Genomic DNA, 144,179 nt, shown 5'->3' with positions numbered 1-144,179 from the left:
ACTTCCTTTTAAAATACTTTCAATTTTATACATCATCATTCTAAGGTATAAAATCGTTTGGTACATAATGAATACTGCTGAAAAATTAAAAGAACTAGATACATTTTATTGGTCGAATTATTACCAATAAATAAACAGAATGCGAAATCAATAGTAATAGTTACTGAAGGTCGGTGACGATTTTGTCAATGTCGATTTGTGTGACATCATTCTTTAGAATAGTGTGTGAATCACAAGCTAGCGTAAACATATGTTTTTCGTTTAGTACATAATAATACCTTACAAAGGTAAAGGTGTTCATCATGATCCTCATCATATCAGGGCCAATCAACTATTTTACCGACACTTTGGGCGTCTCATGCGTTACCAAAATTGTCTCTGGCGCTACCAAAAAATCGTACTTCCAACAAGATATTAATAATGCCTAATGCCTGGTTTAATAGGTCGAACTTACGTAGAATGACATGTATTCACGTACACCATCTATTAAATTACATAAAAAACATGTTTACTTACAAAAAACTGCAATTGTTTGAAAAATGTCGCGGACAGATTAGTGTCGGTAAAAAAGTTGATTGGCCCATCAACCGTAGAAAGACGTCGCTTTGGGCTTAAAACCACTAAATTTCATAATACCTTATTCACTAATACACCTAATTTTCAAATTACCATGGGCTCATAATACCTGAAATGTCAAATTGTCTCTTTTATTAAAATTAACGAAATTCATTATGACTTTGATTTAAAATGTCATATTCTCTAAATACCTAAAGATTGAAATGCAAAGATTGATTCTTTTGACTTGACTTGACACCCAAAAGGAGGAGGAGGAGTTTTTGAGAAATATTATGTTGATTATTGACTTTTAGTATAGTTCCTTTTAGTATACCTACGAGGAAAAACGACACTGCCATTAAATAATTTATTGAATCAGGCGTTACTTTGCGGAGGTCCATATCAATGAACTAAAAGAATTTCCTTGCGCACCCGCGACCTTACGATAGCTAAGCTTATGCAAAATATGCGTGTTCATGCAGTTCCTCCGCCTCCACACTGTAAGAACACACACAAATCACACAAACCCATCTATCACCACCACCACACTACACTGACGCGTTTCGAACTCAACCAGAGCTCATCTTCAGAGTGACACAACCGTACACCGTGCTACCAGTTGTTAGCATTGTTGTTATTGTTGTTGTTGCTAACAACTGGTAGCATGGTGTACGGGTGTACGGTTGTGTCACTCTGAAGATGAGCTCTGGTTGAGTTCGAAACGCGTCAATGTAGTGTGGTGGTGGTCATAGATGGGTTTGTGTGATTTGCGTGTGTTCTTACAGTGTGGAGGTGGAGGAACTGCATGAACACGCATATTTTGCATAAGCTTAGCTATCGTAGGTCGCGCGTGAGCAAGGAAATTCTTTTAGTTCATCGATATGGACCTCCGCAAAGTAACGCCTGATGCAATAAATTATTTAATGGCAGTGTCCTTTTTCCTCGTAGGTATCTCATTTCTGATTCGATCCCGTAGAGTAAACCTGAGAATGGCTCTCTCAATTGAGAATAGAAATTAATAAAAATGACAGCAAAGTAGGTCTTATTTGAATAATAATGTGTAATGTGATACTCAAGCCAAATAACTTGCTAAGTTCCTTGCCAAGTGTGACATCACACCACACGCGTTTAGAGTACCAATATACCATTCACTCGTAAAACCCTTATACTAATAACGTAAAGTTCACTTTGTACTTATCTGCGGAAGTTATTTGTATGGTTGAAATGTGTGGTAATGACGTCTTTGATGGTTTTACTTATTAGCAAATAATTATCGGTAGCAAAATTTGGAGTGTGCTCCTAACTTTAAGTTAGAATGGTTAAGTACATAAGTACAGTATGTTTAGTTAGTAAACTAAACCCATTTTGAAAAAAAATGACCATAGTCCTTTTTCCTTTTCATTGTACTTGTAGTGTCTACCCTTTTGTCTGATATCCTGTCAATCGTTCAAAGGTTAACTGGAAGAGATCTCTTTAAGGGATAAGTTCGCCTTTGCACATCTTATTATCCTGTGTTCTGTTATTTTCATGTGTTTTTATGTACAATAAAGAGTTTTACAATACAATACAATACAATACCATTGCTTTTACCATTTGCATTTGCCCGCGGCTCCGCCCGCGTGGCATTCGGTTATCGCGCGCTGTTCCCTCGGGAACTGTACATTTTTCCGGGATAAAAGTAGCCTATGTCACTCTCGGGCCCATAAACTATCTCTATGCCAAAAATCACGTCGATCCGTCGCTCCGTTACGGTGTGAAAGATGAACAAACATACAAACCAGTTTCGCATTTATAATATTAAGTATGGATTTAAATTGTGTTTGCTTTTGTGCAATAGAAGGTTTACATACATTTTAGTCATACTTACGTACAATAAATACTACGAGTCATCATCATCATCATCCCAGCCTATATACGTCCCACTGCTGGGCACAGGCCTCCTCTCAGAACAAGAGGGCTTGGGCCATAGTTCCCACGCGGGCCCAGTGCGGATTGGGAACTTCACACGCACCATTGAATTTCTTCGCAGGTTTGTGCAGGTTTCCTCGCGATGTTTTCCTTCACCGCAAAGCTCGTGGTAAATTTCAAATGTAATTCCGCACATGAATTTCGAAAAACTCAGAGGTGCGAGCCGGGGTTTGAACCCACGACCCTCTGTTTGAGAGGCGATAGGTCAAACCACTAGGCCACCACGGCTTCAAATACTACGAGTAGATAATTAAAAACCAAAAATACTTTAATTAATAAGGTGAACTTTATCTTTTTGTGCCTACATGGGCAGTTTTATGATTTTAAAATACTGAGACTGAGATTAACGTTGTTTAATTTTTATAATTATTATCATAATTTATAAATACTGCGTACATTGACGTTTATAAATAAATTAATTGACATAATTGACTATTAGGGATTCTTGTCAAAATATTGTTTGAATTAGCTTGTTTGTGTCAATATAAATACCGATTACGTACCACCTAACATACTAAATATGTTGATAAATATGAATAAATATGAAATTTTAAACCATTGATGGATTTAGTAAATAATGCATAAACCTTACAACTATTCATCACGAAAGTACAAACTGAGACATGGATGCACGGAAAAACCAGAAAAAGAGACCAGCACTGGAAATCGAACCCAGGGCCTCAGCAATCCGTGCTGCGTGCTATAACCCCTACACCACTACTGGACAGGAATCTAGACACGAATTTTTCCTATGCATACATATCTCAGGTTGTTTATTTCGACTATGCTACTTAAGCAGCAGCACTAGCGACATCTATGTTTCGTCGACAGACGTCACATTCTTTCGATGTGGTTTCACGGGATACCCGTAAAAGTAACAAATTTGGAGTTGAAATAAAAAATACAAAAAGAATCCAAAAAACTAATCATAACTATTCATCACACCCTAGGTCTTGATTGTTTATATGTAGGTATATAGCAAAGTGCACTCAGTTATTTTTGCATGCTGTTAAGTATTAAGTTTACTATTATGGTACCTACCAAATATTACATAAGGAAAATAATATAGATATAATTTATATAGATACAACTTAATAAACTTATTCTTATATTGTATCCGACTGTTTGATTCTTAATAAAATAAAATAAAGATTAAATTGATAAAAAACATTAATATTTAGCAAACATTCGACAAAAGCGTGTGCAACTATATTTGCCTTGTGTAACTAATCTGATACCTACCATGTGGTTATGCATATAAATGATTATGATTATATTCTTTTATGCGTTAGTTTTATTTTTAGTATCCATTTAAAATGTGAATAGTTAATGTAAATACGTTGATAAACAACCTGTATACAATTGAGGAATCAGTTTGATCCCGGGTAAGTTTCCAGTACTTTCCAGAACCAGCCTGTATAAGATACTGTTCACTTCTCATACTCTAAAAGTATTTCTAAGAGTATTTTAATCCCTAGGGGGTAAATGTATTTTTTTTTAATTTACTTCGAGTGACTTAGATAAACGCAAACAGCCAGCACTTGCTTAGTTTTTGGCATAAAATAAGATTGCGTGTGGACCTTTTTCATAACGAAAATGTAACGTTCTTAGTTCTATGCTTTTTCTGCATAGAAGATGGCGCCATTCTATTTATTCCAGTTTGTGTATGGACCATTTCACCGATGCGATTTTGTTATAGATATAAAAATACTTACCGCGAAAACTTTGAAATAGTCAGGTAGGTTTGAAAAATCGGGTGGCTAACCACCTCGGGTATATATTGGCTTATTTTAGTCCCTCGATAAAAATATACTATTTTATTCCAAGGAAGATACTGCAAAGTTCCTGTAAATTTTAACGCTATCCTAAGTTTCGGACCACTTGTTCCATTAAAAGTACAATATTGTCATTCAAGTCCAATGTTAGTGCTAAATAAAGACCTGACTGCCCCAGACCTCGCCGATCGATCTGCCATCATTCACTAGATTGGATGGGTGCCATTTGAAATCGTTTGATGGTAGTTCTTCTTTGAGAATCGTGAACTCGTGTAGAGCGTTCTAGTCGATAGTTTTGTTGGAGATATAGGTTTATGGGGATAAAATCACATAGACGTAACTAGCTATCTTGAATGTATGTTTGGGGAGTAATAAGTAAGATAATTCCATTTAATAGGTATTATAATGTGAAAGTTCCTGAGCGTGTGCGCGCGCGTACGTGTGCGTTTATTAGGTACACTCTAGATTCTAAAACGGCTGGACGGATTTGATAGACATTTTACTCCAACTGCTACTTTTTATCCTATATTCACACGGCCACGGGATCCACGTAAAATCCCAACATCTTAGAGCCCTTGCCCACGGCGACTTTTTGTGGCGATTTCTATACATTACAATACTCTTTGGGCGATGCAAAAGCGATACTGTCGCGCTTCACCCTCCCTCTCTTCGCACCCTCCCTCCGTTCTCTCCCCGATGTCGTCCGACACGGTGCGCTGATACTTATCGCTCCACGTACCCCTGTTAAAGTTTCTAGACGACAGCGAACCCCTACCCCCCCCTCAAAGAAAGTAATAAAACTGGCTGTTGGAGAAACTAAGTTTATTTTTATTTCAATCATCATGATAATATAATGTATATTTATTTATTTTAATAAAAGGTAACAAATATAGGTAAGAATCTAAGAATCGTCTTGCCAACGAATATACAAACTGAAACAAACAACAACAAATAAGTAACAAATTTGGAGTTGAAATAAAAAATATAAAAATACTCCCAAAACCAATCTTAATCATCTTGCCAGTCTTGCAGCCACCATCACGTACCTAAACCTTGTCGCGAACCCCCTACCGTCGAATAGCGAACCCCTAGGGGTTCGCGTACCCCACTATGAGAAACCCTGCTGTAGCGCGTTGGCATCGCTTCTGTAGCGCGTTGCAGATGCGACTAACGCGCGTTAGTAGAGATGCAAAATGACGGCATCCGTACAAAAAGTCGCCATGGACGGGCCCTTACCCCCTTATTCATAAACGACAATCAAACCTAGTTAAAATGCCGCTAAATTCGTTTGTCCTTATCTGTCACTTCGACATTTGTATTTGTTAGAAAGGACGCATTTGTTAGTTAACATAGGCGTTAAGTTTTATGAATAAGGGGTAACCACTAAGTCTAGAAACATTACCTTCTACATGTTCGTTATACAAACGTAAATGAAGACCGTGTAAATTTTGGGTATTCCCATGGGAATTTATTAATTACACAGAATTTAAATTTTACTGCCAGATCTAATAATTTACTCGAGCGAAGCCATGAGTACTACTTATTGATAATTCTACTAACTACATACCTATTTATATTTTCGCAATAAAAATAGTATATGTAGAACTGACTACACAGTAGGTATATTTATAAGGATTGCTTTAGGTACGTTACTTTGGCTTGTGATAATTATTGAGTTACTAACTGATTATCACAATCCTCGCAGTTCTCAGATACTAAATTTAGAAGATACGTTCAACTAGTCCAAAACAAATATGTCAACTTTTATTAGACGACCAGATGGCCTAGTGGTTAGAGAACCTGACTACGAAGCTTGAGGTCCCGGGTTCGATTCCCGTGTCGGGGCAGATATTTGTATGAAAAATACGAATGTTTGTTCTCGGGTCTTGGGTGTTTAATATGTATTTAAGTATGTATCTATCTATATAATTATATTTATCCGTTGCTTAGTACCCATAACACAAGCTTTGCTAAGCTTACTTTGGGACTAGGTCAATTGGTGTAAATTGTCTCTTGAAATTTATTTATTTATTTTTTGATCGAAATCAAATTTTAAACTATGAATTTCCAAATTCGACGTGAGCTTTACGATGTTAGGTCTAAGTTTTAGATAATGTTTGTATGTATGTATGTTTGTTATTCTTTCACGCTGTCTGGCCAAACTAGACTTCCAATTACATTACACGACTAATCCATACTTAATATTATAAATGCGAAAGTGTGTGTGTTTGTATGTTAGTCCGTCTTTTTGGCATAGAGATAGTTTATGGGTGACATAGGCTACTTTTTACAAGCTTTTATTTAGTTATCCCATAAAAATGCACAGTTCCCGAGGAAACAGCGCGCGATAACCGAATCCCACTCGGGCGAATCCGCGGGCAAAAGCTAGTACTGATATAATTTATTGTTTAGTGCACCCAGATTAAATTTTATAGGCCATTTAATCTTCAATCAACGGAGATATGTAACCCAACTATCCAATTGAACTATTAATTGTTCGGTTACAGTATTAATTAAAGCATAACGTCCTATGACGTAAGTTATTCGAGTTAACCTGTACAACCTTGACAGCTATTGACAGGACATTCTTAGAGTTTTATATGGGTTATTATTTCGAGAGGTTCAATAGTGTTCAGACTCAAATTTTCAGTTATAAAATTAGAAATATATCGTTTATTGTTTTTAAGTTGCTTAGGATATTATCACTGAAACTTGCGGTAAATACATTTTATTCTATTTTATCTTTTTTTCCACAATTACTTAAATTTTCTGCACAAAAGTCAGTTACGTGGTCAGGTTCGGATTATCCCTGATTACTTTGTAGTATTGTAAAAAATACAAGGTATAGAAAAACTTGCTGTTTAAAACATGGATTGAATGTTCATAATATGATATACCAAGCATGCAAACATAAAAAAATTAGGACATTGATAAGACTATTTTTTTCTACATTTCCCGTTGTTCCAAAATACACCATCATTTTCGTGGTCACACTTATTAAGTATATTTTAAACAAAAAAAAGAGGTCAAACCTCCTGTAAATCCTTTTTTAACTATAAGCAACTTTGAAAATAAGACTGCGTCAATATAACGTATAATGTTTATCGCAAGTCATAATTATTTATCTATAATTAATGTAATAAAGTTCAGTTAGATTTGCGTCAAAGATCCAGCGTCATTTTCGTTACGGTTGCGACTTGGTAAGTATTGGGTAAATAAATATAATGTTTTACTGGTGCTGTGTCATTTGCAGTTAAGTTATTCAATATTGATTTCATTTGCTTCAAATCTATAGGATATTTACTGCAGAGCGCGAAAGTAAGAGCTTTCAATTTCGTGGTCATCATTTTCGTGGTCCTATGGGCCACGAAACTGATTAAAGACCACGAAAAGATGATTTTCCCTACAAGTAGAAAAAATACAGAACACTTTTTATAGAATTTTTCTGCTTTTTACAGTGTAATCGTTTATGCCGTTATTGATTAATTGATTTAAAACGAATGGTTGACCGTCACAAACATTTGCTCCAGGTGTGGTTATAGGAATTATGACCAGTGCGTCGCCAATTTTGTTAACTGGTGAGAGGTTCAAGAATTATTTTGCCCTGAATGTACGTGTGAAATGTATATATCTAAATATTAAAAGAAAACTTCGTCATTTACAGGAGCATTTTGTTGTAAACATAATTTCGTTCTGGTTTACCGTAGACCTGCACGGGGGAAGGTATTGAAAACTGTTTTGGTTTGTGAGTTGAAGTTATTAATCTTACTTTAATTAAGTAATTTCTACATAGTATTTTAAAAGGTTACAAAAATGACAATTTGAAGTCGTCATTGTGGTCAAGTTTTAATTTTTTTTTATATAGATATCGATTGTCTATTTCTGTTGATACCTGATTAATTAAATAATGCTTATTCGTTTTCTCATTATGATCGGATTTTCATTCAAATAGTACAATTATAGATTTTAAAATAACAAAATGTTCTTTTTCGTGGTCTCGATGCTCATTTTCGTTACCGTTAAAATTGGATTTTTGCTTTTTTTAACCAAAATAAACTTTATCGATCTCTTATAATATAAAGCATCTTATCGGTACATATCCTTATGTTCAAAATAAAACAGACCACATCAAAATGTGTGTTTTTTATTTCTGTAACATTTATCTTACACCTCAAATAATTTACCCATATAGCTTTTAAACGTCTATAAAATACATCTTGGTATTGTCACGGTACCTACAGAATACATTATACGTTTAAAAATTAGTCAGTTAAAAAAGTTGACCTGCAGGGCTACTATGAAATTCGAAAATCAAAGTTCGTGTCGCTCGTACGATCCCGCTTATAGGTACTATTTAATACGAAAGCGAGACAGTACGATACGAACTTTGATTTTCGAATTTCGGAGTAGGCTAGGCCCTCTGTAGAGGAGAACAGTCGCGTGTGGATATCCGCCAGACAGATACATACGAGTATGCGAAAGTATTTTTTCTGCCCAAGCCTGGTCAACGGATATCATCCAAGACGCTAATACTTAAGTCTCAAACTCAAAGTAGGTAGATATCATTTACTTTACAATGTTTAAACTTATGAACATTTACTAATCATGTACCCTCATAGATCACGGTAAAATTTGATTCAATACCCGAAGTCCCGAACGACAAAGCGCCGCGAATTAAAAACAATTGCTATAATAAAAGTATACAAACCGACAGACGTGTCATGGCTAAATCAATTGGGAATTTTGCGATGCTATTGGTATAGTCGAAAGCTCGAAGTCACTCAAAGTGTGATGGAGTGAGCTACGCTTGGAGTTGCCACGCGTAATCGAGTCAGAAATGAAAGCCACGCTGACATAGCCCGTAGAGTTGCCAGACTTAAAAGCGTTTATACCTGCTAAGCTGGCAACGTAGCATTTTTGTTACTTTTTCTCGATTATTCCATAAAAATTTAATGAAAATTAAAAATGTTTTCTGATAGAACACTTCTTAATATATAAGTTAATGTGTCTACTCCAATAATTATTCGTGATAGACTTTTATATTCCTTAAAAACGAATTAATGTTTATGACTGGTTTTTAACGAAAATAAAAGTCTATAACGAATAATTGTGGAGTAGACACATTAACTTATATATGTCGGATTTAGAACGATGTAGTATGGGCGAAGCACGGCCCTCGTCATCAGAATCGTCTTGGCCCTCCATTGTCGAAACAAGCACACAAATACAAATCGAGGAAGACAGTTAATAATTCAGAACTTTAAATGAGGGTAGCAGTAAGAGGACACACAATATAAATTAAAAGAGAAAAGTGATTCAGGTGTGATACGCTCACCAATTAGACGACCAGGCGGCTCGGCGGCGGGAACCAAAGTGACTCAATTATCCCACAATAACAACCCCACCTCTCGCCTGACATCCCCTGATTCACGGACTGAATTCCAACGATAGTTACATGGAGCCTCACTAGAGGGCGTATAACTCAGGTAGAAATGCTGCGCTTACGATCAAAACAAACTAAATGTTTTAAACCGCTGCCGCTAGATGGCGTTTATATCAATCGCGCCGACACGGCCGTCCTGCTGCATGTCGCGCTCGACAGGCTTTCCACGGATAATACCAAAAACCACTCGGCCAGTCTGGCATTAACCAATGATCGATTATACGAAGGCTCCTGTCCTCACCTTAGCATAACTCCAACTATCAAAATGGAGGCCCCTATCCTCTACACGAGATTAACCAATCAACATGGAGGCCCCTGTCCTCTACATGACTTCAGACTAGCAGCACGAAGGCCCCTGTCCTCAGCACGACTTCAAACGTACATGGAGGCCCCTGTCCTCAACATGACTTCAAACTAACATGGAGGCCCCTGTCCTCGACACGACTTCAAACTAACATGGAGGCCCCTGTCCTCAACGAGACTTTATTTTGTGCAAATTAAGTTGAAATAAGAACTTCAATCAATTTGCTATTTTAATAACTTTTATTGAATATTTCGTTTGATTAGTTTTTATACCTTTTCACTGATTATGTAGGTAGCATTTAACTTAAAGGAAACACAAACTGTTACTTAAATTTCGTTAATACAATCAATCTTTTAACAACTTATAGCTTTATGTTACTAATAAATAGCACACATGTAGAAAGATAATTTTCGAAGCACTTTAAAAGTTGTAACTGTTGAATTATTGCTAATTTTAAAAACAAACAAACAATTTTAGTTGTGATTAGGTAGCAAACAAGCAACAGGTTTTTATTTTCACTTTTAAAATAATTTAAGGTAATTTTCGTTGCGAAGCGCTTAGCACTGTGAATAAGATTAATAATAAAAATTCTAATTTTTGAATTATTGCTATTTTTAAGAGTATAAACACTTATGCAGCAAACAAGAAACCGGTTTAAATTTTCACTTTTAAAATATTTAAATTATTTTAACAAACAAAGAATGATTAGTTAATTACTGTATTAGTCAATTTGATTAACCGGACAAAATCAGGAATCGAACATTTAGGTAGTTTGACAGTGTGAAAATATGTAGTAATTTAAATGTCAATCGGATATAGCAAAACCAGTAAGGAGAGAACGTCATCACGTTGCTTTCCTATACATTTTGTTATTCCTGTTGTGAAGTAACTTCACTCACCCGCTCACTGGTATCATTATTTTCTAGAGTAGGTATTTCACTCGCCGACACGGTTATTGGGCTACCACAATTTCCTGGTTTTGGTGCCAGGCGGAGCTGGTCATGAGCAACCTTTTTGGGTCTTCCCTTGCTAGTCATCTTTTTAATCTGATAGCGGTCGTTGGGTAATATTTTCCAGATTTCATAAGCTTCTGGGTACTTCAAGTCAAGCCCAATTTGAGTTCTTGGGTTTGTTTTAAATAATACGATTTCACCTTTTTCAAATCTAGTCACACGTGCTTTACCTTTGTCAAATCTCTTCTTATCCTCTAAACCTCGCTTTTCTATTTTCTTGCGCATGTAGTTATCCAGCTGTGTACGATCCACGCTACCTTCTGCTTCGTCTACTAAACAAATTAATTCTGCAGGTACAGCGCATGTTCTGCCAGTCAAGGCTTTCAATGGACACACATTTGTAGTTTTGTTTTTTGTACAATTCATTGCTAACTGTAGAGCATCAAGGCCTTTCTTCCAGTCGTCAGTTTCGTAGTTACGAATAATAGTCAGTCCGTTTTTCACAACGGCCATCATTCGTTCCACTTGACCATTGGACCTGCTGACTCCTGGTGCTATAAAGTGTTGATAAATGCCATGCTCTTTGCAATATGCTTCAAATTCTGCTTTAAAAGCTGTGTCTTGGTCGCTGATGATTTGTTTGGGTGCTCCAAATAGTGCAACAAGCTTTTTGAGAGCGCTTAACATTGATATAGCGGTTTTATTGGTAGCATACGTCAACAAAGTATACTTGGTGTAAGCGTCGATTATCACAACGACATATTCGTGTTTGGCATTTCGTTTAGTCAGCCTGCCAGTCATGTCGATGTGTACCGTTTGAAACGGTATTGGTTGCTTTTCTATTGGGTACATCTGTACTTGTTTTGCTCCAGATGGTCCCTTGCTAGTTTTGCATATGACACAGTTGTTTACAAATTGCTTGACAATATTCGACATTTCTGGGAACCAGTAAACTTCGCGTAGCTTTGCAAGCGTCTTCTCCCACCCGAAATGCTTCAATGCTGTGTGGTAAGCATTAATGATACTCCATTGATACGTTTTGGGGATTACTTTCTTCCAATGGCTTTTTCCAGGTTCTTCTTCCTGATCGCGGCGTTGCAATACATTATCCAGCAGGCGGTAGTTATTAACTTCATCACCGCGTTCCAACTCTTTTATAATTGCGGCTAATTCTACATCACGCCTCTGTTCAACAACAAGCCACGTATCAACGTTACTAGCTAAATTGATACAGGCTGTCGGGTTGCGGCTGAAGAAGTCCGCATGCTTCATTCGAGATCCCTGACGATATTCGATTTTAAAGTTGTAGTGTTGAAGGTAAGCCATCCATCGATGTATTCTTGGAAGCAATTCATGTTTCTGTTGCGAAGACTTAATGGCATTACAGTCAGTGACAATAGTGAAACTCCTGCCGTATAGGTACTGTCTGAAATGTTTGACAGCTCGGACTATTGCGAGAGTCTCCAACTCGTAAGAATGGTAGTGGCTTTCAGGTTCTGTAGTTCTCATACTCATGTACGCCACAACGTGTTGCCGTCCCTCCTTTATCTGAATCAAGACGGCTCCCAAGCCCGTGCTGCTGGCGTCTGTATGAAGTTCAATGGGCAAATCCTCCGCAAAAATCGTTAATACGGGATTAGAGGTTAAGCGTCTGATTATATCTAGTCTGGCACTTTCACATTCAGCCGTCCAGTTAAATTTAGCGTCTTTTTTCGTTAAATTGTAAAGTGGAATCATGCGTTCTGAAAAAGACGGTATAAAACGCCGAAAGTAGCCAGCCAAACCGCAAAATTGTCGGACTTGCTTTACAGAGGTCGGTACTGGGGATTTTTCTAAAGCTTCCACCTTTCTGGGACTCGGTTTAACCGTACCTTGTGAAATCACATTGCCGAGATATTCCACAGATCGTTTAAAGAATACGCATTTTTTTGGATTTACCGCAAAGCCGGCGTTATGCAGTGCGTCTAAGACTCGATCTAACATCTTTATGCCTTCTGCAAAAGTTTTACATTTAATAAGGACGTCATCCATATAAATTAGTATGTCATCTAGGAACGGACGTAATGCTGCCATTATCGAACGCTGGAATACGGCAGGTGCATTCATTAACCCGAAAGGCATCATAACGTATTCAAACAACCCATCAGGGGTGATAAACGCCGTTTTTGCGATCGATTCTTCCTTGATAGGTATTTGGTAAAAACCTTGAGCCATATCAAGACAAATAAAATACGCGGCGTCTGATAATCTGTCTATTTGATCAGAAATAATAGGCAAAGGGAATTTGATCGGTACGGTGTTATTGTTTAACTCCCTATAATCTGTGCACATTCTGTCATCGCCATTTTTCTTTTTTACAAGGAGTACGGGGCTAGCGAACTCAGAAGTGCTCTCTCGGACTATGCCGTTCGCAATAAGATCTTCAACAATGGATTTTACCTTTTGACGCTCAATCGGTGCCATTCGATATGGCCTTCGAGATACAACTCTCGTAGGGTCTTTTAGCTGAATATCCATGTGACCGGTGGTTACCCTAGTCTTTGGTATTCCTGTAGCGAACACATGTCTGTTTTTTTGTAGGATTGACTTCAGGTCGCGTATCTCCTCTACATCGGTGAGATCGGTGTCCAAATTCTCAATAAAGTCGCCATCATGTTCGGCAATTAGTACCTGAGCAGTTCGCATCAATGTAGCGCCGCTACTCGCGACATTTACTGATAATCCTGGCATTTTTACGATTTCTGATCCTATTAGAAGCTCACAGGGAATTTCATGGTCTTCTACCACATGGAAATCAATTTCAACTAAAATTGAATTTATCTCACACAAAAGGGTAACGCGTTGACAAGATAGAACGGGCATACCTGTTCCTAACCCTTGCAACATCAAAGGATAGTCTTGACGCTTCCCAGGCAAAGAAAAGCTTAATGACTTTCGTATGAGGGAACGGTCTGCCCCACTATCGAATAAAGCAATAAATTTTTGTTGATTAACTGTAACTTGCATTGGAGTCGATATATTTGGATGAATTTGAGCTAACGATATTTTATCGCCGTCATCTTTTATTTTCTTGAAACAGACGGCGTCTGTATGTCCTAATTTTCCACAGTAGGTACACTTTGTGGGAGGTTTTTCTACCTATTTTGAATCGGATGACACGTTACTAGTGGTTAGCAAGGATTTCGGTTCACTCACTTTATTAGGACAATTCGGTTGAATATGCCCCGCCTTGCCACATTTATAACACACTAGTGTTTCCTCGCGGTTAGTACGAAATCTGGGTCGTTTAGCTGGTGGTTCCCCACTACGAATCTCTCGTGACTTCGTAGTTGACGCAACCGAAATTAATTCCGGTACAGTAGAGCATTTGCTTGATATTAAGCGTAAACGTAAATACTCGTGGTCAATACAGCCTATAACAGCTTCAACGGCATCTTTTTCTTTATCTCCACTAACTATTCGCTTCCAGATATTCCATGCCTTTGTTATTGACTCGGCTGGGTTTGACAAGTCAAATTTGAAATTCCGCAATTTGAGAACATCATTCGAATACCGCGCTTCGGGTTCAAATGTTTGCACTAATGCTTCACGCATGTCCTTCCACAATGGAGATTTTACCAACCACGTGTCTCCAAGTGTTTTCGCACGGCCTTGTAGTAATCCAGCGATTTTGGTACAAATCTCGTAGTCGGTGAGATTCCAATGTTCTTTCGCTCGATCCACGTGCTCGCACCAGTCTCTCACAGGAACATCCCCATCGGGATTATATGGTGCAATATAAATGTCGCTTAACCGTGGTCGTTGCGTCGAAGTCGCTGCCTTTGATAGTATACCTGCTAAAAGCTCTTTATTTGTATTCGAGTTTTCTTGTTGTTGATTTGTCAACTTTTCTAATATAGCGGCCAACGATGACAAAATACGGCCAGACTCGGAGCCGTTTGTTAAGTCAGGGACTGGCTGGGTCATATTAGCGCGCGATTGGGATTGCTGATTCTCACCTCTGATGTCGGATTTAGAACGATGTAGTATGGGCGAAGCACGGCCCTCGTCATCAGAATCGTCTTGGCCCTCCATTGTCGAAACAAGCACACAAATACAAATCGAGAAAGACAGTTAATAATTCAGAACTTTAAATGAGGGTAGCAGTAAGAGGACACACAATATAAATTAAAAGAGAAAAGTGATTCAGGTGTGATACGCTCACCAATTAGACGACCAGGCGGCTCGGCGGCGGGAACCAAAGTGACTCAATTATCCCACAATAACAACCCCACCTCTCGCCTGACATCCCCTGATTCACGGACTGAATTCCAACGATAGTTACATGGAGCCTCACTAGAGGGCGTATAACTCAGGTAGAAATGCTGCGCTTACGATCAAAACAAACTAAATGTTTTAAACCGCTGCCGCTAGATGGCGTTTATATCAATCGCGCCGACATATATTAAGAAATGTTCTATCAGACAACATTATTAATTTTCATTCAATTTTTATGGAATAATCGAGAAAAACTTACAAAAATGCAACGTTGCCAGCTCATGCAGGTATTAACGCTCTTAAGTGTCAGTGGCTGTTTGTTCGTAGGACCGACGGCTGATGGGGTAGTAGGTAAGATTCTGAAGTAGTGCCCGCGAAACGGAAGACGTAGTGTCAGAAGGACCCCAACAAAATAGTGAAGGTTGCGGGAACCGCAGTTGGATGTGGGCGGCGCAAGGGGCAGGGCACATTGCTAGTAAGTAGAACTGACGGCTGATGGGGCAGTAAAGTTGAAGGAAAGTGGCAACCGCCAACCGGCAGACCTAGTGTAAGAAGGCCCCCAATAAGCTGAACCGAGCATCCTGTGATGATCTTCGGAGAAGGTCCTGGTCCAGCAGTGGATTCTTTTAGCTGATATGGTGATGATGATTGTATTCGTTGACGTATTCCTTCAAAGAAATGGTTACGTGTCGCGTCTTGGTATCATTGACCCGTCCTATGATGGCAACAACACCATCATAGCAAAGCGTCTAAATATACACTTGAAAATAACTCAAACTCAAACGTCACAAATAATTATCTCAGCGGACAATTAATTTCAAGTGTCATAAGTGTTCTCGATTTATTTATACTTTTCACAACATTTGGGTCAGCCACCCCATTATTTACTCAGATATGTGTGACGCATTATTTCGTAAGGACTAAGGAGTGATTCATCTGACCAGGTATTACGTGTTTTTGGCGTAGGACGATTATGTTTTTCTGGCAATGACACGAAAATGACGACACTAATTTTATTGTGTACCAACACTGTATCTTGAAATTAAATCGGATTATTTCAGGAGATGGTTGTGCAAGTTTGATTGTGCACAACCACCTGTAATTTTGTCCAGAATAATATGACCGTCCGTTGGCTGAAGTAGCTTGAAACAAGCAAAGTTAGCCCTAGCTGAACATTATTTTATTGAAATCAGGACTGAACCACTGGGTCGAGCTTCACATCTCAAAAACCTCTCCACAGAGCTTTATTTCTACGCTTATGGTGCGTGAAGCAGTTAAAATAAAAAAACCGGCCAAGAGCGTGTCGGACACGCCCAAGATAGGGTTCTGTAGCCATTACGAAAAAAACAAGTAATATTATGTGCGTTATAACACAATTAAAACACTACAGTCTTAAAATCTATTACCAGAAAAAGAGCGTATCTTCACGGCACTTACGTCCTTTTGTTGAGAAGCGCAGTTTTTCGGCAATAACTCAAAAACGGTATATCCGATCATGTTCAAACCAATCTTCGTTGAAATTATTTATTACGCGTTACCTTTCCATATTTTTTGCATATTTTTTGGACAAACAGTTTACAAGATAGAGGGGGGGACTCAATTTTTGCTACTTTGGGAGCGATTATTACCGGAAAGTTTTCGAAGTTTTTCGTTCAAAGTTTTTGAGAAACCTTACTATCTTTTCAAACGAGCTGTCGAACTATGTGAACACGTTGATGCGAGTAATTTTTTTTTTCAATTTCTCTTACGTGATGGAGTGCCCCCCCTATAAATATTTATTTTTGTAATTTAACTACAAAACTAAATAGCGGCTTTGACAAGACATCTGTACTCCAAATTTCATTGATATACATTTTGTAGTTTTCGAGTAAAATGCCTGTGACATACGGACCGATGGACAGACAGACAGACGGACTTGACGAAACTATAAGGGTTCCGTTATTGCCATTTTGGCTCCGTAACCCTAAAAAGCACACACTTTCAACCGGGATGATGTATAGCTTTCATCTTCATGGATTCCTGTAATAAATAAATGTCGGCGTCGGGACGTATGTTCGGATAGATCGTCAGACGTGGTCAGTGTTATGTTTCAATGTCATGGGGTGACATTAAAGTATCGCGATCGCAGGTAGTTTTTTTTTTACTTGAAACTGACCGTGATTGACGCCTAGTTCGAATACTCGCGTTGCTAAGTAAGATACCCTACAGTCTAATCGTGACCACGGCCACTGCAATGTGGCCTAAACGTCGCGACAAATCCCGGCTGTTGAAATAGTTAAGAATGAAAACTCGAAAGCTTAAAATATTGGGATGAAACAAGTTCGGCGATCGCATCAAGCGAACGAAGTAGTGTAAATTCCATGGTAGTTTTCGAACTTACCATTCGTTGCAGTTCTCAGTGTATGACTGCCCAGGCAGGTACGTCTGTCTATCGTATCGGCAGGGCTCGACAATCAAGGCAGGTGCAATGGTCTGGTTGCGGCAGACGGGCAGGTAGTCGGGGCAACAGTCGTCGTGGGCGCGATTGAGGTCGCAGAACTCGTCGCAGTAGCATAACGTGTCTGGACAAGAACAACTCGTTTATAGAATGAGGCGTTACTTTGCGAAGGTCCTTATCAATGAACCACAAACAATTCATTTGCTCACCCGCGACCTTATAGCTATGTCTATGCAACAAAATATGTTCCTCCATCCCCACACTGTAGGTTGTAGGATGCTACATAGCGTGGTGAACGGTTGTATTATTCTGAGAATAAACTCTGGTTGAATTCAAAAGCGTCAGTGTAGTGAGGTGGTGGTGAAAGTTGGGTTTGTGTGTTCTGGAACTGGTACTGGCGGGTGAAACGGGTTGGTATAATTTCGTCTAAAAATTAGCTGGTGGTATTAGCAATTGGTCCAAGTAGAAAGTAGTCTCAGAAGCAACTGGTGTAAGTAGCAAATGGTCCAAGTGTCAAGTGGTCTAAAATTCTACGACTCAATGTAGACGGAGCCCCTTCCACGTGGTTAAGGCGCTTTACACCTTGAAGCATTCGGCCGCCGGTGAAACGGCCGAAGGACTTTTATATAGAAGCTAGACTTACCAAGTATCTTATGCGAGCAGGAGTCCTTCCGGTTCTCACAGCAATCGCTGGTGATGCCGCAGTACGGGCCCGGAGGCAGGTCCAGCCCAGTGTAAGCGGCCACAGTGCCTAAGGCAAAAGCCAAAAGCAAGTATCTGGAACCAAGGAGGAACGATAAGTCATGGGAAATTTGGTCAGTGTTTTTTATATATTTTTTCCTCCTACGCTATATAAACCTATTTACTCGGTACTTACTCGGCCTCTATACGCCCCACAGCTGGGCACAACCATCCTCTCGGAATGAGAGGCCTTAGGCAGTACGTAGTTCTTTCTCCAGCACGCAGGCCCAGTGTAGATTGGAGCGTGTAAAGTGATTTTCAACATAAAAAATAATCCATATATAACCTAACCAACAAAAAGTTAGAAAACCCTCGACATTGTCAAGTCAAAGTTCAATATCTCAAAAACGGATAAAACAGCTAAGAACCAGCGTTAGAGAACCTACTTTCAAATAAAAAAAAACACATTCAAATTGGTCCACCCACTATTGTGCCACAGACAGACACACATAGCGCTCAAACTTATAACACCCCTCTTTTTGGGTCGGGGGTTCATACGCTTGGTTCCATGTAATTGCAACTTATTCGTGGTACGGTCTCAAATGGAACCAATTTTTCGATTAAAAATCATCGTGTATAGGTCAGCATTAACCTATCTGCATACTTACTATTAAGTAACGAGTAAAGTGAAAGGGAAGTCGAAGCTATGAAGCTATATCTGCGATTCGAGTAAGCATTTCGTGTCGTTATCCGGTAGATAATGATTATGCGGAACAGAGGCGTCAAAGAAGTAACGACAAGACGAGGTTATATATATAGGTGAAAAACTTAAGTAAATAACCTGTTGTATCTAGTAGTGTACATAATTAATATGGAGCTTAAGTCGTTTTTCGAATTTGGAACGTCTATTTGTTTATACGGACATGTTAAAGTACATTCAACAGGTAATTTACTAAGTTGCCACTTATAACGTTGTTAGGTTATTCGAGCGTTGTGGCCGCTCGGTTAAGCGAAATTACTCTTATGGCTAGTACAGACGGACTGCAACTGCCGGCTGCCCATACATTTCACCGTCCGACAATCTTCCTCCGTATACTCGTTCAGAGAGACATTGAAGAAGATGTGGCTCACACTAGTTCCTTGATTATTTAGTAAGTAATTATCCTTTATACTTGTATTATTTATGTATTGTATGTAAATGTGTGTATTTATGTATTTTATTTTATATTTAGTTATAAATATATTAATGTTTTATATATGTGTTATATATTTATTGTATATAGTTAGGTATTTGAGGTTTATATATGCATTTATATTTATTCAAATGTTTTGCTCTATTTGTCGATCCTTGTTTTTTGGATTGCTCCTCTACCACTCAAAGGTTGACTGGCAGAGATCCCTGCAGGGATAAGTCCGCCTTTGTACTTAACACAACTTTTATTTATGTAACCTTTTTGTTTTTCCTTTTTATACAATAAAGAGTATAAACAAACAAACAAACATTTTTCGTTGCAGTTCGATTGCAGTCGGCACAACTGCACTCTGATTGCGTTTGTAATTTATAGGCAATCGGCAGTTGTCAGTTACGTTGCAGTTGGAATGGAGTCCGTCTGTACTTGTCCATACCACCCAACATTGATTCACACATAGTCACCAGCAGCAATATCTGACACAACAAGCGTGCATAAATATCTGATACGACTCTATTTCTAGGGCCGGAAGAACGTGTCAGATATTTTTGCACGCTCCGCTGTGGCAGATATTAATGCTGGTGACTGTACCACAACGGAAGGACAAGTCGCAAGAATTTTGATCACGCTAGATTTAGCAACGGTATTTTGTTTAGTTGTCATGAAAATTGAAATCTTTAGCATCATCTTTTTAATAATACTTGCCGAAACGGCAATGACTAAAAAAAGCTGCGAAACCGCTGAACATTTATAACACCTCCTTATTACGATATTGTTTGTATTTCAGGGGTGAGGAGTGAATACAGTAGAACCCGCTTAATACTATCACGTTTAATACGATTTCCCGCATAATACGCCATTTTACACCGGTCCCTGCAATTTTAGGCCTGTTTTCATTTTTTCACGGTTAATACGACTGGCGTCCCGCTTAATACGTCATCTAAAATTATATTATTATTATATAAATTATATTAGCTACCTTGCATCGCCGTTCAATGTTACCAACTTATCTATTCTGGTGAAAAAATTGGGACTAACCATGTCGTACTAATATTACGCAAGGGGACGCGATTCTGGCGACACTTCCTCCTGTCCAGATACTCGTAAGTTTGTAGCCCTGACTAAGCGATCGGCTAATTGGTTCGTACGGTAAAGGACTAATTCATCACCTTTTCATTTTTAATTAATGCCATGTCACTATTCCACGGTGGCTCATGAATTAAAGTCCTTGACCGTTTACCTACCTACACTAAAATTTTATTTGTTTTAAGTTTCAATTGTTGTGAGTTATAAAATTCTTATATTCATTCGTGTTAGCGTTAGCTCAGTGATGTCAAAAATAAAAAAAGCAATCACTGCAAGAATAAAAAGTGATCATATTAAAAGTTTACGATGAACTATCAGAAACAAAAATCAGGTTGGTACTAGTTTTTTTTTATTAATACGATTTCCTGGTTAAGACGACTTTTTTGCTAGGTCCCCTCAAAATCATCGTCATCATCATCATTGACTGATAAACAAAATAACCTTAGAACGCCACAATGAACGACAATTAATCACTTGCATCCACCAGTTGTCAGTTTATCTAGTGGGACGCCTGCCAACGCACGTACGAGCACGCCAGTTAGTGGTCGCCATTCGAAACTTTTCTCCCCCTATGTTAGAATGACCTATTACGTCGAAGTAAGAGCATGAGCGGCGACACTTTGCATTGCACCGCTTACCTACGCCGTGTATAACCAATAGACTAACTCAAAGAAGTGTCGCATCTATGTAGTATACGCACTCTTAGGTACAACAGTGCATCGACCCACTTCCTAGCTGATAAGCGCAAAGGTAACAACGTTCGGATTTGCGATAACAGTATTCAGTTGGTTAATCTATTAATTATACATTTTCTCTTAGTGATTCAATTACTCGTACCGTTATCTGAGTTGAATGGCATTTGTCATATTTAATTTGAAACCCCCAACACTTTAATTTGTAGATTCCATCTTTAGGAAAAAGAGGGAATTATCCTTTTTCTAGTAGTTGCAACAGGTCTCTATAGATATCCGAAGTTTACATGTCATTAATTTTTGACGTAAACTAATGAAGTCCATAAAGATGCAGTATTTGTGTGATATAAAACGTCAATTAATAAATCGTCATTACTTTGAAAAAAATCTCGTATCTCAAATCAATACGTCAGCAAATTTGACCCTTAACACCATGTTCATTAAGTTCACTGGGAAAGATCATCGATTTTGACATACCAGCTTTTTCAAAGCACTGACGAAATACGATGATGCCTTAACCACTTGGTCGAGTATCATGCAGGGATAATTTTTAGGTTAAGGTGGGATTTTTATAAAAGTTCATTGGTTAAATGAACATATTACAACATTAGAAACAAGGTCTCAAGAACTTTTATAGAACCCGCATAGTTAGTAAGTTAACTTAGTTTTAGAGTAGTACCCCTCTTGTTTAATATTATATACCTACCTATTGTTGGCAATTAATACACGCATATATTCTTTCTTTCTTTCCTTCTTTCTTTCAAATGGTAGCTCCTAATCAGCTCATTCCAAAAAGGTACCTATAGATAACTTTGGGCATAGTGCAATTCCCAATCCGCACTGGGCCCGCGTGGGAACTACAACTCAAGCCCTATCATTGAGAGGAGGCTTGCGCCGTGCAGTAGGACGTACAAGGGCCAGGCCGATATCGAGCTTACCATAGCTCGTCTTAAATGCTTTGTCTACTTCATCATGTCTGGCATCTTTTATGTTCTGGATTCTCTTAAAAATATTTTGACGCTACACCACTGTTCTCTACAAATCATCAGCCATAGGACTTCCAGCGTTGAACATAGGCCTTCCCCAACGACCTCCGGTTGCTTCAGTTGGAAGTGGCCTGCGTCCACCGTGAACCCGCAACTTTAACCAGTTCATCCGTCTATCTCGTTGGTGGACATCCTACGCTGCGCTTGCCGAACCGCGGTCTCCACTCGAGAACTTTTCGGCCCCGACGGCCATCTGTTCTCCATGCTATGGCCTGCCTATTGCCACTTCGACGAGCTAATCCATAATCCATGTCACGTCCACAGCACAGCACAGAGTACTTTTTTTTTTAATGCCACGTCAATAATTCAATATTGAATGATTGGCAAAGGCAATAGGCATATACAGCGCATATTGTTATTTTTTCTTTTATTTATATTTTGTGTAGTTAAGGTATATTTTTATGTTGTAAATTACTAGATTTGTGTATTGTGAAAAAATTGTTTTAGTTGTCGAGTTCACTGTTGATGTATACTTTTAACTCTCCTAAATGGTTCCAACGGAAGACCAGCGTCGGCCGCAAGGTTGTCATCATGCTGAGTTGGGACCATTTCGTGACAAAATTTGTCTTGATTTCCTTTTTTCTTTTTCTTTAATTTGTAAAATGTCACGAATAAATGTTTTTCTTTCTTTCTTTTCTTTCCAATTCGCTTGGCCACAAATAAAATAACAAAACTGCGTCGGATTCCTAACAGCCCCAGTTTGATGACAAGGACGATGAATAATGACCCACTGATGGTTTATTGTGGCCATTATGTAGCTAATTGGCCCAATTCACACATTTAGTTCGGGCTACGGTTGAATACGCTGTTGTACCACATGCCGACAAAGGTTGATTGTTGGTTGACAGTTTTATTTGCCGCTTAAATAACCTACTTGGGATCTTGAATATTGGCAGAATAGTATTGAGTTGTTAACTGCACCGTAATGGAACTATTAATGCTTAGTCCAGTAATAATATAGATGTGAAAGTTTGCTAGTCTGTTCGTTTGTTTGTTACCTCTTCACGTCTAAACCGCTGAACTGATTTAGATGAAATTCGGTATACAGGTAGTTTGAGTCCCGGGAAAGGACATAGGATAGTTTTTATCACGGAGAATGGCATAGTTTCCGGGATCGCGATAAATGAATCGCGATAAAATCTCTGCTGTGTCGGTCAGTATTTATCGTTTTCACGGTGTTTTCTCTCAGCAAATGTTGTCAAAAGAGATTAGACAGTAAATCATAAAGATCCATGTTAATGGTTATGTAAATTTCACTCATTTAATACAATAATTAATTGACACTTCGGACGCTGTCTTATTCCGATCATGATCCGACTTCTCCCGGTGTAAATCTATATGCAACTTTTTGTGAAAACAGAAGAAAAGCAATGACGAGTCTAGTGTCACTAAATTTGTGACAACTTGTTTTACAGTTCTGGCAATAATCATGGAAGCATATGGCGTCTGACCCTAGTGGTCGTAATGCTCGAATAAACCGCTATCAGAGGCCGTCGCTGTTACTGTCTCTGTCTACCCTCATCTTATACCGTTTGAGAGAAAGAAGTGGTGACAATGAGGGTCCCGCTTTACGAACCGTAACAAAGTTCTAATTTAGTTGAACCGATTAAATCTAACTTTATTAGCCTAAGAAACAGAAGTTAACAGTGGACTTTTGTCAAATTATGCAACGCGTCAGCCATAAATCCTTTCACTGGCGGACGGACCGATTTTTGAGAGTCAAATTTCGAAGTTAAAAACAAAGCCCATGGGGCCATAAATCAATTGAGTAGTTAACCCTTTGTAGACCAAAATTTATGGCGCCATACAATATTAACCAACGTAAACTACACATGGCAAAAAAAGGCTGGTTCTTGGATTACAAGTTTTAGAGTCTCTTTTAGAGCAGCGGAAGGATTTGCATGTGGAAAATGTCAACTTGGTATCACGTGTGTGGATTTCATCGAGGAATTAGCATAATGTGATACGAGACAAAACCTTTTGTCGAAATGTCATTGGACTGTCAAGATGCTAAGCAATGGCGACCTCGAAACGTTGGCCGTAGAGTTTATATTTATTCAAACAGCGAAATTTGAGTGTGACTAGAATTATGGCCTCTGAAATGTTTTGTTTGTGTTTTGTTTTGCGTTTCGTTTATTATGCGTTAATATAGTATTCTTACAGACGTGTTTTGACAAAAACAAGGTTTTGTATTAGAAACAGACAAAACAAAGTTTCATCAAATATTGAGGGAACGAATATTGTTCTGAAAAATATTACACTAGTAAAGACTTTACACCAATTTTAACTAAAAATCATCGATTAGAAGACCAAACAAAGGCTTCCCTTTTAGAACAAAAGTTGCGTTGGTCTATAAGTCTGACTGGTTGGAAGGCTTGCCAACGCTGCTCTCTTCTAGTTCATGAAGAACCTCTCTCCCCCAACAGCTAACTGTTCTTCAAGCGATATGGCCGGCCCATTGCCCGTTCAATACACACATTCTCTGAACTATTTATGTAAATGACTTATATATTTATAGAACTCGCTGTTGCCCGCGGCTTCGCCCCGTTGTAATTTCTATAATTTTTATCCCATAAAACCTACTCCTGACAATAACGAACACAACAAAAAAATAATTAGTGAAATCGGTCCAGCTGTTCACGAGTTTTGCGCTTAGCAACAAATTTTACGATACATTTTTATTTATATAGAAGATTACATTAACAATGCAATATAAATATTCGTCAGTAAAAAAGCTGTATTAAATATTCAATGAAGGAATTAGCTGCACAAAATGTACGTATGTAAGACTTAGGTTTATTTTAATATCGGAAGCATTTAACGCAGCCGTTTAACATGGACTTGTTTGCTAGAGCAATTCACACCACTACGTCAGAAACTACGTAAACTCCACCTCAGACTTGCTGAAGTAGGTATTGTGGTTAAACTCGTGAGGATTAGTTACCTAGTGACTTCGTAAGCGTCAAACTTTGAGAATGAACTCGATTATAACTCGATTCACACGGAGACATTCGATTTAATGGCAACAGTATGCACGCGCTCATACAAGCATGCGGCAATAAAACGTATTCTGAAAAATACGAAGTGAAACTTTGAAAGCGAACAAAAATTTGTGTTTCATGCTTAGTTAATGCTGGAGTGAATGGAATGCTGAAGTCAATGTATGGAAACCGCAAATTCGTTCAAACAAATTTAAACAAATGGGTTTTTGCATTATATTGTCCAGCATTAACTGATCTTGAAACGCTAATTTTTGTTCACGTTCAAAGTTTCATCGTATGTCATCCAATGCCGGATGCGATTTAGTGGCAACAGTACTTACTTGCATTGACTCAAGCTATGAAAAAGAATCCTGCAAAAGAAATAGACCCGGACCGGAGGATCATACAAAACTGGTTAGCCATGTGAACACACTTTCCGATTTTGCAGGATCCGATAATAACTATCGGATAGTTATAGTAGATCCGACAAAACTTGACACCGTGTAAGCGGGCATTTAGAATCTTGTTGGTGTTGGTGATTGGATCTGTGTGAATGTTGGTATATATTTATTATGTCGGCGGCCGATCGTAGAATACGCCAGATCACGAAATTCCTAGGCATATCGTGAAATGGCGCCATCTCAAGCTAAGAGGTGAAGATTTTCGATACTAAATGAAATGATGATGAATTAATGATGGGAGGAATGGAATTCGCTCCCATCGCCTGGATAAATAAAATCTAGGGCTCTTCAAGGCTAGGGTGAAAATAGGCGGTTACGGTAACAGTGAGATACACCTTTGGCCTCATCTGAACCTCACATCAGGTGAGATAAGCATCAATCACGGTCAGTTATAAGGAAAAAAAACTAAGTTTAACTTTAACTTCGTTCTTAACTAAGTATAAGTTTACTTTAAAGCAGCAATGATCCACTCAACGACAGACGAAAATATTGACAGAGTGAATTCGAAGAAGCGCCGCGGGAATCCGCTGATAAGCTGATTGTAAGAGGAGCCGACCTTGACATTCCTCGGCTGTTTAGTCTCCACACAACACTGGATACTGTCTAAACATTTGCCTTGTTTGACCCACACTGAATTACACATTCGAGATGAGCTAGAGTCAAACGCTATTCATTCATTCGAAACATCGCTCGAAAATAAAAAGATTGGTTTTCTATCATTTGATCGAATTCGATATGCTATATGTATCGTTACTCATAATTTTCATCTGTCATAAAGCACTTAATTTATTTCTGCAACTATTTTCTTCGTTATTATTAAACTGACCTAACCTCTGCTTTCTACAAGATGACGATGTCTACTGATAAGTAAAAGCCTCCCCCTTAGAACACCACCATGCAGTAAACGACAACTTGACACCTTCCACCGATTGCCGGCAGCTCTCTCAATGTCGTCGGTCCACCTAGTGGGAGGTCTCCCAACACTGCGTCTTCGGGCAATAATTTTCCCTACTAGTCAAAAATTTCACGGGAACTATGTAATTTTTCAGTATATAAACTATCCTGTCCTTCCCAGGTCTCAAACTATATACCAAATTTCATCTAAATCGATTGAACGGTTTCAGCGTGAAGAGGTAACAGACGGACAGAGAGACAGAGTTACTTTCGTATTTATATTTACACTAGAGATCAAGCATGTTGGTCTCATTTTACGATGCCCCCACGGGAAAAGATCAGCATTGTGCTGAGCCAGTGTCCGATTCACAACCGCAATGACACATACTACCTATCTTAATATTACTTAATAAGTTGATAACTTGTTGTGTCTTGTGTAGTGTTGTCTACTGGTTTTTTTTTTTATACGACTGGATGGCAAACGAGCAAGTGGGTCTCCTAATGGTAAGAGATCACCACCGCCCATAAACATCTGCAACGCCAGGGGTATTGCAGATGCGTTGCCAACCTAGAGGCCTAAGATGGAATACCTCAGGTGCAAGTAATTTCACCGGCTGTCTTACTCTCCACGCCGAAACACAACAGTGCAAGCACTGCTGCTTCACGGCAGGATTAGCGAGCAAGATGGTGGTGGTGGATGGATGGATGGTGGTTGTGGTGTGATTAAATGTATTTCTTTCTTTCCATCCTATTCTAAAATCGACCAAGACATTTTCAGTATTAAACGTGGCTTGTCAATAAAAAAATCTAAGAAATAAAAGAATTGAAAAATCCTTCTCAAATACACTTGTAACCACTTCGCTTCGCTTTTGCATTTTGAATTGCTTCCTTAATAGTTTAATTTAACACTAATTCATCCCAGCCTATATACGTCCCACTGCTGGGCACAGGCCTCCTCTCAGAACAAGAGGGCTTGGGCCATAGTTCCCACGCGGGCCCAGTGCGGATTGGGAACTTCACACACACCATTGAATTGCTTCGCAGGTTTGTGCAGGTTTCCTCACGATGTTTTCCTTCACCGCAAAGCTCGTGGTAAATTTCAAATGTAATTCCGCACATGAATTTCGAAAAACTCAGAGGTGCGAGCCGGGGTTTGAACCCACGACTAAATGCTTGAGAGGCGATAGGTCAAACCACTAGGCCACCACGGCTTCTTAACACTAATTGCCATTTATAAAAACATAAAACCCAGATATTATTAGCGCTTTAATATTTCTAAAAGCTTTAAAGATTAAGGTTAAGTATAACATACAGAGTAATAAAAAACCTACGTGACACAAAATATCATTACGACTAAGTTCCGGTTTTGTATGAAATAAGTGGGTGATAGTGCCGATAACAGTCAATAACGGATAGAACTTTAGTTTTTATTTATAAAACAGGAAAAAAATCGTACCGGCCGAATAAACCTTGGAAATACCTATACTTACGCCTCCAAAAAATTGGAATTGGATGTAATTGCCAAAGTTTTCGGTGAAGATAGAAATACTAACACACAAAAGTATAACCATCTCTTTTTTTAAGCCGGTGATAAGTGAGTTTTTTTGCTCCATGTTACATCAAAGTAAAGCAACGGATCAAAAAAAAAAAGTTTTTTTTTACATAAATAAAGATAACACTTGCAAAACAAGTGCATTTTTTTACTACAAAAAATTTGCGATTCACTAAATCAACGCGCATGATTTTCAGGTAAAAACTTAAATCCTCTCATCTTGCACAAAAACAAATCTCAAAAAACATCTAGACGAAAAAATCGTCACCGTTTCATCCGGTAGCAACATGTCTATATTGAACTAAATACTTTATTTGTTTTTTGGCGCACCGTTATGCGCGGGCGCCAGTCTCGCCTCTTGATCACCTGGATCCTGTTACGTGGAAAAAATATATGTGTACAGAACAGGAGGTTCTGCAGTATTAATATACTTTTTTACAAGCTTTTATATAGTTTCACCTGTCCCGTTTTCCGTCTGTCTAAAATTACTCCTACTCAAAAATGTATCTAAGTTTAATGAATCTTATTTAACATACACTTGAAATTGATATAATACAGTAATACTTTAAAAATACAAATACGAGACTATAACATTTTTTTATAATATCGGAAAATTCTAAAACAAAACCGGCCAAGAGCGTGTCGGACACGCCCAATATAGGGTTCCGTAGCCATTACCGAAAAATTAAGTAATATTTTTCTAAGGATTTCGTATTTCATACGGAATCTTCCAAGTTTAGGTATATTTTATACCCTAGGTTGCTATTTACTCATAAACTACTAATAATTCTCAAGCAAACTTAGTTTTACTTGAAAGTTTGATATACTTACTACCATCATGAATTTTTTCAAATTTTCCACCCACCGGTTTAGATTTTAGAGGGGGGGGGGGGACGCTCGATTTTAATGAAAATTTGCACTTTAAAGTTGAATATTTCGCAAACAAATCACTGAATCGAAAAATCGTCTTAGTAAACCCCTAATGGTTTTAAAAGACCTATCCAACGATATCCCACACTGTAGAGTTGGATGAGAAAAAAGATCATCTCCACTTTACGTCTATGGGAAGTACCCTAAAAAATTTTTTTTTATTGTACTATTTTGTCGGCATAGTTTACTTGTATATCCGTGCAAAATAACAGCTTTCTAGCATTGATAGTCCCTGAGCAAAGCCGCGGACGGACAGACAGACAGACAGACATGGCGAAACTATAAGGGTTCCGTTTTTGCCATTTTGGCTCCGGAACCCTAAAAAGGGTAGTTATTTACTTATCAGTACTCCACTTCCAGTGTTCCATTGCACTGGAATATGATGAAAACTGGCTTGAAAATCCTAGAGCCAAATTTTTAAAGTATAAAACGATGAGCTCTGACAACCGATTGGAAAATATTCATGCGTAACCCTAAAATGCGACAAAAACCGCATGCAAATGTAGTTCATTGATCGAAATTCGTACAAAAAAATTCAATTAAAGCCACGAAATGGGATACGTAGATAGGTTTTATTTCCATTCCTTACGGTTAAAATAAACATGACCGACTAAAAATGGCATAAAAGATTTTATAGCTTTATGTTCGGAATCAAAATAAATAAGATTACCTGTCAAGAAAACGTAAATAAAATTAGAACTACTGCCCATATTCAGTAACCCAATTAATTACAACAGATGCAACGAATTACACCAAGACAACAGCAGAACAAAAACAACAACAACAGAAATTACTATTCTAATTTCTTTATGAACAGAATGAGTGGTTGCAAGATGTTTTACCCACAGATTAGCTTAGGACGAAAAAAAAGTTTACCGGGGGAAACAAGGGCAAGTGATATAATATGTTGATATGGATATGGTGGATATTTTTTTCTAAATTATCATCGTAAATGACAACCCTTTTTTATTTACAATAAGAAATACCCGCCCTTTGGACGCTACTCTTATGTTATTGACACTTATTTTCTTAATTTATCATTGAATCAAAATACATTAAAAAATATCTGGCCCTCAAGCACCTCGCATTCATTTTTTATCACTTCAAAATTTGCACTGGCTGATTGCAATTGGCACAGCGTATATTCCGATGCCACTTGACCGAATTTAAAAAGATTTAGTGAAATGGACATCGGCCATTTTAAATCGGATCGAAGCAGTTACTTTTAAAATATGACGGTTTGTATTACACCTTTTACGTTTGAGGTTATAATTTATATCTTAAGCATTTGTTATGGTAAGTGGTTTAGGGTATTAAATATCAAAATAAAACGTAATAAATATCAAATATCAAGATTTATTATTGTTACGTTCAGTCCAAGGTTTAATATCTGTTTGCGTTTTTTGAATTATATTCGGGGAGGACATTATTTTTTAAATTGAAGAATCTGCTCTATCCAAATTCTGAATCTTTTCATATTTTTATTTAGCTATCAATTTCTAAATGTACCTATAGTTTTGATAGATCTTAAAATATTATTTTGAGTTGCTACGTTGCATTTACTTTTACACTACTTATTTGGTTATTGATTCTGATGAATAAACAGTATTTCCTGTTTTCTTATTTTTTTTGTGCCCGTTTTGTGAGGGCTCTATAGATATAAACTGTACTTTTGAAAAATGTAACAAAACTATAGCTTTTATTTACTATAATATAAATTAAATGCCCTCCCTTAAATCCAGGCCTGTTACATTGGCTTGTCCTAAACAAAGACAGACGATATTGTTATTGCAGTTCATCTTTTTATCCAGATCTCACTATTACTTTGGATTTAGTACATGACGTCTCTTAATGTTTGCCATTGTGTAGATATGTTTTTAATTTGTTTCTTGATTACATACAACAAAGGTTTTACGTACGTACATTTCGTAGTTTATCTGTACATTTCCTAACATTTCGTTATTTTATTGTTTAATTAGTTTTAAGAAGCATAGCATTCATTTATCATTAGAGTAATGATATCGTTCAGTGATTAATGGGTTAAAATTTAATTATATCGTGTCCGTGGCAATATCATAAAGTATTGTTTTAATTACTGTGAGAGATAATCATTTATCAACGCCCCTCGTTAACCAGCTTTTACAGCAAGTAAACATTAAGTCATTTTCTATAGTAACTTCGATCGTTTTGTTCTGTTTTAGAGCAAAACTTTATTTGAGCTCTAATAGAGTGAGTTCTCTAGACTACTGAACCGATTTTTGTTTTCGATAAAAGATAAAATTAATGTCTTATTCTGGAAAAATGTAGAGTCACAAATTACATCATTCGAGATTCAAAACTCGAATTTAACAACTGCTTATGGCGTGTCCTATATTTATAACACACCTCTTTTTACATAGATGTAAAAGTTGAGTTGAAGTTATTAATCTTACTTTAGTTAAATAATTTCTAGATAGTATTTAAAAGGTTACAAAAATGACAATTTGAAGTCGTCATTTTCGTGGTCAAGTTTAATTTTTTTTATAATAGATATCGATTGTCTATTTCTGTTGATACCTGATTAATTAATAATGCTTATTCGTTTTCTCATTATGATCGGATTTTCATGCAAATAGTACAATTATAAGATTTTAAAATAAACAAAATGTTCTTTTTCGTGGTCTCGGTGCTCATTTTTGTTACCGTTAAAATTGGATTTTTGCTTTTTTTAACCAAAATAAACTTTATCGATCTCTTATATATATAAAGCATCTTATTGGTACATATCCTTATGTTCAAAATAAAACAGACCACATCAAAATGTGTGTTTTTTTTCTATAACATTTATCTTACACTCAAATAATTAACCATCTGGGTTAGTGATCATGTAGTTATAAGAGTACATTGCATGAAGTTGTAATTTTTAGTACTAGAGTTTGTGGTTTAACAAAAATACACGCCATAAGTAGTTGTCAAATTCGAGTGTTGAATCTCGAATGATGTAATTTGTGACTCTACATTTTTCCAGTAGAACTTACTTTTATCTTTTATAGAAAACAAAAATCGGTTTATCTAGTGTTTGCCACAAACGTCTGTTTATATGTGTGTGTAGCTCTCAAACAGGTGGACCGATTTCAATACGGTTCTTTTCACGTGAAGGCGAATTTTCTTGTGGTAGTTCTTAGCTATGTTTGATAAAATTTGGTTCAGCCGTTTTTGAGATATTGAACTTGAAAATGACTTTGTAATGCGATCTCTGTTTGTTTGTTTGTCCAAATAAACAGAGGCAGCAGCACGTTTATCTGTCACATAAAACTTATTAATAAGTAGTGAAACTGGCCTTTAGGCTGAGTTTCCACTAGAGATGTGCGAGAATGTGTTACGAGAAATGTGTTTTTCATGAACCAATAGAAACGCTTCATTTACCTGTCCTCGCACAGCACATCTCTGGTGGAAACAGCTGAGCGGAGCGATGCTAGGTAAATGAAGCGTTTTTACTGTTTCATGAAAAACAAATTGCTCGCAACACGCTCGCACATCTCTGGTGGAAATGGAGCCTTATTCGCGATCTCGATTCACACTTGTCAATTTTTGTGTCCGTGTCATGTCGGAAATGCAAACTGAAACATGGATGCACAGAAAAACCAGAAAAAGAGACGAGGTCCTCAGCATCCGTGCTGCGTGCCATAACCTTACACTACCACTGGACAGGAGTACAGACACGAATTTCTCCTATGCACCCATATCTCAGCTTACTCATTTCTACTACGCTACTTAAGCAGCATAAGCTCTTTTTCTGGTTTTTCTGAGCAACCATGTCTCAGTTTGTATTTTCGATATGGTTTTACGGGATGACCGTAAAAGTAACAAATTTGGAGTTGAAATAAAAAATACAAAAGGCTCCAAATAACAATCATAATTCTGTGTCATGCTCTATAAAAACCGCAAACAGATAACCTAAAACTTAAAACTGATCGGTGCGCGGGCGCATGAGCGTGGGCGGCTGCAGCCTGACCTTCAAGTGCATGCTCATGGTCAAGGATCGTTATTTGTATAGCTATCGGTGGCTGGAGTAAACGAGTACTGAGTGGAGACCGCGTCTCAGCAAACGTAGTGTAGGACGCTCCCCAGCCAGGAGTGACGATCTGCGAAAGGCTGCTGGTAGAAGCTGGATGCGTCTAGCCGAGGACAGCAGGGCGACTACGAAACTCGAAACTCGAAGTTCGTGTCGTGCGGTCCCTCTGACACTTATACTATTTAATACGAGAGCGAGAGGGACTCGAGTTTCGAGTTTCGTAGTAGCCCTGCTGTCCTCGGCTAGACTAGTACTATTGGTAGAGGGCTATGCCCAGCAGTGGGCTGCTATAGGCTGATGATGATGATGGTCGGATGATGGAGTTTTCTTTAGGCAACCCAGAGGGTAAATTAGGCATGTCACTTTGCACAAAGATTTTACGTAAAAAAATTAGGTAGCCCAGTGGCAGTTGAGTTGTTACGGTGTTACGCTACTGATAGTTGTTTTAATACACATTGGAAATACGTAAAATCTGAAGCAAAGGCGTAGCACGGCGGTAAAGCCAAATGTACGTTTTTTTTTGAGTTGTGAGTCGCGTAATTTCGGTCGCGTAATTTTGATTTCCTACAAAAGTTATATTTGTGTAAAACTCATTATACGTCGCCGTGTGGCATTAACTGGATTTTTATAGTTTTGTATTAGTATAATACCGAATGCAGAACAAATTACGCACCCAGGGTGAGGCTAAATAAACAGAATTTTTTTCACTTCTCATGCTCGTAAAGTCGGTATTTATGGTGGATCTAGACGACATAAAATTACTATTTATGCTCTAGTGCATAAAGTAAAATCTTCGTCTAAGACCAAGGTAATCAGGTGTCAACAGCCACAAACCTAAAAAATCAATCAAAATAAATCAATAAAACTAAATAATGTATAATTATATAGAGATCCATGAAAAATAAAAGGCTAGCAAGTGAACGTGCAAGTCTACTATTGGGTTGTGAGTTGCGTAATTTCTGTTGTATTCGGGTTTATACAATATTCCAGTTTGCCACACGACGAAGCATAATGAGTTAAGCACAAATAGGCCTTTTGTATGACGCCAAAATTACGCGATCGAAAGTACGCATCTCACAACTTAAAAAATTACGCTCTATGGTCCTCACCCTAAAGGCAAATCCTCAATGATGGTAATTATCGGATTAACACATGCGTCAATCTATCTACGTTACATGTGCGTCTGTACAATATAGCAAGGGCAAGATTATAGAATATTACCAACTTACTTGTATGTTTACTATTCAGATTAAAATTCTAATCTGGATATATTAAATTTATTTTATTCTTTAAAATGTAAATGAGCCAAGCGAGCTTGAATGGCATCATCGGAACTATTAGGCTTTGTCGATATAAATGGCGATCGGAATGAGTTAATCCTATGAATTGAATTGGACAAATAGATTGAATTTGTCGGTAATATTGTCGGCTTATTGAATCCACTTAGGTTAAAAGCTTTTAAGTACTTAAATACCTAATTGGATGCTTTAATTAGCCTTGAGTAGCCTGCTATGAATACATGTTTTTTTAATTATTTTATTTATTTATGTATTTTTAATTTAAGTACTTTGTTTTGCTAGCTTTCTTTACTAAATTGTAATTTTGTATTTAAGTACGTTTAAAAAAATTCTTTCTGCCAAGTTTCTTGTCGCGATTCTTGGCAATTTTATTATGGTCTTTCTTTAAACGTGGCATGTACAGTCGAACTATTTGATTACTGAGCCACCGCCCACAATAGAACGTTCTCACAGTAAGTGTCATAATAAATTCCCTTGTCAAGCAATGCGATGACACTATGACTTTTTCTAAGAAAAGGTTCCACAGAGGGTCACGATGCAGTTGGTTACTAACAAAATAAACATTTTGATTATCTTTGGTTCAATTGGACGTTTTTTGCTCAACAGTGGACGTTTTCCATCTAATGATGATGCTGAAGTTGTGAAAGCCGGCCAAGAGCGTGTCGGACACGCCCGAAATAGGGTTCCGTAGTCATTACGAAAAAATAAAGTAATATTTTTCAAAGGATTTCGTATTTTATACGGAATCTTCCAAGTTTAGGTATATTTTATACCTTAGGCTGCTATTTACTATTAAACTACTAATAATTCTCAAGCAAACTTAGCCGTTATAGTTTTCCTTAAAAGTTTGATATACTTACTCTACTACTTACTTTACACATCATTGTGTATATTGTATTAAATATTTTCATGTGCTTTTCTGTAATTTTTAATTTTTTATTTTTTATTTTATTTGTGTTAATTTTGCTGTATATGTGTGTCTTCTGTGTAAGTGAATAAATGTCTTCTTTCTTTCTTTCTTTCTTTCTTTACTACCATCCTGATTTTTTTTCCAATTTTTCCACCCACTGGTTAAGATTTTAAAGGGGGGGGACGCTCGATTTTAATGAAAATTTGCACTTTAAAGTTGAATATTTCGCAAACAAATCACTGAATCGAAAAATCGTCTTAGCAAACCCCTAATAGTTTTAAAATACCTAACGATATCCAACACTATAGGATTGGATGAGAAAAATAAAATCACCCCACTTTAAGTCTATGGGAGGTATGTAAACCCTAAAAATTATTTTTTTTTATTTTTTTATTGTACTATTCTTGCAAAATTACAGCTTTCTAGCATTGATAGTCCCTGAGCAAAGCCGTGGACGGACAGACAGACAGACATGGCGAAACTATAAGGGTTCCGTTTTTGCCATTTTGGCTTCGGAACCCTAAAAAGGACAGAGACAACAGCATCTCATTTACATTATGTATTTAGATGTTCTAACTCGCACTGAAACTTAAATAATGCAGCTGGCTGCAGCGTCTGCGCCGAACAAAGCTTAACAATTTCACAATAGCCGTTTATTTGATTGTCAAACCGAAATATTATTCCAGTTGCGACCACAATAAGAAGGTTATTTGAGAAAATTACCAACGCTTTACTTAGCATGTCAAGGAGGACCATTCTTATGTTGATGAGGGCTATCGCGTATGAATTCGCCGCTAGAGACGCTAGTGTAGCGTGAGGTCTCCGAAATGTCAAATATCATAGTTTTTGGGTGAGCTACGCGGGTTTATTTATAATTAGAATAAATTTGTGAATATTTTGCAATATCTGAAATTAATTATAGCAAATATGCGTTCCGGGGCAATGAATGTCTGTGTTTTGAGACAGTTTTGTCTTTCGGAAAACTTTGTCCTCCCTTTTTTCCGAACAAAACGGGGACTATGCAACACTGTGGCATGCTCGATATTTTTATGTTACGGTTTTAAGGTGTATTAAATATGATTTTAATCTAAACTTTGTTTTCACGCCCGTAAAAACAGACTTTGAAAGCCATACTTAAAAACCTCACGCTACAGTGCGCCATCTAGTGAGACAAAAAACGATAGCCCTCATTCGGTTTTGTTTGACAGAATGCATAAACTTGTATGTTGTCTAAACCAAATAAAATGTAAAGTCTTATTGAGCATGGTAAAAAGCACTCACTGTGTGCGAGTTGCAAGCATAAACTACGCCAAGCAAACGAGTAAGGCAAGGCAAAGTGCCACTAAAACTCACTTTGTCTTTAAATTATGTCTTTACGTTTTATTTGGTCTGAGCTTTATATGAACCTATTACGTTACTGTACTGTACCCATGTACATGTAGCGAAAACGGCTAGGTTAGGTTAGGTTATTATTATTCAGTGGCGTGGCTACCAGAGGGCTAGACGGGGCAGTGCCCCGGGGCCCCCAAGCTTAGGGGCTCGGACTCAGGAAATTTGGAGTAGGTACTTCGAATTCGGAACACGACGAACACGGAACAAACGATTTTAAAAAGTTTTGATGGGGCTCTAGTTTATTTTTTGCCCCAGGGCCTTTGGTTACTTAGCTACGCCACTGTTATTATTATGTAGATGTAGAGGAAGATCTCAAGCACATAGGTAGGTTAGAGAACATCGTGAAGAAAGGAAGACAGGGAGAGAACAAAATGAAGAATAATCATTGAGGAGGCCAAGACCCACAGAGGGTTGTAGCACCCGCAGGAGAGAGAGAGACGTATATTATTTACGTAAGATTTTGGAAGAGTCTTCACAGCATTTTGAATGTAACTAGTTGACAAATATATCGCCCATTTGTCTGTGTGTTTCACGCTTAAACGTTCATCTATTTAGATGAAATAAAAGAAAATATAAATATTTAACAGTAGACGATGAAAAACGTTAAAGATGGTTAGGTATAACTATCTATATTTGTTGTTTGTGGAATTATAATAATAACGGCTAACTTGCACATATTTACATAGTGCGACGATATAACTGGAATCTGATCCGCTTAATAATATAATATGCTTCTTTCAAGTTCACATCTTAAGTTCAAATTGGTCGAAATTGGCGTTTATGCAAAATTTAACTTATACATTTTTGCAACAATTAAGAAGTTACGGAACATGGAAACTACTTATAGCGATTTTCAGTGTCTACAATTTTCCTATAATAATATCGAATATAAATTTGAGTCAAACAAAACTTACAAAAAAGTAAATTAGTCATACAATGGCGCCGCATCAACTCATGACGGCACGCGTGAAGATTTTCGCGAGTCAATAATTAGTGGCATGTTAATTAGTATTTCGTTAAACGAATGTTAATGAAGCCGGCGCCGGCGCCTGCAATCAGGCGGAACTGAGATCTATTGTGAGACCACAGATTAAAAACCGGCCAAGAGGTGTCGGACACGCCCGAAATAGGGTTCCGTAGCCATTACGAAAAAATTAAGTAATATTTTTCTAAGGATTTCGTATTTTGTACAGAATATTTAATTTTCAAGTTTAGGTATCTTTTATACCTTAGGCTGCTATTTACTTTTACACTACTAATAATTCTCAAGAAGACTTAACCGTTATAGTTTTCCTTGAAAGTTTGATATACTTACTACCATCCTGATTTTTTTTAATTTTCAACTCACCGGTTTAGATTTTAGAGGCAGGGGGGACGCTCGATTTTAATGAACATTTGCATATAAAGTTGAATATTTTGCAAAAAAAAAACACTGAATCGAAAAATCGTCATAGCAACCCCCTACTTATTTTAAAAGGCCTATCCAAGGATACCCCACACTTCAAGGTTGGATAAACGCTGCTACGATAAACGAATAATCTCAATTCAACTCTAATTAAAATAAAACAGTCCTATAGTAGAAACAAAAATAAAAATCCTTTTATTCCGAATCTTCGAAGAATATGAAAGTTAAAAAGGGCAATGGACGGGTCACATCGCTCGAAGAACTGATAACCGTTAGGAGTGAAAAGTCCTCATGTGGCGACCACGAACCGGAAGATGAAGCATTAGAAGGCCTCCCACTAGTTGGACTGAAATCGTAAGAGTTGCCGGCAACCGGTGGATGCAAGTGGTGAGTTGCCGTTCGTCCTGGCGTTCTAAAGGAAAGGCTTCTGTTCAACAGTGGATGTCTTCCGATTGATGATGAAGATGTCTACTCACACATAAAGTATTCTTGTTGTATACGACACCCACGTAAGGAGATGAGGTTCATTATACATCTAAAACCGATTACTGATATGAAATGAATGCGTTTATTTTCATATCCAATACTATCGTGCCGATATTCTTAATTTTTTTACATTTTTATTGAACATAAAAAACATTTATCAAAAAAAAACACAAAAATATAAATATACTTAATTTTATCAAGTATATCTATGTTCGTAACCAGTTGCATTGGTTATAAATCGTGTCGCAACTGTTTACGCCCTCCTCAGTACTTAGAGTAAAAATTGTATGTGACTGAGTGCGTCAACAGTATGCTGAGTGGGGTCCACATTATACTATTCGATGTTAATCTATCTATATATTTTCAGCGATAAGTGTCTATCTGCTGATTAGATTGCCAAACCAAACATATAAGTACTATGTTTATTTGTAACGGTAGGTATCCGAGATTTTTTTTTCTATCTTATCCTAGACAAGATAGATTCGATAAATAAATATGTTCGGTCGAAAGTATCAAACTCTAAATTGTAAATAATTATAGGTAGTAGATACTTTACTTTTTTTTTACCTTAGCTATTTTAATTTGAACAAGCTTGATTGTTGGGAGTAAACGATATGATTGTTATACTTAAGTACTTAAACACTAAACTTAATGTATTCTTTTCTTTCTATTTTGTTATACTGCTCCATAAAGGGAAAAGCTTCCTTTCATCACGAAGTAAGTACCTTTCTAAAGTTATTGAAAGAGCGACTTTCAGAGTACGAGTTTTGTTTCATTGCTTTAGAAAGTTCGCAGTAAACATTAATTCAAATGTAAATAATACTTACACGCTCGCCATGGTTAACACTAACTAACTAAAACACAGCCCGTTCAGAGACCAAAATTTGTAAAGAAATGCTAATCCTGAATAATGTTTTTTGAAACACAATTATACTTCCTACATACTTCAAAACTTTTTACACTTTTAAAAACACTGGCAGTTTAAAAAAATATTTAAAAAGTCGAACTGTCACTTGTAATCGCGCGTAATTTGAATGTCGAACGCCAGAGCGTCAGGTTGGCACGCTCGCCGCGTTAGTACTGCGCTTGGCGCTCTTAACCACCTGATATAAAAGGCGAGAAATATACATATGTTTTTATATCAATTTGCGTATTGTATTTAAAGGTAATGCATGTATCATTTTCAGTGATGATTCAGTTTTATTCAGAACAGTCATCAACAGCAAGTTGCAATTAATTGTTCTTGAATTGAGAGTAATCAGGGATGAATGTCACTATAACAGGTAAACCTCTGGATCACTTATAGAATTCTCAGTACACTGAAATCATTTTGCAATGCTTTACCACAGAATACCATTAGTACCATTACTAATTAAGTTATTTATTAATTTACTTGTGAATTATATTATATTTATAACAATAACTGCACGCACATACAAAACCTTAAGTTGTAATAAAATAAATATACGAAAAATACGTTACTATGCGGAGTCTCAACATTGGCAATGGCGCATATTGTGCAGTATATTAGTTGCAATTTTAAAGTTACTTGTGCTGCCTACCTTTAACGTAGTTTTTTTAAGACTCCAAGATTTGAATTTGCAATCATAGGTACACTTCTGAAAATTCGGATTTTAATTTTAATTACAAAAATCAAAAGCCCGACTGCCTTAAAAACCGGCCAAGTGCGAGTCGGACTCGCGCACGAAAGATTCCGTAACATTATCTATACAACATGTTGTATGGGAGCCCCCTTAAATTTATTTTTTAATTTTATTTTAAATATTTATTTTAAAAATGGATATACGACTAAATATTCTATGAATATTTCAAGCGTCTACCTGTTGCCGTTATTAATATCGAGAAAAAAAATCACGTTCGTTGTATGCGGAGCCCCCTTAAATATTTTTTTATACATAATACAACAGAAATACATAATCTGTGAAAATTTCAACTGTCTAGCTATCGCGGTTCATGAGATATAGCCTGGTGACAGACGGTCGGACAGCGGAGTCTTAAGTAGTAATAGGGTCCCGTTTTAACCCTTTGGGTAAACTACAACAGTCGGGACCCAATACTGGGAATTTTGAGCAGGTCACGATTTAAATGAGTCCTGGTCGTTGAACTTTAAGTTACTTAGCAGAGTTCTAGACTAGACTTGATTTTTCCTTTTCAGTTTTAATTTTAAAAATATATATATTTTTTAAACATCGATTAATTAAAAATATTTTCAACAATTAACTTTATTAAACACAAAAAGAAACTAAACGAACAAACTTAGCTTTACTATTGGGTAAAGTAGCTTTACAATTGACCTAGCCTCAAACTAAGCAAAGCTTAGTACTACTCGTATGGATACCAGGCAACGGATAAACATACTTATATAGATAAATATATCGTCACTACTTTGAAAAAATCTCGTATCTCAAATCAATACGTCAGCAAATTTGACCTTTAAAGCAATGTTCATTAAGTTCACTCGGAAAGAACATCGATTTTGAGATACCAGCTTTTTTCAAAGTAGCGACGATATACTTAAATACATATTAAACATCCAAGACCCGAGAACGAACATTCGTATTATTCATTCAAATATCTGCCCCGGCTGGGAATCGAACCCTCAAGCTTCGTAGTCAGGTCCCACTTGGCCACCCTAGTATATAATAATATAGTAATTGGCCAATATTTTCTAATAAGATTATTACTTACGGAAAACTACTCAATTCCTCTTTGTTAACGTCATACCGCTACTCAGTGTCATTCCAAGATCTCGCACCATTTGTTTTAAGCAGGAAAAGGTGCAGAGAAAGGTGGAGGGAACCAGGTCGCGCGGCAGATCACCTATGCGCTGGACTGACCAAGTGAAGGCTGCTGTAGGAAACGGCGTATCTGACTGTGCCAGACAGTCTGCCAACAGAAGAGTATGGCGGGCGATCGTACGGAGGGTGTTCTGCCTTTTTTCGAATATCACTTGCCAACCAACGTTTCGCTGAAGATTCACTTTGACAACTAGCTATTACCAAATTTTTGTATGGCAGCGTGTCATTTGGTCGAATTATTATATAGCAGAATATCATAATGACTCAAAACGTTTGGAAAACTTATCATTTGTCAAATCTTTCACTAAGTCAAACAACTATTAAATGAATAACAGTTCCGTTTTCATACATAAGCCAACTTTTTCTTAAAGTAAGTAAGAGTTACACACCATTTTTTCAATTGGCAATATTAATTTCAAATGAATTTTGTAATAAGTAAAGCAACAGAAATGTAATGTGTGGCAAAGTCCAGTTTTGTGCGACGACGAGCGAAGCGATGAGGATCGTGTTAGGTTAACGGTGAGCGAACAGCGCACGAAGCCGAGCAAGCGAAGCGAGCTTGCCGCGGCAGCGGCTGGCGAGTGCCAGAACCGGATTTTTATTTTTTAATATTTCATTTTACCTAAATATCCAAAACATGAGTCTAATGAAAAATAATGTTGAACTGAAAGTGGCATGTTTGTAAATAAATGTTTTCGAAATTTGACCGAAGACTCAGTAATTGCCGGTTTTTCGAAATCTAACACACACACATTTGGTACAAGATTGATACCGTGATCATTGCCGTATTGTATCAAAAAGTCAAACATTGTCATATGGGCGTTTGTCACAAACGCTTTATTAGTGCACAAACAAAAACACAACGGAAATGTTGCGCTTACCCACATTACTTATTATATTAAATACATAGTTACTAAACGAAACCCTTATTCAATAAAACATTTGGGAAACATTGTACAACGAAATTAATATTACGCCAACCAAAACATTCTACTAACCGAAAGTTGGCATTTTGAAAAGTGACTTTATAACAAACAGACCAAACCTAACTTGGCAACTGTGAGGTTGGTAAATAACTAAACATTTTAATAAGTTGGCGAGTGATCATTCGGCAAAATTAAATTCTGCGAAAACTTGGTTGGGAACTAATATTCGGCGAAACAATTTTCTGCGAAAAATTAGAGAACTCGTACGGAGAGCTGCGACGCGGATGCCTCAATGTGACCACGACCGCTCTGGCAAGAGCGACACGACAAAGAAGAGATTTGTTTTAAGACCATTTAGTAAATGTTATAAACACGCCAACCAGGTAATAACACTCCTACATTCCTAGTCCATGAGTCTGTCTAATTATGCACTATGACGTCAAGAATTCCTTTTCAGTGCATTCGGTCAGGTCACCTTGTGACGATACGCTATATCTTATCACTGATACTATGATTACCAAGTGTCTATTTGGTAAGGTGTGTTAAAAATATTGGGGGGTTAGAACGACTACGTGCTACTGGCGACGCTGGAGCATTCCCTCTGTTCTATGCGTATCACAAACACATCATACCTCGGCCTACATATATATCCTCCTTAAAAAGTTATCTTTCCCAAAAGTGATCCTTCTAAAAAAGAAAGAAAAGTGTCTTTCTAAAAAAAGTCGTCCTTCCAAAAACGTCGTTCTAAAAAAAAGTGCACTATTAGAGAAAGTACACCCATCGGGTTTTAAGTCATATCATGTCATGTCCTTATTAATTAATGTACACTCGCACCGACTGAATCGTGATCCAATGTGGAACCTTTCCGTACAAAAAGTCATAGTGACATTGCGTTGCTTGAAAAGGGAATTTATTGTGACACTTACTGTGAGAACGTTCTATGGTGGGTTAGGAATCAAATAGTTCGCATAAGGGTCGCATGAGCACTGTTGATCAAACCCTTTTATATTAGTTTTATAATAATAATAAAGAGAAATAAAAAGACAATAATACGTCGTTTGACTTTCATAAATTGAGCTAAGTGCACAAAGCAGCAGTGTTGAAAATAATGCAAATGTTGCATTAGGTTTAATTTCATATATTTGTTATTCTTATTCTCGTTGAGATATTTGCGCGGACAGGGCATAAGAAGTCAGAATAGACATGTCAACGTGATCATCTGCCCAAATGCCCACGCGCAATGTATACGTGAAGTTGTGAGAGGTATTCCAAATAGTTATTTTTAATTTTCACAATCTCTGCAACGTAGCAGTCATCAGCATCAACACAGGAGCCGTAAGACGTAGGTAGACTATGGGACATAACATCAACACAGCAGCCGTAAGACGTAGGTAGACTGTGGGACATAACCCTCCCCCATAGACCTCCAGATGCTTCGGTTGAAAGTGGCCTGCATTTTTTTTTATTCGCCTAGATGGCAAACGAGCAAGAGAATCTCCTGATGGTAAGAGATCACTACCGCTCATAAACATCAGCAACACCAAGGATATTGCAGATGCCTTGCCAACCTAGAGGCCTAAGATGGGATACCGCAAGTGCCAGTAATTTCACCGGCTGTCTTACTCTCCACGCCTCAACACAACAGTGCAAGCACTGCTGCTTCACGGCAGGATTAGCGAGCAAGATGGTGGTAGCAATGCGGGCGGCCCTGTCACAAGGTCCTACCACCTGCATTCACCTTGAACCCGCGGCTTTAACCAGGTCATTCGTCCATCTCGTCGGTGGACATCCTATGCTGGATTTGCCGATCTGCAGTCTCCATTCAAGAACTTTTCGGCCCCAACGGCCATCTGTTCTCCGTGGTTAGTAAGGGTTGTGTTTTTGGAGCGTATATGCGTATATCTATTTCTTTGGTTCTCTCTTTCTAAACAGCAGGACGGTTTTGAATATATGATATGAGGTGTCATAGATTCGCCAAAACTGTCGGAGTGACATACCTAGGGAATGTAATATTTGAAAATTGCGTCCGTGAAAAAAATATGGAAGGGGATTAATTTTTTTTATTGTGGCAATTGGGTATTACAGGAAAACTAATATATTTTTGTTACAAAACTTTTAAGCTACCATATGTACGAGTACGTACAGGAACATCAGAAAAGTATGAAATAATAAAAAAAAATAAAAACCCCGACCGTTTAAAAAAAAAACAGAGTTCTAGCCAAGTATACTTGTTTTTCCTATTTAGTGTTTATGTAAAGTTTTATTAAGGTAGTCAGTTTTTTTTACGATTACATAATGACAATATTATTACGTTTACTTTGACCTCACGGTTTTTCATTTTCTAATACAGCAATCCGACAGATATTTTCCCGTCGTAACCTAAAATAACAATGTTTAAAAGCATGCTGACACACAATTAAGTTATTCGTTGTAACGATTTGGCAAACCTCCAGACACCTGTAACCTGTAACTATAAAATACAAATAAAAAAATATTCAATTTTTACGCAATTACAGAGTCCTTGCTACGTCAATATTGTATTGACGCGTCAAAAACAACCTTGCCAGAGACAATAAAAATTGGCCTCACACCAAATTATTAACTCTAACAAAATCTTTGTGAACCAATAATATTTATTGGAACATAAAATTTTAAGGGCTCTATTAGAGTACTACCATATCGGCAAGGCTATAAATTTATTGCGCGGACGCGAATGCAAAGCTAAATCTAGTTTTAGTACCAAACAATAGCTGAGAAACTCACCTGTACTATTTTACGGCCGCCATTCAGTTGCCAAATCGCGAGTACTATTTGCGTACCGCGGAATGCATTTTCGCGCCTCACATCATTCCAAATTCAAAAGTGACGCCATTTTTAATTGGAAAGGGCCACGTTCGTTTTATTTTTAAACGGTTCGGGTTACGACCTCAATCAGCCAATTGAGTGTTTTGTTTATGTCTCATGAAATGAGTTTCAACGCGAAATATTTAAATTGCCATAAAATTTAATACACCATTAAATCTTTCTGAAGTCTTCAAGGTTGTTTGTCGGTATATCTCCTGTCCCAAATTCCCGATTTGGCATCGAGGTCCTTCAGAAATACTCTGGCGCATGTTAAGGAATAAGGTCAGAACAATATTTTCCCTTACGGCTGTACGGTATTGTTCAATTGAATTGTTATTTCTTAGTATTGTTATTTCAGCCGTCTGTACCTACGTGTTCAGGAAAATGTATTTATTGCTTGCGCTTAATTTTTGTATTGTACCTAATCGAAAACACTTGGAAACTTAATACCTAAATGTCTGAAACGCGTTAAAAAAGTTATTAGCATATCTAAAGTATCAAAACTGACATGTAATTACGAATACAATAGTTAGGTACGTAATACGTCATCCACGTTAAATGGCAGGTGATTTTTGAAATCACAGCTGTGTCATTCGAAAACATTTAAAATTTAGGTATTTGATTTACCACATTATCACTTGAGTTCAACTGCTTTCCTGTACAGCATCATCATCAACAACTTATAGCAGTCCACTGCAGCACATGCCGTCCCCCAATGAGGGCTATCGTTTTTTGTCTCACTAGATGGCGCACTGTTGCGTGAGGTTTTTAAGTATGGCTTTCAAAGTCTGTTATTACGGGCGTGAAAACAAAGTTTAGAATAAAATCATATTTAATACACCTTAAAACCGTACCATAAAATTATCGAGCATGGCACAGTGTTGCATAGTCCCCGTTTTGTTCGGAAAAAAGGGAGGACAAAAGGTTTCCGAAAGACAAAACTGTCTCAAAACACAGACATTCATTGCCCCGGAACGCATATTTGCCATAATTAATTTCAGATATTGCAAAATATTCACAAAATTATTCTAATTATAAATAAACCCGCGTAGCTCACCCTAAAACTATGAGATTTGACATTTCGGAGACCTCACGCTACACTAGCGCCTCTAGTGGCGAATTCATACGCGATAGCCCTCATTGCCATTGCGCCCTGTCGTCGACTAGACGCATCCAGCTTCTACCAGCAGCCTTTCGCAGGTCGTCAATCCACCTGGGCGGAGGGCGTCCCGTTTGCTTTAGGTACTATACAAATCCTTTAAATTAGATAGCTACGAGTAAATACAGCGATAGCTTAATTTTTCTCTGTTTGTGTGTTGATTATAGTTTGTTTTTACCCGACTGCCCGAAGGAGGGTTATGTTTTTTGTAGTTGTTTTACTCGTTAATTTGCACATTTTGCCACTATCGCGTGGAGTACATTTTGTACATTGTATAATTATCGTAATATGAGCAGTCATTAAATTGAGACAATAGAGTAGAGAGAAGTGGAGAGCCATTCATGGGCTACAACAACAAGAGTTAAATAATATTAAATAATAAGAAGAAATTGTTTATAAAGTACAATTTATTTCATTGAGTTAAAGTTTGGTAGTCAAAAAGAAAGAAGAAAGTAGAAGAAAGTTGGAAATTCTTAGGTACATATTACATTAGGGGGGGGGGGGACGGATCCGTCACACGGCAGACCAGATATCATGGTTTATATTAGTGACCCGAAATTTTTGCTGTCGATTGTACCTACATTATCAGCTGAAATGTAGGAACCGAGTTGTTTCGGCGCCACCATACTGTGACCTAATTTAAGATCCTTGTTTAATCGTCTGTCACAGTTAGCGGCATTAATGCTTACCAATAAACACGCCCAATGCCAGATACTTAATAATAAGTCATGCAAACAGACACTGTCATCGCGTCATTAAGTCGTGCCATAAATCGATTATTTTATAAACAATACCGAACTAGCATGTCATCAATATATCTAATCCGAATGTGGTGGGTGGGAGCTGGCACTTCTGAAAGAGTGGTAAACTACTTCAAAGGAAAGACCAGATATAATATAAAGCAATTTAACGATGAGGTGTGAAGTGGAGTGTAGCGATTTTTTTTGGACTTTGAATGCTGAATAGTGCTAAAAAGTTGCGATTTGTTTAAATGAAAAAAATAAAATATTTAAACCTACTTTGAGCCACCATTCAAAGATTTGAAAAAACCGATAAGATAAATTCCGTAGAATATTGCATTTTTACCTCAAAGTATGTTATAATTGTCATCTTATTACTTCTTATCTTCTATCATCATCTTATCTCATCTTATAAATGCACCAAAATTTGAAATTCAATAGACACTACCAAGCTACCAATTTTAGTTTAAGTAGGTATGTTTCAAAGTCAAAGTCAAAGTCAAAGTCAAAATATCTTTATTCAATGTCAACGGCGTCAATGCGTTTACTCGTCCCCGTCCAATCTTTTCTTTAACGAATACCCTATACTTTCTCAGGTTGGCGCGCAGCAAGGCGATCCTCTTGGCCCTTTAGTATTTAGTCTTGCCATACATAAAACTATTTCGGATCTTCAGTCGCCTTTAAATATCTGGTACCTAGATGATGGTACTCTCGGGGGAAAGCCAGAGACCGTACAACAAGACTTACTCACTCTCCTTCCACGTTTGCAAGAACTAGGGCTAGAGATAAATACAAGTAAATGTGAATTCTTCCCCTGCAGTACCGCATCTCTAGCTTCCTTTCACTTATTTAATGGTTTTCTTCCTGGCCTAAAAGAGTTAACAAACCAAAATTTCAGTCTATTGGGGTCTCCTATTTTCCCAACAGCTATCCCTGATGCCTTTGAGGTGAGGAGGCAGCTTTTTCTGACTGCCAGAGAAAGACTAAAGAATCTTCCGGCGCACGTGGCTTTGCTTTTGTTGCGTGTATGCTTTGCGGTACCAAAGTTGACCTATTTTTTGCGCACGGTTCCTACTTGGCTTAGCATCATGCACATTGATTCATTTGACTCTGTGCTGAAAGAGACGGTTGAGTGTTTGCTGAATGTCTCACTTAATGCCGATCAATGGGACCTTGCTTCTCTCCCCATTCGGAACGGGGGGCTAGGCATAAGGCGCGTGAGAGACGTGTGTCTGCCGGCTTTCCTGGCGTCGTCGGCTGGCGTTGTCGACCTTGTAACGCAAATTTTACCCTCAAACGATTATAAAGCCACTATACCTTATGCTTCCGATGCACGAGCAGCTTGGTCGTCTCTCAACCCTACTTCATCAGTGCCGGAAACGGTACACCTCCAGCGCTCGTGGGACGAGGTGGGGGTGAAGCGGATTTCCGATTGCCTATTGGAGAGGGCCGCAGGCGTGGATAGAGCCAGGCTAGTTGCCATATCCAGGCCGGAATCCGGGGCTTGGTTACACGCACTTCCTTCTCCTCACATAGGAACACTCCTCGACGACGACTCCTTGCGGGTGGCTGTTGCTCTTCGCCTGGGCTGTGATGTTTGCGAACCTCATATATGCATCTGCGGCACTATGGTTGAGAGCAACGGTCACCATGCATTGAGTTGTTGTCGTTGTGTGGGAAGATTTCCGCGCCATCACGCGCTCAATGAATTAATAAGAAGGGCCCTGGTTTCAGCTAACGTCCCGTGCGTGCTGGAGCCACCAGGTCTTAGTCGGTCAGATGGTAAAAGGCCTGATGGGATGACCTTGGTGCCATGGCAAAAGGGAAAGTGCCTTCTCTGGGACGCTACCTGCGTCAGCACTTTTGCAGCCTCGCACCTGGGTCGAACCACGAGGACCGCGGGAGCTGCTGCGGAATCAGCGGCCCTTAGGAAGCGCGAGAAATATTCAGCCCTCTCCAATTACATATTTGTTGCGCTTGCGGTGGAGACGACCGGTTGTTGGTGCTCGGAGGCTAAGTTGTTTTTAAAGAAGTAGGACGCCGGCTGCGGGACCGGGGATTAGACTCTCGCTCCGAGTCGTTCTTGATGCAAAGGCTATCTATCGCCGTTCAACGCGGGAACGCGGCAAGCGTGTTGGGCACCTTTGCGCCAGGAACGATTCGAGGCGGTCTTTTTTTATAATATAAAAATATTATTTAAGTTAGCTAGTAGATTTATTATTTAGTACTATTTAGCTCTTAGGTATATGATTGTATTTTTATTCAATTTAGGCTATAACAAGCACTTATGAATGTGAAAAAAAAATCTACCACAGGTTCGGAAAAACCTCTGTTGAGAAGAATCCGGCAAGAAACTTATTAGTACTTAGTTTATGAGACTTGCAACACGAAACTGTACGTACTGACACAATTTTTGGTTCAATTTGCTGTGCCGACATTTTTCAGCGTAAAACATATTTATTCATTTTTATAAATGCGAAATTTCGAAACCTTAATTCAAAAATCAAATCTTTGAGGTAAGGCAAAAACATTATCAAAAAAATAATATAAAAATATTTATGCAAGAAACTAGTCCATATGCAAGTTTTAAGAGGTATTTGAGACGATTAACACTTTTTTTCTTCTTCATACATAAACGCTCCACCCTAGTGTAAAGTGATATGAATTATTCATTATTCATATATCTTATCATTAAGCTCTTCTTAAGTAAAGAATGTTTTTTTTTAATCTTTGTCTTCGTCGATTATTCATTACATATTAAAACATTTTTTTCATTGCAACCATGGTATTTAATAGTAGATTGTACAACGAGAGCATTAAACGAGCCATTTTACACGACACGTTCATATAGTTACCCGAGCCGGTAGGGCGAGGGTTGGATAGACACGTCGAGGGGAAAATGGGTTTAATGCTCGAGTTTTTCACTTCAATGGCGATGAATTTAAATATCAACAGTGAACACAATTGTTCACTTACTATGTACCTTTTATTGTTCATGCATTATTATATAATAATACATTTTTAGTTTTATTGATCTAAGTATTTTGATTGATTTGATTGATTTTTGGTTTCATATAAATTGAAATTTATTAAAAAATAATATATGTAGAAACTTAATTGTTTGTGGCTGTTTACACCTGATTGCCTTGGTCTTAGATGAAGATTTTACTTTATGCGCTAGATCATAAAATGACATTATTTACGAGCATGAGAAGTGAAAAAGATATTCCTAATTTCTAGCCAGTACAAAGATAATAATATGAATGATGAACATAGGAAGGATTTTAATGGGTATAGGTAGTCAGTTGTATGTACTTATATATAGCTAAGCTTAATTTTACGGTCGCATCGTTCTCTGTTGTCTGATACGGTTTAATTGATTTATGATCCCTTTGGTGCGCGGGCGCCGTAAACAATAGCCCGCTGACAGCGCGGTATGCGATCTGTTTGTTTACCTCGAACGTTACTAGAGGCACAGAGGATCCACGTATGTACATTACTTTACTATATTAAATACTTAGGTAAGTACTAGCTTTTTCTCACTATTCCGTGTGCGAAATATTTGTTTCCGCAGTATACCGTTTTTTGGGATAAAAGCTATCCTATGTCCATCCCAGGGTCTGAAATTTTATTTAAATCGGTTCAGCAGTTTAAGCGTGAAGAGGTAAGAGACAAATGTTAGTAACGTAGAAAGGATAGTGTAACTAGACTAGAACACATGGATTGACTCAAAAACGGTTGACCCGAATATGAATATGAATATGAGTATGAACATGATTATGAATATGAATATCATCCCTGCCTATATACGTCCCACTGCTGGACACAGGCTTCTTCATAAAACATAGCTAAAAAATCACCGCAAGGAAAAAAAAACCGCTTTGAAATCCGCCCATCCGCTTGAGAGCTACGATGCTACAGACAGATATACAGAATTGGAATCAATCCTATAATACCCCTCTTTTTGGAGCCCCTTGCGGCCTGCTCATACAAACATCTTGATTTTTTATATGAAAAAGAATAGTAAGGCACTTGTCCCACCGCCAGCGATAAACGAGAAGCGAGTAGAGCTATATACTAGAAACGAGTTGGCGAGAAGCGAGAAGCAAGTGCGTAGTTCTTATAGTTCTGTCGCTGGGCTATAAGCAAATGAACGAACGCAATGGGCGATCACTCGCTTTATAGAGTAAAATGACAGCTTTTCGTTATCTCGATTCTCGGCGTGAGTTCTGACTGCCAAGCGAGCATCGCTGAGCGAGTGTTGCTGAGCGAGTTATCTTTGATAGGTCTTGTAGCTGCGAGAAACAGTGAAGAGAGAATTCTCGCTGGCAGTGTGAACAGCCATCTGTTGTGTTATGTTTATGTATTAACTAGGTACTAATGTTCTATTGATGTTCCTGCGCTCCGACTTCTGGCCGGAGGGTGCGGTGTTCCGTCGTTTTAGGGTAGCGACGAAGACGACGTTCAAAAACCCCTAATTAGTTAGTTTATTTTTGAGTAGTCTTTCCGTATGTTTTTCTTGAGTTTTATGTAAGTATTTTTGTATTTTTTGTGTATTCTTTGAATTTTACAGTGCATTGGTTTTCTAAATGTAATGCTATATTTTTTATTGATATACAAATAAATCAATGATTTATGCATCCCATTAAATTTACTGACACGGGATCTATATCTTTTGTTCGTTTCTTTGGCGAGAAAATAGTCTGCAGCTAATCGGCGAGACAAGTGCCTAAAGGCATAGTTTAGCAAATTCACCCACTAAAAATTCAAATTACAATCATGCAAACACTAGGCACAAAAGAAGATCAAACGCAATATTATTATCCAAACACCAGAGTATTATTATTTTAATAGTACATTGTGTCTTAAGGGCGGTAAATATGGAATTACGAACGAGAGTCTATTAGAAGCCCGAAGTCGAAGACCGAGGGCTTTAATGAGTCGATGTTCGTAATTCTAGTACCGCCCGTGCGACATACAATGTTTTTCATCACATTTGCGAATAAAATTGTATATTTGTAAAAGAAAAACTAATATTTTTTCAAAAATTGCCGATACCGCTGACTACGCTCTTGGCAGCGCCAACCTCCGCGCCGCCCCACCCCACGCAGCATGTGCCCGACCTGCGCGCGCCGCGCTCCTGCAGGCGCTGCAGCACGCCACGCAGTACCACACTCATTTACCGACCTTGGGCTTCATTACAAGCACATTAAGGTCGAGGGTTTTATTTGGGGGGTTGCAACCAAGGTAGCCTGCATGTTACGACACTGTTTACGAGCAACTGTGATGAAAAAATCTAATAACATCCCCACATCAAAGCCAGGGTTACCATGTATCAGCATTTGTCTTAAGATTTCTTGATTTTTAGACTTAAAAAACCCCATACAGGCCTTCGTATCTTGCTGTTCCACTGATGCTTATAATTTTTTTACGGAAGCTTATTTTCACAGTATCTTTTTTTTAATTTGAATGGACAAAGACACAGTGTCGACGGAGATTCACATTCGCTGTCAATTTTGATGCTTGCAATCAGGTAGGTTGCGTTTTAATTGCTTGCATTTCACCATTGTGAGCTCTGTAAGTACAATCAGCATCAAAAGTAGCTATACACTTTGGTACTTTGTCGTTTTACGTCACGTACTAAATGCCATGCAAAATTGTCAATGTGTCAATGCGAGAAAGTAAAAAAGTGATCCGCCACTTTTGATGCTGACTGTACTAAGTATCACCGATAAGCCAAGGTTTGCGTATAAGTACCATTAATCTATATAAAAGCATATAAAAGGGATTCCCCGATTTCGTCACAGCATAATTAATGGAAAATTTCATGCACATTCTAATCGAATCGAAGCATAAGTGCGACAAAAATGTGAAAGATATTATTCATTACCTATCCTATGTAGCCCCCTAAAATTGCCACCTGGGGCGGGCCGCCCCCCTGGCCCCCACTACGCTACGCCACTGAGTGAATTCTAATTATGAAAATGATGAGCTCTTGATTGCCCGATGTTACCTACATACCAGAAGCGTGGCGTCAGATCCTACCCTGGTAAAGCCAAAGCACAGATCGCTTACGTCTCACACAAATCATGTATGTCCTGCCCTGTGTTGTCCTATTTTGTAAATTGGGCTAGCCGATGGGAATAAGGTTCTATGAACGTTTCGCTACTGTTACATACGCTTAATTTCGAGGGCTTACCTACCACTCGGTAATTCCAGAGCAATCGCCGCTCAATTGTTTATTCCGAGACGATAACATCCGTTGGTAAAACCCTGCCGCGTTTTACCAAGGGAAACACTAAGGAATTCATAACAAGTCAATAGAGAATTCGGCAAATTCCCGAGAATATTTTGTTTACGTTGGATTGTTTATAATTAATAATGATTCGGAATACATTGGAGGTCAAGAAGGGTTAAGGTGAAAATTATGAACGCTCTGTTTGCTTTTTAGCCCTTGACGCAAATAGAGGGATGCTGTAAGTTTGACGCCGTCGATCTGCCTGTCTGTGCGTCTGTGGCCTTGTAGCTCTCACATAGATGGATTGTTTTCGATGCGGTTTTATCACGTGGATGTTTTCCGCTCTGTTCAGCCATTTTTGAGATATTGAACTTTGAAATGAAAATTTCAGCTTTTCACCTTTTATTTATTGACATACATAGGATATAAAAGGAAACGATAACAATTGTGTAAATAAAAAAATGTCTAAACCCTGTATTTCGCTCACCTTTCTGTTTTTCACCTTGTCTAATTTTGTTAGATTAGTGTCCTACCGTGCCGTGTCCTATCCGTGCCGTGTCCTATCCGTGCCGTGTCCTATCTGTACCGTGTCCTATCTGTACCGTACTGTAGACTTTAGGCTGCGTAATTTATTGAATCAAGTGAATCACTGCTCCTCAAACAACTACTATTATATCAAGAATGTACAGATCTACTGAATAAAGTTTCACCATTGTAAGCCTTTTTAGGGTTCCGTAGCCAAAATGGCAAAAACGGAACCCTTATAGTTTCGCCATGTCTGTCTGTCTGTCTGTCCGCCCGCGGCTTTGCTCAGGTCAGGGACTATTCATGCTAGAAAGCTGTAATTTTGCACGAATACATACGTAAACTATGCCGACAAAATGGTACAATAAAAAATTCAAAAAAAAAATTTTATTTAGTTTACCTCCCATAGACATAAAGTGGGGGTGATTTTTTTTTCTCATCCAACCTTGTAGTGTGGGATATCGTTGGATAGGTCTTTTAAAACCATTAGAGGGTTGCTAAAACGATTTTTCGATTCAGTTCTTTGTTTGCAAAATATTCAACTTTAAAGTGCAAATTTTCATTTAAATCCCGGGGAAGGACATAGGATAGTTTTCATCCCGGAAAGTCGCATAGTTTCCGCGGGATAGTGAAAACCGAAATCTACGTGGACGGCGCCACGGGTAACGGTTAGTGTTTGTTATGACTGTAAGTGGAGGTAAGCAGGGGGTCGCCAAATATTTTTCAAACCTTGTAGCGGAAAGGAGGGTCTTGCGTAAGATCCTGGGACCTGTCAAGAGCGACGACGGCACGCGGAGGATCCGTAAAAACAGAGAGATCCACAGACAAAATCACACAGACTTCGCTGGTTCGGCCACCTACGAATGGGAGAGGATCGGGCTGCCAAATGAGCGTACGTGGGACGACCCAGGTACCGCTGGGAGGACAGTGTCCAGGCGGATCTGCGACGTCTCCAAGTCGAGGACTGGCAAGAGGCTGCGCACGATCGGGACAGATGGCGTGCTCTCGTCTCGGAGGCCAAGACCCTCTTTGGGTCCCTGAGCCAAATTAGTTAGGTAGTTTTAAGGGGGGCTGCGTCTTGAAAAAGTTTGAAAAACACTGGGCATCATCGTCTTGGGGGGCACCATAATCAAAATTTGACATAAAAGGTAAGGCTGGTTACGGCTGCTTATGGATGGGGGGGGGGCACAGGCATGGATAAGCCGTGGTGGCCTAGTGGCCCAGCAGTGGGACGTATATAGGCTGGGATGATGATGATGATGACAGGCATGGATTGCTTAGGCCCTAAGCATTAGGGCATCAAATATTCTTAATCCGGCACTGTCCGTCCCATACCACTGTTAAGACTGTAGCCAGTTAGAAGAGAAGAGACTATTCTTTAACGTAACTAGGATTTAATATAGGTACTGAGCGGCAACCTGGCCCTCAGATGTATGCAATAATAGGTAGTTTTTGTATGTACAGTGGACCTAATTTTGTGTCGCTGAGTATGTCTGTAAAAAATTACCAATGATTTTTGTTATTTTTTTGTGAAGAAAAGTCAATTATTAGAAACCAATTTCGATATTTTTTTATATAAATAAATCAATACTTTTTTTTAAATTAATTATTTAAACGGTTTTTGTTGATATGATTTTTGATGACAGTATTGGGCAAAGGTACATGTAACCTTTAAATGCGAAGTGTTCCATTCCTCTAAAGAAATTTATCTTCTACTAAACTACTTCTCTTCTACTAGATATACGTTGTTTTTCCATCTACCTCATCTATTCTTTTAAACATGACAGGTCTCAAAAATTCAGACACAACATTCTACCGCAGTCAATGCAATTCAGTATCATCGCTCAAAATAATTCCAATTTTGAAATATGATTCTGAATGGCACTTCAGTGCAGAACCGGCGCCCACGCATTCACGGATTCCTATAGATCGGAGCAACAGGATTGCTAGTTGCTTAGTAATATGCATTTTTTTTATTTTATTCGACTGGATGGCAAACGAGCAAGTGGGTCTCCTGATGGTAAGAGATCACCACCGCCCATAGACACCTGCAACACCAGGGGGATTGCAGATGCGTTGCCAACCTAGAGGCCTAAGATGGGATACCTCAAGTGCCAGTAATTTCACCGGCTGTTTTACTCTCAATTGAAGGAAACGAGAGTAGCAGCGGTAAAACGAGTATATTGTGTTAACAGTATGCGACACAAGATAGAAGTAATGACAGTAGACAAAGCAGAATAACAGAACAATATTCAAAATACAAAATACACACATATCAAAAATGGCCAGGGTGTTTAATATTAAAAATATAAACAAGAAGGTTTAACACCCCCCCGTAATATAAACACCCTGTATATATACAATATATACAAGTAGACATATCAAAAATCTAAACTATACACTAACTTAACACTAACACAAACATAAGAAAAATAACACCCTATATATACAATATATTACACCTACTTAAGACTAACTGTACACACAAAAATAATAAACCTACTATGAAAGCCTAATCTAACTTAAACCTAACTGATTGGCGCACTTGCAGTGCTTGAGCTTTGCCAAAGGTTTAGTAAGAATATCGGCGATCATGTCATTCGTATGAATGTATTTGAGATGTAGGTCGTGGTGTGTCAGTGTGTCTCGTATGAAGTGGTGTTTGATGTCGATATGTTTTGTGCGTGCGTGATAAGTGTTATTGTGTGCAAGTTTAATGGAACTTTGATTGTCTGTGTGTATGATTATGGGATGAGTGATGGCGAATACTTCCGATATGAGTGACTTTAAGTAAATAGCTTCCTTGCAGGCTTCTGCGAGAGCCATGTACTCTGCCTCTGTGGTAGATAGCGCGACAGTGCGCTGTTTTCGCGCTTCCCAGGAGACAGGTGCTCCACTCATGAGGAATAAGTAACCGGTAAAGGATCGCCTATCTAATACGTTGCTCCCATAGTCTGCGTCTACGTAACCTACTGGGTAGTTCTGGCCTTTAGTGAAGTGTAGTTTGAGGTCTTTGGTACCTTTGAGGTAACGAAGGACCCTCTTAGCGGCTTTCCAGTGTACCAATTGAAGGAAACGAGAGTAGCAGGGTAAAAACGAGTATATTGTGTTAACAGTATGCGACACACGACAGAAGTAATGACAGTAGACAAAGCAGAATAACAGAACAATATTCAAAATACAAAATACACACATATCAAAAATGGCCAGGGTGTTTAATATTAAAAATATAAACAAGAAGGTTTAACACTCTCCACTCCGAAACACAACAGTGCAAGCACTGCTGCTTCACAGCATACATACTGAATGTATACTGAAAAGTGAGGCCATGATGGCCTAGTGACTGCTATAATGATGATGATGATGATGAATTATAGCGTGGGTTCAAATCCGGGCTCGCACCTCTGAGCTTTTCGAAATTCATGCGTGGAATTGCATTTGAATTTACTACAAGCGTTACGCTGAAGGAAAACATTATGAGGAAACCTGCGCAACCTGTAAAGCAATTCAATGGTATGTGTGAAGGCCCCATCTGCACTAAGCCCGCGTGGAAACTGCGGCCCTAGTCCTCTCATTCTGAGAGGAAGCCTGTGCCCAACAGTGGGACGTATATAGGCTGGGATGAAGACTAGGCTATGACACCGTACCACGCCGTGTTTTTATAAACCAAGGGATCATTCAAATTACGGTAAAACGTACAGATTTACCCGCTTACACTTACTTATAAAAAAGGCATGGCAAGTGAAATTATGACAAACTAAGTCATGGGAAAAAAGTGTACACCTAAATAACATAAATAAAATACTTTAATAGGTATTAAGCAAGCAAAACTCGAGACAAACATCCGTATTTTTTACACATGTTATATGCCCAAGCACTTATTCCAAAACCATCCGCCATCCAGGGTCATCCGAGCAGCTGAACAAAGGGAACGTGCGCATACTTTATGACTCAGACTGTACGGCCCAATACGTAATAAATTACATTCTGATAACAGCAAACAATAAAGGCAGAAAATAACCGTTTATTTCGAATTAAATATAATTAGTCAAAGATCGAAAGCTAAGATAAAAGTGGGAATAAACGCTATTAAATTAAATACTTACCGAGTGAAACATCATAAGCAAAATAATTGATTTGTAACTGAATTGGCATTGACTGAGATAAGCGCACACGATCCGCAAAGAAAGGAGAATGGGCAGATTTGTGTATTGACACCGGAACTGGAAACAATAAGAATCGATTCGGAAAGGTTTATTACATAAGTACTCCAATTTTTTGTATGACGAGATTTGTCAAATCTCTGCGAAAAACACACAAAAATCACAAGAAAATGAATAATAAACTAAAATATACTGAGCAGCAAAAAAATTGGCCCCCAAATATATGCAGAATTAAGTAGTTTTGTACGGAGAGTGGGCCAAATTTTGTGCCGCTGAGTATATCATTACACAAAATCATCAACCATTACACTAAGTATCTGTTCTGATGATTTTATCGAAAATAACCTAATACTTAGTCACGATACAACTTGCACTACTTTTATGCGGCGACAAATTTTTCACACAAAGATTTGAGACTATCTGCCATAGTAAAAGTCTTTGGTCAGAAAAAGAAATATACTTAAATAGATATCGCGCTCTGGACTTGAAGTCAAATAAACACTTATAATAATATATTATGTTGAACACATGGTCTATCAGCAGGTCAGATTATTTATTGGTTTGCAACAAATGCAATCGTCATCAAATATATTCAATCAAACACAAACAAAATCACAAACAAATTGAGAAAAACAAAATGTCGATGTAGAAAATAAAATAAGTCTTCTCAAAACGTCTCGCTTTTCTCCTCTGAACCGGCGATCCATACTACACGTGGTCTAAATCTCTGGCAAACATCATTCATAATTTCATAAAGTCAGGATTGCATGGGTTGAATGGGTATAAGATTATAAAGCATAGGATACACGAGCTGCCTGGTAATTACTTTTTTTAATGACAAACAGCGTGGCCAAAATCATGCTAAGTATAGTGCGGGAGCAAAGGATGAAGCTCTAACATCCTGTGGTCCAAGAGCTAGAAGATATTTTAGAGTAGGTACGACTACGAATAAATATTCTAAATAAATAAATATTCTATTCTATTCTTATAAATATCTTATAAATATTCTTACAAATATTCGAGTCTGAAAAGCAAAACAAATATGCCAATACCTGTGAGCTGCGTCATACCACTTTTACACCCCTTGTCACCTCCGTGGATGGAGTCTTTGCCACCACAAATGGCCACCTTTGTAGAACACCTCGGGGAAGCACTTTCATCTCGCTGGACCGATCTTTGTCTTGCGTCTTGGGCTGGCTGAGAGCTCGTATAATAACTTCCATAATTAGAGCGACTAGCATGTGCATTCGAGGCACCCGTCACAAATGGAAGCCAGCAGCGAAGCTGTTTGGCTTTGATGATGGTGCTGCCCTACCACACTCCGACTGACAGACAGACTTGACCATTTTTTTTCTTAGTTAATCAATTTATTAGTCTTCCATTTTTATTTGTTATTACTTTCTAATGTATCTTTCTATGTATAGTTTAAAGAATATGTGTAAATAAATTATATTTATTCTATCATCTGTAGGACGTCCATTGTTGGACATAGGCCTTCCTCACATTAAATATGTATCCATTAAAATTACCTATAAACTATTTGCTGTTGATCAATGAAACAGCCCTTTTTTATAAATATTCTTATAAATAGAATATTTATTCGTAGAGGTACGAGTATATAAGGCTAATATAAGGCTATAACTAGTGACCGGCTGTAGGTTCGGCAGAAACTGTCTGCCAAGAAATCTAGTTGCGGTCACATTTTCGGCTTAAGTTGACTTCGGCTGTCGGCTAAAACTTCGGCACTGCCGAAACTCGGTAATTCTCAATTTCGGTTGCTAGAAGTTGGTAAAATTCGATTTTAAAGATTTGACTATAACTATAACTATAAGTTACATAATACAAAAACACAAGTTACATAATTAAAAGCATTTAAAAACAAGAAAAAGCCAAGCTGCAAAAATATATAAATAGTATATCTACAAGTACCTTAATCCCCACAGATAAAAACAAGCTATAAATTCAGCCGTTAATGTAGAACTAACTCTATTTCTCGGTTAAAAATACCAATACATTCTCAGCAATATTAGTTCACCTTTATAACAGTGTTGTGAGCAAGTGCTAAACTTAGCACGCGTTTAAATCCATTTGCAAACGCCTAAAACGGTGTCAATTGAGTAATTTTTTGGGTTAAAAAAATATTCAAAGTCAAAATAAATCCCTGTGTGGTGTCGGGTTAGAATTACACTTCTCCATTTCTTCCGTGGATGTCGTAAGAGGCGACTGAGGATATAGGTTAAGGCTATTTATTCGTAGGGTTAAGGTATACCGTAGGGTAGGCGACAGGCTTTCACTATTGTACCGTTTTGTTAAACTTAAACCCTAAAATTGCTAAAAGTGGCTCCGAAGCGGTAACGATTTCGTATGCTCCGCCTTCGAAATTCGGGAATACAGGCGTGATGTTTGTGTGTGTGTGTGTGTGTACAATGTTGTTTAATGATGACAAGTATAAACTATTTTTTTTTACACATTTTGAAGTATGGTATCGCCATCGGAGTTATTAATTAATGTATTTTTTTAGTTTATTTGTGTGTAAGTAATTGTGTAAATTTTATTGTCTTTGTGTGTCTTCCGTATTAGTGAATAAATGTCTTCTTTCTTTTTTTCTTTATTTCGTCAATTATTATGAAAAATATTGGACAGGTATGTCCGCTTTTCTCAGCGCAGAGATATTCAACTTAGAAATGACAGTGTCGGGAGTTTTTCGGCTTTTCTAAGTTGGTTAGATTAAGGTCTGTTTAAATTAAGTATCAATAGATATATCTGTTTTTACAGGGTGTTTGACAGATGGATAGGAATACGTGTATAGGGAATAGATGGGGCCATACGCCACGAATCGCGCATAAAAAAAATCACTTGGACCCAAAGATTTTTTGAAAGATTTTTTTGATTTTTATTTTTCTGTGAAATTTGGTATGTAGGGGTTGGTGTAGGAGTTTACGGGGATGAAAAATCGATCTAGCTTGGTTTTATCTCTGGGAAAACGCTGGTGACCGAGTGTTAGCCCAGAGAGTACATACATTATAAACATGCAAAGAAAAAAGCGTGTAATAAAACCTACTATCTCTAAGAACGCTTTTAAATGGAACTATGACCCCAAAACGTGCCTATTACCTACAAGTCTATACAGAAAGTGAGTTGACCCTGCAAGCTGAGAGACCTAAGTCAGCCTGACTCTTAGAGCATTAAATCTTAAGGAGGCGTCATCTGCACTAATTTCTCTACAGTATCTTTTAGTAAAATTCCGACGAACGGATGGCCAAGTGGTTAGAGAACCTGACTACGAAGCTTGAGGTCCCGGGTTGAATTCCTGGCAAGGGCAGATATTTGTATGTTTGTTCTCGGGTCTTGGATGTTTAAATGTGTATGTAAGTATGTATTTATCTATATAAGTATGTTTATCCGTTGCCTAGTATCCATAGTACAAGCTTTTCTTAGTTTGGGACTAGGTCAATTGGTGTCAAGTGTCCCATGATGTTTATTATTTATTTATTATTTAAACTAACCCAACCTATCTAATTTAGAACCAATAAAAAAAACTCAAGAAATTGTCATTTCAAAGTGCAACATCTCAAAAATGGCTACTGATTCAAAGGAAACATAGTAAGAAATACCGAAAAAAATACATCAAAATCGGTCCATCTGTTTGAGACCTACGATGCCATAGATAAACAGATAAATAAAGGCAGACAGACATCGGCTTGAAACTAGTATCACCCCTCTCTTTTGCGTCGGGGGTTAAAAATAATTGGGGTGTTATAAGTTTGACCACTATGTGTGTCTACGTGTCTGTGTGTATGTCTGTCTGTCTGTGGTACCGTAGTTCTTTAACGGGTGGACCGATTTGAATGCGGTTTTTTTTATTTGAAAGCAGGTCCGCCCGCATTGCTACCACCATCTTGCTCGTTAATCCTGCCGTGAAGCAGCAGCGCTTGCACTGTTGTGTTTCAGCGTGGAGAGTAAGATAGCCGGTGAATTTACTGGCACTTGAGGTATCCCATCTTAGGCCTCTAGGTTGGCAACGCATCTGCATTACCCCTGGTGTTGTAGATGTTTATGGGCGGTGGTGATCTCTTACCATCAGGAGACCCACATGCTCGTTTGCCATCCAGTCTAATAAACAAAAAAAAGGTTTTCTAGCGATGGTTCTTAGACATGTTTCATCAAAATCGGTCCAGCCGTTTTTAGGATATTGAGTTTTGAATTGTTATCAATTCAAAGTTCAGTATCTTCAAGTTCAATATCTATCGGGAGTTTTCCAAGTTTTCGTTGGTTAGGTTATTAAGAGACCAGGATAATGAAAAGTCAACAGCCGAAAAAAATGTACATATTTTTTTCATATTTTTTTATTTATATATAAAACAATAAAACTAAAAATACATATTCATAATTATTATAAATAATGCAAGAAAAATAAAAGAACATAGAGAGTGAACAATTGTTTCCACTGTTGCTATTTAATTTCCTCGCAATCTAAGTGAAAAGCAGTGTAAAACTCGAGCATAAAACCCATTTTCCCCTCGACGTGTCTATCCACCCTTGCCGTACCGACTCGGGTGGCTATATGAACGTCTTGGGTAAAATGGCTCGTTTTATGCTCTTGTTGTACGATCTACTAAGTATTTGTTTTTTTTTATCCTAGGCTTTCCTAATAACACACAACTGTAAACTGAGATGCAAACCAACTCACTGGGTCCCAAGATACAGGCTCAGCCTATATAGTTTGGGGTCCACCTTATACCTACAGCTGAAAACATTAATATTGCTTTGTGTGTAAATTTTCCTTTCATTTCATATCCAGTTAACTTAGTTCTCCAAGATCTGACCTGTAGGTCAGGTGCAGCACCTATAAATTCTTCGTTCTATTACCTACGGCAGTCACATTCTAACTTAGCTATACTTTGGTTTAACTTTATAATAGACTTGAGTTCATTCTAGTCACGTTTTCGTATGAAAGTATTATAGACTCATACATCCATACTAATCCATACTATAATATTATAAATGTGAAAGTGTGTGTTTGTGTGTTTTTATGTTTGTCCGTCTTTCACGTCTAAACGGAGCGACGGATTGACATGAAAGAAAGAAAGAAAGAAAGAAAATACGTTTATTCACAACACAAGACAACAATATTATTAGGTACAAAAAAAACAACACAAAGGTATGTGTCATTGCGGTTGTGAATCGCTGGCTCACCATAATTCTGAAGCGTTAAGAACACCCCAGCGCTGATTTTCAGCTAGCACCGTCGGCAACCCTCGGACCGTTATAAAGACATACTACACACCATTAACTACATAAGACTACATAAATAAATAGATAATTTGTAAACTATAAAACTAATTTATTGTGTGACTTTAAAAACATAAAAATAAATGTATTAGGTACGTAGATGATGATGATGATGATGTACATGATTTTTGGCATAGAGATAGTTTATAGGCCAGAGAGTGGCATAGGCTACTTTTTATCCCGGAAAATGCACAGTTCCCGAGGGAACAGCTAAACAACGAACCAGACCGCAGACGAAAGGATAAACTGCAGGTGTATTTTTCCACCGAAAATACCACAAGCTATTTCAGACCCAATAGAAAAAGTCCGGAGTTCCAACAAAATATCTGATACCGGCCATTAGACTTGGCTGTATACGACTTGTGCCAACATTTCCATGGCCTTTTTAACTCAAAAAAAAATGTGACTGATTGCAGGCGCACTAATTCATTATTGTCGAGCTAGCGCGCCTGCAATCTTTTTAACTTTTTAATTTTTTGCTGACCATAAACTATGGACTTCACCTTCTGATATGTAAAGAATAAATTTACGGACATTTTTGAGAAAATGTAATTTGGAGGACAGTTTTATGTCGGCTACATATATTACAGTTTACAAAAAGCGTACCTCTTAGAAATTAAGTTTTTATAAAAAAAAAGTATCTTGACTAACTTTGTGAGGTGTGAAGTAAGACCGAAAACATGGCTTTTCATACGAACAGCGGTAAAGATTCCTAAACCTATTAAATGTTAACTGATTTTGACCATATTTTTTTGACACGTTAGTACAGTAAAAAAAAATTAGTTCAAAAAATAATAATATGAAACATTGAAATTTAATGACCGATTTTTTTTCTGGATGAAAACAATAAAATAGTTTAAATTGATAAGAAATTAAGTCCCGAGGAAGGACATAGGATAATTTATATCCCAAAAAATTGCGCACTTCCCGCGGGATAGCGATAAATGTATTCCATGCAGACGGAGTCGCGGACAACAGCTAGTAATTTTATTTATTTTATTTTAAACCGTTTAGCCGAAATGTAACGCCTGAAAACTAGATGTTATTTGTATATTTTGAACGCTTTGCTATTTCAAATTACAAGGCGTCAAATTTTCAACCGTAAGTTGAAATTCACTATCTATTTGTATCATGAGAATGGCGTACTATTTATCAGTACAGATGTGCCCACTGCTGGGCAAAGGCCTTTTCCTTGGACTTTCAACTCGCCCTGCCTGCACTTACCTATGGCTGGCCAGTCGCTGGAGAGTGCGTCCAGGTCATCCCGCCATATCCGTCTTGCCGATTTTAAAAGCCACATCATTTGAAAGTCGCCAAAAACTGTGTCATCTTTATCAGTTTTTGTTTAATGAACAAAGAAAAAAATTCGTGACCAACATTTTTTCATAATTATTTATTACCTTTTTTATTACCTATCAGGAAGCGTTACTTTGGTGCCGATGACAGACGTATGACGTCAAACTAAATACAGAGTGTTTTTATCTAGACCTCTTTAGTTTACAAATATGATAACAGTACACGATCCAAAAAAAAAAGATTGTGTATTTGTCTGACATTTATGGTATTTGTTTTAATTTTAGTAACTTGACATATGTATTAATTTATTTAAATAAAATTTATTTCTTAGAATTGATTAAGTTTACTGGTATAAGCAATGTCAGATAGAACGTAGTCAATTTTCATGGATGGTTTTGGGATTTGGAATTGCCGTAAGTTTTACGCAAGGAACTATTTTTAAAGTCATTGCCATAAAAAAAAATATTAACATAAAGAAAGGTTTTGACCTTCAACAATATTTTGCCCTAGTCGGTTATGAGGATTATGACCAGTACCACTACCATGAGTTTACAGTGACCGTACTCGATAGCGACGGCGTAAATTATTTGAAGAGGCGCGTACAATTTTCCATACAAATAATTTACGCCGTCGCTATCGAGTACGGTCACTGTAAACTCATGGTAGTGGTACAGTACAGCGCAAATTTGTAACTGGCGGGAGATTCGAGAATTATATTGCCCTGGAGTGTACATGTGAAATTTATTTATGTAAATAAAAACGAAGATGCGATATTATGTTGCAATCTTAAGCGTTCTGCATATTTTGTCATCCAACGAAACATTTGTTGTGTTGTTTCATTTACTCGAGAAAAAATATAATTATATTAGCCAGTAAAATATTTTATTCACACCTTATTTTAAATTTACATCACCACTTAATTATTAAAAATCATTGCAATGTTGTAATTTTGGTTTAAAAACATCCTATATGTGACTTCGCGTCATAATGACGTCATTCGCACCAAAGTTACGCTCCCTGCCTATTAGGACGTCTTGTAGGCTTTTTTAAATCTCGATTTAAGGATTAAACTGACAGTTCTTGTATGGATCTAACAGGACTTAAGACCACTTAAGCCTAGATTAAAAAGTCTGCAAGTGGACGTTAGTCTCTTGTGTCCTCGTTCGATGGTGGCACAAATGACATGTGCGTTTACTTCGAAGCACTAGGCCATACTAATCTGCTCGATCGCCATTCAGAGTTTGTCATATTTCTTTAAGTAAAGATAGATTACATTTCAATGATAACATACTATAATATATTTCACTTACTTTGAAAATAACGTGCATTGACCTTTTTGAATCAGTCTGCCAGGGGCCGCAAACCTTTTCACATGAGTTATTTTTTATCTGAACTTACCTGTAATTTGAATTTCCAAACACAAATCTTTTTGGTATTTGTTACCCTTCAACATAGAGTAAAATAGAAATGGTTCCACGTTGATTCCTATATTCTTGTGATTTTTCAAATTGTTTAAATATGTCTCCACAGATACTGATAAGGATTATTAGTGTCTTAAGTCGTGAATACGGATTTTCACCACATTCCACATAATCTGTAGATACAAATATCCGGCAAATCAGTAATTCTTACTGTAGAATGTGCGTTATAAAATAAAGAAAAAAGTGGACAATTTGTGGCAGTTTTGCTTCAGAGCGATCTTTTTTAGGAAACCATAGCAAGTATTTCTTCAGAGCGATCTTTTTCAGGCAACCATACCATGACAGGCATGTGCAAAGCATAAAAAAAAGAAAATGTTTACAAAACCTGTGATCGAGCGGCCGAAAAGTTAATGTACGTTACATTAAGCGAAATCGAACTAAACTATAGTACATAATAAACTTATCGATTTCATGTAAAATTATCATGCTTTCCTATCGGAATCGGTGAATTGATAACACATTGATAATACACTCAAACTGATACCTGCATTCTACTGACACGTAAGTACCCCACTACTAAGACTTTATTATGTTTTTAATGAATAATATTGCATTTAATTTGACAATAAATCCCGATAGATCAATACTTTCAAAGCCTTAGAGGAACAGGGAAAGGTGGTTCAATCTTATTCGTTTCTAACACCACAATTTACCAAATATTAATCAACTTTAGCAAGTAGTTTTCTTTGTCATTATGTCCGTATTTTCCTGCTAATCTGAAAAGAATAAAACGTAAGCAGATTACAAAACTTTAAGGATCTAAAGTAGCCCTCTGTCAAAAGAATTTAGGTAGGTCGATGACCGTTATGATCATCAAAAATGTGTGTTTCACAATTGACATTTGTGTGTGACAGTTTTTTTTTTGTGTCAGCTTGTCAGAATGTCACAAAAGACTCCAGTAGAGTGATGTAAAGAAAGGAAAGGTAGAGGGTATGGTGCAAAGAAAAAACAGAAGTGACAAAAAATTGTGGACAGATAAGCTTCAAGCAACTGTGTGAAGATTGTGTCGTGGCTAATCAAATCATGCAGGTTGTTCAGTGCCCTAGGCAAAATACAATACAAGCGTGGATACATATGTACGCTGTATGTAGGTACCTACGGATGGCGAAAGAAATCTTCTTTAAGATCTTAGAAAGGGCTATAGCTTTAAAAAGGTTTAAACAACACACATCCAACTATACTTGCTACTTTTCATAAGTTCATCATCATCATCACCGCTTTTAAACGTCCCACTGCTGGGCACAGGCCTCCTCTCAGAATGAGAGAGCTTGGACCGTAGTTCCCACGCGGATCCAGTGCGGATTGGAAACTTTCATAAGTAAGCCGAGTAATATTCGTAACATTAAAAATAATGTCATTAAAATCAAATTATCATTAAGGAGCTGATAAACTCAAGCATTCACTTGTAATGAGTAGGTATTCTAGGGAATGTTTCATTACTGGTAAAAGTTCATAAAATAAACAGGAGTGTTCGAGCGAGCATTCAAGCGAAACGACGGTAAAGCTTCGATTTTTTTGCTAAGATTTTTTTTTATTCCACTGGATGGAAAACGAGCAAGTGGGTCTCCTGATGGTAAGAGATCACCACCGCCCATAAACATCTGCAACACCAGGGGTATTGCAGACGCGTTGCCAACCTAGAGGCCTAAGATGGGATACCTCACGTGCCAGTAATTTCACCGGCTGTCTTACTCTCCACGCCGAAACACAACAGTGCAAGCACTGCTGCTTCACGTCAGGATTAGCGAGCAAGATGGTGGTAGCAATCCGGGCGGACCTTGCACAAGGTCCTACCACCTGCAAAATTATCATTAAGGAGCTGATAAACTCAAGCATTCACTTGTAATGAGTATTCTAGGGAATGTTTCATTACTGGTAAAAGTTCATAAAATAAACAGGAGCGTTCGAGCGAGCATTCAAGCGAAACGACGGTAAAGCTTCGATTTTTTTTGCTAAGATTTATTTTTATTCCACTGGATGGAAAACGAGCAAGTGGGTCTCCTGGTGGTAAGAGATCACCACCGCCCATAAACATCTGCAACACCAGGGATATTGCAGATGCGTTGCCAACCTAGAGGCCTAAGATGGGATACCTCAAGTGCCAGTAATTTCACCGGCTAAGTCACTCTCCACGCCGAAACACCACAGTGCAAGCACTGCTGCTTCACGGCAAGATTATATAAAGCAGTAGGGAAGCTACGAACAAATAGATCGAAACGAACACACTCACACAGACGCGCGCTCCATACAGCCTCGAAGTGGGTCTCGCGGTACTGCAGTCGCTAGTGACGCGTCGAGACGATAGTCGCCGCGTTGCGTTGTTTCAATAGTGTGCGTCCCAGACAATCCGCGATATTAAAAACGATGCCTAGGAAATATTTAAATTTTTTAAATTCCCGCTGATGTTGAATGGTAAGAATGATTTACTATTACTAAATAATATATTTTTTATTTTGAATAGAACGTTTGGTTGTTTTGGTGATAGGTAGGTAGGTGATACTTACATCGGGAAGCGAGTCAAATTTAACTTGCAAGATTTGAACCGAATATACAAATATACATACAATACATACAATTGCAAGTTAAAAGCTTGTAATAAAAGGTCTAATAAGCTGAGCTACAGCGCGAACTAAACATTTTTTTTTAAATTTTACAAAAAATAAGTGGCCAACCCTAAAGCTCCATTGGAACGTAGGTATGTATCTCAAAAAATATGCCTAGCTTCCATACTGCTTTAGCTTATATATATACTGTGACAAAAGCAAGAGCTCCGCATGATGAGCGGAGCTCCGTCGACACTGTTTCTGTGTAGATTGAAATTGGGAAAAAACGCGATTGTAAAAATAAGCTTCCAGTAAAAAAGCATATTGGGAAAAAAGCATTCAGAAAAATCTGCGAATGGAAAAATCATGTAAGGAATAAATACGTCTGTTGTAAATTAAGAAAATAAAAAAACGCTACTGGAAATTTTGCTACTAGGAAATGACAATTTTGGGCAAATGATCTAACCATCGAATACGAACGTGTCAGGCAAAAATATATTTTTTACACCTCTCCTTCAGAAAAGTAACTTTTCCTCCCTGACGAGAGGGAGCAAAGTGCAACTTTTCTGTTCAAGGCTTTTCTAAGTGTTTTATTGCAATTGCCATTTTTTGAAGTTGATAATTGTAAAGCCACGCGATTTTCTTATTAATAATATTTAGAATTTGTTTTTTTTTTCAAGTTTCTTAATGCTTGGTGTGAAAAGTTGTATGAGCCACTCGGGAGCAAAATTATTTTCATCTTGGGCGTTAACACTTGAATCCCTCATTACGCTCAGGATTCTATTGTAGAACCCTTCGCTACATTCTGGATTCAATGTACGCCCTCGCCGTAAATACACCATTTTGCTCCCTTGTGACACAAATAACTATTGTGCAACAAGAGAGCAAAGTTGTTTTTTGTTGCGAGTGTTGATTTTGAATCCCGAGTAAGCGAAGGATTCTATAATTGAATCACGAGCGTTAGCGAGTGATTCTAGGTTAGAATCCTGAGATCAGCAAGGGATTGAAATACACGAGATGCAAAAAAACTTTGGTCTCGTGTGACACATACAATTTTTCACCTCAGCAGCGAGAACATAATTTAAATGTAACATAAGAATAAAACCACATATACCTACCTGTTTACAAAACAAACACATTTTTTTTTAAATAGAATCCGATTATTATCAAATATAATAATTACTTTTAAAACCATAAAAGGAGTCCAGTAGCTACAATACAAATCGCATACTCATAACATGCAATCTTAACTTCTTGTACTAATGTCACACTTATTTTTTAATACTGCAAAAAGCCTCATCTCGGGGTAATTGAAAAGGTTGAACAATTAAACCTTTAAATATGATTTCTATTACATAAACATAAATAGATTTGTTAAAAAATCATTCAATTTAACAAATAATAATTATACTGTAGAGGCAGTATACGGAATTCTTTTATAAAAAAAAAAAACAAGAGAAGCGGCTTTCGTGCAACGAGGTTGCATACTTTATTAAAAGATCGGGAAAATTTACATTTTGGAAATATTTCGATATATTTTTAATACCAAAAATTTAATTTAAGTTTGTAATCGACAAATTTGATCCTATCTCTTGCTTTTTTCGAGTTGAAGTGAAATGACAGATCAAAGTAAAGTTCAAATATTTGGAATTCAGTGAGTAGACCCAACACTGTACTCAGCATTTAAAAAAAATAATTAAAAAGTTACTTTGTCTCACGGAGTGAGCAAAATGCGATTTTGCTCACTGATTTCTCATAGCAAAACCTGCCTGTTTGAGGTGCTGAGGTGAAATAACTATTTCATCACACTTGCTCGTAAACAGTGTCATAACATGCAGGCTACCTTGGTTGCAACCCCCCCAAATAAAACCCTCGACCTTAATGTGCTTGTCATGAATCCCGTGGTCGGTAAATGAGTCATTGCGCGTACACATTTTCTTGTCATGAAGCCCAAGGTCGGTAAATGAGTCAGTGCCCGTATTGATGGCGCTGCGCCGTGCTGCTGCAGGACTACATGGTCTACATGCACACGCACGTTGCGGCGCATACTGCGGGAGGGGGAGGGGGAGGATTTTACTCGCAAATGGGATGAAAAACATTGTATGTCCCACGGGCGGTACTAGAATTACGAACATCGACTCATTAAAGCCCTCAGTCTTCGACTTCGGGCTTCTAATAGACTCTCGTTCGTAATTCCTTAAGACACAATGTACTATTTTATATTGAAAAGTATGAGACTATGCCCACTGGCATGTTTCTTAACCAACCGTCGCCGTCACTCGCCATGTATGCGCGTTACATTCCGTGCATGACTCGTTCCTATTACAGTAGAATACGGTGTATTAGGTAGAGACCTTTACAGTTAAGATTGTTTTTTTTTTTGGAATCTTTTTGTATTTTTTATTTCAATTCCAAATTTTTTGTTACTTTTACGGTCATCCCGTAAGTCACACAACCTTTGTAGTTGTAAGTGGGCCAAATATATTTCATGTCTCAATTTAATTTTTTCAGGCAAAACCAATTTTGAACAGACAGCTGTCTTCTAAAGCGCTGGCGCCTGTTGAAGAGGAGGCTAAATGCGATAGTTTATGTTCTACCGTGAGCCGACAAAAATGACAGATAAAATAGGAGCATTGGCGACAAAAGCTTTTATAGAGGCCCTGGATAGTCGTGTTTATCAAATGCCAACAAATCTGATACGTCCTTCTGAATCAGTGATCGGTGGTATAGCTGGTGGTTTAACTGGCGAAATCATAGGCTCATATTCCTTTCCAAATATAAACCTTTCAAAAACCAGCGATTTAATAAAGTCTGATCCCGAATTGAAACAAGTGAAATCTCTGAAATCAGATATGAAAATTCCACGCGTACCAAGTAAGTACGCGAGAACTTACGAACTGGAGAAATTTAAAGGGAATCGTATGATTATATTCAACCACAATGTATTCCACGATAGCTCGGAGAGACCGGGTACTCGACTAGATGAAGCGGCCTTGATAAACACGTTCACGAAATTCAGTTTTGAAGTGCAGTCACACAACGATCTTTCGAGAAGAAAGTTGATGGACACGCTCAAAAATTGTGAGTATGTCATCATCGTCATCTTAGCCTATATGTATACCTCTACCTGCTGGACACAGGACTCCTCTCAAAATGAGAGCTTAGGCCACGGTTCCCACTCACGCGGGCCCAGTGCGGATTGAGAACTTCACACACACCGTTGAGTTGCTTCACCGGTGTGTGCAGGCTTCTTCACGATGATTTCCTTCACCGCAAAGCCCATGGTAATTTTCGAATCTTATTTCGCATATAAATTCTTATTTTTTGGTACTTTCATCATCACATCATCATCAGCCAGAAGACGTCCACTGCTGATTAAAGGCCTCCCTCTTAGAACTCCACCATGTACGACAACTCGCCACTTGCATCCACTGGTTGCCCGCAATTCTCACGATGCCGCCAGTCCACCTACCAACGCCTGCCAACGTTTGTCTTACGGTTCATGGTAGTCACTCGAGGACCTTTCTCCCCCAACGGTTACTTGCTCTTCGAACGATGTGGCCCGCCCATTGCCACCTCAACCTGCATACCCTTACAGCTATGTCGGTGACTTTAGTTCCTTAACACTTTCATCATCATCATCAGCCGGAAGACGTCCACAGGTGAACAAAGGCCTCTCCCTTAGAACTTCACAATGAATGACAACTCGCCATTTGCATCCACCTGTTTCCCGCAACTCTCACGAATGTCGTCAGTCCACTTGGTGGGAGGCCTGCCAACGCTTCGTCTTCTGGTTCGTGGTCGCCACTCGAGGACTTTTCTCCCCCAACGGTTATCTGTTCTGTTAATACTATACGGCTAAAATATTTATTATTTGTTCCAGTCGCAGCAGCTGACTTCTCAGAGTACGGGTGCGTGTGCGTCGCCGTATTGACGCATGGCACCGATAAACCAGGCTATCTAGAGGCACACGACCAGCACTACAGCGAACACGAAATCTTTGAACCGTTCGACTGCTCGAAAAACCCTACTTTGGCAGCAAAACCGATCATATTCATAATCCAGGTAAAAAACATTTCAATTTATTTCAATATAACCTAAACTTTTTAACCAGTGAGAGCCCGGCACTGTCTGGGCCTTCCCTTCCCAATCATCTATGGATTGTTCCGACTGCACGCCGCCATCTCCTATAAAGCACCACTTAAGTTTTGAAAACTATATAAAAGTCCTTGTTCTCTTTCTGTTCACCTACCTGTTTTCTGTATCGCTTACTATTGGTGGTGTACAATGAAGAGCCATTGTACTGTATTGCATCAAGTATATAAAAATCCCTTCATCGCCCACACACATTTGTCTTTGGGCCCTCATCATCATCATTATATCGACCGTAAGATGTCCTCTGTTGGACATAGGCCTCCCCATATACCTCCAATTGCCTTGGTTAGAAGCGGTTTGCATCCACCAGCCATGCTTGAACCAGGTCATCTATCTATGGTGGAGGTTCAACGCTGCGCTTGCCGATCCGCGGTCTTCATTCGAGAACTCTTCAGCCCTAATGGCCTGCTCTCCGTGCTATATTTCCCATTGCCACTTCAACGAGCTAATTTGCAGGGCTTAGTAAAGTATTCACTCGTATCGTTTGCTTTACAGGCTTGTCGTGGGGCCAAACCGGCGATGAAGGTGTCTTCCAGGTACCAGTTGGACCTTGATGACGAGAGCGCACCTTACCACCTTCCCACAGAAGCCGACAGAATCGTGTTCCACAGTTCCGCAGTCGGCAGAGCTTCTGTGAGGTAGTATAAGGGTCTATTTACGCTAGCTGATGCGGTTTGCACCGTTTTAACCATTTTTCTAAGAAACCGCGATTCTAAAAGTTGGTGGAGTCACGCTCTACATGATAGAACATTTATGCCACATATACGGGGTGACTGGTAATGTCGAGTACTGCATACACCAGCCGTCCTGAATGTCAGGACAATGCGGCGGGCAATGTCCATTGGATTCCAATATACATTCTCGTCATGTTCGACTTACTGCCGTTTTTATGGTTTAAATTTGTGGTTTTGGGTACTGGCCACTAAGAACGGTCTCTTTAAAAAAATAATGAATAGAAACATTAAAATCGGCGGGAGGAAATGAAGCAACGTAGTCTTTGGATTGTTATTGTTTGTTTTGTGATAAAAGTTTTTTTATTTCTTCGCAGTGCTTGTGAAAAGCACAATGTTTATTCTCGGCCAAAAGTGCAATACATAAACTCGTTTTATCGTAGGCCTCCCCTTTGGGTCGGCTTTCGAACTAACTCGTTCATCTATTGCTTACTTTCTAGCCTCTATAAATACAACAATGTACCTACTATATTTCTTATTAAAAAAAAAAAAAAAAAGAGACACAGAACCGCCGTTCCTCACTCTTTATAATCGGGACCATCGAAAAAAATGTATTTATTTATTATAACAAACGCATTGTTATGATGGTTGATGACAATTGATGTAAAAACTATCCTAAAAACTTTACTTAGTTTTTGAAACTCTTGCTTCACTTATAGTCAATCTTGAAATTTGTTGGATGTCAATACAAGTACAGTCAACAAAAAATACAATTAGCAAAATACATGTTTTTTTTTTTCTTTTCTAGACATCCACACCGCGGTTCTTGGTTCATACAATCGCTGTGCAACAAAATTCAAGAACACGCGTACAAAGACGACTTGGAAACTATATTCAGGCTAGTCAGAAGAGAGGTCGCACTGGATTTTGTGAATAGCAGGGTGAGATTTACTTATATGCAATTGACATTAGATAGTTTAGTATTTGATTCATTTCTAGTTTATTTCAATATAATAGTACACTGAACCATAAGGACCAATTCGCTAGCTGGCGCACCACGGAGCGGGCGCACGCCTGCGGGCGCGGGTGCAGGTAAAATTAGTCGCATGCGACATTGCTTTTCGACAGGTGAAATATCGCTAGATGGCGTTAATATCGTGAAATCCATTTGACGTTTCAGTCTTGCTTGCGATTGGCTTATTTAGTTATTTTATCTCGCACCGGAGCGGTGGCGGGGCTTCTGCTTCACCAGGCGCAATTCTCAATGGTTGTTATAATGATAGTGGTCAATTACATTGCGCGCCCTGTAAGGACCTTTAAGAATAAGTTTGGCTTTGCCAGCCATATTCGGGCACATAATAAACAAGCCTAAAGGTTCGCCTTTGTCGGACACAACATGAAGGACATCATCACCATCACTTTTCATCTCTTACCTATCTACCTTCTTCTCATCTTTCTCTGGTCTACCTGTAGCCATTATCTAACGCTCTGACGCTAGTGATTGCATTCGCTATTTCTTTCTACCCTCAGCGTATACCGTGTGACAGAAAGGTGAGGTGAAAACGATCGTGATTCAATACGTTAGACTATTACAACAACAAGAACAGTGGCCGCTTTTTCCTCTCTCAGGCAGCGTTTCCACCAGAGATTTGCGAGGATTTGTTGCGAGGAATGTGTTTTTCATGAACCAATAGAAATGCTTCGTTTACCTAACCTCGCACAGCACCGCTCTGGTGGAAATAAATGAGCGGAGGGAGGATAGATAAATGAAATGTTTCTATTGATTCATGAAGAACATCGCTAATCTCTGGTTGTTGGAACGCTCAGCTTAACTTCTTTATAATATTGTTTCAGGATTGGAAGCAAATGCCAGTAGTGACGTCCACTTTATTAAGGGAACTATACCTTGTTCCTAGTAATCCAAAAGAGACACAAGATTATTCTTGCACACATACAGAGGCCATGGAGCTACCAGAGAAACCTAAGGAGCCATGGCCTAAGACGCCCGATGAATGTCCTGATTCATCGCTAACCCAGGTCCAGCCGATCCACATGCCATGTTCTTGCTTCTTGGAGTATTTCGAATACCTAAAGAAATGTTTGGAGTAAGTACACTTTGTGCACGTTCCCTCTGTGACACCCCGCACTTTGCTCCGTAGACTCATGTTTGCGTTCACAATACTTAATGGTAGTATTATGAAGTTTTCATGGACTAATATTTAACACGGTGATTCAATGATTCATCTAGCTAAATTAACTAAATAAATAAGGGATGCAGAAATAACACATGTCCGTTTCCTATACCGTGTTTAATCAGGAACAACTAATATGAAAGAAAGAAAGAAAGAAGAAAAAAAGAAGAAAGAAAGATAGATTTATTTTGGCTCCATAAGTACCGCCTAAAACCAAGAATAAAACTAGCACTAAAACTATGTTACTTGGTGATAGGATACCAAAAAGGGTCTCCACTCAGCATGTGTTGCCGCACATTATGTGCAGTGACGGTGGTTTTCTGTGGAGCCCAAACGTTAATTAAACATATATGCATGAGCCAGTTCCTTTACCCCAGTCACACAAAGAAAATTTAAAAAAAAACATATACAGGGAAGAAGTGACGTGGCTCAGTGTAAAAGATAACACAATACTGCTGTCGTGGCAATAAATAACCTTAAAACATTTTCTTTTGCAATGCGATGCCTCCGACAAAAGGAACTGGCTGGCAAATAATACAATACAAAGAATACAATATGAGGCATATCCTCATTATCCTAATCGTTGGTCTACCCTCGTAATGGACTACTGTTGCCGAAGGTACACCGGTTTAAATGCTACTCTTTCCTCCTCTCTAAGCCGAGTTTCCATGAGAGATGTGCAACGTTGCGTTACAAAGAATGTGTTTGTCATGAACCATTATAATCGCTTAATTTCCCTATCCTCGCTCCGCTGAGCTATTTTCACTGGAGCTGCGCTGAACGAGAATAAGTACATGTGGGGCTTCTATTGGTTCATGACAAACACATTATTTACAACGCATCCTCACACGTCTCTGGTAAAAACGCAGCTTAAAGAAGACTGGCTCGAGCACACAAAATTATCAGACTCGCAACGTCCTTCCACAACAAAGAAAGAAAGAAAGAAAAGAAAGAAAATAACTCATTCATAACAGCAATGACACATTAAGGTTAAGAAAAATAACAATAAGAAGTGTTGCCGCTATAAAAAGGTCCCGGCTCAGCATATCGCTGGTTGAAAACCAGCACTGGTCTTCCGCCGGGCCACAGAAGAGTGAAATTACGGAAAGTCACACAAAACAAATCAAATACAAAAATAGCTACGAGACTAAAATATAAGTTGGCAACAAATACAACTAATATATCTTAAAAATTTTCAGGGGTTTCGTTCAACACAATCCTGAGGACACTGTCGCCAAAAACCTATTGAAAATGACACAAAGAGTCGGAGATGGTGCTGAGTACAACGTCCAGAAGTTCAGCTTCATTCAGTCCGTGTGGGAGCACTTTGAGGCTAATATGGATAAGTTTCCACCCCACAGTTTAAAGTTTTTGTATCGCCAATACATATAACAAATGATACATATGATATCAGTAATTAATAATGGACCGTTTACAATTATATTGAAGTAATACCCCCCAGTAACTAGAATATATCGAAAAAAAAAAATAAGTTAAGCTAAGGCCGGGAAATGTGTTCTAATTGCAGTAAAATTAAAAGGAATATTCTTAACGAGAAGGAAAAATAAATACGAAAAATAGAAGTACCAAGCAATTTCTGAGTATGTTTACATATATTTATTTATTATACGAGTTCTTACGACAAATCTGGTAATGATATACCTAACCTTGGGTTGTAATGTAATTTTAAAGAACTCTCTGTCAGACATATCATTTTTTATGTAACCCGTAATATCCCTCTCCCCCCCCCATCCCCCTTCCCCTTTCCTCCACCACTCTTCCCTATCCTGGGCATGCACCTGTCAATCGAGCTGAAAAGCGCTCAGGTCGTCCCGCCATCTCCTCTTGGGTCTGCCTCTGCCCCTATGGCCATCCCTCGGATCCCGAAACGGTTCGTACCCATCGATCCGGATGCAGACGGCAGATATATTCGGCCCAGTCCCACTTCAGATTGGCGGACATATCACACAGACATATCATTAGGTACTTAATTAATTTTAGGTAATGTCACGGATAAATGTTTTTCTTTCTTTCATACATAGTTGGCATTTGGTAACCCAGAATGGGCCATATAGGATATCGCTACCAGATTTGAAGTGGCATAGTTTATTTAGAACTATTCTACGAACTGTTTCTACGACAGGCGAACTTTTCTATCATTCTTAGTACAAATAGTTGTCACTCATTAAAATAAAACTTGTTGTATCATATTTAGAATGACATTGAGAGATACTTACATGCGAAAGGTTGCCCATAGGTGCCTATAGTAATTTTTTTCGCCTGCCGTAGAAACAGAGTATAGGTGATCCATTGAAATATGGTGTATTTATAAGAACAATAACATTACTTATAAGATTGATTATCTCTACAGGCTGGACCTAGTACCAAGAGCCACAGAACTGCAAATGTGCAATTGATCTCTCAGCAGTATTTAGCTATAAAATATTTCGGACAACATTGTGATTCAGTATTGAGTTAGTAGCAGAGCATATTTATCTGTTTGTTAGGTTTATACATAGACAAGGAGCAGTACAGCAGGGCTACTACGAAATTTCGAAAATCAAATTTCGTGTCGTTCCGTCCCTCTCACTCTCGTATTACATAATATAAGCGTCAGCGGAACGGCAAGATACGAAGTTCCAATTTTGCACTACGTAGTACAAGGGCAGACTAGCTCAGTGCCTTAAATCAGTCAGTTGTCGTTCGTTCATCCACCATTACGTCTCATATTTCGTTTTCTAGATTTTTTTTACCGTACAACGGCAAAAACTACTAGACACTGGCAAAATTGTCCTCCGATGGACAGAGCCATATTTTTTAAAGAAACAACAACAGTCAGTTGTCGTTCGAAACACAAAACAAAAGATCAGTTTCCTTTTTCTATCTCATTTGAATTTTGAGGAAAACGAAGATAACCAAAGAGTCGGCTCAGGCTTGAAATATCCGTTTTCCTAAAATGTATTTTTCGCAAAATGTCTGCTTTTCAGAATGTCAACACGTCTTTTGCATAACGTCAGCTTCTCAAAATATCAGCTATTTAAAATTGCCTGTCTTAAAAAATGACAGTTTTTGTATAATGTTCGCTTTTCAGAAAGTGCTTATTCTCAAAATGTCTGCAACCTCAAAACATCCGCCTTCTTATAACGTTGGCATTCCAGAAAAGTGTTATTCCCAAAATGTATCCAATCATGGTCTTCAAATTTCAGCTAAATCGGTTCAGCGGTATTTTATATTAGGTATAGATATTTATGTTATCAAAGAGTAAGTATGCAAGCAATTAAACCTTTTACATTAAGAACATTGATTTGAACATAAAGCAGACATTATGGGAAAACAAACATAACAAGACTATAGCCTATTTAAAAAAGTGAACATAACGGGAAAGCAGAAATTATGGTAATGCTAATATTATAGGAATGTCAACATTATGAATAGACGACTTCCTGAGATTGTACACATTTTTAATAGCAGACATTTCGAGAAAGCTGACGAAAATAGAAGTGCTAACATTGTGAAAACGCAGACGTTTTGAGAATTTTACATTTTAGGAAAACAGACATTTCAGGCCTGAGCCAAAGAGTCTTGAGCGACGTTAACATTCTGGTACTGTACATAGCAACTGTCCAGGACGCCGAAAATACACACATGATATTATGTTTATAATATATATCACACGCCCACATAAAATGTAATATTATATGAATAAAAACAGTTCTCAAGACCGGCAATTTTTGCTGATTTGGGACCATTACGTGACATGCACATATATATTTTTAATTAGAATTTACAATACAATAACTCTTTATTGCACACCAATACAGTAAACAGTACAGAGAACACAAGTATATACATAGAGATTTTCTAAGGTAAGCAATAGGCGGCCTTATCGCTTCAGAGCGATCTCTTCCAGGCAACCTTTACAATGGACAGAAATAAGGAATACATTTTAGCAGGTGGTGCAATAGAATAGAAGAATTTAACTTTGTTTTCGAATGTTGTCACGAATAAATATTTTCTTTCTATCTTTCTGAAATTAAATATAAGAGCCGTTTATTTTGCTACCCTTTTCACAACATTTATAATACCTTACCTAACTTTTATAATACTTAGGTACTTACTTTTATAAGTTAGGATTAACTCACTGCGCGGCGCGAGTATGTGTCATGTACCTAACGTCATTTTATATCTATTTTAATAATTTTATTGATTTTCAAATAAACGTTATGTAATTATGTCCTTTTTAATTAATAGGAAAAATAAATATGTAATTTGTAGCGACATTGTGTTTTCAAAATAACACAAACGGGACTTATCACGCTAAAGCAGACGTGGTCACGAGTAGGTAGAGTAGGAGTGGAGTCTACTCGTAACCATGTGATTGAAACGTCGAGGTAAATATTACTCGTGTGTTTTAGCGTGATAAGTCCCGTTTGTGGTATTTTGACTAGGAGTGAAAATCATGAAAGTTACATTGTGTTTTGTTTACGTATGTTGTATTCGAGATGAATATGATGATCAATAACAGCCTTTGAGAAACCCAGAATACCTATTATATTTCAGTCAAGTGTTGGTGTACTTTGGCTCCAGCACCCAGTAGGGAAGTCTACGTTTGGTCTACGTCCAACAGTGGACCACAGCTGTTAAGATGATGACGGTGCTGATGGCCCAATAAAGGTTTCTCAGGATTTTATTTGAGTACGATCAACTGTCATTTATGCTTTTGCGTGTAATTGACGTTTGAGCTGATTCGATTCTGATTACTTATGCTTTATTAAAGCACAATCAGAATGCACAAGCAAGACCTACCGTAAACTGCTTCAACTTTGCCCTCTGGCCCCAACATTGCCTGATTCGATTTAGAGTCGATAAAACTTTTATCCCTCCGTAATAATAATTCCCTTGTAGTTAAATGTTTAAAACCTATAGAGTGCTAAGTTATCGACTCTAAATCAAATCAGGCAATGTTGGGGCCAGAGGGCAAAGTTGAAGTAGTTTACGGGACTGAATACTATTCGAGCAACAAGGTGATACTTATCTATTTATTGTACATGAAGCACATAAAATTCGCAGTTTAACGGAGTTGCTGATTGAATGTAGGTAAGTCTCGAGGGCCAGAGTAAGAACTCAGGGATGCTACAAGGGGCGAGAGGGAGGGATTGATTTGGAAACTTTAGGCGATTCGGTGGAAATCCAATCGTAAGTTATTGTAGGTACTCTGTTTCAACCAGCTAGGCTCCCTTGCTACGAGTATAGAGGGTGCTGTTACGCAGTACATAGGTAGGTACTTATAAATATGTATGTAAACTCTTTATTGTACAAAATAAGTAACAAACACTATTGACAAACATTGAGATATATGTACAAAGGCCAATGCGCCGTAATCTGAATAAAAATAAGAAACCTTGGACTAAAGAATAGTTAAGTCAATTTTTAGGGTTCCGGAGCCAAAATGGGAAAAATGGAACAAACTGTCTCCCAGTTTGGCGAACATTTAATTTAAGGTGCAATGTATTTGCATTTTTTTATTTAAATAAATTGAAATTGAAAATTGAATTATAGTTTTGCCATGTCTCTGTCTGTCTGTCTGTCTGTCCGTCCGCGGCTTTGCTCAGGGACTATCAATGCTAGAAAGCTGTAATTTTGCACGGATATATATGTAAACTATGCCGACAAAATGGTACCTACAATAAAAAAATAAAAATAATTTTTTTTTAGGGTACCATAGACGTAAAGTGGGGGTGGTTTTTTTTTCTCATCCAACCCTATAGTGTGGGATATCGTTGGATTTTTTGCGAAATATTCAACTATAAAGTGCAAATTTTCATTAAAATCGAGCGTCCCCCCTCTAAAATCTAAACTGGTAAAAGTATATCAAACTTTCAAGGAAAACTATAACGGCTAAGTTTGCTTAAGAATTATTAGTAGTTTATGAGTGAATAGCAGCCTAAGGTATAAAATATACCTAAACTTGGAAGATTCCTAATCCTTATCCTTAGAAAAATATTACTTATTTTTTTCGTAATGGCTACGGAACTACACGGCACGTGGGATGACATCGCGAAAGTTGCGGACCGAATGGATGCAAGTTGCAAGTTGTCGTTCATTGTAGCGTACTAAGGGGCCTTTGCAAACACTGTTAAAAGTGGACGTCTTCTGGCTGATGATTACGATGATGATGAAACAATAGATAGGTATACAAATTAAAAACCACGAACAAAAGATACAAAAAAATTACGTTTACGGCGAACTGTAAAAAGTGACGTTTTGCAAGATAGCTCTGCGTCAGTTCAGTTTTTTGCCACAATCATTAAGATCTTTGTCACGCTGTAACTATCATCATCATCATCATCATCATCATCGGCCTATCTTAGTCCACTGCTGGACATAGGCCTCTCCAGTTGCACGCCACTGAGCACGATCCTCGGCCAGTCTCATCCAGTTCTTACCAGCTAACCTGCGAAGATCATCGCTCCACCTAGTCAGAGGGCGTCCTACGCCACGCTTGCCGATTCGCGGTCTCCACCGGCTGCTGCTGCGGCTGCGGCTGCTGATGTAATTGACAGAAACTTACATAAAGAACTGAGCCAGTCTTTAAGCCGAGTTTAGACTTGTGAGAAAAATCGTGCAAGTTGCATTACACTGCGAGGCCGTAAAGCCAACGAGTTTGTAGTGGTCAATCGAGCGCCGCAATGTAATGCAACTTGCACGATTTTTTGTGCAAGTCGAAACTCGGCTTTAGGTAAGAAGAAAATGTAGACGATGGTAGATAAAGCTAAGTTTTTTTTTTCTGAAACGTCGTATTAAACGGGTAAAAAGAAAATGAAAGAAATAATAAAAATAATGCCATTCGATTTGTCAAATGGCGAATAAAGTAAAGCGAATAATGCCTATCGTTTTTCGCGTCCGACATATTTTTTGACGCAGTAAATTTTTAAAAGATATAAATTATGAATGAAATAAAGAAAAAAATAATGAGTAGATATAATTGAATGCGCAAAATTTTAACAGATACTTTATATTTTTATTTATTTACTAAAAAACATATTTCAGAACGAAAATATAGAGCTAATCTCACATTTATATCAAGCCACTGATAACGAGTAGTGGATAATACATTGATACCTGAGCACTAGACACGTAAGTAATAATTGAAATTTTAATTCTTTAATGGGCAAAATTGGAATAGATACCAGTTTTTGCAACTATTTTTATCCTCTAACCGTATCCTAAAAGTTAAGTCATATGGTATTACGTGATTCTGAAATAAAGAGACTCGGAAAACCTATCTAGAAACAAGTGCGATAGTATGAGCCAATCAACGATGTGAAGAGCCAATACCTACGGCTTTATAGCCCTCCTGGCTACAGCTTTGCACTCGTGGAATAAAAAAAATATACTCATCACAAGTCCTTAAGGGATTTTTTTTCCTAGACAGTTTTGAGCAATTCAATATTACTACTGAGTCAAACATCACATTTGTCTTGAGATAATGAGTATACCAAGACTTTTTTTATGCGTGTAGCTTGAGTTCGAAACGCGTCAGTGTGGTGTGGTGGTGGTGATATTTGAGTTTGTGTGATTTGTGTGTGTTCTTACCACGGAAGAATAAAAACAAATGGAAGTGCTATGTAGGTGCAGCGTGCGTGCCACAAGTAAGCGGAGGTACGTTTACTCGATGCCAGTCGTGTTCAACATTGCGTAGAGTATGATCACGTTCAGTAGTGTCGCGACATTTCTTGTTTTACAGTAATTATGCCGTATTGCTCAATTCTGGAATGTAAAAATGATAGCAGGAAAAAAAACTTACTAATGGAGGATTACCTACGTCATCGCTTACTTGTGGCACGCGACGCTGCACCTACATGGCACTTCCACTTGTTTTTATTGTTCCGTGGTTCTTACAGCGTGAAGGTAGAGAAGCTGTATGAATACACATTTCGTCACTACTTTGAAAATCTAACAAAAATTTGTCTATCAAACAAAAAGTTACCAAGATATATGTAAAAAGTTTCGTATTTCAGGAGTGGGGGCCCTTGACGTCACGTCTAAGTAATCATAAGCTTCCTCTTGCTTTGCCCTAATCGGATAAAAAATAATCATCAAATATAGGTATATAATATAGATACCTACAGAATTTCACGTTGGAAATATATCCGTAATAGTTGAACGTAACACTTAGGGGCTGTTTCACCATCCATTGATTAGTGTTAACTGACGGTTAAATGTGATGCCGTCTCTATTTATTTTGTTTGAATAGACGGAGACGGCATCATATAGATTAAGGAATCTAACGTTTAGACTAAGGCCTCATAAAATACACAGGATGTTAGACAAAATATTGGATTATCTTTCACTTGTGATAGAAGGCTTCAAGGATGTTCTAAAAACGTCAAATAAATAAATATCTGGGACACTTGACACCAATTGACCTAGTTCCAAACTAAGCAAAGCTTGGACTATGGATACTAGGCAACGGATAAACAAACTTATATAGATAAAGACATACTTAAATAGATGTTAAAAATCTAAGACCCGAGAACAAACATTCGTGTAGGTTGTTACGTAAATTTAGACTTCTTAAAAATGTCACAATTTATGAGATATTTGGACAAAAATTACACCTTTTTCATTATATTATATTTTTTGAAGCTACTTTATTGCGCGAAGTTCAACTAATGCACAAGCAAATATGCAAAAATAAAGTTTGGAATTTATTCCGTTCGTGTGCAGTTCTGACACATGAAAATGATATCATATAAAATTTTATTTTACAGATGCTAGTGCTTTACCGGGTTGTGCATCATCCATATTGGCTGAGCAATTAAGACTTAAGACTCAATTAAGAGTGCATATCTGAAGCGCCTCATATAAAATGGAGGCCGAAATTTCAAGACATTCAGAGAATGAAGTTACAGAGAATCTTAATGCTTTCCCGTCAGATTTCGGGTCATCTGCGAGCTCCAGTCAAACTTTATCATGTGAAATGGAAGCTGAAGATTTAATAGAGTCAAATGATGAAGTTACACAGACTCTAGATGCACGAGTTAATCCTCCATTGGATATCTCTGCAGCTCTCCTAGAAGATTTCGGGCAATCTAGGAGCACCAATTTAACTTTATCATGTAAAATGGAAGCTGAAGCTTTAAGAGAGTTAAAGGATGAAGTTTCAGAAACTCTAGCTGCACGAGTATTTAATCCTTCACTGAATGTCTCTGCTGCTGCTCTCCCAGCAGATTTCGGTCCATCTACGAGTACCAGTCAGAAATTCCCATATACAATGGAAGCAGAAGCTTTAATAGAATCAAAGGACAATATTACAGAGTATCGATGTGCACATGCATTTAATTCTTCAATGGATGTCTCGACTACTTTCGGAAGAGATTTGGAGCCACCTGAAAGCTCCAGTCAAATGTTATCATATAAAATGGAAACTGAAGTTTTAATAGAATCAAAAGATGAAGTTACAGAGAGTCTTGATGCACGTGTGTTTAATCCTCCACTGAATGCCACGCCTGCTGTCCCTGCAGATATCGGCCCATCTACAAGCTCCAGTCAAACTTCATCAACAGAACATAGTACCGGGAATCCTGACTCCCAGAAAGGATGGCCATTTCCGGCAGAATTCAAGCCATCTACAATCTTCAGTCAAACGCCATCCACAGAACAAATTACTCACCCCAACTCTCAGAAAGGATTCCCATTTCCGCTATCAACCAAAACAGTACAAAATCCTACACCTAAAGTTACTGTGCCCCCAAGATTCCAAATAGAGCATTACTTTCCCAACAAGGATGCAAGCTCATACGAGTTGGGAAAATTTAAAGAAAATCGTATGATTATATTTGATCACGATCGATTCTTAAGCGGACCGTCGAGACCAGGAACAGCAAAAGATGAGAAGCTTTTGAGAGAGACATTCGAAAAATTTCGATTCAAAATAGATCCAACATACAAAAATCTTGATATGTCGCCACTGCTTGCAACAGTCAAAAAGTGTGCGTATACCCATTTTCCATTTTCACTAAAATACTGTTTTTGTAGACGTTATTTTTAATGAACTCTCAAAACGCGACTTTCCCTAAGGTACTGAAGATAAACTTGAACTTCACTTGTTAGAACAATCGAGCATTCGCCGTTTTTAAATTTCTCGAACTGAACAACGAACACAGCTAAACATACTATAAGACCCAACATAAAATTAGTAAATAAAGCAAACAAATCCCCCTATTTAATAGACATAGCCGTCTCTAATACACACAATTTACAATGTACAATAGCCGAAAAACTTACGAAGTACACCGAATAAAGATGAAATAACCCGACTGGCACCTTCAAAAAGTAACAATAGTACCGATTGTCCTGTCCGCTACCGGAGTGATACCCAAACAGCTGCACCAGTCGTTAAAGAGCTTTAAACTGCCACCAAACGCTTGGGTACTAAGTTGTCCTGCGCAGGAGGAAACGATTACTATCGACTGTTTTCCTGCTCAATAAACGTGCAATACCTACTTAGATGTAAGTAGCTCCCTAACCTTTAATCGGGCTAGTTTGATCCGACGTTATAAAGCCGTGGTACTCGTAAGTCGTAACATATTCAGTGCCCCCCCCCCCCCTACAACCTCCTCCAGAAAACTGTCATCCTCAACACTTGCCGAATAGTTAGGATTTTTTTACAAACTGATCAGGAATATAACGCTACCTATACATCTCCAGCCCCGCTAAGCACTGCTCAGACAACCACAGCAACAACCACCGTCGAACCCACCACTCAAACCAACTTAAGTACCTGATATGCACTTGGCTTAGGCCCGTGCATAACAGTACACCGGTGCAAGCCGAGAAAAAAAAATATAATAAGCCATTTATTTTGGACAGAATCCATAGAGGTTAGTAACAATGAAAATAATGTATGTATGTATGTAAACTCTTTATTGTACAAAAGAAAATTAACAAAATACAACTGATAAACTTTAAGATACTTGTACAAAGGCGGACTCATCCCTTTAAGGGATCTCTACCAGTCAACCTTTGAGTGGATGAGAGGAGAGGAGCAATACGTTAGGGTCCGACAAAGAGTGAGTTTAAGAGTTAAAATAGTGGAAGCTACTATACAGTGCTTTAAACAATATAATACATAAACTACAATATAAATAAATAAACTACTATATATATGACCATAATACATATAATATATAAGCATATTAAACAAAGGAATGTTCTCAAATATTTAAGGAGAAGGTGTAAGCCACATTCTACTCAAGCCTTCCCTAAAAGATCCCACGGATAATAATATAACAAGTGGTGTTAGTAGGTACTAGTGCTACGAACATTTACACCTATCTAGGGAATGCTCTAGAATGCTCGTCAAAATGTTTAGGTATTATTCACGGTGATGGACGGATACTCGGCAAAAATCTCGAAGCATAGTTATTGTTGTTTCGCTTGAATGCTCGCTAAAAAGTTATCTTGTTTATTTTGTAGCTCTTACCTGTAATGTAACATTCGCTAGAATACTCACTACAAGTGCATGCGCAAGTTTATCAGTACCTTAGACTTCATTGGCAACGGAGATCTGTGTGTGACGTTACTTATTTACACACTCAATCGACTAACTAACCATTCATTTGTTTGAAAGAATATCTATTTTTTTTACATTGCTGTTAATTAATTTTCAGCGCTAAGATATTTTCTATTAGAGTAGCGTCTATGAAGTTGGAATTATTTGTTTTATGGTGTCAATTAAGTGCCTTGTTAGTGTTAGTTTTCCTATAGTTTTTATGTTTATTTACATTCCAGTTGCACTCGAAACGAACTTTTCCGCGTACGGATGCATCTGTGTGGCCATATTGACCCATGGTCACAAAGAGCCAGGCTTCCTCAAGGCCTATGACCGGCGGTACAGCGAATATGACATATTAAAACACTTCGATGCCTCGAAAAACCCTACATTGGCAGCGAAACCCATCATTTTCATAATACAGGTTATTATAAAGTTTTATTTATAATAATAATAATAAACCGATTATTTTAGGCAACATGGCTCATACAAGAAATACAGACTGTACATATAATAAATAAAACAAAATTAATTAGGTGGCTGGTGGTAACTAGGTCTGTGATGTCCTAACGTGACTTGCCGTGTAGTGTATATAAGAGTTCATTCAACCCTTTCCTTTCCAACAGTCTAAATCTAAATTAAGATATTCAATAACGTCACTATCGAACTTCGCATACAGCCCCAGCCTAGCTTGTCATTTGGAGTATCTAAATTTATACCGTAATTTTTTACCCGACTGCCCGAAGGAGGGTTATGTTAGCGTATGTATGTGTGCACATGTATGTTTGTCTGAGTTCCCTTTATCTTGCATACTCGTAATATCGATTCTCCGTATTACACTTTGCATAACAGGTAAGTATCTCGTGATTTTTTTTAGCCGAAGGATACTTTTGCATAATCATCACTTTGCATAATTATCAGTTCGAATAATAGTCATATCTCAGAATATTACATAGCAAAAACTTTTCTTTTTTTTATTGAAAATGAATAGTATAATATTATTCTTATTGATATTATGTGATGTTAATATTCGGCTTTACAAAATTATGAGAAATGATAGTATGAGAAAAACTTTATGCGAAAAGTAATTCGGTGATATGATAATTCTGCTAAAGGTTGTTATGAGAAACGAAATTATGAGATTCAATTTTATGCAACATATTAGTAAACCTGTTTGTCTATTTCTTTGATCCTTTCTACTGTTGAACGGATTTTAATGTATGAGGTATCATCATATTCGTCGTAGGTCGACATAGGGTATGTACGTACATAATAATATTATAATATTTCACTATAGCGTCCGCGATAAAAGAAATGGCCGGGGGATAAAAAAAATGTTTTGTAACAATATGGGTATCAAAAGCTAACTTATTGTACTTTCAAACTACCATTTTCACAATAATATCAAAAAAGTATGAAATAATAATAAAAAAAAATTGTAAAAAAAAGAAAAATAATAAAACAAGTCTAGTGGTATAGGTAGAACTCTGTTAATTAACTTACAAGTTCAACATTTGTGACTCATTAAGTACTTAAAAAAAAGTTGAGCCAGTCGCGATTTTCAATGAGTCCCAACTGTACGTCACATAACAGAGTTCTATACCACTAAACTTGTTTTTTGTTTTTTTTTTTCATTCTTATGTATTTTTATTATCAGAATGTTTGTTCATCAAAGTCTAAGCTTTTTCAGGCAATCAAGTTATTCGAGTGCGTTGGTTGGAGAGACTATGACGGAATCGGATTTAGCACGCCCGGCACGGTAAGCCTGCAGGGCTACTACGAAAGTCGTAAATCGAAGTTCGTATCGCACCGTCCCTTTCACTCGCGTATTAAATGACATAAGCGTCAGCGGGACGGCAACATACGAAGTTCGAGTTTTGCACTTCGTGGTATAGGGCCTGCAGGGCTACTACGAATCTCGAAACTCGAAGTTCGTATCGTACCGTCCCTCTCGCTCTCGTATTAAATGGTATAAGTGTCAGTGTGACCGCACGACACGAACTTCGAGTTTCGAGTTTCGTAGTAGCCCTGCTGGCCCTATGCTACGAAGTGCAAAGTTCGAACTTCGTACCTGCCGTCCCGCTGACCCTTATATTATTGAAAACGAGAGTGAGAGGGACGACACGATACGAACTTTGATTTTCGAATTTCGTAGCAGCCGCTCTGATGCGTATTCAAATCTCGCCAAGCGCACCCGAAAAACTTTTTCGTTTCGAAACAATCTTAGATTTTGGCAAAATTACATTCTTCAAGTAAAATGAATTTTTAAAAGTGGTAGGTACTTAGAGCGATTCTATCTATCGCCTTTCCAACGCAAGTTGGATTGGAACCAGTTGAAACATAGAGTTGTGAGTTGTAGCAGTTTCAATAGATGGCACCACACGCATATTGGCGTATGCAAGCGAACAAGATGTTCGAGTGGGTTGGTCGAGGACGTTATGGTATAATTGGATTTAGCAACGGTCGCCGAGAAATGCGGCTAGCCCACCCGGAAAACTGTTCGATTTGAGGGTACCGTGGTCCTAACAACTGATGGTGATGATGATGATGATGATGATGAGTCCTAACAAGGATCACTTATAGGGGTGAAATTCTAAAAATAGGCGTAGCTTCCGACCCTCACAATAAGCGGACTCAAAATACGACTATTTTGGTTAGATAAGGGACTAATATAGTTTCATTTAAAAAAAACTTAAAGAACCGCTCAACTGATTAAGTTGAAAATAATTTTCCTAGAAAGTTTTTATTAAGCTTAACTTCCGTGATTTTTCTCATATTTTTAGACGTGCCGTTCAAAAGTTAGGGGGGAGCTTAGGGGACACATTTTTTTGAACATTCGGAGCGAATATCTCCGAAAATATTCACTTTGTCAAAAAATGGTTTTGCAAACCCCTATTCATTTTGAAATACTTATCCAACGATACCCCACAACATATTATTATTTTATGTATTTTTTTATTTTAACACTGTCGGCGTGACTGATATGTATATTCATGCCAAATTACAGCTTTCTAGTACTAACGGTCTCTGAGCTTAGCCGCGGACAGACAGACGGACAGACATGGCGAAACTATAAGGGTTCCTAATTGACTACGCAACCCTACAAAGACTGCAAAATATGGAAACCGCAAAATTTAGAATTAAATTATTCTGCAGGCTTGTCGTGGAGCCCAACCATCGACGAAGGTTAACACTGGGGGAAAGACTCCCGCGCCTCAGCTTGACCACGGAGAAGACGAGGAGAACTATCACCTACCCACGGAAGCTGACAGAATCGTGTTCCACAGCTCATACGTCGGCAAGGCTTCTATCAGGTACGGGCTGTACCTATAAAATGACAAAGCACCAAAAACGCATCCCTAGCGCACGTCTGCTTACTTTTCTCACCTGAAATGCAACGCGGTTGGTGAACAATAGTAGATTGATAATCAAGAAAAAAGAAAAAAGATTGAAAGTGACCCATTTCAGCCGAGATATTTCTGACACTCGAACAAAGTGAGACATGAACCTTAATAATACACTAGTGCTTACCCGCGGCTTCGCACACGTCAATCATTAGGTCCAGCAGCTGAATTGAAATTCCGGGATTTTTAAAATTTCCCGTGGGAATTCCCGAAATGAAATCGTTGTTTTCATTGACGTAACATTAATAACAATCGTGGTCAAATTTCATGACTCTAAGCCCATCGGTTGTTGTTTCGAGATTTTATCCCTATCCCGTGGTAACATCGGAATAAAAAGTAAGCTATGTTTTAATCCAGATGTTCAGCTACCTATATACAAAATTTCATGATTCTTAGCCCAGCGGTTGTTATTTAAAGATTTTATCCCTATCCCGTGGGAATATCGGGATAAAAAGTATCCTATATTTTAAAACAGGTTATAAACTAACTTTCTGCTAAATTTCATCCAAATCAGTCCAGCCGTTTGAGCGTGAAGAAGTAACAAACATACTCACTCACTCACTCACTAACTTTCACATTTATAATATTAGTAAGATATATAGTAGGAAGGATTGCATATGCCGATATTTTTGACCACCTTGGCGGCTCCGAAATATCTGATGGCGTCTGTACAGTCACTCAGCACCAATATCTGACACAACTAAGAGTGCATAAATATCTGATATGGACCGGTAGGAAGTGTCAGATATTTTTGCACGCACCGCTGTGGCAGATATTTGTTTAGGTGACTTACATATTTGTATTGTTGAACAGTGATATATCGCACACTATCGCGAAATTGCATTATCGATCAATAATAGTGTGTCGTAAAATCGTAATACACTCAGAGTCGCATTTCTGTAATACTGTCAATAATTTTATTATGCTGCAGCATAGCAGACGCTATCGCGGGCTAAACTATATTTTATTTTCTAGAGACCCTGAGAACGGTTCGTGGTTCATACAAAAGCTGTGCGAGAAGATCAAAGAATATGGATTGAAACACGATTTGGAAACTATCTTCAGGATGGTCAGACGGACTGTAGCACTGGATTGTGACACTGAAAAGGTGAGTCGACGTATATTTATGGTTCTTTGACCATGTATCCAATTGCATTTATAAACAAGATTTAAAGACTCTTCATGGTCCGCCGAAAGACGTCCAGAGCTGGACATAAGTCTTCAACAAAGAATGCCGTAATAACAGACTCCAGTGGCCTTAATCAGGTCATCTGTTCACTCTCTGGAGGATCCACGTTGCATCTTCTAAACCATATTATACATACGAAAGGATTTAAATGTTGTTTTCTATTTCTATTGGCATACCTACCTAAAAAAACATTATTTAGCTGACAAACGATGTGTAGACTAGAGTTTACCCGCGCCTTCGCCCGCATAAACTATTCGATCTGGTACTTACAATTGAAATTCCGAGATTTCACAAAATTCCCCTGGGAATTTCTAAAATTTGTATCGTGGTCTTCATTGACGTTGTACCTCTACTAAGAACAACTGTCCAAAAATATCATGACTCCAAACCCAGCGCTTGAAATTTCAACCCTATCCCGTGGGAATATCGGGATAAAAAGTAACGAATGTGTTATTTCAGACGTCCAGCTACTTACATACCAAGTTATATCTAAATCCGTCCAGCCATTCTAGCGTGAAGGAGTAACAAAAACACACACACACACACACACAAACTTTCGCATTTATGATTCGCTTATTTAGATCACTATTTACATATTCATGCCTCACAAACTCAAGGGGTATTGATGTTATTTTTTCAACCAAAATGAACCTTCGTATAATTATTTTCAGGATTGGAAGCAAATGCCAGTAGTCACATCCACAACGTTGAGAGAACTTTATCTCGCTCCCAATCTTCAGCAAGAGGATGAGCAGCCACGACCAGCCTCTCCCTACGTCTTAGTATGTCCAACGAGTGATTCTGATGTGTACCCCGTGTCGCATCAGCTCGCAGAACGACTCAACGAGCACGTGTGTATGAGGGAGTCGACAGAAACGATTACTGTTCCTGATACTTCTCAAGCACTGATGCAGCTAAGTCATCTGCCGTGTTGTTGCTTTCTGGAATATTTTGAATACCTGAAAAACTGTCTGGAGTAAGTGCATATATTTTTGGCTTATTGTTATACCTACTTCGTTAATGGCAGCCTCTAAGGCAGCGGTTCTTAACCTTTTTGACTGGCGACCCAATGTATTAATATATTTGTAGCCCGCGACCCTAAAATGCCGTTAAAATTAACGTCAAAGTAAAATATATCAAAAAAACAACAAATATTTATTCACGACATGCTTTATGCAGAATTCCCGCGACCCATCCCAACCGCTTTACCCGGATTTGAGTCGTGACCCGAGGTTAAGAAACGCTGATCTAAGGCTTGTGCCAATGTCAGTAAAGGTTCATAAAATTAATGTTAAAAACATATCTGAAAGACCAAGCGGGTATTATAATCCTCCCCCTGCTCCTTCCGTGTTGGATTGTTAGCTATGAACCATTAACCATAAAATCATCTGGGAAACTGCCTTAAGCACTGCTTTGTCCCCGGATGGACCCAAAAGGCAACCACAGCTCTTGGGCAAAGTCCTCTCATCTTAACTTCCACACCTCCTGATCGGGCCTATTTAAATAATAATAATGAAACCAAATTCTAATAACACTGCAATGTAGTTTACCTTTCTGCTATTTATCTGTTGTCTAACTCTTTTCCATATCTTTGTTACAGGAGTTTCAGCCGTCATAATAAGAAAGACCCAGTAGCCAAAAGTCTATTGAAACTGGTGGAACGAACAGGTTCGGGATCAGAGTATAATCTGCAGAAGTTTGACTACATACAGTCCATGTGGGAACACTTTGAGGCTAACAAGGACAGCTTCCCGCCCGATGGCTTCAGCTTTGTTCACCGCATGCATATGCCATTAAACGAACCTGAAACGGAGAGGTTAGAACCTTTGTGAGTGGCGACCAAAACCAGAAGGAGCCCTTGAGGCCTCTCACATGGGAAAGTTATGCAAGGGCTGGAACCCAATGACTTCGTGGCGGAGTTTAATATGATTTTCGATGTATTCCGGCTGAAAATGATGAAGGAACCATTTAAAATGGTCGATTGATATGAAAAGTTCAATGACAGAATAGGTGAGGAAGAGGCGGACGGTTTCGCGGAAACACTATACCTGAAGAGTTCAAACTCAACCTTGACGCGAATTTTTAATTAATTACTGCTCGTAAAATGGCGACAATGATGTGATAACGTTGTACGACGCGACTGAACTCAACTCCCACAATTATGGATAAAAAATATTATATAAAATTATATATTTCAAAAAAAATCTAAGATCTTGTTTAGGAAACGATATCCAATTAAAACAAATAATACTTCTACATTATGCAGCAGTACTGTGACCTGCGTTAATATCTACCACGCTGAGCGTAGAAAAATATCTGACACGTCACAACAGCCCCAGAAATAGAGTCGCATCTGATATTTATGCGCGTTTTGTTGTGTCAGATATTGATGCTGGTCTGTACATCTGTCAAAGATCTCAAGATTGACACGGTAACACGTTGACGCGAGCAGGCAGCAGACTTCAAACTAAAGAAAGAAAGAAAGAAAGAAAATATTTAATTGCCAACAGTACAAACAATACAAGACAACAATATAAACAATACAAGATAAAATAGTACAATACAGCACAGATCATATAAAAGGAGTTTAAAAAATAAGAATATAACTTTGCAAGTAGTCTGTCCTGCGGCAAAAGGAGCAAACTCAGCTAATGCTGCGCTTACGCGGAAGCTGCCAGCGCTGGTTTTCAGTCTGCCCCTGTTGACATATTGTCTTAGCGGGTTGGATGGCGAGTAAAAGACGGAAACAGTAATACAAGTACAACAATAATACAGATAAAAACGAATACAAAATAATTAAACTAACATTTTAAACAATAAGTGAGAATCACGAAAGTTTACTAAAACATTATAAAAACAAAATAAATAAAATACCAGAACAAAAATATTTATTATTTAGTAGTATGGTATATGATTGTATTTTCTATAAGTTTATATTCTTAAATAAATTTTCCCTTTATCAGGAACAAAAAAAAATCCTAAAAACTAAAATAAAATCTCCACCCAGTGACGGTAGGAGCCTAAACTGTTGTGATATGGCGCCGGACTGACGTAACTAGTACTTCATTGTAGGGGATACGAGTATCGACGTCCGGTACCACTACCATGAGTTAACAGTGACCGTACTCGATAGCGACGGCGTAAATTATTAGTAGAGGCGCTGTACAATTCTCCATACAAATAATTTACGCCGTCGCTATCGAGTACGGTCACTGTAAACTCAAGGTTGTGCCAAATCGACAAAAAAGTTTAGGGCGTTATTATACGTTGTGTCATATAGTCATAACATTAATCCCGTCAAATGACGTGTCACGGTGCTCGCTTCAACGTGTTAACTCGTAATTACTTATGATATTTTTATAATAAGTACCTACATTATACACATTTTACATTTTTATACAGTTATGACATTTTGAACTGTGTTTTCATTTATTAAATCCTCGGAATCTATTTTTTTTAATTACCTAACTTAAAATGGCACCTGTATGAATTTGATCAGGTTTAGAGCAAACAAGTGATAGGTTAAAACCTAAACTTAAGTCTATATCAAAACACGTGCACGTCAGCTATAACTGTACGGCACATATAAAATTATGCGATCTACAGAGATAGCTACAAAGTGTGGAACCCTCGATCAGCGAGACCGCCTCGCACTTGCTTATTTTAGAACGACCGTCAACAGTGCAATGGCGACGGAAATTATTGAGAAAACTCCATTATTCAATCAGCAAGTGGGTTTTTCCCCTTAGTGTCATTTGAGTCGCAACACCAATATCTGACACAGCAAAGCGTGTATAAATATCTGATGTGTCAGATATTTTTACACGTTCCGGTGTGGCAGATCATGCCCTATGTAGCTATGCCTAACGTAAATAAAGAAGGAGTACCTGGGCGACCAAGCTTTGTTCGGGCTAAAACTCGATAATAAGCGTTTCCCAGAAATAAGACCAAGCTAGACCGATTTGTAATCCCCGAAAACGCCCACATACCAAATTTCATCGAAATCGTTGGAACCGTTTCCGAGATTTATTAGATAGATATCATTGATCTGCTGGAGGACCTGAGACCAAGCACACTTTCCTAAAATTATATGCAAATTCTACCGTTTTTTTTTTTATTCGACTGGATGGCAAACGAGCAAGTGGGTCTCCTGATGGTAAGAGATCACCACCGCCCATAAACATCTGCAACACCAGGGGTATTGCAGATCCGTTGCCAACCTAGAGGCCTAAGATGGGATACCTCAAGTGCCAGTAATTTCACCGGCTGTCTTACTCTCCACGCCGAAACACAACAGTGCAAGCACTGCTGCTTCACAACCCGCCGTTGCTTGAAAATGGACGTTCTATCGTCGCGTAAAGATACGTGTGAACTTATAAACTTACTAATTCTCGCGACGCCGTTTGCGAAGAATTCGTATATATTTTCTGAGTTAAAAGGTAACCAGACTGAAAGTCAGATAAAGATATTAATGCATGTTAAATAAAATCATGTTCTAAAATCTCAAAGTATAAAGTAAAGTATCTGTATATTGAATTTCTTCTAAATCGGTTATGCGGTTTAGACGTGATGTGGTAATAAACAAACAAATAGACTTACAAACATTCGTATTTATAATATTAGTGGAATACGAAAATGTAGGTACGTACCCGTTCGCACAATAGCGCGCTTATCTCTTAGCTGAGGGTGCGGTTAAAGTACGCACAGTAGTTGTCGACCCGAAATGCAAAACAATAATCAAATGTACGACCGGATAGTCCATTCTCTCATATGATTTGCTTTTCACACACTTGATCGTAAGCAGTGTCATAACAAGCAGGTCAAACAACTAGCTTACAAGCTATATACTAAATAAAACCCAATGACCTTTTTTGGACCTGAGGGCGTAACGATTTTTTTAAATAGAATTAGTAGTTCATTACGTCGGCCAGGTACAGGTTTAAGTAAGGCGTAAGGCGAAACATTTTTTTTATTAGTTTCATTTTTTATCGTTACGGAGCAATAGCTTGCTATTAGTTAAAAAAGTAGTGTCAATTTTTCTAAAAATAATATTTTTTGGAGTATAAAGTCTATATAATTTTATATATTTACTAACAAATGTAATGAAAATCATTTTACCTATGTTAAACAAGCGGCATTGGAATTACGAACATCTACCTTAGCCCTTAGTCTCCAACTTCGGGCTTCAAATAGAATCTCGTTCGAAATTCCTTATTTACCGCCCTCAAGACACAATATAATCTACAGTCGAACAAACTAGGGTGGAACCTTTGTGCTTCTAATGTCATGTTGACATCTCGTACTTTTGTAAAGGAAATTAAAACGTGAATCATTGTGCGACTGTACTATTAAGGTCATTAATTATCAGGTCGTGCATTGTCGGACATTTTGAGTCGAAAATACTCTGTCGCACAGTAACCGCAACCGCAACTGGGGGGCTACTACGAAATTCGAAAATCGAAGTTCATATCGTACCGTCACTCTCACACTCGTAATACATAATATAAGCGTCAGCGGGACGGTACCATACGTACTTCGATTTTCGAATTTCGTAGTAGTTAGCCTTTATTGTTTAGTACAGTTCGAAGTTCGTATTTTGAACTTCGTGGCGGGCCTGGCGCCTAAGCCGTGCATTTGAGTGCGCCGAGGGTGCGCGTGCGCCTCAGCTCGTTCAGTATACAATAAGCGACAGTGCGGTGATCAAACATCTGTGTTGGCACGTAAGTAGAACATCTTTTTACTACCACAATCAGGACTTATCTTACGCTAAGAAGTAATGATCACCTCGACGTTTCAACCCACCGTAACTGTTTTCAGGATTTTTTAAATGTCATAATATAGAATGCAGTAGGTTAGGTTAGGTTAGTTTAATTATAAACTCTGAAAAAATTACTATTTCAAAAATAAATTACTTTATGGCAAATGAAAATTCTAGAAAACGGTACATTCGGGCATATGAAATTCGGGCAAACGATAGAGAACCTTTTTAACCACATACTCGTAACATAGGTAACATTATTACACATTATTATTTATTATTATGTAAGTAGGAACATAAGCCGTGGTGGCCTAGCGGTTTGACCTATGGCCTCTCAAGCAGAGGTTCGTGGGCTCAAACCCCGCCCCCACCTCTGAGTTTTTTGTCCTACTATGGTTTTTACTGAAGCTTATTTTCACAATCGTGTTTTAAGCGACGCACAAACAATGCCAATGGATTGTTTCTAGTCGCGATTCTGCACAATATGAATTCCGCACAACTTCATTTGATCACATTCGTTATGTTGGACAGGTCTTACTTTTACACAATCAATCGCGTTTCATCCTAAAGAGTAGGGTTACTCTTTTTTTCAAAGTCCCGGCAACGCATCCGTAACTCAACTTATGCTATCGGTGTCCATGGACAGCGGTGATTGCTTTCCATCAGGTGACCCGCAAAAATAATAATAATTTGAGGTTGAGAAACTAAAAGAATTTCTTTGCTCACCCGCGACCTTATGATAGCTAAGTTTATACAAGATAATAATATGCGTGTTCATGCAGTTCCTCCACCTCCACACTGTAAGAACACACACAAATCACACAAACCCATTTATCACCACCACCACACTACACTGATGCGTTTCGAACTCAACCAGAGCTCATCTTTAGAGCAACACAACCGTACACCATGCTACCACATGTTAGATCACCACCACAAGATGTTGATGTGTAGGGATGCTGTGGTATGTGTCTGGCTGGAGTCTAACATCTGGTAGCATGGTGTACGTTATGTTGCTCTGAAGATAAGCTCGAAACGCGCCAGTGTAGTGTGGTGGTGGTGATAGATGTATTTGTGTGAAGAACTAGCATGTCTTGCGTAGACGTAGCTATCATAAGGTCGCGGGTGAGCAAAGAAATTGTTTTAGTTCATTGATATGGACCTCCGCAAAGTATAACCTGATTCAATAAATTAATTAGGGATTGTTAAATAAAATCTTCGATTAATAGTGACTGTTACTACGGCTCTATGGTTTATTTGTTTTCTTTGCAATATTGAGTCAAAAGAACATTTAGGTACCAATTACAAACCACAAGGAAGACTTAGATAAGGCGCTCGCCAGAGTCTGTAGTCGCAAAGTCCGCACCGACACTCTTAAGGATTATTTCAATTGTTATTTACAAACTATTTAAACACTATTTATGAAGTCTATAACACAGTTAAATTAACCCACCATAAACATAAATGTGAAATGAAAGCCAAGCATATAAAAACAGTTTACAGAATATCGGGATATTAAATTAAAAAATTTAAAAACCCAACACAAAAAAACGCCAGCAAAAATAAAAAAAGCGCCCGAAAAAAAAACGCTGCCAAAAAAACGCCGCCAAAAAATACAACTAAAAAGTAAAAAATTATTATGCATCACCTAGCTGTTGCCCGCGACTTCATCTGCGAAGAATTCGTTTATCCCTATCCCGCGGGGACTATTCTGATTTCCTGGAAAATTTGCAAGTTAATTTAGTATAAGTACCTAGTAATATTTTTTTATCTAAGCGTCGTCGGTGTCGGTTTCCGCTAAGGTTAATACTTTAATAAATAGAACATATTTTATGTACTTTAGTTTCCTGTTAACCTTTCCTGTGTTAACTTTAGTTTGCTGTTTCTATTCCAGATGCCACCGTGTCACTAGGGGAAAAACTTTTACAACGTTACTGATTTTGAACATTGATTTTTCCAAGGACTCCCACTGAACTTGATAATTTTGAATACCAATCAATGTCAAGAAAAAATAAAATGACAGAAAGAACACCTTCAAAGGATGAAGAAAATGAAATAACTGAAACTATAGACATATTGGTATTTAATTACTTAAGTCATGACTTAAGTAAGATGTGTCATGACACCTCTTGTCGGCCGGAGAAAAATACCATGATTATGTTTAACCATAACAAGTTCTTGGATAAAACTACTAGACCTTGGAGTAACGCAAACAAAAGAGCTTTAAAGGATACTCTAGAAAAGATGAATTTCCGTGGACACGTGCACGATAATATGACAAGGCGAGATTTGACAAAAGCCGTTAGGGAATGTATGTATTTCATAAGACTTTCGCCACAGCTTTCGCGGTTATCACTCATAAAGGCCGTTACAGACTGACTGCATGCCAACTAACTGCAACGTAACTGTCAACTGCCTATATATTTTTCACTAGCTTAAGCCCGCGACTTCGTCTGCGCGGATCTAGGTTATCGCGCGGTGGCGCCCTCTACCGGAATAAAAGGTATCCTATGTTGATCCTTGGGGTTCAAAATATCTATATACCAAATTTCATCAAAATCAGTTCAGTGGTTTCGACGTGAAAGCGTAACAGACAGACAGACAGACAGACAGAGTTATTTTCGCATTTATAATATTAAAGTAGGGATTGCAGTTCCTAATATAATGTAGAGGCGGTCGGTTGCGGTTATGTTGCGGTTGGTATACAGTCCTTTTGTAACTACCCTGATTATTATCAAAAAATAGCATTTTTTTTAAATCGAATGACGTAAAAATCTCCATATGGTCACGAGTGATGCATTATTAGCAAAATCTAATTTAGATATATGTAACTACATAAAACGACTTCACAGATATAGTACAATAAGACCAGTAAGCAAAAAAGCTTTATCAATTTACTTGAGCTATTTTTAACCCCCGACGCAAAAAGAGGGGTGTTATAAGTTTGACCGCTATGTGTGTCTGTCTGTGGCACCGTAGCTCTTAAATGGGTGGACCGATTTGAATGTTGTTTTTTTAATTGAAAGCAGGTTTTCTAGCAATATCGGTTCAGCCGTTTTTGAGATATTGAACTTTGAAGTGTCAAAGTCAGAGGTTTTCCAACTTTTTGTTGGTTAGGTTATTTTTTCAAAGTATTAAACTCAGATATCTTACTTTTCAGTCGCTTTAGACCCTGATATCTCTAACTGTGGATACGTGTGCGTAGCTATACTGACGCACGGCCACGAGAAGCCAGGCTACTTCCGATCATACAACCGGTGGTACAACGAGTGTGAAGTCTTCAAGCATTTCGACGTCGTAAACAACTCTGCTTTGGCAGCGAAACCCATCATTTTCATTATCCAGGTAGTCAAAACTGAATCACGTATCAGGGTGGCCTTTGGGCTACTTACGTCATGTTGATATACCATAGATTTTCCAAAGAAATCTTAGTGAAATTGGTTATGAAAAGGGTCCATTCTGTTACGCGATGCAGTTTCTCGACGTACAAGACAAATTATAATGCAGAGATGTGAAGTAGCTTACATTTCAATAGAATCTAACTTTTCAATGGAATAATTTAGGGGCTGTTTCACCATCCATTGATAAGTGTTAACTGACGGTTAAATGTGATGCCGTCTCCGTCTATTCGAACAAAACAAATAGAGACGGCATCACACCTAACCGCCAGTTAACACTAATCAATGGATGGTGAAACAGCCCCTTAATCTAACTGATGGATTAAATACTAGATAGTATTTAGAATAATATTTTTTTACCAAGGAAACTACCCATTGCAGTTATGTTGCAGTTGGAATGCAGTCCGTCTGTAATGACCCTAATATTGCGACGTTACTTCTGTCTGTAGACAGCTTTATTCGCAGGCCAGTCGCGGAGCTAACGCGGTCATATCTGATTGCGATGGCGCAGTCGGATCGAGACGCGGCTCAAAACCTGACAGAGACCTTGAGGAGAAGATAGACTACCATTTACCCGCGGATGCCACGAGAATCGTCTTTCACAGTTCATACACCGGAGGAGCTTATGACAAGTAAAACATCGGGTTCTCTGTATTTTCGGCGAAATACTATTCCCAACTCTTTCATTTGCCAAACTATTTCATTTCCCAACTCACGATTTTCTACGAAAAAAATTTTTTTTTCAGAATTTTCCTAACCGTAGTTACAGGTCTTAATTTAACAGTTAATAGTTCATTTATTTCACCAAAATGGCATGCAATCAATTGGATTTTTTATACATACTTAACCCAACCTGTATAAAATCATAAGAAAATACTGAAATAATTTAATGGTTTCGGAGAAAATTTAGAGTTGCGAAAGAAAGTTCGGCAAATGAAACATTTGGGAATCATATTTCTGCGAAAAGGCAGAATAATTCCAATGATGTATGTCTATCCATTGTCTAGCACCCATAATACAAGCTTTGCTTAGTTTGGAGCTTGGGTGTAATTTGTCCCAATTATTATTATTAAATTTAGACTTATTCCCTTTAAATGAACTATTTTTTTTGTTTAAAGGGGTTCCTGGCTCACACAAGCCCTATGCGAGAAGATCGGTAATTGCTCGTCTGAATATGACTTGATGAAACTATTCGGAAATGCTTGGCAGTCACCCAAATGGCTTGAACAATCCATGGTATTTTTTATTTTTATTAAAACTAACCAGCAATTGTATTCTATCTCACTTTCTGATGGTATGCAAATAGAACCAAAGCACTCACTGGTTCAGCGGCCTATTTACCTAGGCCCTGAATAATAGTCCTAAATTATACAATCAAGAGCAATAATAAATAAACGAATATCCATCAAGAGCATAATTATTTTCACCTCACTAGCTCGCAAAAGCTTTCTTTATCCTTCGAAATCTGCGTGGAAAGTCGTTTTTTATCATCTTGGCTGGAAAGAGTTTTTGAAATTCGAACGTTATCGTGAACGGGTGCCCCCTTTAAAATACAATGACATATCGACCGCTTACTTTCACAACCTCGTATCTGGCCACAATATTGCTTTAGGATCATCTTTATGTTAAGTACGATAGAGTGTTGATTTGTTGTATACATTCAGGTAGATACGAGGCTGAGGAAGTACTTAATCGTTGAATATTGACGTGTTCACAAAGAAAGTTCGTCATACATTGTTGAAGTAATATTTAAATCTTTTAATTAGTCTGTTATTTAATTCTTATTACTAAACATTTGTTTAGTAATAATAAAGCTCATTTCAGTTTTCTGTATAATAAAAAAATAGATAAATGAAATGAATGAAATGAAATGAACATGAAACACCGGCTCTATTTAATTAGGACCCGGAATACTAGTCTTAAATCGATACAATCAACAGCAATAATCCGTAGCCCTTATCCATCAAGAGCATCATTATTTTCACCTCACTAGCTCGCAAAAGCTTTCTTTACGAGCTAAATCTGCGTGGAAAGTCATTTTTATCCTCTTGGCTGGAAAGAGTTTTTGAAATTCGAACGTTATCGTGAACGGGTGCCCCCTTTAAAATACAATGACATATCGACCGCTTACTTTCACAACCTCGTATCTGGCCACAATATTGCTTTAGGATCATCTTTATGTTAAGTACGATAGAATGTTGATTTGTTGTATATGTCGGCGGCCGATCGTAAAATCCGCCAGATCACGAAATTCCTAGGCATATCGTGAAACGCCGCCATTTCATGATATGCCTAAACGTTGGCCAGGCATATCACGATGTGCCTGAGAAATAATACGGCAGATCGATTAGAGCAACGCATTCGTCGATATTCCTAGCTCTATACCGGGCACATCGTAAAATAGTTTCTTATTTGGCCACTGGCGGCGCTGCGTATGCAATGGCGGCCGTGCCCAGCTGACCGGCCGTGTTTGTTTAGCGCGTGAAAAATGTCGGCGTCGCAACAAAATGATCTTTAAACCGAAAATAGTGATTGAATTCAAAATAGAAGTGCAAAAGAAGCTTTTGAACATCAGCTCCGTTCTTTTTATGTGAATCAAACGGATTCTGTGCACAATGTGAAAAAACCATGGACGTCTGCCCGTATTTTAGAGGTTAGTATTTTGTTGGTAAATAAAGTATAGTTGTTATTTATTTATATAGAAAAATTTAGGTACGACGAGCGAAGCGAGGAGTGGTTAGTATTAATTGTGATCACGACGCACGAGCCGAGCGAGCGAAGCGAGCGAAGCGAGCGTGCCGCGGCAGCGGCCGGCGAAGTGCCAGAACCGATATGGCGGCGTTTCATGATATGCCTAGGAATTTCATGATCTGCCTAAACTGGCCAAATCATGAAATGGCGGCGCTTCATGATATGCCTAGGAATTTCATGATCTGCCTAAACGTCACTAGGCAAATCGCTAAACGGTGAGTTTTGAACGATATGGCGGATATCCCTTAGCCAATTCATGAAATGGCGGCATTTCACGATATGCCTAGGAATTTCGTGATCTGGCGGATTTTACGATCGGCCGCCGACATATACATTCAGGTAGATACGAGGCTGAGGAAGTACTTATCGTTGAATATTGACGTGTTCACAAAGAAAGTTCGTCATACATTGTTGAAGTAATATTTAATCTTTTAATTAGTCTGTTATTTAATTCTTATTACTAAACATTTGTTTAGTAATTAGTAATAATAAAGCTCATTTCAGTTTTCTGTATATAAAATAGATAAATGAAATGAAATGAAATGAATGAAATGAAATGAATGAAATGAACGAAATGAAATGAATGAAATGAATGAAATGAATGAAATGAATGAAATGAATGAAATGAATGAAATGAATGAAATGAACGAAATGAATGAAATGAATGAAATGAATGAAATGAATGAAAAGAATGAAAAGAATGAAATGAATGAAATGAATGAAATGAATGAAATGAATGAAATGAATGAAATGAATGAAATGAATGAAATGAATGAAATGAATGAAATGAATGAAATGAATGAAATGAACGAAATGAACGAAATGAACGAAATGAACGAAATGAACGAAATGAACGAAATGAACGAAATGAACGAAATGAACGAAATGAACGAAATGAACTAAATGAACGAAATGAACGGAATGAAATGAATGAAATGAATGGACTTGCTGGTGAGGTGAACCAAGCCATGAAGAAGTAGTTTGTCCATTTATAAAATTCTTTTTTTTAACAGGAATGGACACAAACGTTATCACTCACTTCTACCGTAACAAGACATATCTATCTTAAAAACAAGAAAGCCGAAGAATCATTCCCACCAGACGAGGAAGATGATGAAGATATAGAAAATAATTCAATTAGTTACACACCAGTAACAAATTCTCAAAATTCCAAAAATGATTGTACCGTCGCAAGTCCTCAATCTAGTTTCATGAATGGTGGAATACAAAGAGGGTCAACATTTGAATCTTTACCAGCTACTTACGAATTAGATAAGTTCCAGAAGAATGCCATGGTTATATTTAATCACGAGAAATACGCGCAGCGTGATGTGAGTCCCAGGATTGGTACTGAGTACGACAAAAATGCATTAAAGAAAACGTTCCAGCGATTCCGTTTCGAAGTGACGACATATGACGATCTTAGCAAAGAAGAACTGCTGAGCAAGTTGACAGAATGTAAGTTTATCACAGGAAGTTAATAAGTTGTCTTAAGATAAGCCCTAAATACACAAAGTGATGGTAGTTATTTTTAATTTAAATTGGAACATAACTTTTCTATTATAGCCATGCGTTTCAGTGAATATTAAGATAGCATGTGCTTGAAAACATTCTTGTAACTATTATTTTATTACGTATTGAACTTTTGGCACTTGTCCCACCGCCGACGATGAGCGAGAAGCGAGCAGAGCGAGTAACTAGAAACTAGTGAGCTAGCAGCGAGAAGCGAGTGTTCGAGCACGACGGGCGATTACTCGCTCTACTCGCTCGAGCCGGGCGGCCGCCAAGCTAACAGCGCTGAGCGAGTATCGCTGAGCTAATTTTATAGCTCAACGAGTCTTATAGCTCTTGTCGCTGCTACAAATAATGTAAGAGCGAGTTCTCGCCGGCAGTGTGAACCGCCAGCGATCAACTATTAATATATGTGTCTCTTTTACTCACACAGGATCTTATATCTCTTGTTCGTTTCTTGAGCGAGAAAATAGTCCATAGCCAATCGTTTCCTCGCCGGCGGTGAGACAACTGCCTTTATATCAGCGTCGGTAACTTACACTTATTTTATAAAATAAAATCTATTCCACTTATAAGAATTAGGTGTCGCCTCTATCTCCGTCCCATCTCTTCAAAAAACTTTACTTAGCCAATTCACCAATAACTGACATCACCGAAACCTTCTGGGCTCGTACCATCAGCCAAATATGTGGTCTACCACCCTAAAGTTGATAATCGTTTGCACGTCATAGAACAACAATGCCAATAGACGTGTCTGTTAACTTGAAAGTTCGACTTTAGCGACATAATCATTTGATAGGAACTTGCTTGAAAATTTATAGACCACTTATTTGGCTGATGGTACCTCTGAGCTTTTTGGAATTCATTTCCAAAATTACGTTTGTAATCACCCGACTGGCCGAAGGAGTGTTATGTACAACCTGCGGCTTTAACCAGGTCATCAGTCAATCTCCTCTTTGGAGACGTCCTCTACGTCCTACGTTTTCCGCTTCGTGGTCTCCATTCGAGAACTTCTCTGGACCAATAGCCATCTGTTCTCCGTGCTATATGGCCTGCCCATTGCCACTTCAACGAGCTAATTCATTTGGCTATATTGATGACCCTCAATCTTCTACGTATCTTCTCATTTCTGATTCGATCGCGTAGAGAAACCCAAAGCATGGCACTCCCCATAGCTCGCTGAGCAACTCTGAGCCTATAGTGAAGCACCACGTTTGAACATGAAACTACCGTGAGACTCTCTCATATTATAATGGAAAAAACCGGATAACTCACGTCATAAATCGAGTTTAGCTCGACAAGTTTCGGGGTCGGGTTTTTTTTTCATTAAATATAGAAACATCACGTCTGGGATCCATATGTCATCACTGTTTAGACTGATTATTTGTATTTCTGTAATCTAGATTGCGTTTGCAGTACCAAATAAACCTTTCATCTATCTGTCTACGCCTTGTTGGCCGTAGTTTGTGGTGTGTCCTTGAATTCGATCTGTCTGTGTGTGTGTGTGTGATTTGTCGGGTTCGATTCCCGTGTCGGGGCAGATATTTGTATGAAAAATACGAATGTTTGTTCTCAGGTCTTGGGTGTTTACTATGTATTTAAGTATGTATCTATCTATATAATTATATTTATCCGTTGCTTAGTACCCATAACACAAGCTTTGCTAAGCTTACTTTGGGACTAGGTCAATTGGTGTGAATTGTCCCGTGATATTTATTTATTTATTTTATTTATTAATTTTAGTCGGCGGAAGGGATTTCTCGCAATACGGCTGCGTCTGCGTCACCATATTGACGCACGGAGATGACCACGGGATGCTGCTGGCTGCTGACGCTGACTACCGGGAGCGGGAGGTCTTCGCCTGCTTTAACTCCCACTACAACTCCACGCTGGCCTGCAAGCCTATCATTTTCCTTATTCAGGTAAATATTTGATCATTCCAGACACTTTTGCACAATGAAAAGCCATGGTATTTTTCTAGGTACCTACTAGCTCGAAGGAAGAAGTCGATGACTTAACACGACCCAGCAGAAGTGGAACAATAGTCGTCTACCTCACCTTCACACTATGGGTTTCAATCCCTCCTGCTGGGTCATGCTGAGTCACCGTCTTCGAGCTAGTCGGTTCCATTTTTTATTTTTTTATTTTTTTTGGAGTCGGGTTTACTCTTTTGTTAAAAAACTTCTTTATTTCTCACATATGTTATGTGTAGCCAAAGCACATCTCACACCGATTCCATTAAGCCAAAAACACGGCTTAGTTACGTTGTTTTCTAACAGTTCCGTTATCTGCCTTAAAAATGCCTGAACACGCTTCTACGCCGTTAACCATAGAGTCGCTTTCAGATATTTTTAATATAAATTTTCGTCACATGTTTATGAAATCGACTGTACATATTTCGTGGTTAACATACCAGTAGGTATTTATAAATTAGTACCTGGGCGACCGAACTTCGCCTGGGCTAAAAATCACGACGAAACACGCGTTTTCCCAGAGATAAAATCAAGCTACTTAGATCGTTTGTTCATCCCCTACTATACCAAATTTCATGAAAACCCGTAGAGCCGTTTGCGAGATCTCCGAAATAAATAAATTTTAGCGGTGGTAGGACCTTGTGTCCAGCAGTGGGACGTACATAGGCTGGGATGATGATGATGATGATGAGGACCTTGTGCAAGGTCCGCCCGGATTGCTACCACCATCTTGCTCGCTAATCCTGCCGTGAAGCAGCAGTGCTTACACTGTTGTGTTTCGGCGTGGAGAGTAAGACAACCGGTGAAATTACTGGCACTTCAGGTATCCCATCTTAGGCCTCTCGGTTGGCAACGCATCTGCAATACCCTGGTGTAGCAGGTGTCTATGGGCGGTGGTGATCTCTTACCATCAGGAGACCCCCTTGCTCGTTTGCCATCCAGTCGAATATATATATATATATATATATATATATATGACGACCAGATGGCCTAGTGGTTAGAGAACCTGACTACGAAGCTTGAGGTCCCGGGTTCGATTCCCGTGTCGGGCAGATATTTGTATGAAAAATACAAATCTTTGTTCTCGGGTCTTGGGTGTTTAATATGTATTTAAGTATGTATCTATAGCTATATAATTATATTTATCCATTGCTTAGTACCCATAACACAAGCTTTACTAAGCTTACTTTGGGACTAGGTCAATTGGTGTGTGTGAATTGTCCGTGATATTTATTTATTTATTTATTTATATGGGGGTGATTCAGATAGCCCTCTAGGTCCTCTCCCCGGCTTTAGTATATCACTACTTCTTGGAACACACTGGAACATATATATATATATATGCTTGTTTAATGATATAGGAATTTACTCGTCAGCGAGGTAAAAAATAGGGGCCTAAAATAAAAAAAACGTCTATGGGTACGTCTATGGGGTGACGAGCACTCGTACCTTACTTTTTTTATTGATTTAATTTTCAGGCTTGTCGAGGCAGAATACTGGCCAATTCTGCGTCAGTTAATGCTTTTCAACGAGCCACCAGCCTCATAGAGTTGGATGCTGATTTGAATAGACTGAACGGTTACTGCCTGCCAACAGAAGCGGACATGATCATTTTCCACAGCTGTTTCTTTGGAAAAGCATCGGTCAGGTAACATCAGAATATAAATAGTTTGAAAAACTGGAGAAACGGGTTCCCTCCCTAAAAAATATTTGTTAGTTAACATCCAAACTAAGTACCAGCCATCGCAAGCTACCATGGTCACCGATACTCAAACTTTAACGTCTTTTATTTAGTGATTGAGTAAAATACCTGTGACATACGGACCGACGGACAGACGGACGGATGGGCGGTTGGACGGACGGATGGACGGACGGAGGGACAGGACGAAACTAATTATAAGAGTTTTTATCATTTTGACAACGGAACCCTTAAAAGCACTGCACTATCCACGACATAAACAAACTCGTATCTTTACAAGCCTCGCGGTCTTCGATCACCAGTACGTACTTTTTGTTGATCGAAACTCGCGGTGCTAGATTTGCAAACAACTTCATTCGACATTCCCTACTTTCCGGGCCTTGGCAGTACACTTAAACTAGGTCTTTTGGAAATAGAAACAAAAATCGGTGTTCTTTTTCATTTGAATCTTTAAGAGAAAGAAGAAAACCGACAAGCTTCGAGCCATATGATCATGCTGTACTGTAATGTACATTTTTTTTCCAGGACATTAGACAGTGGTACCTGGTTCATACAGACCATCTGCGAACTGGTGAACCAACACGCCCCTGAAGAGCATTTAGAAAAGATATTTCGACGAGTTCGGACGGAAATCGCTTTGAAAAAGGAGTTTCAAAATGGAAAACAAATGCCGGTCACGAGCTCTACGCTACTGAGGAAATTGTATTTTGCAGAAAATTATAAGAGGGAGGAATAGAATAGTACTTTTTCATCTACACTCATATCATAAAGCTTCTATAATGTGTTCAAAAACCGCACATTACGACCAGCATAAAGATACTGTTTTGTTACAATAAACTGCTTATCTGTGAAAATTTTATTATTGCTTCATAATAACATCGATTTCGGTTTTATTACGACATTCAAATTCAGAAAATTTCTGGAAAAAAAAACTGGGCAAGTGCGTGTCGGACTCGCGCACCGAGGGTTCCGTACACATTAATAGGTATGTAAACGGGAACCGTGTGTTGAAGATATTTCCCGCTTTTTCCGAGTGATTTAACGCACCAGTGTAAGCAGAGCCCTGCTCCTAAGCAAAACGTACGCAGTGTGGGGTCAGATTATATTGGTCATTTATATTTACAGAAGATTTTCAGACTTTTCCAGTTGGTTGTGTTATAATAGCTACCTTCACACTAAAATTCAAGTTTCTAGGACAACTGAAAGTACCCTATTATAGGTTTTCAGTGCACGGCTCTATTCTGGGTTTCTATTTTATTCTATTCTATTCTATTCACGGCAATTTGTATGTAATAACGTTGTTGGTTGTAACTTTTGATTGCGTTGACTTAAAAGTTTGATTTTTTCAAGGCTTCAAGGGACCGCAGATACTAGAGTAGTAGGTAGTAGAGTATTCGATATCAATTTCAGCTTGATACCTACACGCGTTCCTGAGGAAAAGGATCTTGACAGACGGACGGACGGACGGACAACAAAGTGATCCTATAAGGGTTCTGTTTTTTCCTTTCGAGGTACGGAACCCTAAAAAGCAATTTAAATTGACCTCAATTCTAATATCAGTCTAAAATAAAACGAATTCGAAATAAAATGTGAATTACTACAAACAATTTATACAAATTTTGCACGTTACTTTGATATCGAACGACATGACATTTGGGGCCGGCTCTAGTTGAAGGGTCCCCGGAAAGAACGTGTCTAGTCACCTAAGCAACTTTTTGAGTTATGTTATAGCGGTTTGAAAGTTAGTCATCACAAACAATTACTATGGTTACCATTTATTCAAAAGTGAAAAATATATATTTTATATTGCTTTCAGATTATTTAATTCAATGGTAAGTCATAGTACTTTTTGAGCTCTATAAGGTCCAACCTTGTAAAGTGGGGTATCGTTGGATAGGTCTTTTAAAACCATTAGGGGGTTGCTAAAACGATTTTTCGATTCAGTGATTTGTTTGCAATTTTCGTTAAAATCGATCATCCCCCCCCCCCTCTAAAATCTAAACCGGTGGGTGGAAAAATTTGAAAAAAATCAGGATGGTAGTAAGTAAAACTACAAGGAAATAACGGTTAAGTTTTCGACCTAAACTTGGAATATTCCGTACTGTATGTCGTACGTAATGGCTACGGAACCCTATTTTGGGCGTGTCCGACACGCTCTTGGCCGGTTTTTGTATTAAAACCGAATAAAAAAATGTACAAAAAATATTTCTTCTTCTTATTTTTTCTAACCACTCTAATCCTAAAAATTATTTGTCATACCTAATTTTAGACTTCTATGCCCGTTGAGTTATGGTTTCAAGAATCATAACATTTGTGAACAATAAAATAAACAAATAAAATAAATAGTTACATTAAAATAAAATAAATATTTAAGGGGGGCTCCCATACAACAATCGTGTTTTTTTAGCTAATGTCTAATGTTGTATAGATAATGGTACGGAACCCTTCGTGCGCGAGTCCGACTCGCACTTGGCCGGTTTTTTAGAACCTAAGCTGACAATAAAAGTGACCAATTACTGAAATCTGTGGGAAATATTTAGGAGAAACAAAAACAATGAATTAATGATTTATAAATCAATTTTAGTGTTGTTTTATTAGAAATAAATAAACTATTTTGGTTCCATATACACGAATACAAACTTAACGTTTATAAATTGTAATTTCAAACAAAAACGTTTCAACAGATTTTATAGTTTATTAATCTTTCTAACTTATCACAAATTAATTTGAGTAGCTTATTCTAAAATACGTTAATTGTATACAGACTTATTATACAGTGAACACAAACATATACCTTGGAGAGATCACCCCTAACCTTATGCTAGAGGGTTGAGAATACTGAGACCCATAAGAAAACGGTAGTAACCTTGTCGCATAATACATAAGTCACTAACTTAAACGTAGTAAATAATAAAAGATTAACCCCTTCTTTTAAGTACTGCGCCAATATTCCATCTCTTATTTGTTTCACCCCTTTAGGGGTTGATTTTCCAAAAACAGCGGTTCTATAACTATAAATGTTGTTACTACTTTTTAGAAGATTACGATTTTTGGATTTTTGTATGCTTGTTACGAACTAACTCAAAAACGACTAAACCGATTTTAAAAATTCTTACACTCTTAGAATGCTTAATTATTCCAAAGTTCTATAGGTTATATTTATTACCAGAAAAAATTAGGGTTCCGTACTAAAACTTCAATAATGAAACTCAAAGTGTCAAAAAGTTGCCATAAAAAATCTTTCATCGCATGCGCTGTGGAAACTATTGATGATAGAACAAAAAAATGTTCTACAATATTAAATAATATATGAATGTCTACATAATCAATAGCTATTTTATCTTAAGTCAATGTCATAAAGACTGACATGGAAAAACTTTTCTCACTCTAACTATATTAAGTAGGCAGTGATGTGGGGTGGCGGCGAGGTGCTGCGGCACAAACTAACGCTGCCTAGGTACAGTCGAGTGCAAAGATACAAAAATATGTATACACGACCTTAATGTTAAGTGCATGAAGTCGTGTGTACATATTTTTGTAACTTTGGCCGTGTCAATATTTTTGCACTTGACTGTACCCTGGAATTAACCCGATGCACGATATACGTAACGTAAGAAAAAAAATATTTATGGGCCAGTTTTATAGCTTTACATAATGCATGTATGGAGGCAACAAAACTGACAGCGAAAATACCTATGGAAAATACTGTTTAATATTTAAGACACTTATTTTCGTATGAGAACCGATAATATTTTTGATTCTGAGCAGATATAACGCAAATTTTTTAAATCCCCACACTGATACCTAATAGTCTCAGTTTTTAATTTTAACGTAAGTATTATCCTAGTTTTTGTACATATGCAAATATTTGAAGAATTTGCACTCCTGGGCATTGGTTACTAGATGGCTGCATATTGTTCGTAGCATCACCTCCTTCGAGGAGTTGAATTCTTTGTCATCTTTGAATGTGTCTGCTACATTGAGGAAGCCTCTCGCCGTTGCATCATCAGGGTTTTCTTCTATGAAGAGCCTGTAAACAAAACAAATTTACGCTATTTAAGGTAAAACTTGCTGGCTTACAACTTAGCATCCTATTACAAAGCCTAGTATAGTATACGTAGGTACAACTTGTCACTAGCGTCTCGCTCGACAAAGTTGAATAGAACGACTTAATTAGAGTATTTCTAACCTTATAAACTTTAAAAAATATAAAGCCTCACACCTAATGGTATTAACGGAGAAATGACTGGTTTAGGATGTATAAAGCGGAACATTATTTTATTTTGAAAATATATTTTTTGTATTCATCTAATCAAATAATTTACAATGTTACGAAGTTTCTGACAAAGATTACAATCCACTTTGGATTTCGGTCACTGTCCAGAGAGTAGACACGTTGTGCATAGAACTCGCTATTCCGTGAAAATATTAATATCTTAAATTCATTGTCTAGCTATTTATAAAGGAAGTCTCCATCCAACGCGACCGCTGGTCATTGTTGAATTAGTCCCTTATAATATAATTTTAACAGAAGCCGTATTGTCTAACGCACTACCTAACCTCCGCGATTCACCATCTGTTTCTATCCACGTCTTATACTGTGTGACAGAAAGAAGTGGTGAAAACGATTGTGATTCCAAGTGTGCAGACAACAAGGCCTCAGATCAGTCACTTAAGTTAGTCGGAACTAGAGTTAAAACAGTTAATCAGTATTTTACTAAATAGAACACGAATGTAAGTGATCAGAAAATTTATGTACATCATTCCAATTACGCACCTCAAACATGTTTTAATGTAATCGAAGTGTGAAAGGAAACAGGAGCACGTCGTATACTGCATCAGTGTAGGCGTTATCGGACCTCCACTGTCCAAAACCTCGTTCCTCGAGGACTGTCGCACATTCTTCACCCTTCTGTAATACACCGTCTCCTCGCCGTACTTCTTCAGATACAGCTTCCTTATCAACGTTGAAGTTGTGACCGGCATTTGTTTATTTATGTCCATTTCTAAGGTCCTCCTGTTGTACTCTTTATGGTATCGGTCTATGGCTACTTCTCTTTTGACTTCGGTTAGGATAGCCTCTAAGTCATGAGAGTCTGCCATGTCATCGATTTTACCGCAAAGCGATTGGATGAACCAGGAGCCGTACAGTTCGTTTCTGAAAGCAAACCGAGTAGTTAAATTTAATAAATTAGGCAGCTATTTACGCTCAAACTACTTTAATTCTCAAACTTAGCCGTAATAGGTTTCCTTGTATATTTGATATACTTAACTTTCATCATGAGTTTTTTTATAATTTTCAAACCAACAGTTCTATTTAGCTTTAAGAGGGGGGGGGATGCTCTACTTAAACAAACATTTGTACTTTAAAGTTGAATATTTGGCAAACGAATCACTGTATTGAAGAATAGTTTTCACAACCCCGGAATGATTTTAAAAGACCTATCCCATCCTACCTATCTTATGGAAGGATAAACCACACTTTACGCCTATGGGAAGTACCCCAAAATTTTTTTTCAGCACTTTTCTAGCACTAATACCTAGTCTGTAAGCGGATGGACCGACAGATGAACAAACAGACATTATGAAACTATAAAAAACATAGAAATTACTGAAACAATTACGTTGTGGAAGTATCACCTGTGTGAAGGCTTGCCTATGTAAGAACTGTGGAGTATCAGTATGTCGGCTTCCACGGGAAGGGTATAGGCTTCAACTTCTTCGTCGATGTCTTTCCTCACGCGGCCAGCGTAGTGGACCGCGACGCCGGCCGTCGATTTTGTGCCGCGACAAGCCTGGATGGAAAGGTACTTATTTATTATAACCAAAAACTAAAAAATATTGTCAAATCACACCCTATCTCAACAACTATCATAGGCAATCAGAGAACTGCTTTTTCGAATCATATCTATGAGTTATCATTTGAAGGCTAATTTTCGATTATTTCTTATGTGTTTGGTGGTCAGAGGAGTGAGCAGCTCTAGCTTGCACTACGATTAAACGTGCGGCCATCTCTAGCCGGAGCTGTTCCGCTCCCCCTGACATCATCATAATCTGCCGTAGGAAGCTCACTGTTAGACCATAGGCCTCCCCTACCCTATAGACCTCCAGTTGCATTGGTTGTAAGTGACCTTCAACTACCGTGAACGTGCGGCTTTAACCAGGTCAGTCGTCCATCTCACTGGTTTACATCATAAATTACGCTGGCTGAGCTTATTAAGCCGCGGTCTCCGTTCGAGGACTTTCCGGCTCCAACGGCCATCGGTTCTCCGTGTTATATGGTCGGCCCAGTGCCACTTTAACGAGCTAATACGCTTGGCTATACCGGTAACCCTCGTTCTACTTCGCATATCCTCATTTCTAATTCCCGGAGAGAAACCCCGGGCATAGCTCCTTTCATAGATCACTTGGCAACTCTGAGCCTATTTATAAGGACCCACAGCTACTGACCTGTATGATGAATATGATGGGCTTGGTGACCAGAAAAGGCTTGTGCAGGAAATGCTTGACCAGTTCTAGCTCGCAAAATGGCTGGTCGCGTGCTCGCAGCAGACCCTGGCGGGAGCCGTGCGTCAGCACAGCTACGACCACACAGCCGTAGTCAGTGAAGTCGGTGTTTGCGACTGGGGAAAAGTTATTTTTTACTAGAAAGTACTATTTAAAATTATGACACCCATTTTTATATAAGTAGTCTGAGCTAAGACCTCAAGAGTACTTATGTCTTTCCCAATCTTTATGATTACGTCTTTCCATAGTTCAGCCAATTTGTTAATCCCCAAAAACGGAATCTACAAAAAATCTATATAAGTATCGAATATGCTCACAAAATTTCATTAAACTCTGTTGTTGGTGGCGTTGTTGGCTTTTTAGGGATAAGCTCGCCTTTGTGTATTTGTATTTTTATTTTTATGTGCAATAAAGAGTTTACATACATACATACTATCGGACATCTGCTGGACATCCGTGGAGACTTACGAAAGCATTTTTACCCAAGCTAAACCGGAGACGCTTCTCGCTTCCCTTTGATTTGATGGCTGGTTTGGCATTAACTATCTTTAAGGTAACTTGCTGCCTCCTTGGTGCAATTTAAGCTAAAACCTTTAACCCACTGTTAAACAATTGCAAATAGGAATCATATAACCTCCTCCTTTTTCTGAAGACTGTTAAAAATGGGTTGCAACCATTTCCTCACCTCCCCCCATTTACGTCTATTGTTTCACCGAATTGCATAATGTTTATACATACATGCTTCTAGTTCGCTGAACAGCTCTGCTTTAGTCCTGTCCTTCCTCTCCTCGACTTCGAAACCATATTTTTTGAACGTCCGTTCCAGCGCCTCTACGTCTTTTTCTGTCCCTAATCTCTTTTCATACCCGTCTACGTTTTCCTGATTAAAGATAATCATCGCATTTTTCTCAAATTTCTCTAATTCGTACGTCAAACTGTGCTTCGATAATGCTCTAGTGTTAAAAATCTGTTCCACCGGACTTGGACTAAAGTCTTCCTCTTTGCTAGACTCTGCTTCGTAATGAGATGGTTTCCTTTTGTATTCGGGTAAGTTTTCTGTTTCAGGGGAAGTAACTTGAACAGTGGGAGGGGCTTTCATAATGCCATCTGTCGTTATAACATCGTTCAAATCACTCTCAACTGATTGAAATTCCTTTGTCTCTCTGTCAGACTCAAAGCCTTTTATTAACCTAAAATTGGGCACATACTTTTTACGTCTCGATCTATTTGCTTTAGAAAACACTTCTTCACTGTCACTGTAATTAACATTCTCACTTTCGGATGAATTAGACATTTTGTTATTTTAGGACAACTTTTTGTAACCGCGGTACACCGACTGACCGCGTTTCACAACATAATATCTGCTGTAAAATAATCTTATCGAAGATAGATAATATACAACGGATTTTGTTAGAAGCGCGAATTATTTATATTGATAAAACAATACCTAATAGGTAATGCCTAAGTGCTTGGCATGACGCTTGTTAAATCGTGAACGCTACCAAAAATAGAGACACAGAAGGCAATGCGTTATTATTTGATGAGTCAGACAAATTCCAATAAAATAGGTATTTTAAACAAACATTGGGTAAAGCTAAAAATAAACGACATTGTTGTAGATAACAAAAGTTAATGTTAGAAGAGACAAGTTTAGGCGAATTCTTTCAGATAAAATGTAATCCCACCAAAAACAATTACATGTGAAAAGCTGCAAGTCTCGCAACGCAGCTCTTGTAATGCTAAAAAGTTTCAAGATGCAATGTTATACCAAGTCGGATATCATATCATAGTCATGGGGATGTCCAATAGAACACGATTTCCACCAACTTTCTTATTTAAAAACCGTGGAAAATAGTAGATTGTACAACAATCCGTTGAATCCGTTTCTCGCAGGCAGTCGCCGCTAGTTTGCGCACAGTGCCTTCTTAATGGCCTTCTTGCATCAGCTCCAGAGTGTGACGTGTTTGATGGTCGATGGAATTGTGTATGTGATAAGGTTCTGTGAGATGATCGATGCACGTTTGTACACCTGTACTTCAAAAAAAAGTTTAAATGTTTTGTTTTGTTTTATACCTTTTATTTATGAATTGTTGTTTTGTTGGATTGTCATTCAATCTCTTTGTCTCTTCTCAGTGTTTGTCTTGCGCAGTGCCATAGTGTTTAACTGTTATACTGTGTAAGTTTCTTTGAAATAAATAAATAAATAAACAAGAGCATAAAACGAGCCATTTTACCCGAGACGTTCATATATGAGATATGTGAGGGTGGATAGACACGTCGAGGAGAAAATGGGTTTAATGCTCGAGTTTTGCACTCGGCTTTTCACTTCGATTGCGAGGAGATGAAATAAGAACAGGGGAAACATTGTCCACTTACTAGGTACCTTTCATTTTTCATACATTGCTAATTTATATTTACAAATTTTTAGTTTTTTTCGTTTGTTTTGATTTATTTGACTTTTATCCAAATTTTTATATTATTTAAAAATACATTGAAACTTTTGATTGCCTTGGTCTTAGACGAACATTTTGAAGAAAATGTATTTTCACTTCTCATGTTCGTGTTTATGCTGGATCTAGGCGACATAAAATGACTTTTTATGCTCTAGTGCATAAAGTAAAATCTTCGTCTAAGACCAAGGTATTCAGGAGTCAACAGCCACAAATAAAAAAGTGTCTGAATTTTTTAAATATATTTTTTAATTATATAAATCTAAAAATCAATCAAACCTAAAATTTATAATTATACTAGCTTTTACCCGCGGCTTCGCACGCGTAAACTATTCGGTCTAGTAGTTGCAATTAAAATTTTCGGGATTTCACAAAATTCCCCTGGAAATTTCCAAAATATATATCGTGGTCTTCATTGAGGTTGTGTTGTGAATAACTGTACAAAATTCAACTCTAAACCCAGTGCTGAAATTTCAAAATTTTTCCCTATCCAAATTCAAATTCAAAATTCAAATTCAAATCATTTATTCAGTAAATAGGCCGCAATGGGCACTTTTACACGTCATTTTTTAAACTACCAGCGCTTTCGGAAAGACCATCATTGCCAAGAGAATGCGCCGCAAGAAACTTGGCAGAAAGTCATGCCTCTAAACCCAGTGGTTGTTATTTCGACATTTTATCTCTAGGTATCCCCGTGGGAATATCGGGTCAAAAAGTCGTCTATGTGTTTTTCTAGACATCCAGCTACCTACATAACAAATTTCATCACTCTAAGCCCAGCGGTTATTATTTCAAGATTTGATCCCTATCCCGTGGGAATATCGGGGTAAAAAATAGCCTATGTGTTATTCCAGAGGTCCAGCTACCTACATACCAAACTTTATGACTCTAAGCCCATCGGTTGTTATTTCAAGATTTTATCCTTATCCCGTGGGAATATCGGGATAAAAAGTATTCTATGTTTTAATCCAGGTTATAAACTAACTTTTTGCCAAGTTTCATCATCACATTTATAATATTAGTAGGATAATAATGCATGAAAAATGGCTCGCTTATGCTAGGTATTATTGTAGTTCTGAAATAAAGAGTTTGTAAGCCAATTTTTAGGGTTCCGGAGCCAAAATGGCAAAAACGGAACCCTTATAGTTTCGCCATGTCTGTCCGTCCGCGGCTTTGCTCAAGGACTATCAATCCTAGAAAGCTGTAATTTTGCACGGATATATATGTAAACTATGTCGACAAAATGGTACAATAAATTTTTTTTTTTAAAAATCTCATCCTACCCTATAGTGTGGTCTTTTAAAACCATTAGGGGTTTGCTCTAGGACAATTTTTCGATTCAGTGATTTGTTTGCGAAATATTCAACTTTAAAGTGCAAATTTTCATTAAAATCAAGCGTCCCCCCCCCCTCTAAAATTTAAACCGGTGGGTGGAAAATTTTGAAAAAATTAAAATGGTAGTAAGTATATCAATCTTACAAGGAAAACTATAACGGTCATGTTTGCTTGAGAATGATTAGTAGTTTAAGAGTAAATAGCAGCCTAAGGTATAAAATATACCTCAACTTGGAATATTCCGTACAAAATACGAAATCCTTAGAAAAATATTACTTATTTTTTCGTCTTGGCTACGGAACCCTATTTTGGACGTGTCCGACACGCTCTTGGCCGGTTTTTTTTGTCTTTCTAGATGGCGCCACTGTTGTGTGAGGTTTTTAAGTGTGGCTTTCAAATTCTGTTATTACGGCGTGAAAACAAAGTTTAGTTTAAAATCATATTAAATACACATTAAAACCGCATCATAAAAATATCGAGCAACCACAGTGTTGCGTTGCGTGGTCCCGTTTTGTTCGGAAAAAAAAGGAGGACAAAAGTTTCCGAAAGACAAAACTGTCTCAAAACACAGACATTCATTGTCCCGTAACGCATAATTGCCATAATGAATTTTAGGTACCTATTGCAAAATATTCACAAAATGATTCTAATTATACTTAAATAAACCCGCGTACCTCACCCAAAAACTACGAGATTTGACATTTCGGAGACCTCACGCTACACTAGCGCCTCTAGCGGCGAATTCATACTCGATAGCCCTCATTGAATGGCGTGTGTGAAATTGCTAATCCACATTGGACCGTGTGGGCACTACGAGTACGGCCCTAGCCCGCTTGTTCTAAGACGAGGCCTATGCCCAGCAGTGGGACGTATATAAGCTGGAATGATGATGATGTTGAACAAGTTTGCAGTATTTCGGATAATACCCACCAACATCCGGCATTCTGGTACAATCCGGAATAAGAAGATGCAATTCATTCAAGTATTTCCCCCCCCCCCTGTGTTTTGTTTTGAAGGTTTTTTTATGACTCAGTCGCATAACTTTAGATACCTATTAGTTACCTACGTGAAAGAACGGATGTAAGATGTATGAGCTCATTGATAAGTTATCAAGTACAGAATTGAAGTATTTGATCCAATGTAATCTCGGAATACAAGATGATTATTTGTGATAATGTTACAAAGGAGTTAGCTAAGGGGGTAAAGTTACATTTTAACCGACTTAACAAAGAAGGGATTCTCAATTTAGCCTTATCCTGCTCTTAGGAAAAGTGCATAGGAGCAAATGTAACACACAAGTATCACAGCCATAGTTTTGTTGCACAAATATAGTAAATCTCAATATTTGCATGACTTATAAAGTTTGAATGTATGAGACTCATAAATCATTGAACATCGTGTAATGTACTACATTTAAAGCAAATAAATACATTTCATTTCATTTCAAAAGTGGCAGCCGAATTTTCCCAATACCAAACTTTAACCTAACCCATTGAACGCGTTGTCAAGTCTTGTCAAGTCAAGCCATGCCTTAAGGTGTCCGAGTGCTCGTCACGCTAATGCCCAATAGACGACACCCTGCTGTCATCTCTATTGCTAATGACATAAGATTAAAGATGACAACTATTGGGACAGCGACGAGCACATATTCGGTATTCGGCATATTCGGCAGGTTTACCGAATATTCGTATTAGGGCGAATATTCGGCTAAATCACAGAATGTTTGGCAAAGTGGTACTCAAACTTTTTACTGTATTGAGCCATGTCTGAGCTGGTGTAAAATGTATTATTTTTATGAGGTACAGTGAGGCTTTACGTTATGTTAAAAGAAACTCATTAAAAGAGACTTTTGAAATAAATAATAACCAGAAGAAACGCACGTGTTGAAGTTTTACTATTTACTAGATGATGCAAGAACAACATCGGGTACAGCGGGAGTAGCGGGCGGGGGGGAGGTTAGGTTTCCATCCACTCGCTTTGCGACAAGAAGTTCAGCAGGGCTACTACGAAACTCGAAACTCGAAGATCGTGTCGTGCGGTCCCTCTGACACTTATACTGTTTAATACGAGAGCGAGAGGGACGGTACGATACGAACTTCGAGTTTCGAGTTTCGTAGTAGCCCTGCAGACTTGTATTGTTTACGTAAAGGAATCAATTATGCCGAATATTCGGCCGAATATTAAATTCGGTGAAACCCATGTTCAGCCAATCTCTAATAGATAGGCTTCGAAAAAATAATACTAAACTAAATAAAAACAAGAGCTCGTCTCAATTTTCTTTTAATTAATACAAAATAAGTATAACTGTGTAAAAATACAAAAAGAGTATTCTAAAATTATTCGATATGGATGTCCTTACGACTGTATAACGTCCAAAAATTGTCTTAAAAAATGAAAGTCTCCTTTAACTTCATTTAAAAATCAGACTTGTTTGATTGAGCACTCGGTGGTCCCGTCATAGCGTCACAACTATTATTAACAGTCAAGTGACTCGGGCGTAAAGATGACGGAGGACAGGGAGCAGATACGTATTTGAACAATATTGGCAATATACGATGGTTTTGTCGGTGGATATCATCAATGGTTAGCGTCGTTGTGTTGACTTGCGACAACCGGTAGATGCAAGTGGCGAGTTGTCATTCATTGTAGCGTTCTAAGGGGAAGGCCTGCGTTCAACAGTGGACATCTTCCAGCTGGTGATGTCATCAATGGTACAACCGATGAATAAACGCGTAGCCGTCGGGTGGGAACATATGTATGTTGATCTGAAAGTGATCCCACACGGACTCTATAAGGCTGAACTTGAGTAGGTTGTACTCTGCTCCGTCTCCTGCCCTTTCAGCCATTGTCAATAGGTTTATGGCAACACCGTCTTCTGCGTTGTGATGAACAAAACTCCTGTAAAATATAGAAATGATATTCTTATTTTCTCAAAAATTGCCGTCATAATAACACAGAGAAAGAGAGAGAGAGAGCAACGATATCTCATTAAAAAGTAAAGTTAAAGTTGGTGATTATATTGGCGAGAAGTCGGTGTTAAAAGTTTTTTTTAATTATTTTGTTACTTGAATTTTACCAACGTGTTTTCGTCACAACGATTAAAAGTAGGTGTACTTATTATATATTTTTGCGTACGAAATTTTCGTTGTCTATTTTATTACCTTAGTAGATATAATCTTTCTATAAATACAATACGCAAAGTAGTAAAAGTACCATGAGAAAATATATCTCTCACGGACGAGCAGAAACTGTTGATTAAAATACAAATATCACTTAATTTACCAAATATGTTCCCACTAATATAAGTAAGTAATATACTAATATCATAATTTAAATGCATAAGTTAGTTGCATATGCAACTATTCGCATGCACATGCAGACAAACTTACTTACATATATGTACGTATATGCGTGCAAATACTTGCATATGCAACTATTTGCATGCACATGCAGACAAACTTACTTACATAAATACGAAATAGTTGATGACATTAATTATTAATTTGACATTGAACTTTAAAATTAAATTTCATTTAAATTTCAATCTAATTAAGTTACGAAAATTCACAATAAATTCTTATTACCTATATTAGCATTAGTATTTTAATGACATCACTCCTCTAATCCGTAGATATAATGAATTATTGGAGTAAAAAGTTTAAGGATTATATTTTTACCCTAACAGGGTGTCGTGTACCTACTAGTCACCTAATGTTAAAGACTTATAAATGAATAAATAAATAAATATATGTACGTATATGCGTGCAAATACTTGCATATGCAACTAACTTGCATTTAAGTTACGATATTGTTTTAGAAGTTCGTTCTAAATAATCAAAAATAGAAATAGAATTAAAATACACTGTATTGTTTACTAATAATTGCTTTATATTTTAGTTCATTGATTTTTCAGATTGGATTTGCTTTAAATATACTTAAACAGTTTTAGCAAATTGTAATTTATATGATCTGATTGGCTGTAAAATGTAATGTAATGTAATATTAAATATAAACGCGAAAGTTTGTAAGTCTGTTTGTTTGTAACTTCATCACGTCGAAACCGCCGATTTAGATAAAATTCGGCATACAGTTATTTTGAGTCGCGGGGAAGGACATTCATAGGATAGTTTTTAACCCGGAAAATTGCGTAGTTTCCTCGGGATAGCGATAACTGAATTCTACGCGGACGGATTCAGTCAATTTTCAACTTTGAGGTCATACAAATAAAACAGTTTTTACATAATCTGTAAACGTGGGTAGCGGTATACTAAAAATGGCTTTATTTGTATGACGTCAAAGTTGAAAATTGACTGAAGGCACGCTCATCTGTCAAGTGTTAACTCGAATTAATCAAACTGTACCGGCTAGTGAAGAATGTTTTTTTTGTCCACACTAAAGTCTTCATCATAAAATTCTAAAGTATCTATTGACAATACGATACTTAGTATTAATTTATGAACACCAAGACGGCTCTCGTGTTTATTATGGCGACTGTACAACATGTATCAGAGTTCCTCAGCGAGCTATGGAGTGGACTACTCGTACGCTCGGGGTTTCTCTACGGAATCGAATTATAAATTAGGAGATACATAGAAGAACGAGCCGGCAATGGGCCGACCATATAGCGCGGAGAACAGATGGCCATTTGGAGCCGAAAAGTTCTCGAACGGGATCGTAGATCGGCAAACGCAACGTCCACCAACAAGATGGACGGATGACCTGGTACAGTAAATGCAGGCCGCTTCCAAACGAAGCAACTGGATACTGGAGGTCTATGGGGGAGGCCTATATCCAACATTAGACGTCCTACGGCTGATATTATGACGATGATGATGATGATGATGATGATGATAAAAACATGTATACCTACCTCAAACAGGTCTTCAAATATTCAAAATATTCCAAGAAGCAAGAGCAAGGCATGGAGTGTGGCCGCAATGTCTGCGCCAGGATCAAGGAGTCGTCGGGAGTCTCATCACTCGTCTTCGGAACCCTGGGTTCTTTGGGTGGTGAGAGGTTCACGTTTGAGAACAGGACAGACATGTCCACCATATCTTTGGATTGTTCTTCAGAGCCTGCTGGTGGATAAATGTTGGGTGCTAGACGGATTTCCCTTATAGTGGTGGTAGAAACAACTGGCATTTGTTTCCAATCCTGAAAAAAATAATTATTGATGGTTAAAAAAGTTGGATGAAATCAAAACTAGTAATAAAACTCAAGTCTAATAATAAGACTAGCTTGAGAGTCTCTTACATAATAAAATAATAATAAGAATTATTCATTTATTTCGGATACCTGAGGGAGGAGATCCATATATTGTTACGTTTTTATGAGACTATGTTAATAAGCAAATTAAATTAGGTCAAATCAAATTAAACTACCTATAGTCAAGGAAACTGAATCGAGTACCAGAATGGGACCTTGTCATAGTAAATTTTGCTTTGATTTCTTAGGCAGATGTATAGAATGTCAAGATGACATCAGTAGCACAAATGCATCAAACCAAATCAACTAATATTGGTTTTCGTATATTTTCTTTTACTTACGGTAGAAACTAGGCCTAATCATTCTAATTCATAACGACAATATTCATAATTTTGTTAATACTCATACTCATTTCTTAATCATAAAGTTTAATTTGATTTTACCCGCATTAGCTTAGGGACTTGGAAAATTTTCGATGGTGCAAAATTATATTTAAGGAGGACTCCGTAAGGTACGACGACGAGCGAAGCGAGGAGGAGTGTTAGGTAGAACTGTGACCCTACAGCGCGCGAGCTGAGCGAGCGAAGCGAGCGTGCCGCGGCAGCGGCTGGCGAAGCGCCAGGACCGAACATATTTTTGCAACTAGTATATAATATAAATAATTAACGACATAAGTAAATCTTATTTTGAATAGGTAGTTACCGTTATGAAAAACAATATTATGAGTTCAAATGTTTTCTTATCAATGCCATTATTAATAAAAAAATTATGATATTCGGCGGTTATGAAGGAAAATTTTCTGAAAAACAACATTATGAGTTGTTGAGATATTGTGTTCTTAGGTATGACATTGAGTAAAAAAAAATATGAACACTCTCTGTTATGTTATGAGTTCCGATGTAAGTAATAAAAAATTATGAACACAAATCGGTAGTAAAATAAAAAATAAGTAGGAATAAGAATTTTATGAGAGTCAATCTGGACCCCACTTTGGCATACCTTGACTGACACACAGTCCAGAGCAATCTCCCGTTTGACAAGCCTGAATATAATTTCCAAGTCGAGGGTCAGGGCGTGCTCATCAATCAACTTGCATAGAGTCTGGATGAACCAAGAGCCACGCAGCGGGTGTCTGCAAAATAATAATTATTAGTTATAAAAATGTTTAATCAATCTTAGCTTATGATACTTTAGACTTTATTTTAGTGACAAACGGAATCCTGTTAATGTCACTACACTGTCCGTCCATTTGCCCGTCTGTCTTCACAAGGCTGTATCTCAAAAACAGCATAAAGAGACAGCTGAAAACCCGGCTCCACGTTCCCAACTCTCTGGAGCTTGTTACGGGGAGGAAAGGGTTGGAGGGTTTCCTTTTCTCTGTCTGTCTCTCTCTCTTTTTCTCAGTAAGACACCGTTTAGTGCAGGCTCGTTACTCCCTGCCCTCTTCTGCTGGCCTTGGAATTTATATAAACTTGTAGTCCTAGCAGCTTTCGCAGTTATCTACGTTCCCGACAAAGTGGGAGGCCTGCCAGCCAACGCTGCGTCTTCCGATTAATGGTCGCAATTCAAAAACTCTCCCGGTTGCCTAACGAAAATTGCTCTGAAGATGAGGTCTGGTTGCTGAGTTCGAAACGCATCAGTGTGGTGTGGTGGTGGTGATAGATGGGTTTGTGTGATTTGTGTGTGTTCTTACAGTGTGGAGGTGGAAGAACTGCATGAACACGCATATCTTGCATAAGCTTAGCTATCATAGCAATAAAAAAATCTTTTAGTTCATTGATATGGACCTCCGCAAAGTAACGCCTGATTCAATAAATTATTTAACCACTGGTAGTTACCTGACAGAAGCCCGGCCGATGTATGCGCTGTGGAACACCACCCTATCAGCGTCCATGGGTAAGTGGTAGAACTCCCGGTCTCCCCCGTCGTCCAACTCCGGCACGGGTGAGAAACAACGTTTTACAAGCTCAATTATCGGCGAAGGTTCGGCGCCACGACAGGCCTGCCCGGGAAAAGGGGAAAAATGAATTTAAAGAAGCCATGGTGGCCTTTGCTGTTTTTGACCTAAGTCAAGTGTGACCTAAGTCACAAGTTCACTTTCTAAAGTCGTTCATGATCATGAGTTATGCATGATTGTTCGTGAATGAGTTCTTACTCCGACTCGCGTTTGGCCGATTTTCGGGTGGCTGTGACCACAACCTTTTTTGAGGGCTGGATCCGCGTCTGATATCAAGCACTCCTTTGCAGACATAGCATAGCAGAAGTGTTTGATGAAGTTAGCCATCAAGTCTTCCAATGTCTCACAGATTCACTTCAGCCTCGAAAAAAAACCGGCCAAGAGCGTCCCGTCACGCCCGAAATAGGGTTCCGTAGCCATTACGAAAAAATTAAGCAATATTTTTATAAGGATTTCGTATTTTGTACGGAATATTCCAAGTTTAGGTATATTTTATACCTTAGGCTGCTATTTACTCTAAGGGGCTGTTTCGCCATCCATTGATTAGTGTTAAATGACGGTTAAATGTGATGCCGTCTCCATCTGTTCGAACTAAACAAATAGAGACGGCATCACACTTAACCGTCAGTTAACACTAATCAATGGATGGTGAAACAGCCCCTTAAACTACTAATAATTCTCAAATAAACTTAACTGTTATAGTTTTCCTTGTAAGTTTAATATACTTACTACCATCCTTTTTCCACCCACCGGTTTAGATTTTAGAGGGGATTTTAAGGGGGGGGGACGCTCGATTTTAATGAAAATTTGCACTTTAAAGTTGAATAATTTGCAAACTAATCACTGAATCGAAAAATCATTTTAGCAACCCCCTAATGGTTTTAAGAAACGTATCCAACGATACCCCACACTACAAGATTGGATGGGAAAAAAAAATCACACCCACATTACGTCTATGAGAGGTACTCTAAAAAAATTTTTTTTTGTATTTTTGAATGTACTATTTTGGCGGCATAGTTTACATATTTATTCGTGCAAAATTACAGCTTTCTAGCACTGATAGTCCCTGAGCAAAGCCGTGGACGGACAGACAGACAGACAGACATGGCGAAACTATGTATAAGGGTTCCGTTTTTGCCATTTTGGCTACGGAACCCTAAAAATGGAAAGCAAAAAAGAGAGTTGTGTAGCTTTGCTTAGTTTGAGACTAGATAAATCAATTGATGCCAACAATCCCATAAATTAATAAAAAATATTCGTTTAAAACATACCTGAATTAAAAAGATGACTGGTTTTGCCGCTAGCGAAGGGTTTTTCGAAGCGTCGAAGTGCTCGTAGATTTCATGTTCATTGTAAGGTTGATCATACGCTAGGAGGTAGCCTGACTTCTGTGTGTAGCCGTGGGTCATTATGACGACGCAGACGCATCCGTATCTTGAGAAATTAGTTTTTAGTGCAACTGTAATGAGTGGAATAATTTGTTTCAGATATTGGTCATTGACTTTTGATATCACATCATTCGAAAGTATTATTATGGCTTATTTATGTCCCACAGCAGGGCTCTACTTTCCAGAGAGAGAGAGAGAGCTTGGGCGTAACGCCAGCCGTTTATTTCTCACTAGATTCAGGAAAATTAGGTACTACGACGAGCGAAGTAAAGAGGAATGTTATAGGCAATATTGCGAGCACAACGCGCGAGCCGAGTGAGTGACGCCAGAATCGAATTAATTTATTAAATGTACACTAATTTTTGATCATATTACATAGGATGTTGATATTAATCTTCGAGACTTGTCTTCGGTTTTAATTGTGTATAGGCTCTCGGTCAAGCGTACTTTCAGGATTTACAAATTTCAGTCATATAAACAGTTGGGCGTTTCAATATTCAAATTTAGTATACGTAAAATTAATTAAGTAGGTAAGCCGTGGTGGCCGACTGGTTTGACCTATGGCCTCTCAAGCAGAGGATCGTGGGCTCAAACCCCGGCTCACATCTCTGAGTTTTTCGAAATTCATGTGCGGAATCACATTTTAAATTTACCACGAGCTTTACGGTGAAGGAAAACATCGTGAAGAAACGTGCACAAACCTGAGAAGCAATTCAATGGTGTGTGTGAAGTTCCCAATCCGTATTGGCCCCGCGTGGGAACTACTGCCCAAGCGCTTTCATTCTGAGAGGAGGCCTGTTCCCAGCAGTGGGCGTATATTATAGGCTGGAATGATGATACGTAACATTGCATAACTGATACCAAAAAAACATAAGTACTTACAATTTTTGACAGTGTCTATAAGTTCTTTCTTTTTGAGGTTCTTGTGCGTCGGATCTATTTTAAATCTAAATTTTCCTAAAGTTGTTCTCAAATACTCTTCGTCTTTCAGAGTTCCGGGTCGTGGGTTCGCTTTCAAGAATTGGTCATGATTGAATATAATCATACGATTTTCACTAAACTTCTCCAATTCATATGTTTGTGCGTATCTGCTCGGTAAGTGGGGAACGACCGGAGTTTTAGGCTGTGTAGTCTTTGGAATGGCTCCAGTTTGAACGCTGGGGGCTGGTGGTGGTAGTCCCTGTTGGGGTGATTTCCCTGTTTCCAGAGGGTCAGGATCTGTAGTAGGTTTTTCTGGAAATGGTATCGGACTAAAACTTGAAGGTGGTTCAAGGACTGATGCTGGAGCAGATTCCTCTGATTCCCTTGGTGGATTAAACACACGAGCATCTAAGGCTTCGGTGATGTCGCTCTCGAATAGTTCTGTAGATTCAGATTCCATTCTTGCAACAGTTGTTACAGAAGCCTAAGTCTCACAACTCACAACCACTAGTTTCGGAACTGGTTGTCCGTGAAATCTGTAAAAACAAACAAATTCGAATCCATTCGAAAATAAACAAATTCGATTGTTTAAAATGAAACAAAACTGCATTTAAAGATCTTTTACACCTCGCTTGTCTCGCCCGGGAATCGAACCAACTAATCATTTAAAAAATAGACAATCGCTACTTTACTATTCGAATCGATAGGATTATTGTTCAGGATAAAATTTGTCTAATAAACATTTGGCCTTACACTACCTGTTGTATAAGATACCATGATACAGGATATTTATTAACATTACCTATATGGGGGATGAAAGTTCTTAAGGAATTCAAAACAATTTATTATACAATTTACTATGCATAGTGAAAATGCCGTCTTTATTATAATCCTACCCTCCTAAATTACAATAAAGGACGTAAGGTGTCAAGAGTTCACTATGAAGAATTAGTCCTTTTGTGTTGGCAGGGTAGATAGATACACGTCGTATTGATAAAATGTGGCTACCCGCAAAACATTTATGTTTTACCAAAGAACATGGATGGATGGATGGATGGAAGAACAAAAAAAATAGTTTATATTTATAGCCATGTATTAAAATAGTTATTTTCAGTTAACCGTAGAAGTTATATTTACTATATTGATAAAATAGGTATCCGCAAAAATTATGTTTTACCAAAGAACTATTCCATGGGACCAAGTCGATGGATAACTAAAAAATAGTTTATATTTATATGTATTAAAATAGGTTATTTTCATGTAAACCGTAGAAGTTTATATTTACTATTATTGGAAGCAAGTGGGTCTCCTGATGATAAGAGATCACCACCGCCCATAGACACCTAACACCACGGGGATTGCAGATGCGTTGCCAACCTAGAGGCCTAAGATGGGATACCTCAAGTGCCAGTAATTTCACCGGCTGTCTTACTCTCCACGCCGAACACAACAGTGCAAGCACTGCTGTTTCACGGCAGGATTAGCGAGCAAGATGGTGGTAGCAATCCGGGCGGACCTTGCACAAGGTCCTGCCACCTGCAAATTTTATCCTGAATAATAATTCTATCGATTCGTATTATAAAATGTTTATTTTTATTAATTTTAGATGGTTCGATTCCCGGGTGAGACAAGAGAAGTTTAGAATATATTTGAATGCAGTTTTGTTTCATTTTTAAAATAAAGGAATGTTTTCTTTCAGTTCAATTAGTTTTAAAGGATTTTTTTTAAGGTAGTTGCCCTCCAGGGCCCATAAATTATTTCCACCCTGTATAATTGGGCTTCAACCATTCCTGCTGGCTCGTGCTGAGGCACCGACTTCAAACCAGTAAAAAAATATTTTCATGTATTTTGTACTCGGTTCTATTTAACCCTTATAGTTTCGCCATGTCTTTCTTTCTGTCTGTCTGTCCGTCCGCGGCTTTACTCAGGTACTATCAATGCTAGAAAGCTGGAATTTTGAACCAATATAAGAAACTATGCCGACAAAATAGTACAATCAAAAAAAGTTTTTTTAGAGTTCCTCCCATAGACGTAAAGTTGGGGTGTTTTTTTTTCTTATCCAACCTTGTAGTGTGGAGTATCGTTGGATAGTTCTTTTAAAACCATTAGGGGGTTGCTAAAACGATTTTTCGATTCAGTGATTTTTTTGCAATGTCCTTTAGAACAGAAAAGAGCTTTGAATTTTGGCCCGCAATTGGCGGAGTTATTGCGTAACAAACACACAATAAACATACCTCCTCTTTTTTGAAGTCGGTTGAAAATATATATACAAGTTCGAGCCTAGTTCAAGCTAAATAAAACCTAAAGTTTGATAACACACACGTGATTTTAATGAGTCATCTCATGCACGCTGCAGCGCGGTCAAACGTCTCCGAGCTTTGAAAAAGTATAAACATTTATCGTTTCAATATGGCGTAGGTAGGTATTTTTATAAAAAAAAAGAAATAAACGTTATTCTGATTACTCAGAAGACACTGTGGTTTGCACTTGGTTTGCATTGTTCGTATTATAGGTACCTGTCAGAACTTGTTGTTGGTTGGTCAGTGAATACTTGATCACACTCTCAGAATTAAACTGACTTAATTCGAAGTAATTTCACTACATACAAACTTATATTTAACTTGCCCTGTTAGTATGTTAGCTAGTATGGGTGAAATCTTGCAAGTACTTATTCGTGAAAATAAAAAAGTAAAAATTCCATTAATGTAATATTATAAATGAGAAAATTTGCAAGTCTGTTTGTAAGTTACCTTTTCACTTTTCAGCCGCTGAACTGGTTTAGATACCTACAATTCGGTAGTTTAAATCTCGGGGAAGGACATAGAATAGTTTTTATCCCGGAAAGTTGCATAATTCCTGCGGGATAGCGATTAAACGAATTTTATGCAGATAGAGTCGTAGACAATAGCTAGTAAACAAATAAAAATTCGTATCACGATCACGAAATAGTCCCAAATGAGTAGTAATTTTTTTTAACATAAATAAACCGAGTCCAAAAAAAATTTAACAAAAAAAATTACCGACTACAAAACCCATGAAAATAATTTTCCAACAGCTTGAAGTCGGTGCCTCAGCACGATTTCTTTTATATTCCTAATATTCAGCGTTTAATAACAACGCTGTTTTAAAAAAAAATCTCATCTGCATAAGTAGCTGTAAATTGCACCACCTGCTAAAATGTATTCCTTATTTCTGTCCATTGTAAGGTATGCCTGGAAGAGATCGCTCTGAAGCGATAAGGCCGCCTATTGCTTACCTTAGAAAATCTCTATGTATATACTTGTGTTCTCTGTACTGTTTACTGTATTGGTGTGCAATAAAGAGTTATTGTACTGTATTGTATTGTAAATGTCACTGACAGATAAAGACAATCGAATGGCAAGTTTGGAGAAGATTCACTACCGGTCGTGAATAATAAAATCTACATTATGTAGAGTCTTTTTTAATTATAGCGTCAACATTGAAGCATTTATTCCGTATTATTTTCGTGGGCACATTTATGCTGACATGGTACAATTTTCTGTGAGTTTCCAGTTTATTTAGTCGACCTACAGGACGTCTAAAAAATAATCGAAAATGTCATCAAATTCTACAACCCATTCATAAATGTGACCACGGCAATGAAGTGGTCGATACTTTTTAATTTTTTTGTCGATTTTTTTCACTAGTGTAAATCTACGCGATATAGTTATAACACATCAACATCAATAATGATTGTTTAAATAACTCACAGCTTTTTGGCACGCCAAAATGACACACCCACACTACACACTGGTTTCCAAAGAACTGATTTTAAAACTAACTTTGTGTTGTAGAGTCATGCCTTGTCCCACGGGTATCGGACAAGGTCAAATCCAATGCGCTTTTAACCTACCACATTTTTTCATTTCAAAATGTTTTACTAACTATAATTATAATACTATTAATTAGTTAAATTGATTAAACTTTGAATGCATTAAATATGTCGTTTGCTTTAGGTGTGTGATTAAGTAAAGTAGTCTTTGAGAATTACAAAATTAAACGTGCCCATAAAATTAAACAACACTAATGAAGCGTAATGACAAATCTATTTAAATATTACTAATGCATACGTCGATTACCTCTTCGAACTTCGGATGGAAGTTCTTTGTGAGCATTTTATTGGACCCCATACAAGAGGTTAGATACATAACAATATCGCACACTAAGCTTTATTTATCATGAATGATTCTGAGAAAATAATGGATGAACTCTACATAACTCAGTAAATTCAACCTACTAGTTAATAATAGAAATAAAAAATACCTACACACTATATGAGTATTAACAGATGAAATAATTTTTTTTTTAGTCGACTGGATGGCAAACGAGCAAATGCGGAAGTTTGTGAATAGGTATATGCGTGTGTGTGTGTGTGTGTGTGTGTGTCTGTGACGGTAAGTGATAAAATTAAATGATTTATTTGCTAAATAACATCACGTACGATCATTCCTGAAAATTTTATATTCAGCATAAGGTTATACTTACCTCATAAATAAATAAAATAATAAAATAAATATCACGGGACAATTCACACCAATTGACCTAGTCCCAAAGTAAGCTTAGCAAAGATTGTGTTATGGGTACTAAGCAATGGATAAATATAATTATATAGATAGATACATACTTAAATACATAGTAAACACCCAAGACCCGAGAACAAACATTCGTATTTTTCATACAAATATCTGCCCCGACACGGGAATCGAACCCGGGACCTCAAGCTTCGTAGTCAGGTTCTCTAACCACTAGGCCATCTGGTCGTCTCATCTAAATTAACATTGGAGTATTCCACAATCGGGACTTAAGACGAGAAATCTACTCGTGACCACGACCACATTATGTGGTCGAAACGTCGAGGTAAATATCACTAGTTTGCTAGCGAGATGTCCCGATTGTGGTACTTTATGAGTAAAAATCACGAAAGTTTAAAATATTATTATTATTAACCACCAACATTGTAGCATAACTAACCCACACCTCACGTGACGAAAATAAACAAAAGAACAATTAATTTTTGTCCTTATCATATTTCCAGAATCACCTGTATATAGAAAGAAAGATAGAACACGTTTAATTTTATCCACATCCAAAAAGACAACAAAATAAAAAATATGTATATACCTACCTACGTATTTATTCGTTAAGTTTTTTTTATCTAAAATAACTCTTCACCTGGGTATTTTAAGCCACAGAAACTTGAAGCTCCAAAAACACAAGGTACAATTAAATTTAAATTACACGTGCTGTACTGTGTGACCGCGGAACCAGGGTCGCGGAATGAACGTCAGCCAGGGGTAGGTTAGGTACTACGAAATTTGAAAATCGAAGTTCCGTCCCTCTCACTCTCGTATTAAATAATATAAGCGTCAGCGGGACGGCTAGATACGAAGTAGCGATCATCGAGCGAGCGAACGTTTTTACCCGACTGCAAGGAGAGGTATTGTTTACCCGACCGTCTGAAGGAGGGTTAGGTATGTTTTTCGTACGTACATAATAATATGTCTGTGGGTGGGTTGGTTATGTACATATTATTGTGTAACGACAAATTATGACTAGACCGGATTATGTGCAATTGCATATTTGCATATTTAGTAAGAGGGCCTACTCCGAAATCGTACCGGCCCTCTCGCTCTCGTATTAAATAGTATAAGTGTCAGAGGGACCGCACGACACGAACTTCGAGTTTCGTACCCTGCCGTTTCCGAGATCCCCGAAATATAACAGATGAATATTTTGGTCCTTGGTATTAGACAAGAGCTGACAGGCTTGACAGCGCCATCTCTATTAAAAGTGAAGAACTAATTCCACAGGCTTCCCAGAAATTTAGTGTTACTAGCGTAAAAATATACTTTTTTTTTAATTACAATGTTTTATTCGTATGCTTAAACAGCGCAAGTGACAGTTGTCAAAAAAATCATTTTTAAATACGGTAATCAATTCCATCCCACGTCATTCCTTCAATTGAATTTATTTTGTTGTATTGTATTGTATTGTATGACACAAACATTATCTCTGTGCGGTCGTGTGATTATCAAACGGCATGATATAACCATTACAATACGTGTAAAACGCACAGTATGAGCTGAATATTTTAACTTTATTATTAAGCCAATTTTCTTATCAATAAGTATTTCCTTTTACACCGTGACTCACAATTGCGAAGATGTTCTTTTACAAGTATTTAAGAAAGGAGCACTTGGAAGGATTCGATAACTATAAGGTAAGGCTTCCGACTTATTGTATGTATTGTAACTTTATACCGATTACATATTAGTTTTTCAGTTGTTACATGATTTGTTTGATGCTAATATCGATTGCTTGCATAACCTTAAAAAAATTGGCTGTTAAAAAGGTTAGTGCCGCGAAGCGCAATTTAAAATGTTAATGACGAATGAGGATAAAACTTGTTTTTATTTAGCTCAGATTACGTTTAACAGCCTGGTTTGAAATTCAAACCTTTGAATAAAAAATGTATTGAAAATAATTACGCCTGTTATTTGGCCAGTATACCAGGGACACAGTGTACAAACTATACTTTATTGTTATTTCAATCAGAACATAATTTCCCAGTTAAAAACTGCACATAACTAAATGGTATCATGACCATATATTTATAAGAAAAACTCGATTTTTTTTTTACTTTTATTTTATCTAACAATCAAGATGATGTTACCTTCACTTATGTTATCAACTTCCGTATGCCTCAAATGCATCTTATCATATAACTCCAATTCTAACTGACTAAAACTTCTTTTTATTTCAGTATATGGCCATAGACACAAGTCCACTCAGTGTCTATGTTATGCACCCTTTTTGGAATAAAGTGGTTGAGGTAAGATTTTTTTCTGTGGAGAATAGAGCTAATGATGCCATAAAACTCTAGTGAAAAAACACTATTTTAGTCAAATAATTTATTGAATCAGGTGTTACTTTGCAGATGTCATATAATCTTTGCTTTCTTTTTTTTATATATTTTGAAACTTAATTGTAATTTATTTGGCTTCATCATCATATCAGTCATAGGACTGTTGGACGTAGGCTTCCCCTAGATCTCCAGTTGTCTTGGTTGGAAGTGGCTTACATCTAATGTGAACTGGCGACTAAAACCAGGTCATCTTGTTGGTGGATATCCAATATATTATTATTTTTCTTAAGAGTGTTTATTCCTGCTGAGCCGGCAACGTTGCATTTTTGTTAGTTTTTCTCGATTATTCCATAAAAATTGAATGAAAATTAAAAATGTTGTCTGATAGAACACTTCTTAATATATAAGTTAATGTGTCTACTCCAATAATTTATTATTTGTTATAGACTTTTATTTTGTTTAAAAACCGTTTATAAACATTTAATTTGTTTTTAAAGAATACAACATTCCCAGCTCAGCAGGTATAAACACTCTTAATTTATTGTTATTATTATTGTTAACCTATTTTGTTCCACTGGTGAGCAAAGGCCTGTTCTGTTTCAAAAAACAAATAGAAATAATTATTGCCACACAAAAATGGGAGAATCATGTTTTGATAGCTAATAAAAGTCATGAAAAGTAATTCTGTTGATTGATCCCATCATCTCTGTTATAAATGCAATAAAATTCACAATTTTCTGGGGTCTTACTTCATTTCTACCATGCATAATTTGCAAATAATATTAAAATGAATTTAGAAGGTTTTTTACTAAAATCTTAAAATTAATGGTTTTGCAAGTGAAACCATAGGCAAAAGCTATTCGCTGTTCGAAAATATCCAAATGTTCCGAATTTCGATATTTTGTATTTGTATCTATGATAAATGGTAGTTTAAAAAAAGTGACATGTAAAAGAGCCGGTTGCAGTCTACTTGCAGAATAAATGTTCTGTTTTTTTTAATAATATTAAAACATCCAATATTTATGCTGCCCTCGTAAGCCAACAGGCGCTATCTCAAAAAAAAATACTATTGTGTTGCTTAAAACATTCTGCATCACATGGTGTAAACGACAGAAAAGCGATTTTAAATAGCGCCTTTTGGCTTAGGAGGGCAGTATGATATATATCAATTTTTCATTGTGATTAAGTCATGGTAATGAAACATTCACCAAATAACATAACAATACTAAATCGTCAGATATTAAATTATCCTGAGCCGCTAATAAACCATGCTCCATACAAATTCTGCCCATTCTGCTTTGTTGTTGTTGTCCTATGGTACCCCAGTGGTACAAAGGGCCTTCGTGAAACGTCGCCATCCACACCTGTCCTGCGCCTGTTGCTCCGCGTCCCCCCAACTCAGCCCGGCCGCCCGCAGCTCGGCGTCCACGGTGCGCTGCCACGTGTGCGCCGGCCGGCCCCGCCGTCTGCTCCCATGCAGCCTCCACGTAAACGCGACCCTGGCTGTATAGTCCTCTGATCTTCGGACACTTCACTTCCATTTCCGTTGCGCGATCTCTCGCTTTATCAGAATTTGGTGGCATCGCTTCCATAGATCCTCGTTGCTGATAGTGTTCGGCCAAAATATGCGCAGGATGGACCTCTGGCATTTGTTGACGAACACTTGTAGCTTGCTCGTCAGACCCTTTGTCTCCTTCCAAGTCTCGCAGCCGAAGAGCAAATCAGACTTCTCTATGGAATCGAAGAGGGAAACCTTGATCCGCCGAGTGAGCACGTTCGAATCCCATGTCCGTCCATGTCGCGTCGACATCGTCATTGGAGCCACCGCTGTTGGTCACGGTGCTGCCGAGATATGTGAACTTTGCAACAGATTCCAGCGGTGTACCATTGAGTCTGATGGGTCGATTTTCGGAAGACTGTACTCGCATTTCGACGGTCTTCCCAGCGTTGATTCGTAGACCCTTATCTTGAGCTTCCTCCCGTAACGAGTCCAGCTTCATTTGGAGAGCGGTCAGTGAAGACGAAATCAACACTATGTCGTCCGCGTAGTCGAGATCCTCCAGGTGCGAGCTTTCGTTCCATGGGATGCCCCTAGTTGTTTGAGTTACCTTCCGCATGACGTCGTCGAGTGGGATAATGAAGAGCAACGGTGACAGGAGGCAGCCCTGCTTGACTCCTGCAGTCACTGGGATTGGTTCCCCTAGAACTTCTCCTTTAGTAGTAAACATATATCTTAAGTTCACATTTTATCCTTATCTGCTTCTATGGAAAAAGGTGTAACAGCCTGAGCCTGATGAGTCAACAGTGTTATCTATTTGATGAAAGAAGTAAGGCTTATTTTTAGCTACGAAATAATATTTATTTTACAAACCCATGCAGTAATTACTACTATACGCTATTCCAGATAAGTGTACAAAAAATTTTGACATACAGGTGTAGCGAATATTTTTTTCCATGAGAGTTTGTCAGATAAGTTCGTATTCGTCATCTAAACTACGTATCAGTACCAAATTTCAAGTCGGTACTATGAGGAGTTCCCTGCTGCGGAGACGATCCTAGTACGACCACCAAGATATCACTACCAGATTATTTTATTGTCACCAAATTTTCATCACACTTGCTCGTAAACAGTGTCGAAACATGCAGGCTACCTTGGTTGCAACTAAATAAAAAAAATGTCTTGTCATGAAACCCGTGGTCGGTAAATGAGTCATTGCCCGTACTAATTTCATGTCATGAAGCCCAAGGTCGGTATGAGTTTGTTACTGCATGGTGTGCTGCTGCTCCGTGCGCGCGCTGCACACGCACGCCATGCACATGCTGCGGAAGGAGGGAGGGCGTCGGGGAACGCGCTGCCAAGAGCGCAATAAGCGGTATTGGCAATTTTTGAAAAAATATTAGTTTTTCTTTTACAAACATACAAATTTTACTCGCAAATGTGATGAAAAACATTGTATGTCGTGTCGCACGGGCGTTACTAGAATTACGAACATCGACTCATTAAAGCCTTCGGGCTTCTAATAGACTCTCGTTCGTAATTCCTTATTAACCGCCCTTAACACACAATTTACTATTACATAAGTATGCCAAACTTCAAGTCAATCGGACCACTGGAAGTGGGTCAAATTTAGCTTTTAAGCTTTGACCCAAACAAATAAATAAACAAACAAGGCAAGCTAAAGATAAGCTTGTAAAAAGGGTGAACAATCTTGAAATCTTGAAGTATTACTTATGAAACCAAAGAAATTGAAAATTCAAACTGAAAATATAGATGCACAGAAAAACCAGAAAAATAAAGCTGAGATATGAGGTGCATAGGGGAAATTCGTGTCGGTACCGTTGACCATCAGTGGTGTAGCGGTATAGCACGCGGTACGGAATACCGAAGACCAGGGTTCGATTCCCAGTGATGGTCTTATTTTTCTGGTTTTTCTGTGCATCTATATTTTCAGTTTGTATTTTCAATTTAGGTTTTACGGGATGACCGTAAAAGTAAAAATTTGGAATTGAAATAAAAAATACAAAAAGATTCCAAAAAACAATCTTAACCAAAGAAATGTAAATGACCGTGACCCCAATTTCTTAGCCTATATTTATTATAATATTTGAAAGTTATTTCCACAGGAGGAACTAAATACAACACATGGTGTTAGAAACAATACATTTTAATATCAAAATACTGTCCGATTATTACATCCATTTTGGTGACACAAATATTTGATCATCCCAGCCTATATACGTCCCACTGCTGGGCACAGGCCTCCTCTCAGAACAAGAGGGCTTGGGTCATAGTTCCCACGCGGGCCCAGTGCGGATTGGGAACTTCACACGCACCATTGAATTTCTTCGCAGGTTTGTGCAGGTTTCCTCACGGTGTTTTCCTTCACCGCAAAGCTCGTGGTAAATTTCAAATATAATTCCGCACATGAATTTCGAAAAACTCAGAGGTGCGAGCCGGGGTTTGAACCCACTACCCTCTGTTTGAGAGGCGATAGGTCAAACCACTAGGCCACCACGGCTTCAAATATTTGATAACATTGTATAATTTCTAAACTAAGCACAATTTATTCAACCTTCATACAATATAAGCCTTTAGCACACAAAAGATAGTAATTTTATTATGTATACAGAAAACAGTCATGTAACAGTTCTGGTGGCCTAGTGGCTTGGCAAGGCTTGTGGGTTCAAAGCCGGACTGGCACCTGATGAGTGTTTCGAAATTCATGTGCTAAATTACATTTGAAATTTACCATGACCTTTATGATGAAGGAAAACATTGTGAGGAAATCTGCGAAGCAGCACAATGGTGTTTGTGAAGTTCCCAATCTGCACTGGGCCTGCGTGGGAACTACGGCCCTCTCATTCTGAGAGGCCTGTGACCTGTAGGGTAGGATGATACAGAAAATAACACAGACACGCACAATCAAGAAAGTCACTAGTAGAATTACTAGATCGCAAAATTACCAAATTGCGTGGCGGCTGCCATCAAAAGTGCAGTTAACAAAAACCGGTAAAGAGTGTGTCGGACACTCCCGAAATAGCGTTCCGTAGCCATTCCGAAAAAAATAAGTAATATTTTTTAAGAATATTCCAAGTTTAGGTATATTTTATACCTTAGGCTGTTAACTATTTACTCTTAAACTAAACTACTAATCATTCTCAAGAAAACTTAACCGTTATAGTTTTCTTTGTAAGTTTGATCTTTGTTACTTACTACCATCCTGATTTTTTTAAATTTTTCCACCCGCCCGTTTTGATTTTAGAGCCCCCCCGCCCGCTCGATTTTAATGAAAGTTCGCACTTTAAAGTTGAATGTTTTGCAAACATATCACTGAATCAAAAAATCGTTTTAGCAAACCCCTAATGGTTTTAAAAGACCTATCCAACGATACCCCACATTACAAGGTTGGATGAGAAAATAAAATCGCCCCACTTTACGTCTATGGGAGGTACTCTAATTTTTTTTTTTTTTTCATACCATTTAGTCGGCATAGTTTACATATACTATATTCATGCAAAATTACAGCTTTCTAGCATTGATAGTCCCTGAGCAAAGCCGCGGACGGACAGACAGACATGGCGAAACTATAAGGGTTCCGTTTTTGCCATTTTGGCTACGGAACCCTATAATAAGCGTGTATTAAAAATGATTTTTAGTAGAAAGTTTGAAAACATGAGTTTCCTATTAATTTTAATCATAAGTGGGGAGCTACTAATGCCTTGCCACTGTGTGGCAATAGGGTAGAGAATATTTGTGTCACAAGGGAGCAAAATGGTGTATTTACGGCGAGGGCGTACATTGAATCCAGTATGTAGCGAAGGATTCTGCAAATTCTGCAATAGAATCCTGAGCGTAGCGAGTGATTCTAAATGAGGGATTCAAGTGTTAACGCCCAAGATGAAAATAATTTTGCTCCCGAGTGGCTCATACAACTTTTCACACCGAGCATTAAGAAACTTGAAAAAAAATATTCTAAATATTATTAAAGAACAATCAGCATAGAAAAAGGCGTGGCTTTACAATTATCAACTTCAGAAAATAGCATTTGCAATAAAACACTTAGAAAAGCCTTGAACAGAAAAGTTGCACTTTGCTCCCTCTCGTCAGGGAGGAAAAGTTACTTTTCTGAAGTAGAGGTGTGAAAAAATATTTTCAGAGCCCTCATCTCAACTTAGTTCAAGATTAGTCATAGCTCGGTTAGATTTTATCAATAGGTACTGATAATGCTATCTTTATCATCCTATGGTTCGATACACGTCACGCATGCGCACAAGTCATCAGTGGGCATAACAGTCATCCATAAGTGCCCATTCATTTAATTAAATGCATTTATCAATGACTCGCTTTTTTCAAGTAGGTTGTGTAACGGTTGTCTTGACGTTAAGATCTCTTTGTTGGCGAAGTTAAAAATGAACTATTTGTATTTTTAGAGTTTCGGCTCCAAAGGGTAAAAACGGGACACTATTACTAAGACTCCGCTGTCCGTCCGTCTGTCACCAGGCTGTATCTCATGAATCGTGATAACTAGACAGTTGACATTTTCACAGACTATGTATAACTGTGGCCGCTATAACAACAAATACTAAAAACAAAATTAAATAAATATTTAAGGGGGGCTCCCATAATATAAACGTGTTTTTTTTGCCGTTTTTTGCTCGATATTAAAAACGGCAACAGGAGGCCGCTTGAAATAATCATAGAATATTTAGTCGTATATTTTACTTTAAAAATAAATAAGTAAAATAAAATAAATATTTAAGGGGGGCTCCCATACAACAAACGTGTTTTTTTTTGCTAATATATAATGTTGTATAGATAATGGTACGGAACTCGCCATGCGCGACAACTCGTAGGCGGTTTTTTTCGTATTATGGGTTTTTTTCGATTATTCTGCTTTTATAACATTTGCCCTCGAGTAAACATGTTTGGCGACCCCTCTTATTGGCACTTACTTTATTTATGTGGCTGGTGCACATGGCATTAAAGTACGAGTGTGGTTTAATAAGAGGCATTAAGATACGAGTGTGTTTTAATGCATAATTATGTATAGACGAGTGTTTTTATGCATATATATCATAAGTTTTCTATAATTATGTTCAGATATCATAATATTTCACTTTGATTTGACTTTGACTTTAACTATGACCTATGACTTTGACTTTAGACTTTGAATAATAATTATTATCTACATGCATGTCATAAGTTTTCTACAATATGTACAAATATGCATTGTTAAAAAAAGTATTACCGATACTTTAATGTATACATTAAGATGCACTGTACTTTAATGTGAACATTAAGATGCACCCGCTGATACCAGGTTTCTTAATAAAGGCCATTTGATAGTCGTTTCTGAACATATAATAGGGAAGTTATGATATGCATGTAGATAAAATTGTTTATATTATCTTAGGTTAACACAAACATTGAATAATCATGCATCATAATCAGTGAGACTATTTTAAAGTTACTGCGACCCCTCTAAGCACGAGTCCACGACCATGCACTCTATTATTAAGGTATTAGAGGTCATGTATCGATATTTTTGACCGCCTTGGCCGCTACGCAATATATGATGGCGACTGTACATATTAAACATCCAAGACCCGAGACCAAACATTCGTATTATAAATACAAATATCTGCCCCGGCCGGGAATCGAACCCCAATAAGTTAAATAAACTAATTTTCCATTTTAATCACTCATATACGTAAATCTGTTTTATTCCAGTTTGTACCGCGCTGGGTGGCCCCGAATCTCCTGACCTTCCTAGGTTTCCTCCTCACCGTACTCGATTTTGTTCTGCTCTCGTACTACGACTATTCCTACACCGCTGCCAGCGCGCGCAACGAGACCATAGTGGAGCTGAGTGAGAGGCCTGAAGTCATACCGCAGACGCTTTGGTACGCGCTAGCTGTGTTCCTGTTCCTTGCGTATACTCTCGGTGAGTGTCAATTGTCAATCCTAACATGACTCAGTAGTCGAACTGAGTGGGGACTCAAAGTCATACCGTAAACTAAACGCTTTGGTACGCGCTGGCTGTGTTCCTGTTCCTTACGTATACTCTCGGTGAGTGTCAATGCTAACATGAATCAGTAGTCGAACTGAGTGGGGACTCAAAGTCATACCGTAAACTAAACGCTTTGGTACGCGCTGGCTGTGTTCCTTTTCCTTGCGTATACTTTCGGTGAGTGAACATAATGCCAACATAACTCCATAGTTGAACTGAGTTGGGGACTCAAGGTCATACCGTAAACGCTTTGTCCACACGCTTGGTGTTCCTGTTCCTTGCGTATACTCTCAGTGAGTGTCAATCCTAACATGACTCCATAGTCGAACTGAGTGAAGGAATCAATGATGAGGTGAAGCTAAAAAAAAGCTTGTAAAAATGTATTATAATTTTAGCAACTTTTGCCAAACTTATAAATGAATAAAACCCAGAATCTTTATTTTAGATGGCATAGACGGGAAGCAGGCCCGACGTACGCAGACATCTGGGCCCCTCGGTGAACTGTTTGATCATGGGCTTGACTCTTACTCAGTGTTCTTCATACCCGCTTGCCTGTATTCCATCTTTGGCTCTTTGGATTACTCCGTGTCGCCTATAAGGTAATTAATATAATAACGGTAACTTCCTAGGTTAAAAAAAATAACTTTGGTCCGTCAGACAGATTATCAGAAAATATTTGACACCTTTTATTTTCTTTTATCAATATAACAAAAGATGATAAAAATAACGCGTGTCAAAGTTCGGGAGTTTTTTTTTTATTCGACTGGATGGCAAACGAGCAAGTGGGTCTCCTGATGGTAAGACATCACCACCGCCTCTAAACATCTGCAACACTAGGGGTATTGCAGATGCGTTGCCAACCTAGAGGCCTAAGATGGGATACCTCAAGTGCCAGTAATTTCACCGGCGTCTTACTCTCCACGCCGAAACACAACAGTGCAAGCATTGCTGCTTCACGGCAGGATTAGCGAGCAAGATGGTGGT

At 38.0% G+C, this 144,179-nt stretch overlaps 7 protein-coding genes across 9 annotated transcripts in view; 4 read left to right on the top strand and 3 right to left on the bottom strand.

Annotated features, from left to right (window-relative positions):
• The window catches only part of LOC141441759 (uncharacterized peptidase C1-like protein F26E4.3), a 77,352-nt gene extending 37,510 nt beyond the window's left edge, over positions 1–39,842 (bottom strand). Inside the window, exons 1-3 of the mRNA XM_074106609.1 lie at positions 39,578–39,842; positions 18,336–18,469; positions 17,636–17,816 (exon numbers count right to left, since the gene is read on the bottom strand). Coding sequence (XP_073962710.1) covers positions 17,636–17,816; positions 18,336–18,469; positions 39,578–39,588 — 326 coding nt within the window. The 5' untranslated portion in view covers positions 39,589–39,842. The remainder of the gene's footprint in view (positions 1–17,635; positions 17,817–18,335; positions 18,470–39,577) is intronic.
• Positions 39,843–66,669: 26,827 nt separating this feature from the next.
• LOC141441571 (caspase-1-like) lies at positions 66,670–80,262 on the top strand. The gene is made up of 7 exons (XM_074106345.1): positions 66,670–66,734; positions 71,288–71,857; positions 72,660–72,841; positions 73,427–73,569; positions 74,411–74,543; positions 75,457–75,707; positions 76,994–80,262. Exons 2-7 carry the CDS (start codon positions 71,365–71,367, stop codon positions 77,184–77,186), a joined length of 1,395 nt encoding a protein of 464 aa, XP_073962446.1. The 5' UTR covers positions 66,670–66,734; positions 71,288–71,364; the 3' UTR covers positions 77,187–80,262.
• Positions 80,263–82,894: 2,632 nt separating this feature from the next.
• Positions 82,895–95,361, top strand: LOC141441655 (uncharacterized). 3 transcript variants are annotated; one of them, XM_074106453.1, is made up of 8 exons: positions 82,895–82,931; positions 84,569–85,789; positions 87,591–87,775; positions 89,042–89,110; positions 90,508–90,665; positions 91,731–91,863; positions 92,616–92,920; positions 93,545–95,361. In XM_074106453.1, exons 2-8 carry the CDS (start codon positions 84,667–84,669, stop codon positions 93,774–93,776), a joined length of 2,205 nt encoding a protein of 734 aa, XP_073962554.1. In that variant the 5' UTR covers positions 82,895–82,931; positions 84,569–84,666; the 3' UTR covers positions 93,777–95,361. The 3 variants fall into 3 exon arrangements, with proteins under 3 accessions (XP_073962554.1, XP_073962556.1, XP_073962555.1); XM_074106454.1 differs by lacking the exon at positions 82,895–82,931 and adding an exon at positions 83,832–83,903; XM_074106455.1 differs by lacking the exon at positions 89,042–89,110.
• Positions 95,362–97,547: 2,186 nt separating this feature from the next.
• On the top strand, positions 97,548–111,328 carry LOC141441456 (uncharacterized). The gene is made up of 9 exons (XM_074106204.1): positions 97,548–97,664; positions 99,597–100,013; positions 100,863–101,047; positions 101,566–101,732; positions 102,219–102,336; positions 104,865–105,309; positions 107,107–107,285; positions 108,815–108,984; positions 109,561–111,328. The coding sequence occupies exons 2-9, from the start codon at positions 99,701–99,703 to the stop codon at positions 109,769–109,771; spliced, it is 1,788 nt and encodes a 595-aa protein (XP_073962305.1). The 5' UTR covers positions 97,548–97,664; positions 99,597–99,700; the 3' UTR covers positions 109,772–111,328.
• Positions 111,329–112,386: 1,058 nt separating this feature from the next.
• Positions 112,387–116,908, bottom strand: LOC141441423 (caspase-1-like). The gene is made up of 5 exons (XM_074106147.1): positions 116,281–116,908; positions 115,486–115,658; positions 114,676–114,830; positions 113,813–114,193; positions 112,387–113,065 (listed from the first exon to the last, which is right to left on the bottom strand). Exons 1-5 carry the CDS (start codon positions 116,834–116,836, stop codon positions 112,879–112,881), a joined length of 1,452 nt encoding a protein of 483 aa, XP_073962248.1. The 5' UTR covers positions 116,837–116,908; the 3' UTR covers positions 112,387–112,878.
• A 4,683-nt stretch (positions 116,909–121,591) lies between these two features.
• Positions 121,592–132,672, bottom strand: LOC141441611 (caspase drICE-like). Its single transcript, XM_074106399.1, has 7 exons — positions 132,530–132,672; positions 128,760–129,334; positions 127,761–127,948; positions 126,371–126,534; positions 125,532–125,664; positions 124,198–124,481; positions 121,592–122,225 (listed from the first exon to the last, which is right to left on the bottom strand). The coding sequence occupies exons 2-7, from the start codon at positions 129,256–129,258 to the stop codon at positions 122,033–122,035; spliced, it is 1,461 nt and encodes a 486-aa protein (XP_073962500.1). The 5' UTR covers positions 129,259–129,334; positions 132,530–132,672; the 3' UTR covers positions 121,592–122,032.
• A 2,075-nt stretch (positions 132,673–134,747) lies between these two features.
• The window catches only part of LOC141441844 (ethanolaminephosphotransferase 1-like), a 21,381-nt gene continuing 11,949 nt past the window's right edge, over positions 134,748–144,179 (top strand). Inside the window, exons 1-4 of the mRNA XM_074106731.1 lie at positions 134,748–135,039; positions 135,583–135,651; positions 142,916–143,129; positions 143,641–143,794. Coding sequence (XP_073962832.1) covers positions 134,983–135,039; positions 135,583–135,651; positions 142,916–143,129; positions 143,641–143,794 — 494 coding nt within the window. The 5' untranslated portion in view covers positions 134,748–134,982. The remainder of the gene's footprint in view (positions 135,040–135,582; positions 135,652–142,915; positions 143,130–143,640; positions 143,795–144,179) is intronic.

The sequence above is a fragment of the Choristoneura fumiferana genome, chromosome 24 (assembly GCF_025370935.1).
Source record: "Choristoneura fumiferana chromosome 24, NRCan_CFum_1, whole genome shotgun sequence".
NCBI classification, from domain to species: domain Eukaryota; kingdom Metazoa; phylum Arthropoda; class Insecta; order Lepidoptera; family Tortricidae; genus Choristoneura; species Choristoneura fumiferana.
The sequence above is the reverse complement of the archived record's forward strand: the minus strand, read 5'-3'. Positions and strand labels throughout refer to the sequence as shown.

What these genes read in the sequence shown, in the direction of transcription:
- LOC141441423 (XM_074106147.1), bottom strand. Translation starts at nt 116,836, where the DNA reads ATGTCTAATTCATCCGAAAGTGAGAATGTTAATTACAGTGACAGTGAA. An exon ending in GTTCAGCGAACTAGAAGCAT is followed by an intron (nt 115,659 to 116,280) that starts GTATGTATAAAC and finishes ACTTTTCCCCAG; the next exon opens with TCGCAAACACCGACTTCACT. An exon ending in TACATTAAAACATGTTTGAG is followed by an intron (nt 113,066 to 113,812) that starts GTGCGTAATTGG and finishes TTTTGTTTACAG; the next exon opens with GCTCTTCATAGAAGAAAACC.
- LOC141441655 (XM_074106453.1), top strand. Translation starts at nt 84,667, where the DNA reads ATGGAGGCCGAAATTTCAAGACATTCAGAGAATGAAGTTACAGAGAAT. An exon ending in GCTTGCAACAGTCAAAAAGT is followed by an intron (nt 85,790 to 87,590) that starts GTGCGTATACCC and finishes TTTACATTCCAG; the next exon opens with TTGCACTCGAAACGAACTTT. An exon ending in TACCTGAAAAACTGTCTGGA is followed by an intron (nt 92,921 to 93,544) that starts GTAAGTGCATAT and finishes TCTTTGTTACAG; the next exon opens with GAGTTTCAGCCGTCATAATA.
- LOC141441456 (XM_074106204.1), top strand. Translation starts at nt 99,701, where the DNA reads ATGTCAAGAAAAAATAAAATGACAGAAAGAACACCTTCAAAGGATGAA. An exon ending in GACAAAAGCCGTTAGGGAAT is followed by an intron (nt 100,014 to 100,862) that starts GTATGTATTTCA and finishes CTTACTTTTCAG; the next exon opens with TCGCTTTAGACCCTGATATC. An exon ending in TTTGGAAAAGCATCGGTCAG is followed by an intron (nt 108,985 to 109,560) that starts GTAACATCAGAA and finishes TTTTTTTTCCAG; the next exon opens with GACATTAGACAGTGGTACCT.
- LOC141441611 (XM_074106399.1), bottom strand. Translation starts at nt 129,258, where the DNA reads ATGGAATCTGAATCTACAGAACTATTCGAGAGCGACATCACCGAAGCC. An exon ending in TATAGACACTGTCAAAAATT is followed by an intron (nt 127,949 to 128,759) that starts GTAAGTACTTAT and finishes CACTCATTACAG; the next exon opens with TTGCACTAAAAACTAATTTC. An exon ending in TATTTGAAGACCTGTTTGAG is followed by an intron (nt 122,226 to 124,197) that starts GTAGGTATACAT and finishes TATATTTTACAG; the next exon opens with GAGTTTTGTTCATCACAACG.
- LOC141441571 (XM_074106345.1), top strand. Translation starts at nt 71,365, where the DNA reads ATGTTCTACCGTGAGCCGACAAAAATGACAGATAAAATAGGAGCATTG. An exon ending in CGATCATATTCATAATCCAG is followed by an intron (nt 72,842 to 73,426) that starts GTAAAAAACATT and finishes TTTGCTTTACAG; the next exon opens with GCTTGTCGTGGGGCCAAACC. An exon ending in GTCGGCAGAGCTTCTGTGAG is followed by an intron (nt 73,570 to 74,410) that starts GTAGTATAAGGG and finishes TTTCTTTTCTAG; the next exon opens with ACATCCACACCGCGGTTCTT.